The 106,519-nt window shown below is 43.5% G+C and overlaps 1 protein-coding gene across 1 annotated transcript; it reads right to left on the reverse strand.

The window, feature by feature from the left end:
• Positions 1–5,598: 5,598 nt before the first annotated feature.
• cemip2 (cell migration inducing hyaluronidase 2) lies at positions 5,599–82,915 on the reverse strand. Its single transcript, XM_033018127.1, has 24 exons — positions 82,299–82,915; positions 65,165–65,503; positions 62,676–62,816; positions 60,252–60,810; positions 56,131–56,300; positions 52,749–52,937; positions 46,627–46,796; positions 45,126–45,335; positions 43,545–43,750; positions 41,232–41,301; positions 39,514–39,642; positions 37,954–38,042; positions 33,127–33,258; positions 31,441–31,476; positions 30,084–30,239; positions 28,338–28,515; positions 25,185–25,400; positions 21,358–21,566; positions 18,450–18,632; positions 17,518–17,737; positions 15,749–15,850; positions 9,910–10,052; positions 8,676–8,785; positions 5,599–5,825 (listed from the first exon to the last, which is right to left on the reverse strand). The coding sequence occupies exons 2-24, from the start codon at positions 65,493–65,495 to the stop codon at positions 5,635–5,637; spliced, it is 4,140 nt and encodes a 1,379-aa protein (XP_032874018.1). The 5' UTR covers positions 65,496–65,503; positions 82,299–82,915; the 3' UTR covers positions 5,599–5,634.
• Between the last annotated feature and the right edge of the window lie 23,604 nt (positions 82,916–106,519).

Below are 106,519 nucleotides of genomic sequence, written 5' to 3' on the forward strand. Positions count from 1 at the left end.
ATGTATCTCAAAAATATGCAAGAGTACATAGATCACTGGTGCTCAATACATCACGAGTTGTATTGCATGTTGCATAAAAGGCCTGGATAGAGCGACTGTGGAGAGGAAGTTTCCACTAGTGGGAGAGTCAAAGACCAGAGGCCATAGCCTCCGAATAAAAGAGGTCCATTAGAAAGATGAAGTGGAATTTCTTCAGTCAGAGGGTGAATTTGTGGGAATCATTTACCACAGAAGGCTGCAGAGGCCAAGTCAATGGTTATTTTTAAGGCAGAGATTTATAGATTCTTTATTAGTATGGGTGTCAGGGGTTATGGAATGCGGGAAAAATACGTGAAGCAGTGCATATTTTCCAGTGACATTGCAGTTCTTAATTAACAAGAGGGTGCTGCTTTGCAGCGAAGGTGCATTTATTGAGGACCTTTGTTTCGTGGAATGGTAAGACCAAAACACATTCTCTCACATGAACAAATCAACAATGATGAAGCACAGGTTGTGATTCTATTTGTCCTGTTAATTAGATTCACTCCATTGGGAGAGAAAGTGCACTGAGATTAGAAAAAATGAGTAACATGTTGAGGTGATTGGCGTACCCCGAGGATTGGCGTACTGCGCATGTTGTTCCATTGTTTAAAAAGGGTTCTAAGAGTAAACCTAGCAATTATAGACCTGTTAGTTTGACTTCAGTGGTGGGCAAATTAATGGAAAAGATACTTAGAGATAATATATATAAGCATCTGGATAAACAGGGTCTGATTAGGAACAGTCAACATGGATTTGTGCCTGGAAGGTCATGTTTGACTAATCTTCTTGAATTTTTTGAAGAGGTTACTAGGGAAATTGACGAGGGTAAAGCAGTGGATGTTGTCTATATGGACTTTAGTAAGGCCTTTGACAAGGTTCCTCATGGAAGGTTGGTTAAGAAGGTTAAACTGTTGGGTATAAATGCAGGAATAGCAAGATGGATTCAGCAGTGGCTGAATGGGAGAAGCCAGAGGGTAATGGTGGATGGCTGTTTGTCGGGTTGGAGGCAGGTGACTAGTGGGGTGCCTCAGGGATCTGTGTTGGGTCCTTTGTTGTTTGTCATGTACATCAATGATCTGGATGAAGGGGTGGTAAATTGGATTAGTAAGTATGCAGATGATACCAAGATAGGGGGTGTTGTGGATAATGAAGAGGATTTCCAAAGTCTACAGAGTGATTTAGGCCATTTGGAAAAATGGGCTGAAAGATGGCAGATGGAGTTTAATGCTGATAAATGTGAGGTGTTACACCTTGGCAGGACAAATCAAAATAGGACGTACATGATAAATGGTAGGGAATTGAAGAATACAGTTGAACAGAGGGATCTGGGAATAACCGTGCATAGTTCCTTGAAGGTGGAATCTCATATAGATAGAGTGGTAAAGAAAGCTTTTGGTATGCTAGCCTTTATAAATCAGAGCATTGAGTATAGAAGCTGGGATGTAATGTTAAAATTGTACAAGGCATTGGTGAGACCAAATCTGGAGTATGGTGTACAATTTTGGTCGCCCAATTATAGGAAGGATGTCAACAAAATAGAGAGAGTACAGAGGAGATTTACTAGAATGTTGCCTGGGTTTCAACAACTAAGTTACAGAGATAGGTTGAATAAGTTAGGTCTTTATTCTCTGGAGCGCAGAAGGTTAAGGGGGGACTTGATAGAGGTCTTTAAAATGATGAGAGGGATAGACAGAGTTGATGTGAGCAAGCTTTTCCCTTTGAGAATAGGGAAGATTCAAACAAGAGGACATGACTTCAGAATTAAGGGACAGAAGTTTAGGGGTAACATGAGGGGGAACTTCTTTACTCAGAGAGTGGTAGCGGTGTGGAATGAGCTTCCAGTGGAAGTGGTGGCGGCAGGTTCGTTGGTATCATTTAAGAATAAATTGGATAGGCATATGGATGAGAAGGGAATGGAGGGTTATGGTATGAGTGCAGGCAGGTGGGACTAAGGGAAAAAAAATTGTTCGGCGCGGACTTGTAGGGCCGAGATGGCCTGTTTCCGTGCTGTAATTGTTATATGGTTATATGATGAAGAAGCCTTGTTTGACACCAGTCTGTACAGAGATTGAGTCTTTTGGAGACACATTAGTGATGATCATAGCTACAACATCATCCCAAGACACATCCAAGATGGAGACTAATTTTAGTGGACTAGTTCCTCGTGTTTGATGGAGTTAACGGCTTTTGTGAAGGCAAGCCAACCTAGTGGGTGACAACTTGGACACCATCTTGACTTGGAAATATAATGAAAATATATAATGAAAATGCAACATGCAATGCATGCAAAATGCTGCAGCTAAATGTTGCCTCTACACAGTCACATTTTGTTTTCTCCACCCTTCCCCCTGTCAACCTAAAACATGCTCTGGGGTAGGAGATTGCAACCTTCACATGTCTGCCCCGTTTCTTTTTTTTTTAATTAATATTTTTATTAGCAGTGTACATTAGTATAAACCGCAGCATATGACAAAATATAATCATTGTACATCTTCCATTTTAATTTGACAAAAATGAAATAGAAAAAGAGAGAGCAAGAGAAAATAAAAGAAAGCCCCTAAATTACCAGAGTGTAATCAAAAAGTAAGAACTTAAAAAAAGACAAAAACGAAAAAATAATTTTTTTTTAATTTAAAAAGACTAAAATGTGTTGATATACCCGCTTTGTTTCTCACCACACCCATCACCCTGTTCGTAAATCGGTTTAATTCTGAAGTTGTGTTGCACCATACTAGTAATGAATCAATGAAAGGAGACCATATCTTTGAAAATTGCTGATTTTCCTGCTAAGGCGAGCCTCATATCGTCAAGATGTAGCGTCTCAGACATGCTTGTGATCCACATTTTAAGAGTTTGGGTAGAAGCATTTTTCCAAAATGTAAGTATGTTTTTTTGCCATTATCAGGCCATAATTAAGGAAACGTCTTTGATAGCTCAGAGCAGGCTCCTGCTATTCCGAAAAGAATCAATTCTGAATGGGGGTCCAGTTTTGTCTGTCCTGTTTCAACGAATGCAATCAAACCACCGTGCACAAACAAATAAGATCGAATAGAACAAGTTGTCCTACTTTAGGCTGTGCACGCCTTACGCAAGAAAAAAACATGCTCTCATTTTTCAAATTCTGATACGTCACTAACCTGAAATGTGAACTTCATTTTTCTCTTTCCACAAATACTGTCTAACCCAAGTATATCCAGCATTGTGTACTTTAGTTTTGCTGCTATAGTTGCTGTTTGTTCATCGTTGCCAGATCAAAGTGCAGAAACCCTACCCATCAGCAACCTAGGAGGTCCGTCGATATCTTGATTGCAACAGTTCAATATAAACCCATGAGTGCAATTAGGAATGGCTAGCAAATGCTGTGTTTGGCAGAGGTTCAGATCTCAGGCATAAATAAGAGATACTTGCAATAATAAGCTCTACATTTTCCCTACTCTCTGAATGTTAAGTTGAGTTTATTGTTTTACACAAATGTATGAGGTGCAGTTACAATAAAAATCTGACTTGCAGCAGCTTCATCAGCACAGAGACAAACGCACAAAAACAAATTATGTATACATTTTGCACGTCAGTACAAAGAAGAGACTTCAATAAAAACAAGTCATTCGTGCAAAACAATTATAAAAATAACAAGTCCATAACAAGACTGTGGTGCTCTGTTCTTGAGGTAGGATCAGAACTGTGCCGAGCATGATGGTTGTGGGAAAGTAGTTGTTCCTGAACTTGGTGTGCCGCGTCAGGCGTCTGTACCTCCTGTCCAAAGGTAACAGTAAGAAAAGGGCTTGGTCTGGTTGGTGGGGATGCTTGATGATAGATGTTGTCTTCTTGAGGCAGCACCATGTAGGTGCTTTCTTTGATGGGAGGCCTGTGCCCGTGTTAGTCCAGACTGAGTCCATTCCTTTCTGCAACCTTCTGATCCTAGGCGTTGGAATTGCCATACCTGACCAATATGTGACTAGACAGGGTACTTTCTACAATATATCTGTAGAATTTTTGATAGAAGTACTGACATGCCTTCTTTGAGGACACCATCTGCTGGGTCCAGGACAGTTCATCCAATTTGATGCTGCCAACTCTCCACTTCTGCCCCATCAACACAAATGGGAGCATCATCTCCCAGCGTCCCTCTTCTCAAGTCAACACTTAGTTTCTTGGCCTTGTTGACGTGCAGTGAGAGCATTGTGGCGGCAGACTCAACCAGGTTTTCCATCTCTCTCCTGTAGGCTGACTCATCACCTGTGATTCAGCCAACCTTTGTAGTGGCATCAGTGAATTTATAGATCACATGCTCTCTCACTGGCTAACAGATTTATTGATACAGTGATTATTAATTCTGTGGACATATTATTTCTTAAGAAAAATTTCCATGAGAAAATAGGAGTGTAGGCCTGCCTATCTGCCTCAGAAGGCAGCGGAGGCCAATTCTCTGGATGTTTTCAAGAGAGTTAGATAGAGTGCTTAAAGATAGCGGAGACAAGGGGTATGGGGAGAAGGCAGGAATGGGGTACTAATTGCGGATGATCAGCCATGATAATTGAATGGTGGCGCTGGCTCGAAGGGCCGAATGGCCTACTCCTGCACCTATTGTCTATTGTCAATAAGTTCATGTCTGATCAATCCAGGTCTTAAAACCTCTTCTGCATCAGTTTCTCATATATTTCATCAAATGCACCATCAATATATCTCCAGAGATGCTGCCTGTCCTGCTTAGTTATTCCAGATACTGTCTATCTTCAATGTAAACCAGCATCTGTAGTTCCTTCCTCCGCCTTCAATATATCTAATGATCAAGTCTCCACAGCAGAGCTCCAATAATTTACTACCGTTGGCCAAGGAATTTCTGTACATCTCTTTTTTAAGGAAAATAATGTTACCAGGACACAAGGATTTTGAGTTTTAAGGCGAGCCCAAGGCATTTTTCATTGGAGCATAGGAAACCGAGGGATGACCTGATAAGAGGTATACAAATATCAATGGAGGCAAAGATAAGTGAATGGTCACTGTTTCCCCCCCCCCCAAGGTAGATGAGTCCAGAGCAGGTTTGCGGTGAGAATTAATATTTAAGAGACTCAAGGGACAATTTCTACACATGGAGAGTGGTGTGTACATGGAATGTGCTGCCACAGAAAGCTGGGTCAAATAGCAACATTTCAACATGAATAGGAAAGGTTCAGAGGGATATGGACCAAATGCGATCAGCTCAGATATAAAACCTGGTTGTCATGGATGAGGTGGACCAAAGAGCCTGTTTTAGAGCTGTACAATTCTAAATAACTGGCACCTTAGATTGGAGCTGTTATTCTAGGTTAACCTTTTCTGTTATGATCAGTAGAAAAACACACATTGAATATATTGCACCCTGAAACATGTAATGCATTCAACAGGAAACAGTAAACAAGTCCAACAAATTTCTGTAAATGAAAGACTACTCTCACTTATTCCAGGAATATAAGAAGACACATAGTTTAGAGTCTTTATTTTATGAAAGGTTGCATTCAATATCTATTATGTAAAAAAACACATAGTTGGATGTAGGAGTGGGGTTGGAAAAAAAAAAGACTATAAAACCAGTATAAATAAAATAAATTAGGTCACATTTATTCAGACTGATATTCACTGTAAAGCTTTGTGTAAAAGTTCTAGTTCTTTTCTTTGGACGGAGTTAACCATAGTGCAGCCATAGTCTTCCAGTTGTAAAGGAATGTACTTTTCGAGAAGTGGCAGACCCTGCCCAGCAGGGCTGCTGTAGAGGCGAGTCCACAGCGGTCGAGAGTTCCCTCTGTATCCAAAGAAGGCAATGCTCTCTGGAATAATAATTAAAGAAACAAATAACGTATAGTCACCAACCAGTGTGAATGAACAAACCTCTGTAGTTCACACAAGTCTTGCAAATGTTAAGTAAATCAGAGTCTTTCCAATGGTGCTCTTTTAACCAACTAAGCTTGGAAAAAGAAACCTGATATTTTAGCTCCTTGGAAAACTGAATTGAATCATTGGCTTTTTATTTTATTAACTGAGCCAATACAGTAGTTGATTCACTTCCTAATATATGGTTTGAAAACCTTTTCAAGTATGAATAACTGTAAACTGAGACTGGAAGCAATTAGGGAGTTGTATTTGGACTCTGATACAAATCTTGAGTGAATATTTAAAAATGTGTGCAACCAGGATCCTGCCCACCTTAAAAGGTACAGGATTCAAGAGTAACTGGAATTTCAGAAGCTAGACTAATATGCAGCTGCTCTTTTAAATGGTCAGAGCAAGCAAGGCAAACTGAATTTCTTGCCTACTTTTAACAGAGTAACCTGTTGAGATAATGGTCTCCAGATATCCACTAGTATTTTTCAACAGGGATTGAGTAGATACTGCTTGAGATGCAATATTAGCAGCGTGAGATGGAAAAGAGCAGGGAAGTGGAAATAACTGGAAAGTTGCCTCAGAGATAAAATCAGATTCATGAACCAAATAGCGTAATATTTTTCAGACGAGTTATATGGAGATAAATTTATTGGTAGCAATGATCTACGTGATCAATGAAAGAGTCGTGAGGGAGGCCAGAGGAGGTTTACAAGAACGATCCCAGGAATGAGTAGGTTAACATATTAGTGTTTGACGGCACTGGGCCTATACTCGCTGAAGTTTAGAAGAATGAGGGGGGAACTCATTGAAACGTACAGAATAGTGAAAGGCTGGGATAGAGTGGATGTGGAGAGGATGGTTCCACTGGTAGGAGAGTCTAGGACTAGGAGTTATAGCCTTAAAATTAAAGGACATTCTTTTAGGAAGGAGATGAGGAGAAATGTATTTAGTCAGAGAGTGGCGAATCTGTGGAATTCTTTGCCGCAAAAGGCTGTGGAGGCCAAGTCAGTGGATATATTTAAGGCAGATAGATTCTTGATTAGTACGGGTGTCAGAGGTTATGGGGAGAAGGCAGGAGAATGGAGTTAGGAGAGAGAGAAAGGTCAGCCATGATTGAATGACGGAATGATGGGCTGAATAGCCTAATTCTGCTCCTATCACTTATGATCTTATGATGATCTTAAGTGAACAATGGCAGTCAACTGCAGAACTAATTCCCCCGAATAGCCATGAGCAATGCAATGGCAGATCCAATAGATGTGTAAGTTTCCTAGTTTGTTCCATGCTGTGCAAAACTGCAGGACATCAACAATAGACAGTGGGAAGTGTGCACCAGGCATAAATTTCAATAAATTAATTTAAAACCTTTTCAAAAATCAAGCTAATTTTATCTGATACTTGAATCAATAAATTAGATTTTGCAGGCTACAAGTGTTTTGTAGTATGTGATCATGAGTCTTACAAAGCATTAACAATTTTTTTAAAATCCCATGGGTAATATTGCTAAAGTCTCCTTCCTGAGTTACAACTGTTCCACATTCTCAGAAATTGACAATATAACCTCAGATCCTGCTTCACACTGAAACATTTAATTGAGTTTCATACTGTGCTCTTGTAATAATCGACTTACATTAAATTTGAGATAAATATTCATTCAACATTAACTGTCCTCTTAACAAGACTTGTTATGCTCTTTGAATGAAACCAGTATTGCCAGAAGTAAAACAATAATCAAAGCAAATTGAGAAATAAATTGTAGTACTTTATAATAAATGTGATGTTATAACAAGGATTTGAACCAGTATGCCAATGGGCCATTCTCCAGACATGCTAACCACTTAGGTAATAATAAAGAATATATTACATTTAAATATATTATATTCAGATATATTCTATCTATATTTTTAATTATTCTGTGGGAATGCTTAAGGGAAAGCAAACAAATCAATGTGTGGGCATAACATGTAACTCTTATTGCCAATGCAATGCTCCAGGGGAGTGCTACACCATTGGAGGTGCCACCATTGTGTAAGATGCTTAGCCTAGATCCTGTGATGAATGCCCATGGCCACTCCTGAACAACAGTTCACTCTAGTGTCCTGGAAGATGTCTAGTGTCCTCATCTTTTAAGGGAGGGACTATTTACTTGCAGTGACATTGAGAGACTTCCCTGTGCAGAATGTGTATATATATTGTTTCCTGAACTATAGCAGAGACTACCTTCAAACTTTGGTTGTCCTAAAATTGCAAGTAGAGATTATGCCGTTGAAAAATAGTTTAGAACGAAGGAAAGAATACTTTCAGCAAATTTTAGCTAGATTGCTCTTTATGTTGAGGAACAAATTATGGCAGATGCTCGCTCTTATTCACTTAGAGAGTAGTGGGCATATGGAGTGAGTTGCCAGAGAAGGTAGCTGAGGCATTTAAATGACACTTGGACAGGTACGTGGATAAGAAAACTTTAGAGTGATATGGGCCAAAAGTGGGTAAATGTGGACTAGCTTAGATGGGGCATCTTAGTTGGAATTGACGTGTTGGGCTGAAGGGCCTGTTTCCATTCTGTGTGATCTACCTGCTTAAATGATGTATTTCCGTACCCAAAAGCAGTTTAGCAACAAGACCTGCAGTGGTTCAAGGTGCATCTTTTCAAGTGCATTTGTGGATGACTAAAAATACCAGTTTCCGCGGTACACATACATTCCAAAAATGAGAGCAAATATCCCCCGTATACAGAGTGCTTGACATCCTACTTTCAAAAAGGTATGTACAGCATTGGATGAGCTGAAGCCACGTACCTCTTTTATGAAGTTGTGCAGGTTTGGCAGTGCCCAGTGCGACCAGTTTTTTGGAAATAGCATCAACATCCCCACCGATGGTGTCTTTTGAACCTAATAAAACAATTGACCTGAAAAAGAATACACCCTTTTTATTGCCAAATATAAAGTTCGACAATACACAATTATCAGGATACAAGGGGAAGCCATTCAGCCTCTGATTGAAGCGGGGAGATGGCAGGACCTCTTTAAATGGTCATCCAACATTTTGTATTCCTCCCTCTGCACATTTTGTGTCCTTGATAATGAGAACATTTTATGGTACTTTGGCCCAAATCTGCTCAATAAACCTTGGCAAAGAAATCTGACAAATTTATTGGGGAAATCACCAGTTGCCTTTGGCTAGGTAAAAGCAGGTAGCTGAAGCGAGAAGCACTCATAAATTCTCTACCCCAGAGAGCTGCAGAGATGATCATATTCAATGCAGAGGTTGACCGACATTGTAACTACAAGGGTGAGAACAGGAAAATGCTTTGATTGCAAAGATTATATAAGCCACAGTTGTATTTAATGGCAATGCAGACATGAGGGGCCTAATGGGCTACTGCTCCTGTTTTTATATTCTCATGTGAAGAAAATGGTACAAGTGCACCACTCCTGAAATGCCCAGCTTTAAGTTTAACAATATCACCCCCTATCTGTAATTTTTGGTCTCCCCACCAGAGGAATCTGTTACATCTCACCAGCTTTGTATGGGTACCTTGCATCTCTCCCCCGTCTACACCCCCCTCCCTACCCCCCCCCCCCCCCCCCCCCCCCCCACCAACTCCCAAGGAAAACAGGATTGAAGATAACATTGATCAGCCAGATAGGAATCACGAAATTTGCCCTCTTGAATGTAACCACAATTTCAAGATAGGACTAAAAGCACTATCTTTCTGCATAACTCTTGAGCTCTGCTCTCAGATGACCTCTTCCCAAGTAAAACCCATGGCTCTCACTCTGTGGGAGGACAAGAGACCACCAGGTTACTCTCCACACATCACCCCAACCTGGTAATAACTCAATGATCTTTCATCATTGTAGAGTTGAAATCTTGGATCACCGCACCGTGGGAGTCCCAGTGATTAAGGATGGCCACTCACAAACAGCATCTTGTGAGTAATTAAAATAGGCAATGATTTCTGGCCTTGCCCACCAGGCCAACATGCTATAACTACATCGAAAGTGAACAACCACTTTTTCTTTATCCTACCTTGCTGAGATCCCATTCTCCAGATAATTGGCCATGACTGCATCAGCTTTGGCGAAGGATACATTTTGAGTAACCATTCCACTGCAGGCATCGACCGTGACCATGTAAAATTTATCCCCAAATGAGAACTTGGTGCCGTTCACCTAAGAAACAAAGCATTTCATTTAGCGGAGCTCTGGAGAAGTTGTGTGCTGTGGATAAAGGGGGAGCAGAGGGTATATGATACGTTGTCTCCTATGAGCTTCTGCAAATTCCCATTTGATGAGCCTCTACAAATTCCCATATAAAAATGTTATTACAGACAATCAGTGCTCTAATGTAACTTATTGCTGCGAATACAAGATTGATTACCTAACAGACTATACAAAACTGGGTCTTCTCTTTTGCGAGGCTAAAGGACATTATGCCATTGAGGTTGCCACTGGGACCTTAACTTTTCATAACTTGAAAGTATAGTTGCTGAATTTGCTGATGACACAAAGGTAGGTAGGAGAGTAAATTGTGAAGACACAAGGAGACCAGAGCAGGACATGGGTAGAATAAACAAAGACAAGGCCAAGGAAGTGTGGGAACATTCATAATTGTCTACTTATGTATGGTAAAGTTTAAAAAAGGCTATCTAAATGGTGAGAGATTGGAGAACTCTGAGATGGATCTGGCTGATTCACGAAAGACAGCAAGTAATTAAGGCATAGCGACTAATTCAAAAACCTAATAATGTTATTGTTTATTACAAGGGGAATTGCACATAAAGTAAGCAGGTTTTGCTTCAGTTATATAGAGCATAAGTGACACCACATCTGAACTATTGAATCCTAACTCAAGGACAATGTGTATACATTAGAAGCAATTCATAGAAGGCTACCTGACTGATGCCTGGCATGAGCAGGTTTTTTTTTTTTAAATGGTTGGATAGATCAAGCTGCTATCTGCTGAATTTCAGTGATAGAAGCCTTAATTGGAACATAACATCCTGAGGGATCTTAAATTAAATTTCTTTATTTATATAGCACATTTTTAGTCAACTTGCATTGACCCCAAAGTGCTTCACATAATTACATTCACACACACAGGCAAAGGTGGGTGAAGTGTCTTGCCCAAGGACACACACAGGCAAAGGTGGGTGAAGTGTCTTGCCCAAGGACTCAACGACAGTATGCACTCCAAGCGGGATTCGAACCAGCTACCTTCCGGTTGCCAGCCGAACACTTAGCCCATTGTGCCATCTGTCGTCCACCTTGACTCAGAGATGTGGAGAAAATATATTCTCCAATGATAGAGCCTGAGAAGCCTGGGGCCATGGTTTTACAATAAGCGGTTGCATATTTAAGACTAAGAGGTGAATATTTTCCTCCCATAAGATTATGAGTCATTAGAACTGTCCTCCTCAAAGGTCAGTGAAAGTAATTTATTTGAATGTTTTTAAAGCACAAGCCTACAGATTCCAAGGATTAGGGGGATGGAGATTTTCCCATGGATACATGAGAGTGCAGTGTTGAGGTTACAATCAGTTCAGTCATACTCATAATAACTGGTGGGCCAGTCTTGAGGAGTCGCGTTTCCCACTCCTGCTCCATACCCGTATACTCACAAATGTTCATTTGTTCACCATTAATTTGAGGAAAGGTATTAAAGAGCAAGATGAAGGTGAGATAGTGCTTCCCTGTAAAACCTTTCCTGGTTCTTCAGCAAGTCGATGACGCCATTGATTCTACCTTGGATGTGCACAAGTCTAACTGTAGCAAAGATTTAGCTAACACACCCTAACTGAGATCATCATCGATTAGACATATCCAATGGTATCCCAGTAGTCACAGATTTCAACGTCTTCCTTAAGGTATGGTGCCAGTCCTTAAACCCTTCCATGAATTTGAACACCAGTATTAAATCTCCCAATCTTCCAGAACGAGGGATCACAGTTTAAGGATAAGGGGGAAATCTTTTAGGACCGAGATGAGGAAAACCTTTTTCACACAGAGAGTGGTGAACCTGTGGAATTCTCTGCCGCAGAAGGTAGTTGAGGCCAGTTCATTGGCTATATTTAAGAGGGAGTTAGATGTGGCCCTTGTGGCTAAAGGGATCAGGGGATATGGAGAGAAGGCAGGTACAGGATACCGAGTTGGATGATCAGCCATGATCATATTGAATGGCGGTGCAGGCTCGAAGGGCCGAATGGCCTACTCCTGCACCTATTTTCTATGTTTCTATGTTCCTCATAGGCTCTCCCTGTACATGCCTTCAAGTTGGTTACACTGACTAATTATAAATTATAATTAACAAAAGCAATTATATTATATAACTTCTATTTTCCTTGACTACCAATGGTTTTCTATCTAATAATTGGTTACATTTGCAAGAACATAGATAAAACAATCACATGCATAAAGTTCTGTAATTTTGTGATGCAATTTCTCACTGCAACCAGTCTCAAAAGCATGGCACCTTCACATCAATCCCTCCAATAAAATCTGCTCAAGAAAAACGTTAACCCAGCATTATGGCACATAACCAAATGGAGAACACAACTTGGCACTGCATTGTAAGATTGTTTCACACCAGTGCAGTGGGAATGCAAACAATACAAACTTTTACTGATTAAATTGGTGATCATTTTCCAATGTTCTATATATTCTGGATCAGCTCCTGTGGATTGGAGGGTAGCTAATGTTATCCCACTTTTCAAGAAAGGAGGAAGAGAGAAAGCAGGGAATTATAGACCAGTTAGCCTGACATCAGTGGTGGGGAAGATGCTGGAGTAGATTATCAAAAATGTAATAGTAGCACATTTGGATAGCAGTACAGGAATGGCAGGCGGTGACTAGTGGGGTGCCACAAGGCTCGGTGCTGGGACCGCAGCTATTTACAATATACATTAATGATTTAGATGAAGAAATTAAAAGTAACATCAGCAAATTTGCAGATGGCACAAAGCTGGGTGGCATTGTGAACTGTAAAGAGGATGCAATGAGGATGCAGGGGGACTTGGACAGGTTGGGTGAGTGGGCAGATGCAGCATAATGTGGATAAATGTGAGGTTATACACTTTGGTGGCAAGAACGGGAAGGCAGATTATTATCTGAATGGTGTCAGGTTAGGAAAAGGGTAAGTCAAATGAGACATGGGTGTCCTAGTACATCAGTCACTGAAAGTAAGCATGCAGGTACAACAGGCAGTGAAGAAAGCTAATGGCATGTTAGCCTTCATAACAAGAGGAGTTGAGTATAGGAGCAAAGAGGCCCTTCTGCAGTTGTACAGGGCCCTGGTGAGACAGTTGTGTGCAGTTTTGGTCTCCTAATTTGAGGAAGGACATTGAACTTGCTATTGAAGGAATGCAGCGTAGGTTCACGAGGTTAATTCCCGGGATGGCGGGGCTGTCATATGATGAAAGAATGGAGTGACTAGGCTTGTATACACTGGAATTTAGAAGGATGAGAGGGCATCTTATAGAAACATAAAATTATTAAGGGATTGGACACGCTGGATGCAGGAAACATGTTCCCGATGTTGGGGGAGTGCAGAACCAGGAGCCACAGTTTAAGAATAAGAAGTAGGCCATTTAGAACTGAGATGAGGAAAAACGTTTTCACCCAGATAGTTGTGAATTTGTGGAATTCTCTGCCTCAGAAGGCAGTGGAGGCCGATTCACTGGATGCATTCAAAAGAGTTAGATAGAGCTCTTAGGGCTAGCGGAATCAATGGGAATGGGGAGAAGGCAGGAATGGGGTATTGATTGTGGATGATCAGCCATGACCACATTGAATGGTGGTGCTGGCTCAAAGGGCCTAATCCTAAACCTATTGTCTATGTATCTGTGAAAACAAACTGTTCTTCCTGATTTGGTAAAGACCACAGATCAACGGTACCTCAAGAAAAACAGCCAGTTCTGCATATTAGATCAATGTGGACAACATTGGGAGAGGCAGAGCAAAAGGGGGAGATAAATGAGGTAATGTCCCCGACCCCAAATCTGCGCACAGGTACTCATACCCCACTCACCGATCAGACCAGCAACACACTCCCGAACCCCTCCCCTCACCGCATCCTGCACACCCACCACAGACCCTCACATCCAACACAACATCCAGACCCACTCACACCTCCTGCTCTCTCTTCTCCTGGTTAAAGGACTTCATTCCCCAACATCTTGCTCTGTACAAAATTCCTCTTCTGTCCCCGGGGTTGCCATTGGTAGATTCACCCCGTGCTCTTTTGAGAAGCTCTTCAAATCCCACTTAGTTTCTACAAAGTAAACAGGCACCAGCTGGCTCGCATTAAAAGTTTTATCGCCTCATAGAATAGTCAATTAGCTTAAATAAAAGCTGCAGTATACTGATTCAATCTGGTATCCAAGTCACTGTCAGTTATTTTACATTAGATGGCTATCTGCACACTCTGACATAAATGCTTAACCCTAGACCAGTGTTCCGTTGTGTTGTACACTGTCACTGGTGTAGGCAGTGTTTGCTCTTGAAGTTACCAGCATGCAATGGCACTGGTCTCCTCGGATGAGAACTCATTCAGTTTATTCACACCAGCCCAACATTCCAACTATTGGTAGCAAGACAGGTCCACATGTAATACACTTGCATATCACTGATCACACTAAAACACAAGGTGCATAAAGGCAGATCACAAACACACACACACACACACACACAACCTTGCATAGGCTCATTCATGAACAAAGCCACACCAAAAGATGGGATACATAGCTGTATACGAACACACCCATATAATGATGTACATATAGTCAGTTATAAACTGATACAGGCATGCTTACATGGATGCACGATGTGCCAATAAATAAAAAATACATGAACGCTTACATGAATTACACATGTACATGTGAGTGTACACATATACACACGCACATACAGATGCACCTGCCCACATATTGTGCAAAATGTATGGAGATTGTACACATCATGTGCAATGTGGAGCTTGTAACTAGGGGATTAATCAAGAGATGGTGTTCTTCACAGCTCGGCATCAGCTTGTGTGTTAAAGTTACTATACCTTGGTTATCTAGTCTGTTGATGGTTATTAATCTATGTATGCATAAGCAGAGACCAACGCTACGTACAAGTAAACCCAGTGGAACAACTTATTTACATCAATTCACCATCTCACTCCAGCTGGACTGAAAATAAATATAAAAAGGGCAAATGAACATGTGAAAAATGCAAGAACCGAACCATAGGTCATGTTAATCTTTTCCTGAATGCATGCAACATTTTCCTCCGTGAAAGTCAGCTTGCTGACACGACTTCCCATTCCCTCAATCAACCAAGAAGCTACTATATTTACTTATGATATAGGAGATTATTCGGCCCATCAAATCTTTGCTGGCTAACAGAAGACCACTCATTTTCCTGTCACGCATTCACCCCACATTTTCATCAAGTGCTTCCTGATTCCAAACACTCATCTACATAACTTACTAACTCACCTTCGGGATACGAGAGAAAACTTGGTGGTTCAGAGAAAACCCATGTGATCACAGAATGTGCAAACTCCACACACAAACAGCATCAGACATCAGGACTGAACAGGGGTCTCTGAAGTTGCACATATTGTGCCATTGAGTCACCATTACAGCACGTCATCTTTGTGTATACGCAATTTATTTTCCTTTCATCAAAGTTGTTCTTTGCAGTTGTAAACAATGGGAAGATGGACCAATTTCCACTTGGACAATGCCAGAAAGGATTTCACGGGGAGCATGCAAGTGTGTATTTGCTTCCAGGTTCTTTGTCCTGTTTCAGACTATGCTCTGATTCACGGACCATATCACAAAACCTTCCAATATTGTGCACTGAAGAGCTCAAAGGATACTTACAGAAATGAAGGACGTTTCCTGGCCTTGCTGAGTCCCAGTTTTCCCAAGTGATTGGATCTGCACACGGAGGTAGGTTTGGTAGGGGTCGCTTGTAAATGCCAGCTGCAAAACACAAATAGAAAAATCAGTTCAAGATACCAGGCAAAAACAAATTGTACTTCCGCAGTTGTTTACAAGTCCCACAATGCTATTTTGAATTGCAATCACACAATGTTCTAAGGTGCTACACACAGCAAATTATAATAGAGGATTTTAATTGTTCTTCTTCACTAGGAGGAGCAGACAAAACTGCTTAAAGGAGCAAAACAACAAATGCAGATACTGAAAGTCTAGAATACCAACAGAGAATGGTGGAAATACTCAGCTGGTTAGGCTGTGTCTGTGGAAACAGACAGAGTTCAGGCTTGAGGTCAATGAGCTTTCAGAGCTCTGCTCAATGTTTTTACAGCAAGCGTGGTCAATAGAACCGTATTTTCTCAATACCATACACAACTGGCATCCTGGGTTCCTGATGCTGCATTTTATGCAGTTTTGTCTTTTTGGACTAGAAATTATTGTGGAACAATCTGCCGTGACAAGCTATTAAAAAAAGACACAACCATAGTCTGGTAGAAGAGGTGAGCAGTCTCCAATACAGGTTGAACACCGATTTTTCCATCACCCTTAGTTCCAGACCCTTTCTGCATTATCTATTTTTCTTAACTAACAGAGGTCAATTGATAATGAAGAGACTGCACACCCCTGGCCCGCTAATGACACCCCTTCTTGATTAGTATGGGTATCAAGAGTTTATGGGGAGAAGATAGTAGAATGGGGTTAGGAGGGAGAGATAGATCAGCCATGATGGAATGGTAGAGACTTGTTGGGCCAAATGGCCTAATTCTGCTCCTATCCCTTATGACCCGTGTCTCTAAAGCACCATGTAACATCAGAAACTTAAATAAATGCTGTGGAGGCCAAGTCAGTGGATATTTTTATAGCAGAGATAGACAAATTCTTGATTAGAACGGGTGTCAAGGGTTATGAGGAGAAAGCAAGAAATGGGATTAGGAGGCAGATATCAGCCATGATTGAATGACAGTGAACTCGATGGGCCGAATGGCCTAATGCTACTCCTATAACTTGTGTCAGCAAATATAAAATGTAAACTGGATGCGAGTGGATGACCTGCCGTCCCATCCCTGGCTTGCACCGTATCCACAGCAGTTTAGAGCCCTGGCTACTGATGCCATCCCCGACTCGAAAGGTGCACCAGCAAACCTTTCTTCACCCACCGAGAGGACACAAAATGTTGGACTAATTTAGCGGGTCAGGATCTCTGGAGAACACGGATAGAGGACATCGGGACCCCACCTCAGCAGATTCAGTCGGCTGAGTTATCCATCACTTTGTGTCTCCTTGGTAACCATGGGGCTCCCTCCCCTCACACCTGCAGTCCCTTCCAAGGTGGATTATGTCGACAACTCCGGGGGAGAGGCAGTGTTGGGGGGCTGAGGAGGGACCCTAGATTCTAACCAGGTCATCACCTCTTCACTCCCTCCCCCTCCCCCCCCCCGGCAAATTCACCTGAAAACTCACACACTTTTGCGATGTGGGAGGAAACCGGAGCACCCGGAGTAACCAGAGAGAGCGTGCAAATGCACACAGACGCCAAACATCGTCAGTGTCAAACTCGTGTCTGTGGCGCTGTGAGGCAGCAGCTCCACCAGATTGCGTGGCTAAATGCCCACCTGTAAACTGGGGCTTGAGGAGGAAAGGGTGCACCTTACCCGAGATGCTCCACAGCCTTCACATTTCCCCGAGCTTGGTGGCGGCATTGCGACAGTGGCTTTGGGAGTCACGGAGTAGGTGGGGTCAGCAGCGGGCATGCAGTTGCTCACTCCCTGAGTTGTCATCACAGCGGCCACCTTGACCCGCTCGCAGCCCTGAGTAGAGCAGTAGCTGTGGCCCTCCCGATCTTGCCGGGCCTGGAGCATTAGAAACAGCAACCTGCAGGCAAGAAGGAGATACCAGAGGTCATGGCCTCCTCCAGTTCAAGAAACAGTGGCAGGGTGGCAGGGCGGTAGGAGCTGATAAAACAAACTGTCCTTTGCACTGACAGGTGAACCATTTCTTAAACACCCTTTCCTCCAATTTGACCCGGTTGTGAGATTCATTCAACTGGGTTAAACCGGGCAAGAGAGGGAGCACGTGCTGGAGGGAGTTGGTGAGAGGGGACATGTTATGGAGTTGGAGGGAGGTGGCAAGAGGGGGGTGTGTGGTGGAGGGAGGGAGTGCGAGGAGGACATGTGGTGCAGGAAGGGAAAACATAGTGGAGGCGAGGGGAGGCACGGGGCAGGGAGGTGGCGAGACGAGGGTAGCATGTGGTGGAAGGACGGAATGTGATAAAGGGAGGGAGAGAGAGGGAGGAGTTTGGTGGAAGGAGGGGGTAACAGAGTGTGGAAGATGGGTGATTGGGGAGGACATATTGGAACAGCTAGGAGCCAGAAAATACATGGATTTTAACCCCATGGACTACGACCACCTCAATCTTTGCCAGAGGAGTTACACCAAAGGGCAACAAGGATGCACAGTGTCTTCATGTGCACTCACAGGGAGCAAGGATGAAGGAAAATATAATGGAGTCAAAGAAAAGGAAGGGAGAAAACTAAATCATGAGTTGTCAGTGCTATTTATACTTGTAGAGGAAAGAATGACATACCCAGCACCATTGTCAAAGTAGTATTTTCTCTGCCCTGGTTTGTTCTGCAGTTCTTCAAGAGAAGCAACCTTCTGGAAATCCTCCACACTGTGAGCGGTTGAGTTTTGCCTTTGGTAGATGTCAGCCATAATCTGGAAGTCAGATCCTTTTGGGTAGCAGAGACCTACTTGAATCCAGTCTCCTCTGTGGGCAAGAACATGAACCATGAACTCAGCACAGGACCACCGATTGACAAAAGGCCAGTGGGAAGAAGCTTTTATAGACAACCCCTCACCACATGGTGGCAGTGACAATCCAAAGTCAAAACAACTGCATTCAGTAAGAGCAGGAACTTAAGCACATACAATTATGATCCGACCCAATGCTCCCCAAACTGAAGATCTGGATAATGATACAAAGTTATTGGAGACCCTTGGACTATCTTTAATCAGACTTTACCTTGCACTGTACATTATTTCCTTTATCATGTACCTGCACACTGTGGATGGCTCCATTGTAATCATGTATAGTCTTTCTGCTGACTGGTTAGCAGGCAACAAAAGCTTTTCACTCTGTACCTCGGTACATGTGACGATAAATTAAACTAAGTAGTCTCAATGACGCTCGGACTACACTAGTTGTTGATCGCTGCGTGCCTGATGCAGAACAATTGCAACTTGTTGGAGGTAGCCATCTCATGGTGACACAGTTCCACCCAGCACCCTTCAAAGGTTCAAAGGTTATTTATTGGTCACATACACCTAGGTGTAGTGAAATGCTTCTTGCCAATGCAGCACATAAAGAAAGAATACAGACATAACATTAATAAGAGATTTAAACATAAAGAACATCCCCCCACAATGGCTCCCACCATGAGGGAAGGCACAAAGTCCAGTCCCATCCCCAGTTCACCCATAGTCGAGCCTATTGAGGCCTCCACAGTTGCCTCTACGGAGGCCCGATGTTCCTGGCCGTTCTCGCCGGGTGATGGTGCTCCGGCGTCGGGAGAATCCTCACAGCGGCTTGGGACACCTGGAACGGCCGCTTCCGTACTGGAGGCCGCGGTTTCCGAAGCCGACAAGGCCGCGCCGGTTGGAGCTCCACTACTGGCGATCTCATCTAGAGATCCCAGGCTCCCGGTGTACAGTTCAGCGCCGCCGCCCGCAGCTGGCCGCTCCTCAGACCCGCAGCTCCGTGATGTTGTTCCCGGCGGTCTTCAGCTCACCGGAGCTCCAGCGCGGCGACCCGGGCAAGGCATCGCCCGCTCCACGATAGCGCTCCAGCGCTGTGCCGCTGCCGAAGCCGTGGTTCTGGGCGGTCCCCCGACAGGAAACGCCGCTCCAGGCCCGCTGGCAGGCCGCGAGGACGGGTCGAAACTGCAGCCCGGAGAAAAGCTGCCTCTCCGACCAGGTAGGGACCCTGAAAGGTAGTTTCCCCCTTCCCCCCCCCCCACCCCCCACATAAAAAAGTCTAGAACTCCAGAAACAAAAACACTTTAACTAACTAAAAATAAAAAAAAAGATGAAAAGACGGACAGCTGCTGGCTGGGCAGCCGCGCACAGGTCAGCGCCCCCCACAATGCTTTGACTGTGGTGAACATTACAAGATGTTAGGAATGCAATGGCTATGACCCAAGAGATCAGCTCCATCTGCTTAACCAGTGAGATTTAAGGATTGAGGAGGAAACTGACAGGGAAGGAGCATAAATTGGTGTCAAAAGTTTAAAGTGCCAAAAAATGATAATAGATGCATTTAAATTTTTTATATAATATCAATTAATAACTAACTAGCTGAGATTGGACAATATAAATTGCTCCCTTTTTGGGGTCAGAGGTTGATTCAGGAGTTCAGAAACACTTGCTAAATAAAGATCATTATGGTGTCAAATTTCAGCCATACACTACAGCAAGTTTGATGGCTGTTTAATGTGCAAGCTATGAAACATGGAGGTCAAAAGAGAGTTGTCTTTATGTGGCGATATCAGCTAAACAGCACCAATCAGCCAACAAGTTCTGGAAATCCCCATCTTACATTTCCTCTCTTACTCCCACTGGCCCATCTGCACATTAAAAGTCGTGACGTCTCCTCCAAACACTCAATTTAGCATCAAGGAGACACATCAAGGGACGTGAAGCTAATGCTGGAAAATAGCTTTGAGGCAGACACGGTCTTAATGAACAGGACTGAAGGGAAATAGCCACTCCTACTCATGTTTCTTATGCTTGAAGCACTTCTGGTTGTAGACTAAACACCTCTTTGCAAGGAGCAAATACTGACCAAATAAATAGATAAATAAATAAATAAATAAATAATGGTTGCCTTGAAACTCGCATTCCGATCAGGAACAGTAAATGCACAATTCGTCAAATATAGCCCTGATCAGACACATGAGTGTTCCGTAAGGATGCCACCATATCACACACAACATGACAAATCACAGGACATTTCTTTCTTTGCCCTCTCACAGCAAGTAATTCTCAGCAAGTAACCCGATTTAGTGGGGAAACAAGCCCTTCGGCACACCGCGTCCGCGCCAACCAGCAGTCACCCCGTACACCAGCACTAATCTACACACGAGGGACAATTTACAATTTACGAAAGCCAATTAACCTACAAACCTGCATGTCTTTGGAGTGTGGGAGGAAACCAAGAGCACCGGTAGACATCCCACAGGGTCACCAGGAGAACGTACAAACTCCGTACGGACATCACCCGTAGTCAGGATCGAACCGGGTTTCTGGCGCTGTAAGGCAGCAACTATACCGCTGTGCCATTGTGCTGTCATTAAGAGTACAATACCCAATGATCTCCCCAATACCGTCACCATACAAGCACTACAGTGCCAATACTCTTACATTGAGACTGCACGGGCAATATTAACAGATTGTCTATATAACAGAGCAGGTAGCAGAATTAAATGGCAACTTACTTGTTAAAGTTTATCAGATAGAGGAAGGTTTCCTCTGGCGCACGGCCATTCCAATGGATTGTGTAGCCTTTCTCGAGCATCACCACGGGCTGATATTGCTGAAAGTCCGCACGCTGGTTGATGCCGCGAAGCGTCATGGGGTGTTTGGGATATTCGTCTCTTACAATGGTCATGGTTAGGTTCTGGGGTCGACGAGTCTGGATATAAACCTGGAACAAGAGACACGTTTCACTAACTAGCAATGAACTCAATGGTTCAGGGCCTCTGTTGTTTAAGCTCTATCTTCTAACTTCCAATCTGAACATCCAACCTCATGGATGTATTTGTACATTTCCTCAGACTAAGTATATGGTTAGGAGGGTAGCACTCAAGCGTTCAATGGTTGTGCCGTCAAGTCCAAAACCTGTTAAAATCATGGCAACACAATGAAGCGGACAGGACCAGTTTGTAACTGCTTGCCAGAACCAGTCTGTGGAAAGGTGCTGTACGATAGATTCCTACATTCAGCAGGCTAGTCATTCAATCCAAAGGACTCCAATGGGCCAGCTCATGTTAGTGAGCTACAAGACGCAAATATCTTACTTAACTAGTGAGTGCCACTGGCATCTCCACCTCAGAAGGTATTGGGTTCAATGTCAAGGCTGGTGCACAACACTACCACACAGCAGGTTGTACCAGGAGAAGCTAAGATGTTCTGGTGGACATAAAAGATCATGTTACCCTTGGAAAGGGGGTAGGAGGCTTCCTCCCTCCTCTCTTGGCCAATACTTGCCCTCAAGCACCAAGACATAAACAAATGATTAGGTAATGTGGTTGGTGGGATCTTGCTGTGTGCACCCTGGCCAACATTTCCTATATTACAACAATTAAAAAAATGAGTAGGAACACACTTTAAGACATCTTGAGGGCATGAAAGGTGCTGTATAACAAAGGCCCATCTTGATTTCTTCCTAAACTTGAGTCTCTACATCAAAGCCAGGTGCAATAAAGCCCATGCTGTCTCTCTCAGTAACAAAGGCAAAGCGTGGCATTCCACTAAATTTGGGATAGCGCTGAGGGAGCTTCACTTTGCCTTTTGACTGGTGCACACCTTAGATTAAGAAAAGTTGGTGGAAAAAAGACAAAATGAGAACAAATTATTATTTATGATGATTAGATCCAATCATCTAAGGTGCCTGGTGTTATAGTCAGTAGAGAATTGATCAAGTGGGATAGTCTGGAGATATTTTAAAGCTGCCTGTCTTGATCTGGAAAAAGTGATACTTATTGCAAATGTAATTAAATGTATGTACGCCAAACAGATTCAATAATAATCTTAATATACATCTTCGACAGCCCCGACCGCAGGAGAATAAAGAGTAAGAAGATTGGACAATGAGGAATCTACTGTGGTGGATGTTTATGTTAACTTTTATGTAGTTGAGTGTCTTGTTTCTTTTTTGTATGGCTGTATGGTAATTTGCATATCACTGTACCTTAATTGGTACATGTGACAATAAAAGACCTCTGAAACCTTTGAACCTTAGAATACATGCTGTAACACTCCAGTAAATTATGTTAATAACTCAATATTTTTGAAGCTGAGCGAAAAATCAATCTCGTGTTTATTGGATTTTTATAAAATAAACATGAGGCTCTTTGCACAGTGGAAACACACAAAAGCAGCCAGATCAGATACTCTTCGCAATCATTTGTAAAAGAGTCAGTATGTGGAAAGCAGAGGGATTATTATTTCTAACAAATCTGCATCAAGGGAAGACAATTAGAAAAGGAAAGTCCTGCAGTTTGTCAGCTCAGGATTTCCCAACGTTCTTCGCACCCAATGAAGTGCAGTAGTTATTGCATTGTGGAAAATAAGGCTGCCAATTTATGCACAGCAGGCTGCAACAAACACCGACTGAATTGATAAGATTGTTAAGGGCTTGGACACACTAGAGGCAGGAGACATGTTCCCGATGTTGGGGGAGTCCAGAACCAGGGGCACAGTTTAAGAATAAGGAGTAAGCCATTTAGAACGGAGACGAGGAAACACTTTTTCTCACAGAGAGTGGTGAATCTGTGGAATTTTCTGCCTCAAAGAGAGCGGTGGAGGCAGGTTCTCTGGATGCTTTCACGAGAGAGCTAGATAGGGCTCTTAAAAATAGCGGAGTCAGGGGATATGGGGAGAAGGAAGGAACTGATTGGGGATTATCAGCCATGATCACATTGAATGGCGGTGTTGGCTCGAAGGGCCAAATGGCCTACTCCTGCACCTATTGTCTATTGTCTATTGAATCAACAGCTACGGGGAACTGGTGCAGAAGAAGAAATTATGCCAGAGGAGATCAGCTTAGTACATTAATATCTTGCTTGCAGCAGGATCATAGGCACATAGATTCAAAACCACACAAAGCAAATGATACATAAATTATATAAGAAAAATACTGTGCAAAGAGCTAGACATTAGTGCACAACACAACTGGAAAACAAGTCCATGGTAGTACAAGATGGAGTCAATAATGTTCTGTTGCCGAGTTAGTTTTAGTGTTGTGCAGGTCGGTTCAAGAATTTGATGGTTGTGAAATTGTAGCTGTTCCTCAACATTGTGGTATGTATTGAGGAATAATGTTGGCTGCAGCTTTCCTGTGTTCAACATTATCCCTCGACCAACATCACAAAAGCAGTTTACCTGATCTTCGGACAATAGCTAAAATAAAACCTTTCCTCCAATTTGACGACCTCGAAAAGATCATCCACTCATTTATCTCCTCCCGCCTTGATTACTGGAACTCCCTTTACACTGGCATCTTCCTTGTCCCGCCTGCAATTGGTCCAAAACGCCGCAGCGAGAGTCCTGACGGGCACCCGAAAAAGGGACCACATCACCCCGATTCTGGCATCTCTCCACTGGCTCCCTGTGCGGTTCCGAATCAATTTCAAGCTCCTTCTTTTTGTGTACAAAGTGGGTTTGCCCCCACCTACATCAAAAATCTGCTTTCCCACCATACCACTTCCAGGTCCCTCAGATCGGCCGACTTGGGGATTCTGACCATCCCGCGGTCTAGGCATAAGCTCAGGGGCGACCGCGCTTTTGCGGTTGCAGCACCTAGACTATGGAACAGCATCCCTCTTCCCATCAGAACTGCCCCCTCCATCAAATCTTTTAAGGCTAGACTTAAAACTTATTTCTACTCTCAAGCCTTTCTTGAGGTCCTCTGAGGGAGCGCTGTATGTATGTATCTATGTATGTATTGTTGATCTATGTGCCACTGTTTGTAGCACGTTAGTACCTGCACTAATGTAAAGCACTTTGGCCAACGAGAGTTGTTTTTAAATGTGCTATAGAAATAAAATTGACTTGACTTTTCACCTTGCACGTTGTGGGAGATTGCAGTGCACAAACGGGTGGCTGCACTTTCCAAAGTGAATGCCTTTCCCAAAGCCCTCCAATGCGTATGGATGTAAAAATAAAGTTCTGCTGCATTTGGGACGACAGATGGCACAATGGGCTAAGTGTTCGGCTGGCAACCGGAAGGTAGCCGGTTCGAATCCCGCTTGGAGTGCATACTGTCGTTGTGTCCTTGGGCAAGACACTTCACCCACCTTTGCCTGTGTGTGAATGTGTGTGAATGTGTGTGAGTGATTGGTGGTGGTCGGAGGGGCCGTAGGCGCAGATTGGCAGCCACGCTTCCGTCAGTCTGCCCCAGGGCAGCTGTGGCTACAGAAGTAGCTTACCACCACCGAGTGTGACTGAGGAGTGAATGAATAATGCGATGTAAAGCGCCTTGAGTATTAGAAAGGCGCTATATAAATCCCATCCATTATTATTATTATTTGGGTTTGTTTACCTGAGCATATTTCCCACTGCAGACGGAGCCAAACCAGGATGTGACGTTCTTGCAGCCCGGATGCTGGACCAGGAAGTTGTCCATCCGGCTCACGTACGTGTCCTTGTAACCAGTCACTGAGCCATCGACATCGTGGAAGATCTCGTTCTTGTCGCCGTCAAAGTCATAGCCCTCAAACCACGGGCCTGGCTTGCCAAAAAACACTCGCAGAGCCACCTAAGTGTTAATCACATATCAGTGATGTAAGTTTAGAATTGGCATTGATTTAGAGGATTGCACTTGTGCCTGGACAATGGCTCATCCCAAAGACTGAAGCACAGAAATCCAAATGCAATATTTGTTACAGGAACCATATTTTGAATCAGTCTTTAAATGAAGGCTCCACATGTCCTGTCTTATAGATAGAAAACAAAAATCCCATGGAACTATATTGAAAAGGACCAGGGGAGTATTCCCTAGTAATCTGACCAATACCTGTCACTAACACAATATCATTAAAATATATTATCTAGCCCTCATCAAGAAACAGTGTGGTGGAGGTTGCTGTGTTGTGATTAGCTGTACTGTTGTCTACGATGGTACACAAAATTGCTGGAGGAACTCAGCGGGTGCAGCAGCATCTATGGAGCGAAGGAAATAGGCGACGTTTCGGGCCGAAACCCTGATGCTGCTGCACCCGCTGAGTTCCTCCAGCAATTTTGTGTACCTTCGATATTCCAGCATCTGCAGTTCCCTTTTGAACACTGTTGTCTACGATGTTGGCTAAACATAAAAAAGTAATTTCATTTTATGGTACCCTGAAAGGGACGTGAAAGTTGCTAAAAAGAATAATCTTTTTAAGGAAAAGGCGAGTTTGATCTTTTGGAAAAAGTCTGAATGAACCTCACAGCGTCAGAGACCCAGGCTTGATCCTGACCTCGGGTGCTGTCTGTGTGGAGTTTGCATGGTATCTTTGCATTTGTGTGAATTTCCTCCAGGTGCTCTGAATTCCTCCCACATCTCAAAGACATGCAGGTGTGTAGGTTAATTGGCCACTGTGAAATTGCCCCTAATGTATGAACCGTTCCGAACAGTTAACTTCCGTTAATGCATGCCGGCATGGAAACATCGAAAAATAGGTGCAGCAGTAGGACAATCGGCCCTTCGAGCCAGCACCACCATTCAATATGATCATGGCCGATCATCTAAAGTTCCTGCTTTTTCTTCCAGCCCTAAGAGCTGTTCCTCCCTAAACGGACTATTCCAGCTGCTACGGTCAGGCAAACACCTCTGTTGCCATGCTGTGAGAACGGAGAGGTTGAGAAGGAGTTTCTTCCCAGAGGCCATTAGGACTGTAAACTCCTATTTCACCAGGGACTAACATTTACTGTACCACTCTACTGCTTTCTTGAAAATTGCGTTTTTTTCCCTTTTTCCTTCTGCCCACAATATTTAATATGTAAAAGAATATGTGATTCTGTTCCATTCTGTTTGTAGCTTGTTTGGTTGTTTGGTTGTTTGTTTGTTTGTCTTTTTACACAAAGTCCGCGAGCATTGACACTTTTCATTTCACTGCGCATCTCGTATGTGTATGTGACGAATAAACTTGACTTGACCTTAATCTAACTTCTTACACATATGTGCTCCAACATCTTATGCATATGCACGCGAGCATCTTACACGCATATGCATTGGCATACACATGCATACCAGCATCCTACACACATGCATGCCAGCATACACATGCATGCTGGAATCCTACACGCATGCATGCCGGCATACACATGCGTGCAAGCATCTTACACACATGCATGCCAGCATACACATGCACATGCGCGCCAGCATCCTACACGCATGCATGCCAGCATACACATGCACGCCAATATCCCTGTTGGCCAGGAAGGTCAGGGGTGTGCACAAGTGCGGTAGATTGGAAACACTGCCCAATCTGAGGACGGTTGTGCAGGACTTCTGCGGGACTCAGCCGGGACGCAGTTGGTTAGGCTTCAGCCCTTTTAGTGCAAGTTAGGGTGATATTCAATGTTTGAAGTTAGTTAGTAAATTAATGTTTCATTACTTATTCCGTTGTCGTTATTGCTCCGGGCGATACATAAGAATGTGTAGGGAATGAAGGAGAAAGTGGGAGAACATGTGAACAGGTGATTGATACTTGGTGTGGCCGTGATGTTGGGTCGAAGGACCCGTTTCCATGCAAGATCCCTAAACTAAGTTAATTACCAAGAAGACACTTACACAATTATAAAATGGATTAGATAGAATCAGTATGGTTTTTTAAAATATATAAAAGGAAATGTTATTAGAGTTCTTTGAGGACATACTTAGCAGGATGGATGAAAGGGTTCCTGTAGAAGGTATGTATCTGGATTTCCAAAAGTAAATCTATAAGATGCCACATTGATAGTTACTGTACAACATAAGGGTCGTGATCTTAAAGGTACGATATTGGCATGAATAGGGATTGATTAAGTGGCAGAAAGAGTGCAAGGGTTTTACCTAGTTATTTTCAGGTGGATAAGCTGGTACCCATCAGGGTGCCTCAGGGATCAGGAGGGGCAGGGACCTCAATAACTGAAAATATATATTAATGACTGAAATGATCCACCATTTCCTTCCATCCATATTCCTCCCACAAACTTCACATTTCCCTCCTCATTTCTGCTTATTTTACACCATTTTATCTCCTTTTCAACTTTAGCCTTTGTCCAGCCATCTGCCATTCAAAACCTCGTCCTCACTTGCCAGGCTTTGTCCCCCCCCCCCTCTCCAGCTTTCTTCCCCCCACCACAACCAGTCTGAAGAAGAGTCTTGACCCGAAATATTGCCTATCCATGTCTTCAAGAGAAGCTGCTTGACCCGTTGAGCTACTCTGGTACTTTGTTTTTTTTTTGTTGTAAAACAGCATCTGCAGTTTCATACGCCTCCACGGGAAACAGTGGAGTATCAAACGGATACATGCAAAATATCTACTTTAATAGGAAGAATGATAAAGTAGAGTTCTATGTCTTTTCCTATTATCACTAAGTTAAAAGACATTGGATGAAGTTATTGTTGTGAAATTGTGGTCTGGTAATTTGATTCATAATAATCTGTAATATTTCATAAGGCTTACTGTGCATTAATATCACAACACAGCAAATACCAAGGAAGACATACCTTTGTGTCAAATTTCAACAAAGAGAAGCTGTTCTTGGGAGTCAGTTGCCAAGGGTTCTTCAGAAAGAATCCTATGGCACTGGTGAACCTAACCGGTGTTGCCATGTAGTTTTGGAAGGTTGTCTTGGTAACGTGAATGGGTCCATCATAAATCTGAAAGCCTCGTATTGGAAAGGTCCTGTTTTAAAGACACAAGAAGAGGGCGTGTCAGATTTCTCTGAGAAAGGAGAACAATTAGACTTGTAGGCAATGTTTATCATTACCACAATGTGTGAGCTTCATTAGTTGGTAAGTGTAGAGGAATACAAACATCACAAGTAGTAATTGTAAAATGTAACATTTAGCTCCTTGCATCTTCTTCATCATGTGATAAGACCATGGTTGATCTTGCCCACTTTTCCAATTGATCTCCCAAATCTCTTACTCACCTGATGTGTGTGTATGTATGTATATATATATGTATGTATATATATGTATGTATGTATATATATGTATATATATATATATAGACAGACATCAGGTGAGTAAGAGATTTATATATATCTCAAAGACGTATATATATATATATATATATCCTAAATACCTGGCCTCATATCCTGAGACTATGTCCTTGTATCTAGGACCTTGAACAAACAACCTTTCAGCATCCGAAGGACAAATCCTTGCAATGAGATCTTATTCTTCTGATCTCCCTTAAATCTCTTTCATCCTAATCCTAGGCATAAACTTCCTGAAGTTTAGAGACCAAAACAGCATATAGCAAAATGAAGTGATGTTGAGAATATAAAAAGAATGAAAACTGAACAGTCTTCAGCAGTAGAGTAGCATCTTAGGGCTTACAAGACACAACAAAACATTGTGTGTTTAAACAATGAAAGATTTCACTGGATTACAAAAGGTGTAAGGAAACAGATGGTGATTCACTGCATGCAATGCATGAGGAATGGAAGAATCCAGCAATGGAACAGAACAAGGTTAATAAAGGGGAATTAATTTAATTAAATAAGGGTTTAGATTTCACAAGGCAGATGTCACTTACTTTAATCTTCAGTAGATTTATTTTTAAATATCTAATTAAAGATGACATTTTAAAAAAAACAGCCGAGAAATCAGCAGTAGCCTATTGAGAATGGAAGGCAATGATCTGTGGAAGTCACTGCGGCGCGGCAGTAGAGTTACTGCCTTACAGCGAATGCAGCACCGGAGTCCCGGGTTCGATCCCGACTACGGGTGCTGTCTGTACGGAGTTTGTACATTTTCCCCGTGACCTGCGTGGGTTTTTTCCGAGATCTTCGGTTTCCTCTCACACTCCAAAGACGTACAGGTTTGTAGGTTAATTGGCTTGATAAATGTAAAAATTGTCCCTAGTAGGTATAGGACAGTGTTAATGTGCGGGGATCGCTGGTCGGCGCGGACCCGGTGGGACAAAGGACCCGTTTCTGTGCTGTATCTCTAAACTAAACATTGTTGAATATAAATATGTTGCTCACATTTAAAATGAGTAACTTATCACAGTACATGTGAAAAATATGCCCCAAATCCTTTCTGCTGAACAATTTTGTACACCTACACTCTTCAACACCAGAAAGAAACATATCCCTTAATAATTCCTTTCAAAGTCCTGAAGACTTTAAACAATCCAAGCACTACTTGAACTTCTGCAGTGCATGGAACACAAGCCAAGATCTGGTGGGGCACATGAACAAATATGCCCGCAGCGTTCAGCATTTTACATCAGAACCTTACTTGTCCCTGGGCAACGTGCGATTTTTTCCTTCCACTCCACCAACCCCCCAGTATTTGTTTTGGCCTCCTTGAGATCCATAATTCCCACTTTCACCAACGAACAAGGATTCCGAGACGACTTGACTTGAACCTTCATCCTTTGGGAAACTTCCATCACTGCGTAGAAAAATAAAGTTGCTCATTAGAAAAGCAAATGACAACACAAGGCTTCAAAAGTCTGAAGTTCCACAAACAAAAGCCCACAATTCACCCACTCCAAAATGAATCAATGAGAAGGGAGCTAATGGACACACCTGCCAATCTCAAGTGTGGATAAAAAATATTTATCCTTTCCTACAATGAGTAGTATGTATTCCACACACCCTTCCCCTTTCTTACACTGCAGGGCCTTATTGTCACTGGCACGATACAGCATCAGCAATGGTTGTTGCCATACTGGACAAAGCAGATCACTTGATTAACCCCACTCCATCACCCATGTTCCATTTACAAGATGCACTGTGGCACCTGGCCAAGGTATTTCAACAGCATGTCCCAAACCCATGACTTCCTATCACTCAGATGGTCAAGTGTTAACGACAAACGTTCCGCCCAAATTACCCACCAACCTGGCTAAGAAATACATTGTTAATATCATCACATGGTCAGAATTCTGCAACACAACCCCCTCCCCCACCCCCCACCCCACCTTGACAGTTCTGTCTGCAGTGAATCGATGCAGCAGTTCACACCAACCTCTCAAGGGCTACAGTAAAACTCTGATCATTCAGAATCTGGATTGTTAAGAAACCCGATGGTTCAGCACAAGACTCGCTCATGGGTCCTGACTGCGGCCGTTTATATTTTCTGAATAAAGCACTCAAATTTACTGCTTACAGCGTAGCTGCTTGTATGTTTAATTCACACGTTTTTTAATTACTTGCTGTTTTCCAAGCATGTAACCCCAGCGCAAGGTGCCTATACTTCAAAAACAGCTCAAACTCCTTAAATTGATCAAATGTATCTGCTATTTTTCTTCCCCAGAAGTCATGTATAATGGTGCATCACAACTTCTTCATTGGTGCAGATTAAACATGCACCACCTCAAAATATGTGGGTTTAATAAGATCTGGGCAATGCATTTGCTCCAAACACCTGCAGTAATGGCAAACAGCGAGTGCCAGGTGGCCACTTTCGTGCATGCTGGCATCTGCAGTGCACTCTGTAATTCATGGACAAAGCAGCCACAGGTTTTTTTTAAGCTCTCAGTTGGTTAAGGGAGAAATAAATAGCTTGGCAGGACCAAACTGCATTAAAGCTAATGCTGGCCTTGCTGTGCATTTCAGGGTTTGCAATTCCATTACAGTTCTAGTCTTACCTGGCGAAGGACAAGCCAATTCCATTGTCAGAAAACCTGAAAAATAGAAGAGCCAATTGTAAAAACAGTTGGTGTGAATGGGGTGTGGGGGGGAAGGAGGTGGAGGTGGTGGTGGGGGGGGGGGGTTAGAGATACTGGGAGTGACTTATTCACCATTTTTCCTTGCTTAACCATCTCTTTAGCTACCAAATGCCATAAACTCAAACGATAGGCGATGTTTTGGGTTGGGACCCTTCTTCAGACCTTTTCAGAATAATGTTCCTGTATAATACTTTGGAATATTTTGCAATTTATTGGATAGAGATGAATACAAATACAGTTTAATATACAATTCAATTAGCATTGTGTACCACCTAATAGATTCAAATTGTTATTGATACTTTCTTCAGAGCAAAGTTGCAAAGCTACAAAGCTGCCAGTGCAGGGTACTGATGACCAGCGGAGGGACATTAGTTTCAGGATTTCTCAAGTACTGGAAACTGGACCAATGCAGCCTAGGAACTCCCAGAATAAGATGGAGACAGAGTGAGCAGAGCACAGTATAAACTTCTCAGCCGGTCCAAAGAGGCAGGTAGAGCTGCTGCTTCACAGACCCAGAGAGGCCAGTTCAATCTGACCTTGGGTGCTGTCTGTGTGGAGTTTGTGGATGTGTGGGTTTCCTCCAGGTGCGCCAGGTTCTTCCCACACCCCAATGTCATGCTGATTTGTAAATTGGCTACAGATCTGTAAATTGTCCTGTTGCAGGGTCCTGACCCTAAGGGTTGACCACTCCTCTGCCTGCACAGATGCTGCTAACCTGCAGAGTCGCTCACTAATTTGGTCCTTGCTGTAAATTACCCTGGGTGTAAGAGGCAGGAAAATCAAATGGAAGTCTCAGGGGAAGGGGAACGATGGGATTGCCTTGTCAGGGATTAGGCAGGGACAAGCTTGGGTCAAAATAAGTAATTGAGCAGTCCTATAATCCTTCGACAACACTCCCTGTAGTCAGTGAGGATTGGGAAAAAAAACAGTTCAATGGGAACAAAGTGGAAAAGCATTCATGCTGACACCTAGTGGTCAGTTGAATTAATAGCAGTCAGATTTCTCAATCAGAGTTGAGAGTTCAGATCCCACCTTTTAGTTTAGTTTTACACATGTGCCGACCTACAATTAAAAGTTTTTGTTGCATGTTAACCAATCAGCAGAAAGACAATACATGATTACAATCGAGCCATCGTGATTGGCAAATTTAAATCCAAACAATTGCATATTTAAAGGCTCAATAATGATTTAATTTGCTAACATCTTTCAGGGAAGGCGGTTTGCAGTCAATACCCAACTGGACTGTGACTGACCCCAGACCCAACAAGTTAGTTGGCCCTTAATCATCCCTCAATATTGGGGCTAGCAGGGGTGAATACTAAATGCTGGCAGTGTGCACCATTGGTATCCATGAACAAATAAACCAAACTCCAAGGCCTCTCCTGAGACAAGGGTGTGGAGCCTGCTACCACACGGGCAGTGGATGCAGACAACAGATGTACACAGGAGGTGGAGAAGGGTCTGCTGATCAGGTGAGATGGGTGGGCTCATGTGCAGCATGTGCATCAATGCCTTGGCCCAGATGGCCTGGTTCCAAGCTCTACACTCGGTGGCTTCAGATCTCTCGCTTCAACCCTGCCAGTGATTCACAGGTCGACAACCTACCCAGAGTTCTGGAATACAATGTCTCCTCCTCGCACCCAGGCTCCGTGGTCATTGTTTTTGAAAGCTATCAACCGGTCGATGAGGGCAGCAATCCGTGGCTTCTGTGGATCAGCATCCTGGTGAGGCCGGAACCTTGAACACAAAGGTTTAACACTGATGAGAATTCACCATTAATTACTTGCGATCTATCACACAAGAACAAGCCTGTGCAGGTTGGGCTGGAGTCAGGACATTGCAGAGAGTTGCTTCAATGGGCCCAATGACTTGTAACAATTTTATTCATTTCCTGTGATATTCCTAGTGGCCCCTGAAACACAAGCAAGGTAGGCAGACAGTACTTGCTGGAGAAACCAGCTTAAACGTAGAGTCATGTAGGAAGGAACTGCAGATGCTGCTTTAAACCAAAGATAGACACAAAATGGAGCAACTCAGCGGGACAGGCAGCATTTCTGGAGAGAAGGAATGGGTGACGTTTTGGGTCGAGGCACTTTTTCAGACTTCTAAAGGTGGGGTTAGTTTCTGACACTATTATATGCATACGGTGAAGAGGACAATCATACAAAAACTGTCATGAAGTTCAAGTCATCTTAATGACAAGATGCATTACCTGAGAAACATGGTCTGTGTTGCACAAGTTATGTGTCTGTACATCAACTATATCTCCATGCATAGCACAGTTTCACTTTATTGTCACATGTACTGAGGTACAGTGAAAAGCTTTTGTTGCGTGCTAACCAGTCAGCGGAAAGACAATACATGATTACAATTGACCCATTCGCAGTGTACAGATGACATGATAAGGGATCATAGTTAAAGAAAGAAATGTTGCTGTAGGAGTAGAGATTTAAAAGTTTGTAGCGATCGCAAAATGTGATTGCAGATCTGCTTCTGTGACGAGCACACAAATAGTCACCTGGGTTGGGCGCGATTATGGGCCAAATCTGGAGGTCTGCGTGCAGTTCTGGTCACCACACTATGGAAAGGATGTAATTGCACAGGAGAGGATACAGACGAGATTAACCAGAACACCACTTGGGTTGGAGCATTACAGTTATAAGGAGAGACTGGATAGGCTGGATTGTTTTCCCTGGAGTGGTGGAGGCTAAAAGATCCATAGATAGAGCTATATAAAATTAACTCTGCGACAGGCAGGGTAGACAATAATATGTTTCTCCATTGTGTCTCAGATAAGAGGGCACCGGCTTAAGATGAGGGAATTGGAGAGGGATTTTCTTTCCGTCCACACTCAGGTGATTGGAATCTGGAATGCACGGCCTGAAGATGCCATAGAGACCCAGACTATCTCACAATTCAGGAACCATTACGTACATACATTAAAGGTTATTCATCTAATGTAGATAATGGGGAACTTGGACATCATGGACATATCTACTGTATGATGCTAGATTAAGTCTCTACCCAGAAACTTCAGTGCAAAGCCTAGATTAACCCTTTGGAGCCAGTGCCGGAGATGTGCCCACACTGTCGGAGATGCTATTAACCCAACCCCTCCACTCTCTCACAATAGATCCCAGAACACGATTTCTAAGAGAAATAGGCTGTATTCCCATAACTCCCAGCAAGCTTCACTAAAATTGAACATGGCTTTTTGGACGACGTTTCTTTGAGACGTTGCCTGCTGATTTTCCACGTGACAAAACTTTCAATAGTACTTCATTGGTTGTAGAACACATGCTGAGGTTGAAAAAGATGCTTTGGAAATACATGTCTATTCATTGGTTGTAAAACCATGGACCATCAGTCATGCAAAAAGTGAACTACTTTTTATCCAGGGCAGAGGATTCTAAAACTAGAAGGCAAAGGCTTAAGGTAAGACTGGAGTTAATGAAGAAATACCTCAGGGGCAACATTTTCATTCAGAGGGTAGTCTGTATCCAGAATGATCTGCCCGAGGAAGCTGGAGAAGTGAATACAATTATGACTTTTAAAAGAGAGAGATATGAATAGGAGGGTTTAGGAGGATGTTGGACTAATTGTAGGCTCGCCCAGTATACCAATTTGGTTAGCATGGACAAGGTGGGCTGAAGAGCCTGTTTTCATGCTGTACAGCTCTATGAAACACATGCATTGAAGTTGGGAGGTCATGTTGCAGTTGTATAAGATGGTGGCGAGACTGCATTTAGAATATTGTGTTCAGTTCTGGGCAACATGTTATAGGAAAGATATTGTCAAGCTTGAAAGGATTCAGGAACGACTTACAAGGATGTTGCCAGGACTAGAGGGTGTGAGCTAAAGGGGGAAGTTGAGTAGGCTGGGTCTCTATTCCATGGAGCGCAGGAGGATGAGGAGAGATCTTATAGAGGTATCCAAAATCACGAGAGGAATAGATCGGGTAGATGCACAGAGTATTTTGCCCAAAGTAGGGGAATTAAAGATCCGAGGACATATGTTCAAGGTGAAGGGGAAAAGATTTAATAGGAATCCAAAGGGTAACTATTTTTCACACAAAGGGTGGTGGGTGTATGAAACAAGCTGCCAGAGGAAGTAGCTGAGGCTTGGACTATTCCATAGTTTAAGAAACAGTTAGACAGGTACATGGATAGGACAGGTTTGGAGGGATATGGACCAAGCGCAGGCAAGTGGGACTAGTGTAGCTGGGACATTGTTGGCCAGTGGGGGCGAGTTGGGCCGAAGGGCCTGTTTCCACACTGTATCACTCTATGACTCCATGACATTCTGATGTTGAAAAGGATGCTGTGGAAATGCATGTATTTTTCAGCAGAGTGTTGAGGTCAGAGTGGGTTAACTTGGCAGGAAGACGGAATTTTTTCTACACCAGAGGGAAGAGGCTCATTCATCAAAAGGTTGGTGGTTCGGAAAAAGAGGGAGATCTACAATAATTATAGGCAGCATGAAGTAAATGAGGTGCTTGTGGAGTATAAGGAATGTAAAAAGAATCTTAAGAAAGAAATTAGAAAAGTTAAAAGAAGATATGAGGTTGCTTTGGCAAGTAAGGTGAAAGTAAATCCAAAGGGTTTCTACAGCTATATTAATAGCAAAAGGATAACGAGGGATAAAATTGGTCCATTGGAGAAACAGAGTGGGCAGCTATCTGCAGAGCCAAAAGAGATGGGGGAGATATTGAACAATTTCTTTTCTTCGGTATTCACCAAGGAGAAGGATATTGAATTATGTGAGGTAAGGGAAACGAGTAGAGTAGTTATGGATACTATGAGTTTCAAAGTAAAAGAAGTACTGACACTTTTGAAAAATATAAAAGTGGATAAGTCTCCAGGTCCTGACAGGATATTCCCTAGGACATTGAGGGAAGTTAGTGTAGAAATAGCCAGGGCTATGACAGAAATATTTCAAATGTCATTAGAAACGGGAATAGGCCCCGAGGATTGGCGTACTGCGCATGTTGTTCCATTGTTTAAAAAGGGTTCTAAGAGTAAACCTAGCAATTATAGACCTGTTAGTTTGACTTCAGTGGTGGGCAAATTAATGGAAAAGATGCTTGGAGATAATATATATAAGCATCTGGATAAACAGGGTCTGATTAGGAACAGTCAACATGGATTTGTGCCTGGAAGGTCATGTTTGACTAATCTTCTTGAATTTTTTGAAGAGGTTACTAGGGAAATTGACGAGGGTAAAGCAGTGGATGTTGTCTATATGGACTTTAGTAAGGCCTTTGACAAGGTTCCTCATGGAAGGTTGGTTAAGAAGGTTCAACTGTTGGGTATAAATGCAGGAATAGCAAGATGGATTCAGCAGTGGCTGAATGGGAGAAGCCAGAGGATAATGGTGGATGGCTGTTTGTCGGGTTGGAGGCAGGTGACTAGTGGGGTGCCTCAGGGATCTGTGTTGGGTCCTTTGTTGTTTGTCATGTACATCAATGATCTGGATGAAGGGGTGGTAAATTGGATTAGTAAGTATGCAGATGATACCAAGATAGCGGGGTTGTGGATAATGAAGAGGATTTCCAAAGTCTACAGAGTGATTTAGGCCATTTTGAAAAATGGGCTGAAAGATGGCAGATGGAGTTTAATGCTGATAAATGTGAGGTGTTACACCTTGGCAGGACAAATCAAAATAGGACGTACATGATAAATGGTAGGGAATTGAAGAATACAGTTGAACAGAGGGATCTGGGAATAACCGTGCATAGTTCCTTGAAGGTGGAATCTCATATAGATAGGGTGGTAAAGAAAGCTTTTGGTATGCTAACCTTTATAAATCAGAGCATTGATATAGAAGCTGGGATGTAATGTTAAAATTGTACAAGGCATTGGTGAGACCAAATCTGGAGTATGGTGTGCAATTTTGGTCGCCCAATTATAGGAAGGATGTCAACAAAATAGAGAGAGTACAGAGGAGATTTACTAGAATGTTGCCTGGGTTTCAACAACTAAGTTACAGAGATAGGTTGAATAAGTTAGGTCTTTATTCTCTGGAGCGCAGAAGGTTAAGGGGGGACTTGATAGAGGTCTTTAAAATGATGAGAGGGATAGACAGAGTTGATGTGATCAAGCTTTTCCCTTTGAGAATAGGGAAGATTCAAACAAGAGGACATGACTTCAGAATTAAGGGACAGAAGTTTAGGGGTAACACGAGGGGGAACTTCTTTACTCAGAGAGTGGTAGCGGTGTGGAATGAGCTTCCAGTGGAAGTGGTGGCGGCAGGTTCGTTGGTATCATTTAAAAATAAATTGGATAGGCATATGGATGAGAAGGGAATGGAGGGTTATGGTATGAGTGCAGGCAGGTGGGGCTAAGGGAAAAAAGTTGTTCGGCACGGACTTGTAGGGCCGAGATGGCCTGTTTCCGTGCTGTAATTGTTATATGGTTATATGGTTGCACTCACCTGGCACTGTTGTCTAAACAGAGATATTCCCTCGGGTCATCAGCACTGGCATTGGAAACTTTCACTCCCTTGTCAATGAACAGTCCAGCCTAGTGACAAAGACACAGCCTCATTACTGGAAACCAGCTGCTAGGTTTTATCACGTTACTTGTTAATAAACACATTTATTTTTCAAGTTATCACTAAAATCCCAAGGAGAACCCTGCTCATTCCTTCATCTGTCTGTAGGTGTCTGAAAGTCTTCTAATGCTGTGCAGGAATAAAGTTTAATCGACTGCACATTCTTGATCAATGCATTCAATAGGAAAATGTTTGATTTTCATAATTAATAATTCCAAGCCCCTTTCAGTATATCTTAAAGCACTTTATAGCCAATATATAATCTTTGCATTTCAGTCACGGCTGCAAAACAGGAATAAGGAGCAGCCAAGTTGTGCACAGCAAGTTTCCACAGCAGCAACGCAAGGAGCAGTGAATGGATAATCTGCATTCTGTGACGTTGGCCAAGAAATAAATGTTGGTCAGAATGCTGAGGAGAACTGATCAACTCTTCTTTCAGATACTACAACATTTTGTTTTGTGTTGATCCAGAATCGATGAGACTGGAGCTTAACATTATACCTCTTATAGCATTGCATGCACTCTGAATTGTGTTCGAGGAGCAGCCAAGAATAGAGCAAGGTATTAACCCACAACCTGATGACTCAGCAGCAAGAACGCTACCCACTGACCCGCAGCCAACACTCAAGGGATGAAGGAAAATAAACTCACCTTAAGCAAGATGACTAGCTGACACATTATGGTCATAATATTTACATATGGGAAAGTTTCATTCCCACAAATCTGGAAAAAGCTCAATCTTTAATGCAAACTTTATCAAACTACTCACTTTTGACATCCTGGCCAACATTTAGCACTCAATTGGCATAAGACAGATGATGATCTGGTGAATATTTCATTGCTGGAAGTGAGAACTTGCTGTGCGCAATGTAGGAAGCCACATTTTTAACATTCCTCAGACTGAGCTCCATAAAGGAAAATAAGGGTCATGGGTTTACAGAACAAGCTGCCAGAGCAGGTGGTTGAAACAGATAGTATAACAGCATTTCAAATACACTTGGATAGGAAAGGTTTCAAGGAATGGGCATCTTGGTCAGCACAGATCAATAAATTCAGTAAGGGTGTATGTGTTACCCAAACAGCCTTAAGGCAGAGGTACATTGTACTAATGGAACTAAAGGGGGGCCTGGTGTGGAGGGGCCACAGAGGACAAAGGGGGGGCGTCGGGGACTAAGTGGAATACTTTGTAACTTTGTCAGCACCCTCTATGTGTTGACACATTGCATAATGTGTATGCAAAACAAAGACTCTCACTGTGACAGTCACATGTGATAATAAAGTATCATTGATTCATTCATAGGCCCAATGGTTCCCATTTATTTCAAAATTAATTCACAGGCCATTAGCAAGGCCAGCCTGGACAGACCATCCCTAGGCAGTGGAGACAAACTGTGGAGACAAACTGTGTTGCCAAGATCCACTATTCAGAAGACCACATACCTTGAAGTTGGAATGGACCCTGTTGTTGTAGAATGTGCCCAATGGTGTGAGTTCAGCTTTGGTTTCAATGAGCAATCCATGGGATTCTCCTGTAGGACCTTTATGGAACAGGTACCATATCCCAGTATCCTAATAGAAATGAAATGCATTAGTACACTTAGCGTGGGAGGCAGGGATGACAACATTTGTAGCCTTGCCTGACATTATTGGCAATAGCTTATCTACTCAATATGTTAAAGCATTTCCCACTGTTTTTATTTAGATCAGAAAAGGATTTTAAAAGGGTCCCTCCTCCTAAGTTGACTAGCATATTTAGATTCATAAGACTGATTACTGGGATACAAGAGTTTACCGATGAGGACACCGTTTAAGATTTACAGAACTCAGAATAAAGAAATTTCTCCCTAACGTGTGAAAAGTCTGATCGTTTATCTTGAATATATTCAAAGCTAGATTAACCAACTTTGGAAGAAAATGAAGTCTGGAGTGCCGTGATAGGAGGGAGTAATTAAAATTCACCTTGAAGGTAAGTGGATAAGAAATGTCGAGAGTGATGTGAGCCAAACATAGGCAAATAGGGAGAGGTCAGATAGGTAACTTGGTCGACAAAGGCAAGTTGGGGCAAAGGGCTTGTGTCTGTGCTGGATAACTCGATTATGAACCACAATAGTTCACCTTTTCTGCTCCTCTTCAATTTCTTCGCATTACTTTCCATTGCTCAATCACATGAAGTAATTCCAAACTATTAACATGGTCATAGATTCATACAGCACAGAAACACGTTCTACAGCCCATTACATCCATGCAAACCTTTTTACCCATCGACACTAATCTCATTTGCCTGTTTTAAAGGCATGTTTTTTTGCACCTTTCCTATTTATGTGCGTGTCTAGAACAACTAACCAAATAGGAGAACCCTCTGTCAAGCTCATGACGCACACTGGGACACCCAGGAACCAGGTTTGAAGTTGGATAATTCCTTGTGTTCCTGGAAAATGTGGATCTCTGCAATATGTTGCTGTCCCCTGCCGTGGGCAATCTTCATTGATTGCGCTCAAGGTTCCCTTAATATCTAGAATATTATCTATTAATCTATTAATCATGGTTTAGAATGAGCTCAGTGTACAGAGCTTTCAATCGTCCAGGATACAGAGGTCCAAAGGCCCATCGCCCTCTGGGTTAATACACTTTACCTCACCTCTGTCCCAAACAGCCTATCCTTTATTCCCAAATTCTGTCCCCTAGTCAGTCGGGGAAATCTAAGACATTTCTCTCAAGAGCATTTCTTTAAGTTTCGACAAGACCCAATTTTGCATCCATTTCATGTACCCTACACAGTAATTTTGCAGGATTTCTTGCAAATGAAGACTTCTTCAGAGTCTGAAGATGGGTCCCGACCTGAAACATCACCTATCCATTTTCTTCAGGGATGCTGCCTGACCTGCTGAGTTACTCCAGCCCTTTGTGTCTGTCGAACAGAGGGTATGTGGGACGAGGTGTCACACTAAAGCAAGAACTGGTGCTGTCTGACCCACAGCCATCACATTATATTGAAGCCTTAACTGCTATGCTGCCAGGTTTGAACACTGGCTAAGTCACCTATGCCAATTGAAAGGTTGTGAGACAAGGTGGTGCCCATCATGAAGTGACAAGCCTCTACTCCCCACATCCAAGCAAACTGCTGCGGGCACAGCAATGCAACATGAAGGACCACTCACCTGAGATCCTGCAGCAGCATTGTTAATGAGATGATTGTTGGGATTGGCCACCCAGAAAGTGGAGACAGCCCTGAAGAGGAACATCACAGCACAATGAAAACAATGTTAGTAGCATCTTGGTAGTGGAGCTTCCATACCCTCATTGAATAGAATACAATCCAGCAGGCCATTAGGTCCATTGTACATATGCCTGATCTTTTCAAACAGCTTGCCAATTAGTCTCACTCATCTCCCTTTGTCCCTGTAACTCTAGAAACATTTCCCTTTCAAATATTTATCCAACCTCCATTGATAAAAACCTATTGAATCAGCTTTTAAAATCATTCAGGCAGCACATTCCAGATGGTAAATAATTCCACAAATGAAAATTCATATTATTCCACCTCTGGTTCCTCCAGAATAGCTTTATAACTTTGTTCCCCTCTGCCTTTCTTTCAACCCCAGGCTCATCTTTCAATCCCAACCTCATCTCAATACCTCAGGTGTGTTTACTATCCAGATTAATACCACATTGTTGCCTTTGGGAGCTATCCGTGCAACTTTTGCTGCTGTTGTTCCTCTAGGAAACAGCCACACTCTCTGACCAAGGCGAGCTTTAAGGCATATCAAGATAATCAATAATTTTCTATGAATACAATACTCTGCCTTTTAATCCAAATCCTGACAAGCATCGGGCTTTGCGGTTTTAAAATCCGAATGGCCTAATTCTGTTCCGAGAACTTCTGAACCCTCGTTTGCCAAGGGTACGCTTCCTTTATAAAGTAATAAAACTGAAGGCCCATTGGTTCTCTTGGGGGCGGGGGTGGGTTTATTTCCCCTATCCAGTAGGCACACCTCAGTCAACATCACTAATACAGTCTAATCATTGCTGCCGTGGGAGCCAGCTGTGCACAAGATGGCTACCGCACTTCCTACATAACAACAGTCACGACAAAATCCCAAAATGCTGCATGGGCTGTAAGGGGCTTTGGGAAGTGACAGGTGCTGCAAAGATGCAATTCTCTTGCGTGTTCAGAAGAGAAGCTCGCTGATCCGCTCCACCACACTCCAACCTGGGCCATCCTTCAGAGGCGATCAGTGAACCGACGCCCAATACGCTAATCTTGTACAATCAAAATTTCATCAGCTTCCCATTTAAAATCAACAACCTCCTGCCAGCGACCGGGTTGTGCTAACCAGCTGATTGCAAGGTTGATGCAATCAGTATAATGCAAGGACATCTCCAGTCAGGATGTGGTAGCCGATTTCTATGTTTGCTGCAGTCCTCAAAACTATGTCCAAATTTCCTGACAAGCTCATTAGTATCTAAATGCACACACATGTACATGAACAATGGGAAGAAATCTGTGTGTGCAAAGAACTCACAGTAACGCTTTCTTTAAGCATCAGAGTCAAAGATTGAACTCATCCCCATCAGCCAGAGCAAGTGCAAGAGAAGATTCACTTTTGTTCACTTCTCTCCAGAGATGCTGCCTGATCCATTGAGTTACTCCAGCATTTTGTGTCTACCTTTACTTTTGTTTAGATATTTTCCAGGGAATATGGCATGCAGGAATCAGTGCAAATAAAAAAATATCACCAACACCTTGAAAGAAAGGTGCAAAAAAATTGACATGGGAAGTAGATTTTACACCCACTTTGAACCAAGTTGCAGGCGGTTTGTACATGGCTACTTAGCTCGAATACGAAGCCATTATAATGGCCCTATTGCCAGAATTTGGAACAAAGGTGGATCAAAGAGTAACAAAGTCTGTGCATGGATGCACATAACACGTTCTGTGGGAAATTCCTCTGCAGAAATTTCCTTCATTCTACAGCAATCCTGTAGTCCGAACGTAGGGAGATGCCACCTCCTGGAAACAATCTTTGAACTGGATACATCCAGCCATGTAACAGGGGATCTGCTGTAAATCCTGACACACACTGTCCCATCTAGCCTAGGTTCTACTTCCCACCAGTGTCAATTTAGATTGTTCAAACTCCCAAGTTCAATTTGTTGAAGAAAATTGTATTTGAATATGAAAATCAATGAAAACTGCAGATGCTGGAAAGCTAAAATAAAAACAGACAATGCTGGAAATACTCAGATTGGGCAGTACTTGCAGGAAAGGAACAGAGGTAACATTCTGACTTAGGATCTTCGACCTTAACTGTTAATTCTGGTTTTAATTCCCACAGCAGCTACCTGAACTGCTGAATATTTATTTTAGCATTTGCAGTTTTTATTCTGTTTGAATGCATCTTTTTTTTTTTTAAATACCCCCAACAAAAGACAGAACTGAGCACAGTCCCGAGATAAATCCCAACATTTACTTGCAGTCAGTCGCTGGGACAGGGATGTAGTTGCCGTAAACATTATTGAGAATCGAGGAGCACATGGCGTCGTTCCTGTCTGTGGGCAGGAGGGTGCCGGGTTTGGTGACAAGCCCCAGGTTGTGGAAAAGAACGTTCCTCTCTTCAATCCCATCCTCCAAGAAAAAACAATGCCCGAGCGTGTCATAGCCAACAGTGTCTCTAACCTGCAAAATAAAACACAAAGAGACGTCCAGCTTTTGTGGCGATCATTCATCAAGGGCTTCTTTCCTGCTCAGCCACTGCGGTGGATTAAATCACACTGTAGCCAGGGTAGAAAAATCTCTCACCCAATGGGGGGGGGGGGGCTATTTAACAAGTGCACAAAATGACATCAGAGGATCAGTTTTTACCCATTGTCATAGAGTCAATGTAAACAGATCCTTTGACCCTCCGTATCCACAAAAACCATGGACCACCAATTTACGACAAATCCCAATTTATTCTCCCCACGTTCCCATCACTGCCCCTAGATTCTACCCCTCACCTGCACATTTGGGACAATTTGCAATGGCCAATTAATCCACAAACTTGCAAATGTTTGCGATATGGGAGGAAACCACTTCAGCCAGAGGAAACCCATGCAGTCACAGGAAGAACATGCAAACTCCACATGGAGAACACCCGAGGGTAGGATTGAAGCCAGGTTTCTGGTGCTGCGAGGCAGCTACTCTACTGCTGCACCGTTGGGCAGCCCATTTATAATTTAGTTGTAGATTGACGTGCTTAACATACAGATGAAGCAGGGAAAAAGGGAAGTTCTATGTGTGCATGGAAGGCAGGAGTGATAAAATAAAAGGGGTGACACTGCAAAAGTAAGGACTCCTCCCAAACCCACAACCTCCACCATCATGAAGAAGCAGCAGAAGCATGGGAGCTCCACCACCTACAGGTTCCCCTCCAAGTCACACACCACCCTGTTCTCAACATACAATGCAAATCCTCCATCAATACTGGGATTAAATCATAATATACCCGAACAAACAGCACAACTCCATCATACCAATTGTAGCAATTTGAGGCAAGTACTCGCCACCACAGTCAATGCCAATTAAGGATGTGCAATAAATGCTGGCCTCATAATCACTTAAAATGTTATCAGATAGGATTAAATACGCTAGAAATACAGAGATGTTTTTCTGGGAAGATACCAGGTGAGTGATCAGGAACAATGGAGCAGTGTAATAAAAACAGTTACACTGATGAAAAAGTATTTAAAACAATGAAGAGGAGTTGATGAAGTAAATGTTTCCTCATTGTCAATAATAAGTCTAAGATGGCCATTGATGAATCCAACTATAGATTCATTAAAAAATTATTTATCCATGGATTGAAATTTGCCCCCAGAGGGAGTTGTTAAGATGAATAACACTCACGCATTCCAAGGGAAGGTGGATAAATGCACAAGGAAGAGGAGGATCCTTTGAGGTGAGATAAGATGGTGGACGGTGTCTCAACAATTAGTTGGCCAAATAGCCAATTCATTCAAAATGTTGCATAATTCCAAATAAAATTCCAAACCAACTGGGAAGAGAAACTTACCAACAAGCCATTGGTTGCATGAACTGTCACACATCGGGAGAAGCAATGGTGGATTGCAATGCTGTCCACGTAGGTCGGCGATGAGTAGCCACCAAGTTTATCCACGTCCCCACAGAGGTGAAAGTGCACAGGGTAACTGCCCATCACCTGTTGACCCATATGTACCAGCTCCACATTGGAGAGATGGACAGACGTGAAGTTCTTCAAAATCTACAAAGATGGAAAGGAAATGATAAAGCTGGTTTTCTGTTGTTAAATGAACTGAAAAATAATTCCTCTCAATGTCTTTGAAGAATTACTTTATTGGATATAGTCTGAATTCATAAACCAAATCATCTTGAAATTGTTCACTGAATGATAAATTGACAAGGGTTTCAAAGGGTGCCATCCACAACTGATACTCCTCAATGCAGGAAATGGGGGCTTGATGGTCAGTACCAGTGGGTCAAAGGGCCCATTTCCATTCTGTACAACTATGACTCAATGCATTCCTAATACTCTTTGTTGCTGACTTAATTCCTCAGCCAAATGTTATAATAGTTCCACTCCCTTCCACTCTTTAAGAGGATGTTGCCAGGGCTTGAGGGCCTGAGCTATAGGGAGAGGTTAAACTGACTAGGACTCTACTCCTTGGAGCGGGAGAATGAAGGGTGATCTTAGAGGTGTACAAAATCATGAAATAAATAGATTGTGTAGACGCCCAGAGTTTCTTGCCCAATGTTGGGGACTCGAGAACCAGAGGGCTGAGGTTTAAAGTGAGGAGGGAAGATTTAATAGGAATCCGACAGGTAATTTTTTCATACAAATGGTGGTGGGGGCTTGGAATGATCCTGCCAGAGGAGGTAGTTGAGACAGGGATCTTTGCATTGTTTAAGAAACATTTAGACAGGTACATGTACAGGACAGGTTTAGAGGGATATGGGATTTAGAGGTGGGTCTAGTGCAGATGGGACATGTTGGTCAGTGTGGGCAAGTTTAGTCAATGCCCTGTTTCCAGACTCTATGACTATGACTCAAAATGTAGGGGGAAATGAAGTAGGATTCGTGTAAGTGGTGGCATTTGAAGTTTGGCATGCACTTAGAGGGCTGAAGGATGTGCTTCCATGTTGCATGACTCCACACCCAGTTTCCTCATTTGTTTACTATTAACCTACCTGACAGGCACAAGGGAAAAGGATTTGGGCATGGAGCGATATGACAATAACTGGTGGAAAAGAGCAGATATGGAGCATAAACAACAGCACAAAGAAGCTGAAGGAGTCTAAACAATTCTCCCAGAACAGTCTGATGTTGTCATCACCTCCTGTAAAAACAGCACAGAAGGGTACTAAATCAGAGAGATGGGATGAACTCTATAATCCTTTCACTGGCAAAGATGTTTTTTAAACGTGTTCAACTCTTCATAGATGTTCATCATTTCTTTAAATTGACTAAAGATAAAGATTTGAATTGAAACATCTGCTGTATATATGTAATAAAATCAACTGGGCAACAGGCTTACCTTCAAATGGCCTCCAAATGTATCATGCTTAAAGAACTGACACCAGTTGTCCCCATAGCAGGAATCCTCCATCTCCCCCTCAATGACGATGTTCCTTGTCAGCATTCCCACCTCCGCCCTCATGTCTATCCCATCCATGATTTCCCCCACATGTAGGAATTGAGCCTTTCCTAAAACAGGAGACAGTGGAGAGGAGGAAATGAATAGGAAGGAAATATGTGCTGCTACATAGAGAAGCTCAAATCAAGCATAACAAAACCTGCAAGGGTTAAATGGGCTGAATGGCCTGATTTTACAATCAATGTCACTGCCGACCTATAATCACAATTCAATCTAAACAATTTAAACTTATGTCCAAGATATAAGGTCACTGATTTTAATTTATGCTCTGTAATACATCCAACTTCACACTTGGATCAGGTGTGTTATTTTATTGCTGCATTGTTGGTCGAGGGTGATTAGCAACCACCAGGAAAATCTACTAAAAATTTTTTAAAATTAAATAAAATCCAGATGCTGGAAACTGGGATATTCAACAAAAAACATTTTCTTTCTGTGGTGCTGCCTGAACTACTGAGTGGTGTTGTGGGAAATGTATTATCCAGCAATATAATGGAACTGGTCCCGGGGGACTGCAAGAGTAATCCGATCATAAGCAGCTTCTCAATATTCTCTTGTAAAGTATCAACAGTAGATGGTGACACAAGAAACTGCAGATGCTGGAATCTTGAGAACGAAAAAAAGTGCTTCAGACTTAAGAAGGCTCCCAACCCTAACCGCTGTCTGCCCAGCAATGAGATATATCACTAGGATCAAGGAATATTGGTCATTTTAATACCCAAATCCTATACTTCACAAGCCTCCCAATCCAACAGAGAGACCTTGTCCAAAAGCCATTGTTAAAGTAGAAGGGTGCATCCCCCCTCCCCCCGTCATAACCCACATTGTAATCATGACCATTGGTGCTTGTGGGAGCTTGCATTGTGTGAGCAGACTGCCGCATTACAAAACTGACAGCATGTCAATAAGTATTTCATTGGCTGCAAAGCACTTCAGTCTCACATGAACCGTGCTTTGAAATGCAAATCTGTCTGTCCATCTTCTGGACTCCCGTAGTCAGGAGGGACAACAGCAGGGACCATCTCAAAGCAGCTTCAATGCTGTTGCTCAAGCTGTTGATTATAAACTCTTGTCAAAACTCCATGTGAAAAGCCCAAACATATCCAGAACAGAACAGCTATTTTACGTCAACTAAGAAGACAAGGCTGATTTATTTTGCTTTACATTTCCTCCCCCACTCTGTCCTCCCACTCCTCAAATCCTGAGATTAGGCTTTTCAATAACATACCGGCAGTTTTGCAACTACTGTTGAACACATTAAAATTAGACCAACGTTGAATGCAGAGAATTTTTTATTCATTTTGAAAGGAAGCAGTAGTTCAATATTTATTATCCATTGATAGGAACTAAAACAAATCTCACTTGTCAAAGTGATGCTTTCAGCATTAGTGTTCTGGGCTCAGCCCTGTGCCCGTAGCAATGCACAAGATAGCCTTTTATTTCTAACACCTTGTTATGCTTATAAAGCTGTTGACTCCACACCACCTTCCCCGGCACTCCCACTGTCCATGCTGAGCAACAACTGCCTTCTGTTTCCGGGGGAACATCACTGCCTGCCACAATGAACACGTTTCCTCCTCCTTTTATTCCAGGCCTTTGCATCACTTGTCTCACAGGAGAATGGGTACAAGTCAAGGGTATAGTATATACATGTGTAGGAAGGAACTGCAGATGCTGGTTTACACCGAAGTTGGGCACAAAATGCTGGAGTACCTCAACGGGACAGGAAGCACCTCTGGATAGAAGGAATCTCTGGATAGAATTTCTTCTACCCAGAGATGCTGCCAGTCCCGCAGAGTTAATCGAGCATTTAGTGTCAGTTTATACATAATAGGCACAGTAGACCACTCAGCCCCTCCAACTGCTTCTGCCAATCAATGCGATCACGCCTGATCTGCAAACCATATACCTCTTCTTTCAACATCTCCATAAATACTTCTAGTTTCCACTCCCCCCCTTCACACCTTGAAAATTTCCACCAAACACCTCTTAAAGCCCAGGAAGTCCAACTCCACGTTGCATAACCTCAACCTGCTGTGATGGTGCTATCTCACAGCTAAAGAGCTGTGCACAAATTTCCTGCCATTGCAACAGCTGTGAAGCAAGTATGGTATTGAGCCAACAGTGTTTAACTACAAGCAGAACAAGTTAACCTTCTGGTCTCTTGGCCACACGAGCTTAAACAGACGCTTCTGCAACAGATCAAGTGCAGCCTCAAGTTCAGTCCATCCTAGCAGCAGTTACCACCTCGCCAAAGTCTGCCATGTATCTAGTGGGAGAGTTTAGGACTAGAGGTCAGAGCTTCAGAATTAAAGAATGTTGTTTTAGGAAGGAAGAATTTCTTTAGTCAGAGGGTGTTGAATCTGTGGTATTCTTTGCCACAGAAGGCTGTGGAGGCCAAGTCAGTGGATATATTTAAGGCAGAGATAGATTCTTGATTAGTACAGGTGTCAGAGGTTATGGGGAGAAGGCAGGAGAATGGGGTTAGGAGGGAGAGATAGACCAACCATGATTGAATGGCAGAGAAGACTTGATGGGCCGAATGGCCTAATTCTGCTCCTATCACTTATGATCTTTGCAAAATGCAGCATTTTTTCACTTCCAGAACATACTAAGATTCTTCATTCTTGATCTGCTTTTGCAAGCTGGAGGGAACCCCAATGCAATTGAACAATTTAGCCTGGATTTTGTGGTCATGGAGATGTTGGGATTAACTGGCATTTCCCTCCTGCATCACTGTGTCACTGGCAGCAACCTAGGAGTTTTTGTGGTGCTCAGATTAACACCAAAAGCTACGAGTTCACAGTTTGAGCACTCATGCCAGGAAATCAAGGGAAATTATACAATGCATCCAAATTTCTGCAATCTGTGAACCAGTCCCTTTGTATACTATCCTGCAAACTTTATTATACAATATCTAATTCAGCTTTATGTTATTATAAGCCAGGATTACTGCTCAAACTATCACGTCCTAAAGTAACACTTCTGCATATGTGCACGACCATTGCCCACCATTAACATTTCAAAATACAAGGCATATGTAAAATAACAATGGGGGCTTTTCTGCTCCTGTGTACATTCCAATCCTTACCCAGCACACTATATGTTTAAGATATTAATCAAGGATTGTGCGATGTTTCAGAAGGAATTGCAGGTGCTGGTTTACACTGATAATAGACACAAAATGCTGGAGTAACACAGAGGGTCAGGCAGCATCTCTAAATACTGCCTGACCCGCTGAGTTACTCCATCATTTTGTGCTATGTTTGCAACCTGGGATAATTCTACGCCTCGATTGGCTGCTCAGCATGCTTGGCGATACACAGTTGTGGGATGCCTTCAATCCCACTTATTTAATTTCTAAGCCGCCACCAGGCTTGTCACAGAGGTCACTAGACCATCGTGGTTAGCAGCCAGCAGCATCACCACCACCGACTATAAACTCCAGATCATTTTTTTGCACGTCATATACAGGGTGGCACAGTGGCGCAACTGGTAGAGATGCTGCCTCTCAGTGCCAGAGACCCGGGTTCAATCTTGACCTCGGGTGCTGTCTCTATGGAGTTTAATTGTTCTCCCTGAGACTGCACGAGTTTTCTCCGGGTGCTCCAGTTTCCTCTCACATTCCAAAGGCATGCAGGTTTGTAGGTTAACTGGCATCTGTAAATTGCTCCTAGTGTGTCAGGCATGCATGTGAAAATGCCATAACATAGAGCTAGCGCGAACGGGTGATCAGTGGTCAGTGTTGACTCGATGGGCAGAAGGGCCCATTTTCAATATACAGTAAATATATATATTTTTAAACCAGCTTACATGGCATGTTATTTACACGTGTGTTGGAAAAGGTCACTATTGATAAATTAGTGCCATGGTAACTTATTAGACTAGATTACTAGACTGGTAATACTGAGACCTGGTCTAATCTAAAGATCCAAATTAAAATCCTAATAAAAACAATGCAAGCCAACTAATGTTACACACAAGCAACCAAATATTGACTACGTCACATTGATGATGAAATTAAGTTCCTGTTTAGTTTCTTGCTCCAGCACCCACCCATAATCTATCAAGGTACAGTTGCCTAGCGGTTAAAGCATTGTATATGTAATCCAGGGACCTGAACTAATGATCTGGAAATGCAAGTTCAAATCCAACCATGGCAGCTGGGAATTTAAACTCAGTTATTGAAAGAGAAAACTGATATTAGAAAACTACTGTCTTGACATTAAAAGTTCAGCTGGTTTATTGATATTAATAGCCAATGGTCACACATGGTTGATTCTCAACGCTGAAATAGTCGGTAAAGGATAGCTAATAAATCGTGACCTTGCCAGCCATTGCAGACACAAAGAACATTACTGCTCTATCAAAGTTTCTAATGCTTTAAAACAGGAGGATGTTTGCTGCCCAAGAGACTGCACAAGCTGGAATCTGAGGTAAAAAACAAATTGCTGGAGGAACTCAGGCAGACAGTTTTTGGGTTTTCACCCAAATTTCAGCATGCTATGAATCAATCCCTTTGTAAAATAACCTGCAAACTTTATTATACAATGTCTTATTCAGCTTTTTATAATCTTCCAAGCCAAAATTACTACACGGCAAACCATCAAGCTCTAAATTAACACTTCTACATATATGCATGACTATTGGTTGCCATTAACATTTCGGAATACAAGGTATATTAAAAATATCTGGTGCATTTCTGCTTTAATCCTATGTATATGTTCCAGTTTTTACCAGCACACTTTATAATGTCTAAAATGTTAAGTAAGGATTGTGCCATGTATCTCCTCACCTTGCCAATAAGATACTGATTGCCACGTTTGGAATGTGCTTTCGTATTCAAGTCAACGCTGAGACCATCGATAATAATTTGAGCTCTTGTGTTTATCAGCTCTCTTTTTCCTTGGTCAAGAATATATGTCCTAGTTGGAAAGCCTCCATCACTGGGCCTGGGATTAAACTTGGCGCCTTTTTCCTCTTTGAGGACTTTATGTGGTTTTAGTTTTTAGTTCAGAGATTCGCTGTGGAAACCAGGCCCTTCAGCCTCCACCGACCAACCATACACTAGTTCTAACCTAAACACTAGAGAGAATTTATAGAACCAATTCACCTACAAACATGCACGTGTTTGTAATGTGGGAGGAAACCGGAGCACCCGTAAAAAAATCCATGCAATCACAGGGAGAACGTATAAATACCATACAGACAGCAGCCGTAGTGAGGATCAAATCCGGGTCTCTGGCACTGTAAGGCAGCAACATTATGCCTCGCCACTGTGGTTGTGGGAAGAGGAGGAGAAGGAAGCATGTAATCAAAACAATCACGTGTGCTTGACAGACCAGGTGGTGCACAGTGGCAAAGTAGTTAGTGCTCCTGCCCACAGCTCCAGAAATCTGGGTGTAACTCTGACCTCCAGCAAAATCCGTGTGGAATTTGCACATTCTCTCCATGCTGGGTAGATTTCCCCTGGGTGCTCCTATTATTCCCCACACAGATCAATTGGCCAACGTCAATTTATCCCCATGTGTAGATGGGTGGTAGGAAAATTAACAGGCACAAGATATGAGAGGGGGAGGGGAAAGCGGGATTGACGGAATTGGTTGAAGAGCCCACATTGATTCAGAAGGCCGAACAAGCCATAGGTGATCTATTTAGTTTAGGGACACAGCATGAAAACAGGCCCTTCAGCCCACACCAGACCAATTGATCACCCGTTCCCACTAGTTCCATGTAATCCCATTTTTGCATCCACTCCTAACACATTTGGGCCAATTTACAGAGGCCAATTAACCTACAAACCTGCTTGTCTTTGGGATGTGGAAGAAAACCGGAACACCCGGAGGAATCCCATGTGGTCACAGGGAGAACATGCACACTCAACACTCAAGTCAGGTTGAACCAGGGTCTCTGGCCCTGTGGGGCAGCAACTCTACCAGCTGTGCCGCCCATTTCTATCTTGCCCCTTCGCTTCAGCAATGCCAGTTGCCTCTTCCACCTACCCGTGACCATGGTCTGCCGAGATGTGCACTCCGGGCAACGAAGAACAGTAAACTCCTCGGCCTGGTGCATGGAGTAGTCAGTACTGGCCACGACCAGCCGATCACCCATCTCCCAGCCTTGCACCTCATCCAGCAGATCCAACACAAAGCCCTCAGACACGTTAACCTGGAACTCAGCCTGCGGAATCCCTGTAAACATAAAGAGGGAAGGGGGAAAAGAACAAGGGAAAGAGGGAGACAAATGTAGTTTAGTTTATTGTCACCTGTAGCAAGTTACAGTGAAAAGTTTTTTTGTTGCATGCTATCCAGTCAGCAAAAAAGACTATACTTGATTACAATCAAGCCGCCCACAATGTACAGATACAGGATAAAGGGAATAACGTTGAGTGCAGAATAAAATCCAGAAAAGTCTGAAGATAGTCTGAGGGTCTCCAACAAAACTCAAAACCATTTGGTATTCTCCTTTGCTTTAAAATTGCTGAAATGAGAAAGCAAGACAAATGGCGATGGAATCTTGAGCAAAGAACAAAGTGTTGATGAAGGGTTCCAACACGAAACATTGTCTATCCATTCCCTCCACAGATGCTGCCTGACCTGCTGAATTCCTCCAGCACTTTGTTCCTTGCCTGAGATACATAGCCGATTTGAATTAACTATTCATTCGTACAAATTTACAAAGCATCATTGTGACCAATAACTAAAAGGAATTACTCAACTGAAACAGAGCATGAGGTGGTCCATGAGTGTATCATGCTCTTGATCCTGTACATCCTCCTATTCTTTTCCTCCACCGTATTTACCCAGCTGTCCCTTAAATCCATTGCTGCCATTCACTTCTTCACTCCCTGTGCTAGTCACTTCCACATTTTCGTTACTCTCACGTTCATGTCATAGGAGCAGAATTAGGACATTCAAGCCTACTCCAATTTAGGACATCAAGCCTACTCCACTATTCAATCATGGCTGATCTATCTTTCCCCATCAACCCCATTCTCCTGCCTTCTCCCCATAACCTTTGACAGCCTTACTAATTAAACCATCTGTGGCTATGAATTTCACAGATTCACCATCCTCTGACAAAATAAATTGTTCCTCATCTCCTTCCTAAATACATCCTTTTATTCTGATGCAGTGCCCTCTGGTCCTAGACTACCCTACTAGCGTAAACATCCTCTCCACATTCACTCTGTCCAGGCCTATCACTATTCGATAAGTTTCAATGAGGTTCTCCCCTCATCCTTCTAAACTCCAGCGAGTACAGGTGCTCAGCCATCAAATGCTCATCATATTCTCTGGGGACACTACTACTTTTCTCAGTTCGGAGGTCTTCTGTGAGGGCAGCACGGTGGCACAGCAGTAGAGTTGCTGCCTTACAGCGCCAGACCCAGGTTTGACACAGGTTTGTAGGTTAGAGTAATTGTAAATGGTCCCGAGTCTGTGGGATAGTGCTAGTGTATGGGGTGATCGCTGGTCGAAGTGGAATCTATATTTCCGCTCTGTATCTCTAAAGTCTGAAGTGACCACTTCGTGTAGAGAAGAGTGTTCGAATGTGTGGAGAATTGTTGAGAATTAAAATTGCATTCTGTAGGATTAGTGTAAATGGGTGATTGATGGTTGGCACGAACTCAATGGGACAAAAGGACTGTTTCATCATGCTCCATCTCTTTTGACAGTACTGAGAGAGTCCTGTGGCTACACGGTGCTTGGCTTTAGATGTGAACCTGAAGTCCTGCCTGGCCTCTCAAGGGTATTAAAAGATCCCTGGACAAGATTGTGAACACAGTTCACAAGATTGGGGTCACAGTTTAAGGATAAGGGGGAAATCTTTTAGGAGGAAAACATTTTTCACACAGAGTGGTGAATCTCTGGAATTCTCTGCCACAGAAGGTAGTTGAGGACAGTTCATTGGCTAGATTTAAGAGGGAGTTAGATGTGGCCCTTGTGGCTAAAGGTATCAGGGGGTATGGAGAGAAGGCAGGTACAGGATACTGAGTTGGATGATCAGCCATGATCATATTGAATGGCGGTGCAGGCTCGAAGGGCCCAATGGTCTACTCCTGCACCTAGTTTCTATGTTTCTATGTTTTAACAGAACAGGAGAACCTCTCTCCCCATGTCCAAGACTCAGTGCTCAACCCTCAGCCAAGACCCCTCTAAATCTAGGCGAGTGATCCGGCCAATACCACGTTGCTGCCCATGGGAGCCCACAGTGAACAACTGGTAGTTGCATCTCCCAGGTTACAATTGTTGCACCACATCACTAGCTGTAAAACGTTGCAGCCACCTGACTGCGGGAGTGAAAGGCATGACAAAAACCCATCTGCTTTCATCCCACGGAGTCAACATACACTTGTAGGGACGTTGGAAGAGATAAGACCGGGTCTCAACCTGAAACGTCACCCATTCCTTCTCTCCAGAGATGCTGCTTGTCCCGCTGAGGTACTCCAGCATTTTATGTCTATCTTCGATGTAAACCAGCATCTGCAGTTCTTTCCTACACATGGCCTCACTTGTGTCATGGCCTGGGTAGATTGCCAGACTTTGAGCCAATAAGAGACTGCTCCATCATGGCAGAAACAGATACTCCACCACTCTGGTGAATTCTTGCTGCTATAATGCCCTTGTCCCACTTAGGAAACCTGAACGGAAACCTCTGGAGACTTTGCGCCCCACCCAAGGTTTCCGTGCGGTTCCCGGAGGTTGCAGGTGGTTGCCGGAGGTTGCAGGTAGTGGAAGCAGGTAGGGAGACTGACAAAAACCTCTGGGAACCTCCGGGAACCTCACGGAAACCTTGGGTGGGGCACAAAGTCTCCAGAGGTTTCCGTTCAGGTTTCCTAAGTGGGACAGGGGCATTAACAAGTCTGCTTGACTAATCCCCTTTCTGCCACCTCCTCCTTCCCCCCTGGGAGTGAAGTGGCTGCAATGCAACAGTGAGGAGCGAAGTCAAGGAGTTATCGACAAGCTCCTTGTAAATAGGCAGACACAAGATAATTCCAGCACCCTCCCTTGCAGCTCATGCAAGGTGATGATCTCTGGTCCTCCACTGCTGCTGGGTGTAGATCCTGGAACCCTCTACACACCGGCGCCACGAGAACACCTGCCTTGTTGCACGGACTGCGGCCGATCAAAATGGCGGCTCATCAACTCTTTCTCAACGATCCATCACACAGCAACATTTAAGGTCAGTCTTGTGACCAACAAATTCCCAAGCTGTTTTTTTTCCTTGCAAGTTCGGGCTCTTGGGTGTTACAATATATGATAGGAATAGTTTTGTTTAAACAGAGTGAAGAACAGAAATTAGAAAATAAAATAGCAAAAAAAGTCATGCAGAATTCACATGTACACATCTTGAGCAAGAGCCAAATGATCAAAGGTTGGGCACCTTTCTTCCACTGACTCGAGGCAGATACTGCAAACCTCACTCCATCCACCGTGACAAACTCCTTGCGGGCTTTGGCTTTGCCTCCTGTATCGTGGTTCTCATAGTCTCGCACGGATTCATCACAAGACATGTTACCAGCGCCAATCACACCCACAAGAGCCCACGCTTGCCTGCACAGAAAATAAAGTTACAAAGGAATCATCTGCTCAGATTATTAGCCAGCAGCACTCTCTTAACATCTGCCAAACGGAACAAGTAATTGAAATTTGCCATTGAACAAACTGAGCACAATGCAGTGCCGAGGGAGAGTTGCACTGTTGGAGACACTGTCTCTTGGTCGAGGTGTTAAGTTGAGCCCCATCTGCTTAAAAAGTCCCATTGCACCATTTCAAAGATGGGAAGTGGAGTTTCACTGGTTCCCTGGAGACATAATTTATTCCTTAATGAAATGCACAGTAAAATATGAAGCAGATGATTTGGTCATTATCACACTGCAGTTTGTGGGAGGTTGCTGGGCACAAACTGACTGCTATATTTTCCACATTCCAATAATGAACACGTTTCAAAATGCACTTAACACTCTGTAAAGTGTGTGCAGTGTCTGGGTGGAGAAAGGCGCTATGGAAATGCAAGTCTCACTTCACTAGCAGTTGTCACATTAACTACATTAACACCAACACCTCAATAATCAATGAGTTGATGTTACAACAGCTGCATTAACACTCTCTTAAAGGGCATCAACTTACCAACCACCCACATTGCAGGACAGACAAGATGCAAGATGCTACCTAGTGCTAATAATACCCCTCACCATTCGTTTGAACACAAGATGGTACGAGCACAGACCACCTTATCAAAAAACTCCTTTAAAATAAACGTACTAAATCATTTGAGGAAAGGTTTCATTAAGTATATTTTCCAAGATATTTATGAGCATAATTCTTGCCTTTGTGAATTTAGAAGCAGTGCAGAAAACATTGCTGAAACAGAGATTGTACTCGTCAGGAAGGCTTAATAGAATACAGACCAAGAATGCAGTGCTAGAGCTGCTTGTCCTGATGCAGGGTTTCGAGCCAAAACCTTGACCATCATTTTGCCTCCGCAGATCCAGCTCAATCTGCTGAGCTCTTTCTGAGCAGTTCACATGATTTTCTTTACTGGCCATGGCCTTTTCCCCAGAAACAGAAGACTGAGAGGCGGATCGAGAAGTGTTTTAAATTAAAAGAGGGGAGAATGTAGGTAGAAGTGCAGAAACTATTGCTATTGTGAGGGAAACTAAACCAGGAACCATAAATACAAGAGAGTTTGTATAAATTCAATGTGGAATTTAAGGCAAAAGTCTTTACCCTGCGAGTGGCTAGAATGTGGAACTTGCTTCTACATATTAGTCTCAAAAAATAGGAGCGATGGATTTAAAGAAAAACTTGATAAACACTAAGGAGAACGGGAAGGAAAGCTGTAAGACAAGATGAAGAAGGATGGAAGGGAGCTTGGATGGAGGAGAAACTGGCTTAACATATGACGAGCGTTTGATGGCACTGGACCTGTACTCGCTGGAGTTTAAAAGGATGAGAGGGTACCTCATTGAATCTTACCGAACAGTGAAAGGCCTGGATAGAGCGAATGTGGAGAGGATGTTTCTACTAGTGAGAGAGTCTAGGACTAGAGGCCATAACCTCAGAAAAAAAGGATGTACCTTTAGAAACGAGTTGAGAAGGCATTTCTTTAGTCAGAGGGTGGCGGATCTGTGGAATTCATTGCAACGAACAGCTATGGAGGCCATGTAAATGGATGTTTTTTAAGGCAGAGATTGATAAAATTCTTGATTAGTACGTTTTTGGGGTTATTGGGCGAGGATGGGAGAATGGGGTTGAGAGGGAGGGATGGAGTAGCCATGGGCAATGGCAAAATGGACTATGGGCCGAATGGCCTAACCCTGATTCGCGGACTATTAGCACAGCCTAGTAGTGCTTCATGGTCCATTTATGGGCTGCAAGTCTTGTGCAATTCATCAATTGGCCACTTGATGGCACTCCAGAGTTAGTTCCTCCAATTCCAGTTTAAAAACTCCATGGCTGTACACGTCGTAGGCAATTTCCCCATTCCTATATAAATATCATCTCAAAGAACTAAATAGTGCAGAGAGATAATAATGGAGAAGGCCAGGCAGATCAGAACTCAAACTGAACAGCAAATGATTTCTTTGCACTGTGTACTTTGGCATCTTCTCAGTACAGCAGCCTCAATGTTATTTTGGATGTAGACTCTTCCTGGCATTCAGACCAGACACTGCAACACTGCTCCTTTAACGTTTGCTTGCCCCGAGTCACACTGCCTAGTCAGATGTCATCTGTCGCAGGCCCTGATTTGTCCCGTTTTATCCTCGCTTCCATTTTTCCTTCCCCCGCTCTCCCTACTACAATCAGTCTGAAGAAGGGTCCTGACCCGAAATATCACCTATCCATTTTCTCCAGAGATGCTGCCTGAGTTACTCCAGCCTTTAATGTCTATCTCTGTCAAGCCAGATAGCTGCTGAGCAGGGTAATGTAGCTCCTCAGCCTTTAACCCCACCGATCTCAATCAGGTCACAGAAGCAAAGGGACCTGGACTCAGGCACATGATAGATAGAAGCACAGGGAGACAAATCAGCTCATCCAGGTCATTTCTGGCCCGACATTTCAACATTCCTCTCTGGCAGCTGTCTCTTGAGGCAGGGGGATTTGAAATCAAAGGCCACAAATAGTGTAGAAATTGGCAACTTGACAATTAACATGGAATTAGAAGGCTGAAGGGCTTGCTTCTATGCTGTACGACTCTAAGTTGTGAGGTGCAGGTTGGGGGGGGGGGGGGGGAAAGAAATAATAAAATTTGTTAGACAGAATATTGGGACATACGACTCAGGGCGCCATATTTGAAAAGTTTGAAAACATGCAGCACCAAACTCAGGAAGAGCTTCTTCCTCTCTGTTACCAGGCTTCTGAATAGTCCTTCCATAAGCTAGTGTACCATCCGATGTGCAAAGAAGTATATTCTGCACACTGTATCTTCTCCTTTGCTCTATCTATTGTTCTGGATTTTGACGATTGCATTTGATACATGGATACTCTGATCTATTTGGATAGCAAGCAAAACAAAGCTTTTCACTGAACCTCGGTACACATGACAATAATAAACCTATCGGGCCATGTCCCACTGTGGAGATTCACATTGACCACACAAACCCTGGATAGATGCACCGACCGCTACATTGTTGAGGGAGGGCTGCATTATTGGAGGGGACATCGTTTGGAGATATTAGACAGTTTCCCTATCCACTCGCACACGGGGATCTGAGGCACAGTCTGAAGAGCTTGCAACCGATGCCTTGCTCGTCTCCCTGATGATATTTCTCCCCTCAAGCAACATTTGTGGAAATGCAAGAAGAGACTGGAGATGCAGGAATCTCGATTGAAAAAAAAGTGTTTGAGGAACTCAGCAGGTCAAACAGCATCTGTGAAGTAAACTGGACAAACAATGTTTTGCATCGAGACCCTTCATACTAATGGAGAAGGGAAAAGGCGGGGCAAAAACCGGCAAGTGATAGGTGGGTACAGATGATGAGGTATGATTGGCAGATCAGAGGATATAGTAACAAAGGCTAGAAGTGAAATGGCAACAAAAGGGTGTCGGATAAGGAAGGGAGGAGTGAACTGTAAAGGCAGAGGGAGCTATATGGTCGGAAAGAGACAAGAGGTAAAAAAGAAATGGGGGAGCTGGGATAAGGAGGGATGGGAGGTGAATGGAAAGAGGGGAATGGAAAAGAGTGACCGGGGTACTGGGAAGAAGGTGTGCATCCTGAGGGAGGGGTGGGGGGGAAAATGACATGAGCAACGGTGGGAGGAAACCAGAACACCTGGGAAACCCAATGCTGTGACAGGGAGAACGTACAAACACCACACAGACAGCACCCGAGGTCAGGATTGAACCCAGGTCTCCTGATCTGTGAGGTTGCAGCTCTGCTCACCGTGTCATTCCGGGGAAAATAAATTAGTTTAATAATAACTATTGCATTTTCAATGCAAAGTCCTAAAATTAGCTTTAAACTTTATTTTGCAAGAAAGATCAATTTAGCTGTATCTCACCTGTAACTCAAGTCCTGAACGAGTCCACTACCGAGCAACTCCTGAATGGTGTCCTTTGTCAGTTGAAGGAGATTCTTGGCAGCAGAGTCCCTCACAGCAATGGCAATTATTCGGCCAACGTCTTGAGACTGCAGCAGCTTTTGGAGCCTTTTGCTTTCGTTGGCAAAGTCGTGTGTGTCGAACCGGTCTGCCAGCAGCACCTGCCCAGTGTCCTGGTCAACTACACGTACGTTCAAGCCCCGGGTGACCGGCCTCTCAATGTACGACCCAAACTCCAGACCAGAGGGTGGCAAGGTCTTGGCCAGAAGCGTCCAGGATGTTTTGAGGGCCCCATGGAGTTCCAACGTGCCCCCTGAGTCTACCCCGAGGAACTTCCTGCCGAAGCTCGGCGACCATTCGCCCTCGTTGGATCGGCCGCGTAACGTGATGGTGGCTCGAGATTTATAGCGGCACTTCTCGGCTCCGATGTGAAGCTCCCCTCCATCCCTCACCAAGATGTAGCTGCACTTCAGGGAGATGTTTTTGGAACCATCGGCGCTGTCGGCAAAGACTAACACTCCTGTGCAACGACACAACGAGAGACATCCCTCAGACAGGTTAAAACCTAAAGCCGTTCGAGCTGGGGGAGATTGAAGACCATCGACTCCCGAGGGCAGAGAAGGGGCAGAGCAAAGAGTCGCTCACTCTCAAGGGAGATAGCAACAGGAGATCATTCACCCCTTTGAGCTCGTTCCACCGCTCCAATTTAAACCTCACTTCACATGTCCCCCTTCTCATTGTCAGCTCTTTCCACTGACCCCCAGCATTGGCAACATTTCCAAAACTGAAAGGCAAGGGAAGAGAAGGGTCCCAATAATAAGGGTCCAGAAGGGTCCCACTGCCCTTTATGTGGTGAAGTATTCCTGTCAACACCCGTGAACTGTACAACTCCAGCTTCAGGATTTTGCCCCTCGTTGTGCATTGTCCTACTCTCCCACCAGAGACAGGTTTCCCACTCCCTAGCATCAAATCCTTTTATCATGCTAAACATCTCTGGAAAAAGCAAAGTTTTATCTTCTGCACCAACTAGTTTAGATTGTGAAATTTAGCCTGCGATGGGGAAATATTTCTGCTTAAAGTTAAAATCCAGCATCGAGCAGTCTTGCAGATTTAGAAATAGCAGATTTTAAAACAGACTTCTTTGGTTACTTTAAGGAAGAAATTACTAAATGCAAGGAGGGTAGGATTACAGACTGTGCGCTCATGTTTATTTTATTCAGCTGATCGGGATATTGTGGCCAATTATTGATCGAGACCAACTACGATTGGCTTGCTGGAATATTTCAGGATCCAGCATCACAAGTCAAGTAAACAACAGATTTCTTTCCCTGCCAACACGTTATTCTTCAAGTTTGTCCAACCTCTCCTTCCTAACACACTGCCAACTAGATTTTTCTTCAAGAAAATTATATTCTCATGGCTTCACACTAGCTTTTTTATTTCATTATTTAAAGTCGTAATGTTATGGTGCAATTTGCACTCACATCTCGAGGTCATTAGCCCAACCATCGAGATTACGTCTCCGGCGACTTCACCACTCTGCCATTAAGGTTGCAAAGAAGACTGTCTACTTTGTGGAGCACACATTTAACTACTGTGTGTACATAGAATATAGAACAGTGCAGTGCAGGAACAGACCCTTCTGCTTTTCATGCCTGACAAACTAATCTCTTCCTGTGTGTTTAAGAAAGAACTGCAGATGCTGGAAAATCGAAGTTAGACAAAATGCTGGAGAAACTCAGCGGGTGAGGCAGCATCTATGGAGCAAAGGAAACAGGCGACGTTTCGGGTCGAGACCCTTCTTCAGACTGATGTGAGGGTGGGGCGGGAAGAAGAAAGGTGTGTGTGATCCATATGATCCTGTGTGTGTGATCCATATCCCTCCGTTCCCAACATAAGTTCAAAGGAGATGTAAAAGCTCCCAAACACAGCGTGTTGCAGACACCCTTCACTTAGCATGCATAAATGTGCACATCTCCTTTAAACTTTCTCCTCTAACCTTAAACTTCGCCCTTTACTCATTGACTTTTCCACTCTGGGAAAAAGGTTCTGACTGTCTACTCTATCTACGCCTCTCATAATTTTATATATTTCTATTGGGTCTCCCCTCAACCTCCGGCTTCCCAGAGAAAACAATTCCAAGTTTGTCCAACTTCTCCTTCCTAACACCCTCTAATCTAGTGTGTAAGAAAGAACTGCAGATGCTGGTTTAAACCGAAGATGGTTGGTGTGGGGGGGGGGCTTTGGGGATAGATGCACGAGTTATTGGTCAGCCAAGGGGTTTGGTGCCCTCCCCTGAATCAGAAGGTTTGGGGCCAAGTCCTGCAGTGGAGAACCAATTGCAAAAATCATGCCTAAACTTAAAGAATGCATTTGCCAACTCACCTCCTTGCTGAATGATAATGGAATGAAGAGTGGCTGATGAAACCAGTCTGAACCAATCGCCCTTTCCGATGACAACTCTCTTCAGTTCGTTATGTCCTGGATCCCAATTTGTAAATCCCAGCTGGTGATCGGGACAGTTCTCTGAAATATTACAGCAAATAATTCACATCAGTCACCAACTGTGAAAAGTTCTCTGTCGGGTAAGCACAGCCCCAGGACTTAGCACCTCAAATACCTTTTCCTTTTATAAAACCCTGACAGGTCATGCTAGAGTAAATAAAGGAAAATTGCTTCAATCAGCAGGAGGGTTGTGGATCGAAGGCAACGGGTGAAAGAGCTAGAGGACACTCTCCCCTTGGGGGAAAAAAATGTGGCAAGTTGTTTCGAGCTGCAATCTGCGAGGTGAAAGGGTGGTGACAGCAGCATTCAGAAAGGGAAATTGGATAATTAGCTGAGAAGGAGAAAATTACACGTCTATGAGGGAAATGGGTTAGGTCTCATTCCAAAGAGTTATCACAGGCACAAAGGGCCAAATAGCCTTATTTGCCGCTTGGCCTTTCTCAGACTCTGGAAGGAGTGATGATGCAATTGCAATACAGAAGGTAGCCATGCGCCCCATCGCCTTCATACTATCCCCTTCCCAGCCTGCTATTTATCCAGGGAAAATTTAATGGTGTTCTGAGTTTTCTGCTTTGACCACTCATTTAAGCAGCAAGTTTCAAATCCTTGCCTCTCCTTTTGGTGCAAAGTCCTTCCTCAGCACCCCGGGAATCCTTCATCTAGAAACCGTCCCCCAGTTATTGACATTTGATGTATCCAATATTTTCAGCATGCCACCATTGATCTTGGAAATATAGAATAAGCAACTCAGGAGGCTATTCAGCTCATCAAGCCCATGCTAGTTCTCTCAAAGAGCACTCCACAGAGGTCCCACTCCTCTTTATTTCCACAATACCTTGGCATCAAATATTTACTTAATTCCCTTTTGAATCCATTTCCACATGCTTCTCAAGCAGTAATTTACAAATTGGAAAACAAAAGCTTTGCCCGGGTCTAGTTATGGATAAGACAGGTTTGGAGGGATATGGACCAAGCGCAGGCAGGTGGGACCAGTGTAGCTGGGACATGTTGGCTGGTGTGGGCAAGTTGGTCCTGTTTCCACACTGTATCACTCTATGACTCTAATGTTATTTTGCAGTTTCTGATATTTACTGGAGAGGGGTGTGGGAATGTTGGATCATAGCCTTGAAAAAAAAAATCATTCTATACAAAGGCTGGAATGGGCTGAAATGGAAAACCGGTGAAAGGAAAAACATTCCACCTCTCAGATCCGTAGAGGAGGAAGGATAGTCAGCATGTCCAGTCAAGACCGTACATCTGAACTGAGCACATAGAGAGAATATAGCCCGTATATAGAAGTGTGAGGTGAGACAGAGCAGGCAGGTGTTAAGTGGAACACGAGAAAGATGGGCATATTGAGTCAGGTGGGGTAGGGATGGGGAATGAGAAGGATAAGGGTTGGAAGATGATAGGTGAACCCACATAAGGTAAAGACGCAGATTGTATCAGATGGAGGAATGTTTAGGAAACGTGCAATAAGTGATAAGAAACCCAGGTAGTATGTGGGCAATGGACTATTGGAACCAAGTGTAGGAACCAGGTCTGGGTAATAGGGTGGGGTATGGAAAAGATGAACAAAGCCTAGGTGGACTGCAGGAAAGGAACACCCTGCCTGTGGGTTACCTGAAAATGGTAAATTCATTGTTCACACCAATGGGTTGTATGCTACTCAAGTGGAACAGGAGGTGATGTCCTTCTAGTTTCCATGACAGCACTAGAGACCCAGGTTTGATCCTGACTTCAGGCTGTGTGGAGTTTGCATATTCTCCAAGACTGCGTGGGTTTCCTCTGGTGCTCCGGTTTCTTACAGTTTAGTTTATCGTCACGGGTCTTGAGGTGCAGTGAAAAGCTTTTGTTGCATGCTGTCGAGTCAGCGGAAAGAGAATACATATCTCCAATTGTCATTTACAGTGTATAGATATATGATAAGCTTCATGATACGAAACATGATAAGGGAATAATGTTTAGTGCAAGGTAAAGCCAGCATCAACACCAGGCAGGGGGTGAATGTGACTCAGTGCCAGTCAGCACAGGGACAACAGAACTTTAGATGAGCTTGAGGTGGAAAGTCGATTGGAAGAGCATTCAGGGAAGTAATACACAAGGTTAAAGCAGCAGAGGGGCCAAGGCAGGACTGGAGATGGGAGATTAAACTATTGCTTGTCTGAAGGAGATGATGTGGGCTTTGAAGTTCTGCTCTGGGTCAAACTGAATGCAAGGCTTCCAAGAGGTTCATTCTGCCTCAGTGAGGGGTCAGGGAGAGGGGTTAGAGGCCCAACATAAGCCACATGTCCAACAGGTAGCATCTGTGACCAGCCATGCTGTGATCAGCAAATCAACACATGCACAGATCACCCACGGTCACTTACCATCTCGCTCGGAACCGGGATTGGTGCCAAACACGACGGCCAACACGATAAAAAATAGTCCCAGACAGATGCCGGCGCACACAAGACTGTTCTTCACTTTCCTCCTCCTCTTCCTCGCTGCCTCGGTCTCCCGCCACTGCTCGTTCCCTCTGGCGATGAAGGTGGCTTGGTTCCCCGCCTTGGAGGAAGACCACTGCACGGAGTGGCTGGTCACTCCGGGGGACGGAGGGGGGCAGGCGGGCATCACTCTGCCGGCAACGTAACCAGACGAGGAACGGCAGGGCCTCCCGTTGGGAGTGGGGGTGCGGGACAGGTGTCTTTCCTCTTGCATGCTGGAACCTGGATAAAATAGACAATTAGGTCACAAGCTTCCCAGCAAAACCTCCCCCTGTTTGCCATCACTCGCTAATGTCAATGCTACAGAGCAGCCCGGGCCCTGCAACCACAATCATAATTGAGCTTCCGCGCTCAGTGTCTCTCGACAAAGCCCCCCCGCTAGACCAGGCTGGGAACAATGAGCACTTTGTGCCGCCTCTCTGATTGTATCCCTGTGCTGCGGTTTTCAAAAGAAGGCAGGGGTGCTCCTCTAAAAAGGAAACACATCCGATTTGAGTCGTTAGCAGGGAGTACACTGGGGTGAAGAACCTGCCAAGAATTATCCCGTTACTAATGGGCGTGCACTGATCCAAGGAGGCAGCAACAGTTACATTGATGCTCCCTCTAGGTCTCGTTCTAGGAACTGCCAGGATGCCAAAAGGATATCTCATTCAACAGTCTTGGAACGAAACTGTACCATCTGTTTGAGTTCTTCAAAAGGAATAAGAGGCAGTAAACCTTGTGCAGCAGAATCAAAAGAAATAAAGGGAGAGCCTTTTCTGGAGATAGGCACACTTCACAGCCGCAGTGTGTCTCACAATGCTCCACGGCCAACTGGTTTGAAGTTACCGCTGTAACGTATACAGCAATGCGGCCATGGGTAAACGTTGCCCAGGGCAACAGAAGAATGTCCCTGCATCCAGACAGTGGCGTGGGAGCTCCCATCTCAGACAGCAGACTGGTCCTCAGCTTAACAAAAGGCAGCATCTGCAACCAAGGCATCATGCCAAAGTGGGACCTGTAGCAACATCCCTCCGACTTTGAGGCAAATGTCCCAGCCCGAGCCACAGGTGACATTTCCTAGCTGAGTTAAGTGATCAGGCAGATGGCCATGTGGTGAAATAAGATACTATGGTGGCAGTGAGGCCACAGATTATACGTCAGGCAGCACCGGGTTTCTAGTATTGGAACTCGAGTCACACTGATCTTGTAGAAAAAGGAAAATCTACTTTTGATTTGTGTCTTTTAGAAGAATGTATTAGTTTATAATGGTCGTATACCAAGATACAGTGAAAAACTTGGTTGACAAATGACAACTTGGACACAATGTGTCATCTTGCTAATCCTGTGGCTATCGCAGAATTAGCTAATCCTATCGCTCACACATTTAAGAATGCAAAGTAAACCCAAAATGTTTGACGTGATCTGTTAAATTCAACTGTGCTCTCTACAGGAAAGTCGCTAATTTTATTTCACAAACAAGACCAGAATCTGAGCACCTATTAGGACTCTTTCAACTGGGTACAATGTTAAAGCCACCCACGCCGACGTTTCTCACCAACAAGGCGGCCCACATGCAGCCGCTTCTCCGAAGCCTTTCTAATGGGTAGGGTTACTATCTTGAGCACTTGGTGCAATAACAACATGTGCTTTCATTCATTTGGGGAAACGACGATTGCCAAATAACTTTTAAATAACAAATTTTGGGAATGTAACGAAAATGTCGATTACAGGTGAAATTCTTAAGGACCGAGGATAGACTCAAAATGCTGGAGCAACTCAACGGGACAGGCAGCATCTCTGAAGTGAAGGAATGGGTGATGTTTTGGGTCGAGACCCTTCAATATGAGACTCAGGGGAGAGGGGTACTGGATGGGTACAAAGAGAATGTAAGGTGTGAAAATTACAGAACAAAGCCAACGATGATCAAGGAAATAGTTCATTGTTGGCTGAGAGGAAGTGAACAACGAAGCATACAAACAGTAACATTAATCAGGAGGACAATGAAACGAGTTGGAGAACTAGAATGAGGGAGGGGCAAAGGGAGAGGGAAAGCAAGGGTTACTTGAAGTTAGAGAAATCAATATTCATACCATGAGGCAGAGGTTCATTTGCACTTCTTCCAACCTCATCTACTGTATCCATTGTTCTAGCTGTGGCCTCTTCTATATCGCGAGACCAAGAGCAAACTCGGCGATCGTTTCGCTGAATACCTTCGCTCGGTCTGCCATGATCTCTCGGTTGCGAAACACTAACTCCTCCTCCCATTCCAAAAATGACCTTTCCGTCCTGAGCCTCCTCCACTGTCAGAGTGAGACCAAATGCAAATTTGAGGAACAGCACCTCATTTTTCACGGGCAGGTTACAACCCATCAGTATGAATATTGATTTCTCTAACTTCAACCAACCCTTGGTTTCCCTCCCTCTCCGAGCCTCCCCCACCCTAGTTCTCCGACTAGTTCATTTTACTGTTTGTATGCCTCATTGACACCTTCCCCATCGCCAACAATGAACTATATTCTATATTTCCTTGACCATCATCTGCTTTGATCTGTCATTATCACACCTTACATTCTCTTTGTATGCTTCCATATCTCTACTTTCCCTCGCCCAACTCTCAGTTTGAAGGAAGATCTCAACCTGAAATGTCACCCATTCCTTTCTCAGTTACTCCAGCATTTTTGTAGTGCAAGAGATTAAACAGACAATTTCAGCTAAAATGTAAAATGGAGTTATCAGCCAAATTAACAAGGCAGCATTCCAAACCCTTCGAAAATAAGATGTTTCCCAGACAAGTGGGAGATGTTTTCTGCACCTGTTCATGTTTGGGAACTTACAATGCCTTGGAGCGTAGCTTTTCTCAGGCCTTTCTATAGGAAAGTGTAGCGTTGGTGAGCAGAACACACGAGCAATAGTTGGGTAGACCACCTGCGCCCCCTCCGTTAGTAGTGCAGAAACATTGCAGACATGTGGGGGGGGTTTATGATTGACTCGGGGAGGGGGCAGTGGCACGGTCTGCTCTGATAAGAAATGGCATAAAGGATGTTGTTAGGCGCCCTTTTGAGGAGAGAGCCCCAGCCTTGGACCGCCTCGCGAACAGTATCAGGTGATCAAGAACAGAGACATCCTGCGGCATGCTCTGCTGTGTACTCGGGGTTTGCAAGTACGTACGGGGATATTCAGGGATATGCGAGTATATGTGCCTCATTTAGTAACATAATAAAATACCTAGTGAATCAAGCTCTGTTGTCACAACAATTTAGTGTCCATCTTCGGTGAAAACCAGCATCTGCAGTTCCTTCCTACACAATTCTTAAGGATGGTCTTAAAAGAGAGGAAGAAGATGAGAAGATGGAAAAGAGAAGAAACGACAGGACAGGCAGAAAGGTTTAAAAGAGGAAATTGCAGAGCGTAGAATACCGGCAACCAGAGGCACATCCATCAGTGGTGGTAGAGTGAAGGAAACTAGGGACACATACACAAGAGAGTGGAATCAGAGAACCAATTCATTTCACAGGGAGGATTTTACAGCTGTTGGAAGTTACAGAAATAGGAGGTAATAGGCCTGAGGATTTAGAAACAAAGGTTGAGCATTATAAAATGGATGCATCGCTTAACTGTGATCCAATGTAGGTCAGCAAACATAGAGGTGATGAAATCATGGGACGAAGAGAAACAAGAAGTTGCATGTATGGGTGTGCACCTCCCCCGGTGCAACAGGATCGATTAGATACAGTACTTGTGCTGAAAACAACCAGCCTCTCCCAATCCAAATCAAAACCAAAGCACTCTCAGAATCCCTGGGTTAAGCACTCCTCATCTACATGACTCAACACATTATTGTTGATCTTGGCCCAAACTGCCTGCCAGCTGCAGGAAGATCAAGTGTCAAGAAACTCCAAATCCACACAGAATTGCGCTCTGCTGCTCAGACTTCCTGGCTCAAGACCTCCACTGATGGCAAAACTATCGAGCAGACACTTGCTGGACGATTCCCCCAGCATCCCACGAGGACAGAGAGTCAGGTCCCCGAGGTGTGCAGGAAAAGTGAAGAGCAAAAACAACAGTTCACAGCTAATCAAAGCCACGGAAAGGAGAATGATCCCTTACAGATTACTTTCGTGTTAAGAGCAATATTCAGTCTGAAGAAGGGTCTCAACCCAAAACGTCACCCATTCCTTCTCTCCAGAGATGATGCCTGTTCCGCTGAGTTTCTACAGCATTTTGTGTCCATCTTTGGTTTAAACCAGCATATGCTGTTCCTTCCTACACAATATTCATCCTTCCCACTGAAAGCCTAATTGACGGATACTTGGAAACTAAAACTGGAGTTGGGAAGTTGTGAAATCAGGATTACAGTCACATAAATCACAAAGTGATGATCGAGGTTAACAGGAGCATTAGAAATACAAGAGAGTGCACTGGGTTCATTCCTAGAAGGACAGAATCAAGGGAAAACTGAAGAGTTCTTGGACACAAAACATTAAATGTATTTCACTTTCCACCAATATCGTATGACCTGCATTTTCTGTTTTCCAAACCAATGTAGCTTAGCTAGGCAGTACGTGGAACAAAAAATACATTTCTAATCTCCACTATGTAGAATAAAAGCATACGGAGGCACTAAACTGAACCGTTTATTTATTATATTTTTTCACATTCAACAAAGACGCATATCCTCAAAAGATTAACTTATCTAATTTCTCTCCACAGTTGCCGGATTAAGCTGAGGTTTCAGCTATTTGTGCTTGCTTTCTGGAAGTTGCAACCCATTTCTTTTATCGAAGAATAAATATTCCTCTTCCACAGAACAGACTTAGTTCTATCAGGCTCTTTAGTGTTTTTATGCTTAGAGGAAGTGAATTTGTCACATCTGCTGAAATCAGCGCGTTCGATCACAAAAGGAACGGAGTGATGTGGGTGGGAAATGGCTCATCAGATTTTGGTCCAAGTCTTGAAACCAGCTCTAGCTAAAGTGGGAGCAGGATGCTATCCAACCACAAATACTCTTTTAAATTATGTACCACTCAGTATGAAGTGGCATCTCCCACAAATTGGCCACATGGACCAACATTGGCAACTTGGTGGTCAGGTGACATTTTGAAGTGGTGGGAAATTGATACTTGCTGCCATAGGGTGTCCAAGGAGAACAACAAAGATGGAATTAAAAGTCACTAGATAGCCGTGCAGGGAAATTGATAAGACAGAAATAGGGATAAGAGAGAAGAAACAATCAGTTGTTGGACTTTATTGGCTTTATGAGGGTCTGTTCACAGTCCTGCTCAAGGTTAAATGTTGCGAGGTCAATTTCTACTGAAGAGATCTGACCACAAAGGTCAAGGCTAATGCTGATGAGTCCATTACCCAGAGAAGATTGCATGCTGACAATAGTCTTCAGGTAGATATTAAACCAAGGAGCAGGAGCCATCTCGGGTGAATGTAACAATTAATGAACAATACACCAAAGGAACAAGCCCTTCAGTCCACAGTGTGTGTGCCAACCACAATGTGAGAATTTCATTGTACTGTTTCGGGATATGACTATGAAACATTCTAGTATCTTGACTCAATTTAAACTGCAGATCAGAAGAGTTCTCCCATGAGTCCCGGCCATTATTTCACTCTTTAAGTGGTTTCAGCAGAACACATAATCCTTTCAATGTCACACTGCTGTACATGGGAGCTTACTGTGCACAAGTTGTCTGCCCCTGCTCTAACATTACAAGCGTGACAACAGTGCAGAAATACGTTACTGGATGTCAAGCCCTTTGGGATATTCAGAAAGTAAGATGAAAGGCATGTTATCAAATACTCTGCAGACGCACTGCAGAAAGTATGCAGACTGGTTGCATCGTGCCTGGTAATACGGCAATTCCATTGCACAGGAATGCAAGAGGCGGCAGAGTGTGTTGGACAGCCCAGTCTATCATGAGCACACCATCAAAACATCTACATGACATGCTGCCAAGAAGGATGCATCTATCATTTAGGATTCCCATCGTGCCCTCTTCTCGTTGCAACCATTGGGCAAAAGGTACAGAAGCCTGAAGTCCCACGCCACCCAGTTTAGGAACACCTACTTTCCTACATCACATCTTTCTCCAGAACTCAGTGGGTAGGTCAGGATTATCATGTAAAAAAATTGCAAACCTCAAACATGTAAGGCCCTCAGAGGACAGCGAATGATACCGAAGTGTCTTGCAGAAGGGGAAGGACTTGGTCTTTAAATACTGTAATGAAGGCGCATGTAAATTTAGTTGGCATTTTAGAATTTCACAATGGCTGGTTTGGTTCATGACTGCTGTAGCAGGATTCAGGAGATAAATGCTTTTCCATTACCTGTTGGGTAGCATTAAACCTGGATCGCACCTTCCTACCCTTACAACCACAGGCTCCAATTCTCGTCCCCTCCAGAACATTACACACTCCAACAGTGGAGTGCTGGTAAAATCCTACCCACTGAAGTCCCCTCTATCTACACAACGACAAACAGAGGCAAAAATTGGTCCTCGCCGCCGGCTGTTAAATTCACCAAATCTGAGGAAATCCCTTCTTGAGCAAGATCATCCCAGATCTTGCCCCATTCCCTACCCCAAGCTAAATAATCAACCTATCCAGCTAACAGCGAGCCTTAATTCTGTATGTCACAGAAACAGATTAAACTTTCTCATTGAAGCCAAATTTAATTTGAAACATGAACCCTGGTTCTGTCCATTGGTGCTAATTGAACTACTGAGCTATTCCAGCCTTTTCCACTTTAGTACAAAATGGGGCCAATAGGTCTGCTTTGCACAAACTCATGTTTGTGGGCTGAAGGGCCTGTCCTATTCTATCCATCTCCTTTAACCCTATCACATCAACAAAGCCTACTCTTTCTTTATCCTTCATATGTTTATCCAGCTTTCCTTTACGTGCATTTCTATTATTTACTTCTCCATGAGAACCAGTTCCTCATTCTCCCCACTCATTGGTGAAGATATTTCCTATGATCTACTTAATGGAATTTATACTAGTTGCCTAATGCTTACGGTCTTCAGCGTTAGTCCATGTCCAAACATCGTGCCCGCTCAGTTTGAGAAGGGAGAACGAACTATTAGAATGGCAATGCGTGAAAATCAAAGAGTTTTCACATTCCTTCGCAAACTCTAGGAGGTAAACGTTATACAAGGTAATTAAAAGCTCTGAACCCTTTGCAGAAACTAAACGGTTACTTCAGCAATTTTTCAAAAATGTCACTGCAATCAAAATCCAAAGAAACAACAGTCTCCATTGTTAGCAGATCAGCAGTCAGGAATTCCTGCCCACATGAAAAACAGGGGAGTCAGCTGCAGCTCTGTGGGTCATTTTCCACCCTTAAGTATAAGGTTGTGGGTGGAAATCCCACTCCAGAGTCTCAAGTACAAAAACTTAGCCTCGTGCTCCTGTGTAGAACTGAACTGATGCTGCACTGCCAGAAGTGCTGGCAATAGACAATAGGTGCAGGAGTAGGCCATTCAGCCCTTCGGGCCAGCACCACCGTTCAATATGATCATGGCTGATCATCCACAATCAGTACCCCGTTCCTGCCTTATCGCTGTATCCCCTGACTGCGCCATCTTTAAGAGCTCTATCTAACTCTCTCTTGACAGCATCCAGAGAATTGGCCCCCACTGCCTTCTGAGGCAGAGAATTCCACAGATTCACAACCCTGTGTGAAAAAGTTTTTCCTTATCACTGTTCTAAATGGCTTACCCCTTATTCTTAAACTGTGGCCCCTGGTTCTGAACACCCCCAACATCTAGAATATGTTTCCTGCCTCCGGCATGTCCAAACCCTTAATAATCTTCTATGTTTCAATAAGATCCCCTCTCATCCACCTAAATTCCAAAGTATACAAGCCCAGCCGCTCCATTCTATCAACCAGCGATCTTTTGGTCTCTCTTTTCATCAACATTCTCAGTGTCTCAAGTAAAAAAAAAACTGCTGGGGAAACTCAGTGGGTCAGGCAGCATCTGGGAGGTAGGTTAACATTAATAAGCCACATTTCATGTTGGGACCCCTCTTCAGAGCCAGAATCGGAAGACGGATCCCGACCTGAAACATAATTTTCCATTTCACTCCACAGATGCTGACTGGCCCGTTGAATTCTTCCTGCAGTTTGCTTTTGACTCAAGATTCCAGAATCTGCAGACACTTGCATCTTCCTTAGTGGTCCTTCCCTTTACTGTATACATCCCACCCCTATTTGACTTCCCAGTGTGAATCAACAAGCACTTTTGGGAGTAAATTTAGTTTTCTGAATTCCACTTTAAAAACATCTTTAAATAAATGAATGACCTTCAGACAGCACCCACCGTGGCCGAGTAGGAAATAATTTGTGCATAGTATCCCAAACGTGACCACAGAATTGCTTTTAGAGAAAGGGAAACTGAAAATGCCACAAATGCTCTGCAGATCGGGGTCTGCTTCTCTTTCCAGAGATGCTGCCCGACCTGCTGAGTACGAGCAAATTCTGCTTTCATTTCAGATTTCCATCATCTGCACTTTCGTTGTGTTCAATTTCCTCTATTAGTGATATTGATTAAGGGATATATGTTGGCTAGGTTATCAATTACCATGCACCTCAGAGCAGTGTTAATTTACACAACTCCTCAAAGTGCCGGCATGCAGGTATGGGGCCGAAAGGCCTACTCCTGTAATGCATATTCTCCCTTGCGATGCTGACCGGCATCCTGAATGTTTCAAGGATTTATCTGTTCCTAATGTGGTATATTGATAACGTTCCATTGTAATGCTCCTACAAATAAATGCTTGATGGCCAGGCCGAGAATGATTTAAACATTCATTGACATTGCCATGGCTGAGAATCCAAAGCTAGTTTCTCACTGATGGGGCAAATGGCAACAGGCTAAAACCCAAGTGACTGCTACCCTTTCCTACCCCCACCATAGTTCACTGTGATAATGCTGCCGACAACCAAAAAATCAGATGGAATGAATGCAAAGTTCTCTGCCCCAAATAGTCCATGACATGTCCTGTAGTCCATGACATGTCCTGCTCAGCAAGAGTCGATGGGTAACAGGGACACCCACGGACAACAAGGCCTGTTTCATTGATTCTTATAACATTGCTCTATGCAATTTCCATCAAAAAGGCTACAATCTCAGAGGTTCAAATCCTTGATTCCATTCTGATTTACAAATATGTAGAAAAAACACTAAATTCAGGGACACCAAGAGCAAAGATAAAGAGAGTTAAGAGTGTTTTAGTGTTATCTATCCCAAAACAAAACAATAAAATTCTTACTTGCAGTAAAATTAACCTTTGCAGACCAAGGTCATAGAATTTTACTGCACAGAAATGGCCCTCAATTCACCATGCCCGTCCTGGTTCTGTGAATTATTTATCACATTTAACCCAACCCACATTCCTTCTCCACATCACTGCAAATTTATCTAATTCCCTTTGGAATGTTCTCATTTAATCTGTTTTGCTGTCCATTCGAAACACAACAATTCACTGCATTAAAGTAAACTCCTCTCCTCCCCTGTAGTTTACATAAGATTACATCAATTACACAGCACAGAATCAGGCTGATCAACACAATCAGCCCATGCTGGCTTTGAGGCTCCACAAGAGTTTTCCAGTCTGTTTCCTGTCTCCCTCAACACGTTTATCCAGCCTTCCCTTAAAGCGCCTTACTATTCAGCTCAACCACCCTGTCACAGTGAGTTCCACATTTACACTGCTCTTTGTGTAACAAGGTTTTTCCTGAATTCTCTCTGCTAGATTTTGTGTGTGATTGTCTTGTATTGATGGTCTCCAGTTAAATACCTGTACCACTTGGGCGTCATTTGCATGTCACACAGGTGGCGCGCGAAGATTTTGTGAATCCCAAAATCCTGGGGTGCCGCGCGCAATCGCGCGTCACTGCCGACGCCACCACGCGCCAATTACGTGCGCGTCATGACATAAATGATGTTGCATAAATGACGCTCAAATTATGCCCAAGTAGGACAGGCCCTTTATGCTCTTCTTTACATTCAGGCCGTGTCAAAACCTTCCATAATTATCAATACCATAACCCTCAGCCTCGAGAAAAGAGGCCCAATTACCTTAAAAGACAAATCTTAACTCTCTGCCCTCCAGTTACCAAGCCCATCACCTCTTCCAAGAGTTTCCCAGTAGAACAGTCCCTACTTCTCAAGTCTCTTCACATAGTCTTAGTCTTTCATTGCAGTAAATATTGTTCTGTGGTCGACTTGCTGTGTCACAGCTGCACTGAGCCAGGTTCAATCCTGACGGGTGGTGTCTGTGTAGAGCTTGCTCGTCTATCCTGTGACCGTGTGGGATTTCTGTCCCGGTTTCCACTCACATCATAAAAATGTGTGGGTTGGTTGGATAATTGGCCACTGTAAATTTCCCCCGAGTGTGAAATTTAGAGCAGTAGAATCTGGCAGGGGTGGGGAAGATCAGTCAATGTGGATTTGGGGAGAATAAAACTGAACTTGTGTAAATGGGGGGGGGGGGGGGCTACATGGTTAGTGTAGATTGAATGGCCTGTTTCTGTGACCATCAATCGTTCCCAGTCAATCGTCTTAAATTCTTCATAAAATGTGGTTACTGATCAGCTGATTCAATAAAATTTCAATGCACTGGATCAGTAAAATTTCAATGAATTACTCAAATGTCCAACAGAACACATCACACAATCACAATTTAGAACATGGCCTTCGATGACGAGTAACGCATGATTAGACTGATGAGAAACAAGCTGTTTTCTCAAAACAAAGTAGGGGGAAAATCCAACACATACCAAGGACTCCCTTGAGCTGTCTATTCAAGAGTGAATCAACTATGACCAAGGTTAAATGCACAGAGAAAAAATGAAATTTCACCACTCAAGACTATGCAATGACCTATTCCACTGACAGCAGGAAATGCAACATTTTATTTGCAAAAAAAATTACAACAAAATGTAGGACAAAAATGACCAGATAATCTCTTGTCTGCAACAATGATTGAGGGGAAAGATGAGGTCATAATCCTTCTCTGCCTTTTAAACGCTCAGAGGGTAACTTAATATGTTCTAAAGGTAGGACCTGCCAGAAAGCAGCACTCTTTCAGTGTTACAATGAAGTGCCAGCATAGATTACTGTGCTGAGCTCTCTAGAGTAGGGCTTGAACCTACCACTTGCCACTTCTGGCAAGTAGTTCAATGAAGAGAGGAATCTGGGAAGAGCATTATTATATGCCGCACAATCTCACTGCATAAACTAAGGTTGTAGGTGAAACAAAAGAGCAGGTCAGGCAGCATCAGCAGAGAGAACAGAGGAAAGCTTTCAGACAGAAGTGCAGGACAACAGGAGGCAGCCATGTGTGACAACAGAGGCTGCTGAAGATCTGCTATCGTCGAGCGCTGGAGTCACGTTGAAGACGCCACCCACAGCACACCGCGGCCTGCAGGGAGAGAGCTGTCGAGCTGGCCCAGTGCTTGTCTTCCACGGCCAAGCGCAAGTACCGACGGACCATGTCCTACAGGGGGAAGGCCACCGAGCCAACCCCTAAAGGCCGATGTAACGGACACAGTGGGCAAAGAGCAAGACCAGTATGAGAGGGAATCAGGGTCTGGAGGCGCCCCAGAGGTGCAAAGCTAAATGGGCAAGAGGAGGGACGTCGCATCCAAGGAAGGTGACGGTTGGAGGCCCACCGCAGCCTGGAGCTTACCTGGACTGGGCACCGCTCATAAGAACTAGAGTGCCGACAAAGACTTTTAAAATAGCGGCAAAACATAGCGCCTCATGCATGTGGGATTAGTAGACTATTTCTGAACACTTGCTAATCAAGGATGTGCTTGGGTATATGAATACTGTTCTGGACTGTATGTGAGAAAATAATTCCACTGTGCGTTTGCACATGTGACAATAAAGCACCATGGACCCATTGAACATCAGACCAATACTTGTCACAGCAGTGGTGGTACAAACTGCACATCCCCCAGATCGTACAGAGGAGGGGGAACAGGCAAAGCACCGGGTCAGGAAGTTCACTCCAATGATGCAGGTCTCTGAAAAGACTGAGGTCCAAGATACGTTCATGCTTTACTCAACCACCCACCTCCACCTTCTTCGTGGCTCTGTAGTTGCTTACACGCTGTTAAAGCCTCTTATGTTCTCCACTCCCAATAAAAGGTTAATGGTTCAAAATACTCCTCTCCGCATGGAACCTATGTGGTTTACTGCGGGGATTTTCTGTTTTGATTTCAGATTCCAGCATCCACACAATGTTTTGCTTTTACAGCTCGCGGCTGCTCTGCTGCCGAGTCGAATCCCTCAACTTGATCATTCGCTGGGCAGCAATGGTGGATTCACCCATCCTGGCACAAGGGTCGAATCCTAACAATTGCAATTTATTATGAAACATTTACTTACAATAAGACTGCTATTTTACAGTCGCTAAATTAGCATAAACACCATCTTTTCTGTTTGGTTCCTTTGCCTGGGTTTGAGCCAATAAAATTCCACGATATTGCCTATCCGAGTCTTACTCTCAAATCAAGTACGAGCAACAACCAATCTGTTGGAGAAACTCAACAGGTCGACCAACATCTGTGAGGGAGGGATAGGAATAGTCAACGTTTCGGGTCAAACCTTGCATCAAGACAGATGAAGGATTTTAAGCTGAAACATCAGTCATTCCTAAACCACTCAGATTCTACTCAGTTCAAGACTTTAGAGATACAGCATGGAAACAGGCCCTTCGGCCCACCGAGTCTGCACTGATCAGCAATCACCCCATACACTTGTAGTATCCCATACACTAAGGACAATTTACAATTTTTACTGAAGGCAATTAACCTACACACAAGTAGGTCTTTGGAGCATGGGAGGAAAGCAGAGCACCCAGAGAAAACCCACACAGTCACGAGGCGAAGGTACAAACTCAGTACAGACTGCACCCAGAGTCAGAATCGAACCGGGTCTCTGGCACTGTAGGCAGCAACTCTATCACCACTAAGTCACCGTACCGCCACTGGTTGCTCCAGTAGATAGTTTGTTGCTGCAGATTTCAGGACCTGCTGATTCTTGTATCTTCAAATCAATTATGCCGAGGGGCTGGCGAATTCAAGAATTGTCACATGAGAACACTAAAAATGGGGACAGGAGTAAGTTCGTCTGCCCCTCATGCCTTCTATTCTGCCCCAACTATTCAACACATTCATGACTTTTATTCCCAGGCTTAAAGTCATGTTTGTTGCTAGTTCTCCATTGCTCTCAATAGCCTGATCCTTCAAATGTTCATATAGTTCCTCTTTTAATCTCCACAATGTTATAGCCCCCACAACCTTCTGGGGTAGAGAATTGCCAGAGATTCACCACCCTCTGTCAGCAGCGGTTTCTGCACAGTTCAGTTTTAAATGACCGCCTCTAATCTCGTAACTCTTTTCAGTCAGTTTAGTTTAGTTTATTGCCACGTGTACCGAGGTACAGCAAAAAGCTTTTCTGACCCCCATTCGAGAATCTATCACGGGTGGCAACATCTATTCAAGGTTATGGAGGCTGGATCACTGAGGATATTTAAAGAGAGAGTTGATCATTTTTTTAATGATGAGGCAGTCAAGAACGAGGGACATACAAGACCCAAGGGCCTTATATGTTTCAATATGATCAATGCTCATGAGTCTAAACTCCACAGATCTGATTATTTTAACTGCTTGTGAAAACACAGAATTGAGCCATTCACCCCACTGTCCATGTCAGCTCCTTGTACAAGCACCTATTATGTATCATTCCCCCATTCTTTCCTCACAGCCCTATAAACTATTATCCCTCAAATGCCCTTTAATTCCTGGTACTGTTCCATTTGGAGAGATGGTGAAAGGAACCATCTGGTATTTGGTGAAATAGCAGAACTCATAATGACAAATATTTTTGGGAGTAATTAAGAAGGATCTAATTCCATGCAGGATGATCAGTAACCAGAAGGTTCACTCTTTAAAAAGTGAGAAAACATGAGGCGGAGGTTCTTTGTGGAAAAGAAACAGTGAGTAGTTGTGGACAGGTCTGAGCTGTGTCTGAAAGGGCAGTCGGTGTAAGCAGATTCAACAGCAAAGCTCAAAAGGAATTTGAATAAATACTTGTATGGGGGAAATCTTACATGGCTATGTGAAAAGAGCAGAGAGTGGATCCGGCTGGAGGGCTCTTTCAAAATGTTGGCTCACACACAATGGGACAGTTAATTGCTTGGAACTTTTACAGCAGGCAAATACTCTAAGAACACACATCAAAAGTGACAATTTTTCACAAAGGCAATTCCTGTTGTGACATTTTTGATACTGGGCCAAGCAAAGAGACATTGGTACCAAATGCTGGGTCACAGAACTTGGTTTAGATTTGACTCTGTTGGTTTATTGTCATATACACCAGGGAGCAATGAAATTCCTTGTTCGTCTAAAGCTCAGAGTAAACACTATGCCTCCAGAAATGATAATTAATTAAACAATAAACACACTGACAAATGCAAAAGAGTAGAATGATGTACGATTATAATACAACAAAATACTTAAGTACAGTAAAAGAATGAAGTAGAGTTAAGAGTAAGAGAACGTGGCAGTAGCTCTGGGAAAGGGGTGTGAAAAAGGTGATTGTTTCAGGAGTTGGATAGCAGTGGGGAAGAAACTGTTCTTAGGTCTGAACATCCGAGCTTTCAAATTCCTATGCCTTCTCCCGTTAGGTGCAAGAGTGTAAAGGGAATGGGCAAGGAGAAAAGCATCCTTGATACCTACAGAATTCCTCATGCAATGCACTGTGAGGATGGACTGGATAGAAGGAAGTGATAAACCTGTGGTGGACTGGACTGTGTCCACTGCTCTCAGCAGCTTTTGGTGATAAAGAGCAGAACAGATGCCATACAAGGCTGCGATGTAACCTGTCGGAATACTTTAAACAGTGCATTTGTAGACATTCCAGAGAATCCTCATGAACACGACAAATCTTTTCAGACACCTGACTCCAGTATATTTACTGATGCCTTTTCTTGATCACCATAGTGGAGGAACTGTACAGGGGGGGCAGAGTAATGGAATCCAGAGTTACTGTTCCAAAGAGTTAACTTCCTAAATTGAGGCAATTCTGTATTTTCCTATGATCCCATGATCATATAAAACTAGCATGACCTTTATCCAAATGTACTCAGTACATTTCAATTCTTAACTTGCATCCTCAGTTGCCATTTCCACAATCCAGCAGCCAAGGAACAATAGGCATGACGTGGTGTGGAAGACTAGTTAATGCATTGCTCGTTCATCTATTTTAAACCCTCAGTTGGTAGCACTGCCACAAGTGGGGCATGAGACCTCTTGCATCCACCCGAGAGGGCAGGTGGGGTCTGGGGGATTAATATTTCATCCAGAAGACATTATCCCCAACCCTACCATGCTTCCTCAGAGCTGCATTAGAATATCAGCCTAGAAAATGTATTAGTTCAGGACTGGAATCCACAATTCCTAACCCATGAAAGTTCTACTAACTGAGGTGTAACTGCATAGAGCATAGAACCTGGGCCCATCTGACAGTTACTTAACTTAGCACAATATTACTACGTGTTAACTTAAGGACTTTTGCAAACATTTAAATATAAATACCAAAAAAAGCCAAAGGGCTCAGATTTTGTGTAATCAGCAAGAAGATCAGAAGCAACATAAATGTTGGTGTTAGGTGGAATGTGCTGGCTGAAAGGACAGTGGAAACAGATTCAACAGGAAGCTTCAAATGAGCAATACTTAAAAATGAAAAAAAATCCAATGCAATGAGGGAAGAGCAAGGCGTATTGGAATAACAACAGGGATCCTTCAAAGAGTTGGCAAAGGTACAATGGGCTGGTTGGCCTCCCTATTCTATGATTCTAAAACTGCCCACACAATCTGCTGGGAGCACACTGCAGTACAGATGGCCGGCACCATTAAGGCTGTGTCCAGGGTTAGTTTGTAGAAGCCAAGTTGCAGGATCTAAATCAACCTAGAACATATCTCAAGTCCTGACAGAATACTCTTTTCAAGTTAGTAAATGCTGGGTGACTTCCTTAAAAAACAAATATGAATCACCAGAAAGATTAAACAGAAAACGTATGCAGTTGGTCAATTATTTCTTCTTGATTTCCAAACAATGCAACAGGATATATGAATTTAGATTATATTCATCTTCAGAGAATAACTTCACACAATATTGCTCAACACATTCTGGCCCTTTGAGAAAGAGCGATGACTGTTCCACTCTTTCAGCAAATTTACCTCATGTATTTATCATTTCCCTTTTGGAAGTTTAAAAATATCCAGTTAGAATATTTTAATAAATATTCTAAAATTATGTACAGTTCTATGTTCTAGTGATTAGATCTACTTGCAACAAGATCACGACAAAGCAGATTAGAACAAACTTCTCCTCATCTCATCTTTCCTTCTGTTAATGGCCTTGGATTCAGTGCCTGGCACTCCTGGCCCTGTGGGAACTGCTTCTCCCCAATACTGGATGACTTGTCAGATCTTCATTGATGAAGGGATGAGGAGCGAGGGGGATGGGCACTCTCTTTGCTGGAAAGAAACAATAGGAGCGAAGGAACATCAAACAGCTCTCTTTATCTTACAGAAACAAAGAACTGCCGGTGCTGGTTTACGAAAGAAACAGCTATACATCTCTTTATCTGTCCTGCCCACACCCAGCCTAGCAATGTCAAGCTGAATTGGCTCCTAAATACCACAACTTGCTTCCCTGCTCTTTGTGAGGTGAGATTCCACCAACACACATGCAACAACTGAAGAAAGGTCACCTATTCCTCTTCTCCAGAGATTCTGCCTGACCCGCTGAGTTACTCCAGCGATGTGTGTGTGTGTGTGTGTCTGTCTTCGGTGTAAACCACCGTCTGCTGTCCCTTCCTACACGCAGACAACACAGACAAGGTCTGCACTCAGAGACAGATGATACCTGCGCTCAGGAGAGAAACTTTCCAATGCTCAGAGCAAAGGGGTTATCAGTTGCGGGGGGAGGGGTGATGTCCTCCTTACCTTGCGGAGCGGTGCAGCTTATGTTCACAGCGCGGCCACACACACACACACGGGACGTTACGGTGCGTCGGTCCCGCTGGCCTTCATGACCGGGACACTTCCCGCAGCATCTCCTTCAGAAGCGCCCAGGTCTGTGGAGGAGCGCACTGCCCTTCGCTCTGGGGGCCGGACTCTTCCCAATGACCGCTACATCGCAGCGTGCCTCCACAAGTCCGGATTACCGTTTCTAACCTCTGCTTCCGTTTTTTTTTTTTACTTTCTTTAAAACAAAAACTTTAAAACTTTTGCCTGTGTGAGAGAAGAAGAACCTCTCGCCTGGCGCCGGGTCAGAGCAGTGCATAGGAAAAGGAAGTGTACCGTGGTCGCATTGGGTTAAATCAGCGACAGGAATAAGGTGGGGTTTCGCTTCGGCGTCACGGATTTTTTTTCACTTGAGTTGTAAATCCTTTTCTTTCCTATTTTCAACCTGAAGCGAGTATCTTACGGCCTCTAATGGGCACCCTAGGAACAGCAAGGCTATTTTCATAACCCATGTTTTTATACACTTCTCTCAATTGCAATCTAAATTCCTGTGTGCTGTATTATCCCTTTGTGTTCAACACAAAGGCTCCTGAGTCCCCGATCTTTTAGGAGGGAGGTTGATGGAGTCCTGAAGGCGAGACAGACTGTGAGCAACAGCGGCAGCTGCTCGCCAGATTGTTCCACGCCCTCTTCCCAGACTGAGGAAGGCCGGTGGCAGCAGGTGCATGGATCAGCAGCTGCTGCGGGCTCCCCTCCACACCACCCTGACCAGCCCAAACTCCTGGCTCCATACCCAACAGCACACTAGGCGTTGCCATGACCATGTGCCGGCAAAGGCGGCTGTTCAAGGACAATCAGTGACCTCCCATAAATGCTGCTCCTGCCAGCAGCCTTTGCCTGCAAAGAATTTAACAAAAAACTCTCAGTGCCAGTACTATTCGGGGTTCTGCGCTGTGAGAAGCGTTGTTTTCTGGATAGGTTAACACCCAATTTGTAGTGATTGTAAATGTATCATGTATGATTCACATGTACAGATGAACAGTGTAATGGAAGAATCGAATAAGCCACACTTACATGTCTTCCAGCAGCTCTGATGTCTCTTGATGTTTCTTTATACAACATACTCAACATATGGGTGTCAACACTGTTTTGTCTAAAGATAGGTGCGAACACTGCTAAGTATGACATTAATTAATGTTTAGGCATTAAGAATGTCTGAAGGAGTTTTGCACATTTTTTTGTATATATTTTTATTCTGATTTGTTTATTTTTGGACATTTTTAACACTTAAAACATCACAGAAACAGGCCCTTTGGCCCACAATGTCTGTGCTGACCACGATGCCAACATAAAGGAATCCCAGGTAACAGATTATCGACTAACGCCCACTATAAACCCACTAACTCCCACAGTTAGTTACCTCGACTGCACCTCTTCCCACCCTGCCTCTTGCAAAGACACCATACCCTACTCTCAATTTCTCCATCTCAGCCGCATCTGCTCCCAAGATGAGGCTTTCCACTCTAGGACATCCGAGATGACATCAGGGTTTTCTGCTGTCATAGATGGACCCCTCACTCACATCTCTGTGTCCCATAGCTCTTCTCTTGCAACCCCTACCCCCACATGTACAAGGCTAGAGTAGATCATGTCCTCACCTTTTACCGCTCCAGCCTCCGCATCCAACACATCATTCTGCGAAATTTCCGGCACCATCAACGTGATCCCACCACCAGTTACTTCTTCCCAATGCCACCCCATTCATCCTTTCCACAAAGACCACTCTTTCCGCAACTCCTTGCTTCATTACTTCCCACGCAAACCAACCCCTCCCCAGGAACCTGCTACTGCAGGAAATGTAACACCTGTCCCTATACCCCCACATCCATCCAGGCGGCCCTTCCAGGTGAGACAGAGGATCACATGCACCTCCTCTAACATCTTCCAGAACATTAAGTGCCCTCAATGTGGCCCCCTAAACATCAGTGAGACCAAGCATAGATTAGGCAACCGTTTCACCGAACACTTACCTTTCCCTGCCTGATTATGTAACTACATAAATGCCTCTTCAATGCTGCTATTGTATTTACTTCTATCACCAGCCCTGACAGCACGTTCCAGGCACCAACCACTTTCTGTGTATAAAGCTTGCTCACAAATCTCCTTTAAATTTAACCCCCTCTCACCTTAAATCTATCCCTTTAGTGGTTTCCGTTCCACGCTGAGAAAAAGGACTCTACTAATCTACCCTCTCTATGCCTCTCATAATTTTATATACCTATTGTACATTCTATATTGTCTGGGTTGACAGTCGGTGATGCACACACACAATCAGTACAGCACGGATTGAAGCAAAAAAACAACAACGTTTTGACTCATTTAAAGAGTATAAGTGAACAGTTCAGGGTTGAGTCTAGCGACATGCCTGCTTCAACATTGACCTTGCACGAGGATTACATTAGGGCAGCATGTGTTACAGTGGTAGAGTTGCTGCCTTACAGCACCAGAGACCCAGATTCGATCCTGAATATGGGTGCTGTCTGTATGGAGTTTGTATGTTCTCCCCATGACCGAGCGGGTTTCTCCGGTTTCTTCCCCCACTCCAAAGAGGTTAACAGGTTTGTAGGTTAATTGGCATCCAGTAAAATTGTAAATTGTCCCTAGTGTATAGGATAGTGCTAGTGTACGGGGATCACTGGTCAGCGTGGATGCGGTGGGGGAAAAAAGGACCTGTTTCCACGCTGTATCTCCAAACTAGACTAGCCGAAGGCGAAAGCAAACTCTGCCAGGAACAATGGTCATTGGATAAAAAGCACAACAAATACAGTGACATGATTCAGCATAAACTGAATTATAATGATTGCTCGAACTCAAGCTGGTTAGTTTGGATGCCTTGATACAGGATCTTTGAGCCTATCATTTCATCCAAAGATTGCATGGAAAAGTTCCTCACAGCAAATAACATAGATAGTGATGGCAAGAGTGTGCCTGCCCAAAGCAAAGCTGTCGTGGAAGCACAGGAACAGGGCACAGTAGCGTAGCTGGTAGCGTTGCTGCCTCACAGCACCAGATACCCGAGGTCGATTCTGACCTTGGGTACTGTCTGTGTGAAGTGTGCACATTCTCCCTGTGACTGCCGGGGTTTCCTCCCAGTGCCCCAGTTTCCTCACACATCACAAAGACGTGCAGGTTTGGAGGTTAATAGGCATCTGTAAAATTCTCCCTTATGTGTACTGTGTAGAACTAGTGTGAACGTGCGATCGATGGTTGGCATGGACTCAATGGGCTAAAGGGCGTGCTTCCAAATGATATCTAAACATTTGGTGGAAATCATTTAAACAAACTAATTTCTCCAACTGAAACAGGTTCTGAACCACACATTACTTTAGCATATCTGTTTTTATTTTGTGAAACAGTGAAAGAGTTGCATGAACTTTTTTACCCTAAACCACTAGAAATTGTAAAGAGCTACAAACTTGGCCCTATCAGAAATAAGGCAGGACTGACGATGAGCATATTGTAGCATTGTAACTTTGGTGCCTTCATAGTCCATGCAGCAAGTGACATGTGTATAGGAAGGAACTGCAGATGCTGATTTAAACCAAAGATAGACATAAAAAGCTGGAGTAACACAGCGAGACAGGCAGCATCTCTGGAGAGAAGGAATGGGTGATGGTTTGGTGTCTTTGTGTTTTAATTGGAGGAAATTCCGTCCAATTTATTAAATACACAGATTTTCACATTTAATCTTGCTTGCAAAAAGCCAGTTACAGAGATGGCAAGAAGGAAGACTGAAGAATTCTGCCCAGTCTGTGTGCAAATACAACAGCAGTTTATGATCACTGAGCAGCTAAGGGGCCTGTCCCACTTTCACGACCTAATTCACGACCTCTGCCGAGTTTGCCCTTGACTCATACTCGCAGTATGGTCGTCACGAGGTCGTAGGAGGTCATAGTTAGGTCGTAGCAGGCCGTGATGCTAGTCGTAGGTACTCGTGGCATCAAGTAGGTCGGGGCGTTTTTTCTAGCCGGATGAAAAATGTCCACGAGTAAAAAAGGGTGTGAATTAGGTTGAGAAAGTGGGACAGGCCCTTAAGGCTGCAGTTGCAGAGTATAATCTGACGCACATGAATGGTACAAATGTAAAGAGCTGCACAAATGTAAAGAGCTGCTGTAGATACTGTACAAGTTATTTATCACCTGAATCTTAATTTAAAACTGCAAAATGTTTTAATTCCGTGTATAAAGGAAACCTGATCTCACACCTAAATTTAAGTAATTCTGGCGGTGTGATTTCTTGGTAGAGGTGAACATTTCTCAGCTAGTCACCACAAAGAAGAAGGTCCCTATTGTTTTGATGCCAACATGAACAAATGAGGTTGGGCTTGTATAGCATTTACAACAGCAGCAGCATTTGCAGAAAGTACAACAACTTCAAGCAAAAGATATGGTTAAATGGTAAGTGTGTCAATGTGAACACTGGTAGAGTGACAGGTTGCTCAAATTATAGGTAAGCATACAGACTCAAGTAGTTCAGCCACGTAGCACTGACAAAGAATACAGCCAACCAGAAGACAAAGTTGTAATTATGTCTTTTGAGCAGAAGAAATGTTTAATGCAGAAGAAATAATGTCCGGTAGTCAGCAAACCGTATGGCTGATGATGTTAGTCAACTGATATTGACTGGACTTAAATGCAAAGTTGGCAAGAGCGGCATTTTTCTGTTAACTTGATCTCGCCCACACTTGTCTTAGCTGAATGTAGATAAAGCGAGTTAACGATATTTAATGTAGACAAAAATGCTGGAGAAACTCGGCGAGTGAGGCAGCATCTATGAAGGAATAGGTGACGTTTCGAGTCGAGAACCTTCTTCAGACAGATGTGGGGATGGGGGGGCGGGAAGAAGAAAGGAAGAGGTGGAGATATATGAGCTGTGGTAGAGCTGGGAAGGGGAGGGGAAGGAGGGAGAAAGCAAGGACTACCTGAAATTGGAGAAGTCAATGTTCATACCGGTGTGGTGTAAACTATCCAAGCAAAATATGAGGAGCTGCTCCTCCAAAGAATGCCCTTATTTAATTTTGGAAAACACTTCTGATTTCCCTTATAGGTAGAATAATGCCATAAAGATGAGTTTCCTTCCACAAATCCTGTACTTATTTCAATCAATACCGGTTTTTCTCCCAGATTTTTTTTTTAAACTCGACTGCGATTAGAAACGTTATCTGGGATTACAAAACTCACAGAATTCACAAATGCCATTTATGCAAACCTAAAGAAATTGGCGGACTGGCTTTCCCTAATTTTCTTTTCTATTACTGGGCAACTAATATTAAAAATGTAATTTATTGGATGGACGATACATGCCAACAAGTAAACTGGTTAAAAATGGAGAGGGAAGATTGTTTGCCTTTCAATATAGGCGCGATTCTTCTCTCTCCAATAAATCAGAAGAAATTCCTTAAAGAGCTATACTCCAAGTGACTTGTTCATGCACAGAGACTTAGAATATAATTGAATTTAATTCAGCCAAATCTCAAGGGCAAAGTAGAAGAGAGCAAGGCAGTTGATATAAAAACAAAATTTTGCTCAAACTATGCGGGGAGACATTTTAAAGGAGATGAAAGGGTTGTGGTTTAAAACCACCTAATAAATCAGACACTTGGAAATGGGATGTTGGAGTGACAGCTGAATTATGAGGCACAAAGAGCTACATTGTGGAAACCACTTAATTTCAGCAAGAGATGTACAAGGGAACATTGAACAGATAAGTGATCGTGGGCACATTCCAGAAGCTGATTCAATAGAGACTGTGGAAGAAGGAACACAAGATAATAGTGTATTGAGTCAAGAAGTGACTCTTAATCCAAAAAGTTAAAACAATGACATATGTTCCTTTGAGAAGATCAAAGCCACTCAGAAAAAGGCAAGTCTGTAAATAAGTGTAAAGACAATTTAATTGTCAGATGCACGGGACCAGAGCAATAAAGTTCTTACTGTGAATAACTAATGTGAATACATGAATCTCTCTTTTATTTTAATGGTGGCACGGTGGCGCAGCGGTAGAGTTGTGCCTCACAGTGTCAGAGACCCGGGTTCGATCCTGACTACAGGTGCTGTCTGTACGGAGTTTGTACCTTCTCCCCATGACCTGTGTGGGTTTTCTCTGGGATCTCCTGTTTCCTTCCACACTCTGAAGAGAAGGTTCATTGGCATCGGTAAAATTGTAAATTTCTCTAGTGTGTGTAGGATAGTGTTAATGTGCAGGGTTCGCTGATCAGCGCAGACTCAGTGGGCCGAAAGGCCTGTTTCCATGCTGTAGCTCTAAACTAAACTAAAACGAAAACAGACACAAGGAACTGCAGATGCAGGTTTACAAAAAATAACAAAGTGCTGGAGTAACGCAGCATAATGAGCGCTAGATTGATACAGGTGAGGGGGGCTTTTAATTGGTAGATGTGTGGACAAAGGCTAGACATAAAAATAGACAAAAGGTTGTCAGATAAGGAGTTAAATGTGAAGCCAGAGGAAGCGACACAGGTGTAAGGGGAGAGTGGAAGGAGAAAAGGGGATGGGTTAGTGTGAGAAATAGTTGCACACCCGGATGAGGCACAGGGAAGAGAGGAGGGAAATATTAGAGAATTCAAAGTCAGACCATTTGGATGTCAGCTACAGAATCAAAATATGAGGTGCTGTTTCCCCAGTTTGCATGTGGCCTCATGCTTGCAATGGAGGAGGTCCAGAACAGAAAGGTCAATTTGGGAATGAGAAGAGGAGTTCAGTTTGGTTCAGGTTTAGTTTAGAATTATAGCGTGGAAGCAGGCTCTTCGGCCCACTAAGTCCATGCCTACCACAATGACCCGTACCTATCCATGTCCTTCAGAAATGCTGCATGTCCTGCTGTTGCTCCAGCACTTTGTGTACTTTTAGATGAAAACAATGTAAGATATATAAATGTGTACTCAAACAGATGCTGAGGACCAAGAAGGGATTGCTTTCACTCCAGTTCTGTGAGTTCTGAAGTGGCTGATGAGACGCATGACTTCTTCCACAGGTGGAGCTGGAAATGACTGATAGTGTGCTGGGATGCATTGACCTCCCTCCTCTGTTAGGGCATGCCCTCTTTATGCTCCTATCATACAGGTGCTCTGCAACTTCCCTGTCTGGGCTAGGGGCCATCACAAGCTAGAGATTCCTTCAAGAAGACTTGAGCACATCCTTAAAGCATTCTTTTATCCTTCTGGAAATGCGATGATGGAGCTCGGAAGTGGTGTTTCAGGAGTCTAGTAATGTGACCCACATACTGGAGCTGATGATAAGAATCTTACTGGGAGGAAGTTGGCCAGGGAGAGGATATTACATTGATCCACAGATACTGCCTATGGATTTGGGGGATTTTGCATTGGCAATGCCTGTTCGGGGCTTGGAGGTGCCTGATGTAGATTTACACAATCCTGACGCATACAGGAGGGCATGGATCACTGCAACACATTTAACCACAAACATGCTATTAGATTTGAAATCTTGTTCAGTTAAGGTCATGCTGGCACACTGGAGACAGTGGTGAATTTCATTATTGATGTCTGCCTTCAATGAGAGGTGGCTCCCAAATTACAGCTCTCCAAATGGTCCCATGACGGTACATCAGTGTCTGAGCACAGTGCTATTATCTATCTATCTACTTCATGAGTTAGTCCAGCACTTGGAGTAATTTTTTTGTAAACCAGTATCTGCATTTCCGTGTGTCACCAGGGAAACCCCCTTCTGTAATTACTGCAATTAGACTGGTTTCCTTCCTCAATTTCTATGATCGCATGTTACACCTCTGTTTAGGATTTAAGACAGAAGTACTTCTTGGCAATGATCTAATATTTCCACGTACTAGAATGACTAATTATCTGAACTTGTTGAATTCAGTGATGAATCCAAAGGCTGGAGGAATAGCATCTCTTCTTCCAACATAGTACACTGCAGCCTTGCCAACTCATCATTAAATTCAACAACCTCAGATCATTAGCCATTACAGCTCCCTTTCCCAGTATTTGTTGTCTCACCTTTTCTGGTAACGTCATCTCTTCCAGACGCATCTTTTCTCATTCTCTGTCAGTCTGCAACATTTCCATTTGTCTCATTCAATCCCGTTCTTTACTTTTGCACAATCCCACCTCCTTTACCCTTGCTGCTTAAAACTTTTTTTATTTCAATCTTTTTCCAATTCTGATGGAAAGTCATCAATTATCACTATAATCTTTTCCCCTGAAACCAAAGTGTTCCTCTCAAAAATCTAGCTCCTTGCAAATTTGCTAACTTGCTATTTGCTCCATCCATAGATACCTGGTTTTCAGATACAAAGACTCCAAGCTCTGAAAAAACGTGTTTAGAATATTTACCTCTTGGTCTTTTAAGATGCTGCTTAAAACTCATCCCTTTGACCAATCTCTTAGCTAGTTATGTATATGTTTGAGAGTTAAGGGTTAATAATTGAACCATTTTGTCTCTTAAAGCATCAGGCTTTACAATATACACAGGGCAACATTGCAGATGATGAGAAAAAATAAATTAACTTTCTTCTCCAGCAAATTTCCTACTATTACATTGGAAAAATGCTTCAGTAAGAAAATAGGCAACTGAAATGATAACAGTTGTAATAAACATTTGTAGAGGGATCTGTTGGCTCCAAAGATAGTGGCTAAAGCAGCCTGCTCTTCAAAGGATTGGAAGTACAGTACTGACAGGAAGACATATTAAAAAAAAAAGTAAACAACCCAGAAAGTTCATGCCAACTGATTGTTTGAAAGGATTCAAAAACAATACACACATGGTCTTATCTATGGCACATTCCATTTTTGAACACAAATTATGGGCTAGAAGGGAACAGTTTACAGCCAGATCCTGTTTGGTTCAACAGAATGCGATTACTCAGTGTGTGTAGTGAACTCTGGAAGGAAGGAGGATGAATGGCTGTTAAATCCTGGAAGCTGCGTTTCCTTCATTAAAACAATGACCACTCTTCAATATGTTCCCCACTACTGTTAAATACTTCAGGGTATCCTGAGGTTGTGAAAAGTGTTAAGGAAATGAAAATTAAGGTACATTGGGATGTTTATGAAAGGAGAAGAAAGCATGATATAAATGCAAGGCAGTCTTTTAAAAGGGTTAACAGTGATTGTATCTTGTATTTCTTGATGTAGTTTGCTGTGGAATATTGTTTGATATTGATTTCGGGAAAGTCCTTTGTTGATTCATTAAGATTCCCATCATGAAAAAACAAATCTCTTAGTCTTCATTGTCAGACGTGCTTTAGAATGCCCTAAACAAGCGGGTGTCAGGGATGGGAATCTTGTAGAGAACCTTATATGGAGGATGGTTGGACTATGGAATGCTTTGCCATTAGGAGTGGCTCAGACAGACACCATTACAGGTTTCCAGGAAAATAGGAATAACATTTGAGGCTCAGTGTCATTTCACTGGCAGACAGGATGAAGTTATACCTAATGGCATTTTATATGAAAGACGACATTTAATCGTCCCTAGTGTGTAGGATAGTGCAAGTGTACAGTGTGATCACTGGTCGGCACAAACTCAGTCATCCTATGACCCCATGGGTTTTCTCTGGATGTTCCGGTTTCCTCCCACACTCCAAAGATGTGCAGGTTTATAGGTTAATTGACTTTTGTAAATTGTCCCTCGTGTGTAGGATAGAATTAGGGTATGGGTGATCTTTGGTCAGCATTGACTCGGAGGGCCGAGGTGCCTGTATCCATGCTGTATCTCTAAATTAAACTAAACTCAGTGTATGGTGCCTTACATGGCCTTTGGTCACCCCAAGGAACTCCTCAGTTAAGAAATAAAAAAAACACAAAGTGCTGGTGTAATTCAGCGGGTCAGACAGCATCTGTGGAGGACATGGTCAGGTGATATAGTACATAGAAAATTACAGCACAGGAACAGGCCCTTCGCCCCGGAATGACTATGCTAAACATGATCCCTAAACCAACTCCTATCTGCCTGCCACCTCTCTCCATCCACAGCATCAATCTGCCTATCCAAATGTCTTTTAAATCCCACCATCGTATTTGCCTCAACCACCACTCCCCATAGTACAACTGTCCACCCTATCGATGCCTCACACCATTTTATATACTTCAATCAAGTCTCCCTGCAGCCTCCAGCATTCCAGAAAAAACAATCCAAGTCTAGCTAATACCACTAAATCCATTCATCATTCTGGTAAACTTCCTTTGCAGCCTTTCCAAAGCCTTCACATCCTGAACTGCATGCATTATTCCAAATGCAGCCTAATCAATGTCCAATGAAACTACATCATGTGTTCTTGACTCTTATACTCATTGTCTCAATCAATGAATGCAAGCATACCATGTGGCTTCTTTACCATTCTATCTACTTGTGTTCCCACATTGCTCCTGTTCTTAGTGCTTTTAATGTCTTTTAATTTTTACTGTTTTTTAGTCCTTCGTTTTACGGTTTTTAATAGTTTGTAATAACTTTTTGTCCATGAGTTCTCATGTACAGCACTTTGTGGCAACTGCGGTTGTTTAAAGTGCTTTATAAATAAAGTTATTATTATTATTATTTTCAGAAAGTTATGGACATGGACCCCAAGATCCCTCTGCACATCAATGCTATCAAAGGTCATACCATTAATTGTATATTTTCCCCTTACATTCAACCTTCCAAAGTTCAACACCTCACACTTGCTTGCATTAAACTCCATCTACAATACAATACAATACCTTTTATTTGTCATTTGAACCTCACATGAGGTTCAAACGAAATTCTGCCACTTAATCGCCCATTTCTATAACTGATCTATAATCTGCTGTATACTTTGACAATCTTCCTCAAAGTCCGCAACCATAGCAATATTGGTGTGGGCTTTATTTGTACTGGGCCTGTCACTGAACACTTCCGCTCAGTCCGCCTAAACATACCTGATCTCACGGTTGCTAAACACTTTAACTCCCCCTCCCATTCCCACACTGATCTTTCTGGCCTGGGCCTCCTCCATTGTTAGAGTGAGGCCCAGCGTAAATTGGAGGAACAACACCTCATATTTTTCTAGGGCTGGTTACAATAGACAATAGGTGCAGGAGTAGGCCATTCGGCCCTTCGAGCCAGCACTACCATTCAATGTGATCATGGCAGATCATCCACAATCAGTACCCCGTTCCTGCCTTCTCCCCATATTCCCTGACTCCGCTATCTTTAAGAGCCTTATCTAGCTCTCTCTTGAAAGTATCCAGAGAACCGGCCTCCACCGCCCTCTGAGGCAGAGAATTCCACAGACTCACAACTCTCTGGGTGAATAAGTGTTTCCTCATCTCCTTTCTAAATGGCTTACCCCTTATTCTTAAACTGTGACCCCTGGTTCTGGACTCCCCCAACATCGGGAACATGTTTCCTGCCTCTAGCGTTTCCAAAATATTTATAATCTTATATGTTTCAATAAGATTCCCTCTCATCCTTCTAAATTCCAGAGTATACAAGCCCAGCCGCTCCATTCTCTCAGCATATGACAGTCCCGCCATCCCGGGAATTAACCGTGTAAACCTACGCTGCACTCCCTCAATAGCAAGAATGTCCTTCCTCAAATTAGGGGACCAAAACTGCACACAATACTCCAGGTGTGGTCTCACTAGGGCCCTGTACAACTGCAGGACCTATTTGCTCCTATACTCAACTCCTCTTGTTATGAAGGCCAACATACCATTCGCTTTCTTTACTGCCTGCCGTACCTGCATGCTTACTTTCATTGACTGATGACCAAGGACCTCCAGATCCTGTTGTACTTCCCCTTTTCCCAAACTTTACACCATTTAGATATTAATCTGCCTTCCTGTTTTTGCTACCAAAGTGGATAACCTCACATTTATCCACCTTAAACTGCATCTGCCATGCATCTGCCCACTCACCCAACCTGTCCAAGTCACCCTGCATTCTCATAGCATCCTCCTCACAGTTCACACTGCCACCCAGCTTTGCGTCATCTGCAAATTTGCTAATGTTACTTTCAATCCCTTCATCTAAATCATTGATGTATATTGTAAATAGCTGCGGTCCAGGCACGGAGTCTTGCGGTACATCACTAGTCACTGCCTACCATTCTGAAAGGGACCCGTTAATCCCTACTCTTTGTTTCCTGTCTGTCAACCAATTTTTTAAATTAATGTCAGCACTCTACCCCCAATACCATGTGCCCTAATTTTGCCCACTAACCTCCAATGTGGGACCTTATCAAATGCTTTCTGAAAGTCTAGGTACACTACAGCCACTGCCTCTCCCTTGTCCATTTTCCTAGTTACATCCTCAAAAATTTCCAGAAGATTAGGCAAGCATAGAAACATAGAAATTAGGTGCAGGAGTAGGCCATTCGGCCCTTCGAGCCTGCACCGCCATTCAATATGATCATGGCTGATCATCCAACTCAGTATCCCGTACCTGCCTTCTCTCCATACCCTCTGATCCCCTTAGCCACAAGGGCCACATCTAACTCCCTCTTAAATATAGCCAATGAACTGGCCTTGACTACCCTCTGTGGCAGAGAGTTCCAGAGATTCACCACTCTCTGTGTGAAAAAAGTTCTTCTCATCTCGGTTTTAAAGGATTTCCCCCTTATCCTTAAGCTGTGACCCCTTGTCCTGGACTTCCCCAACATCGGGAGCAACCTTCCTGCATCCAGCCTGTCCAACCCCTTAAGAATTTTATAAGTTTCTATAAGATCCCCTCTCAATCTCCTAAATTCTAGAGAGTATAAACCAAGTCTATCCAGTCTTTCTTCATAAGACAGTCCTGACATCCCAGGAATCAGTCTGGTGAACCTTCTCTGCACTCCCTCTATGGCAATAATGTCCTTCCTCAGATTTGGAGACCAAAACTGTACGCAATACTCCAGGTGTGGTCTCACCAAGACCCTGTACAACTGCAGTAGAATCTCCCTGCTCCTATACTCAAATCCTTTTGCTATGAAAGCTAACATACCATTCGCTTTCTTCACTGCCTGCTGCACCTGCATGCCTACTTTCAATGACTGGTGTACCATGACACCCAGGTCACGCTGCATCTCCCCTTTTCCTAGTCGGCCACCATTTAGATAATAGTCTGCTTTCCTGTTTTTGCCACCAAAATGGATAACTTCACATTTATCCACATTATACTGCATCTGCCAAACATTTGCCCACTCACCCAGCCTATCCAAGTCACCTTGCAGTCTCCTAGCATCCTCCTCACAGCTAACACTGCCCCCCAGCTTAGTGTCATCTGCAAACTTGGAGATATTGCCTTCAATTCCCTCATCCAGATCATTAATATATATTGTAAATAGCTGGGGTTCCAGCACTGAGCCTTGCGGTACCCCACTAGTCACTGCCTGCCATTGTGAAAAGGACCCGTTTACTCCTACTCTTTGCTTCCTGTTTGCCAGCCAGTTCTCTATCCACATCAATACTGAACCCCCAATGCTGTGTGCTTTAAGTTTGTATACTAATCTCTTATGTGGGACCTTGTCGAAAGCCTTCTGGAAGTCCAGATACACCACATCCACTGGTTCTCCCCTATCCACGCTACTAGTTACATCCTCGAAAAATTAAATAAGATTCGTCAGACATGATTTACCTTTTGTAAATCCATGCTGACTTTGTCCAATGATTTCACCACTTTCCAAATGTGCTGCTATCCCATCTTTAATAACTGACTAGCAGTTTCCCCACTACCGATGTTAGACTAACTGGTCTGTAATTCCCCGTTTTCTCTCTCCCTCCCTTCTTAAAAAGTGGGGTTACGTTTGCTACCCGCCAATCCTCAGGAACTACTCCAGAATGTAAAGAGTTTTGAAAGATTATTACTAATGCATCCACTATTTCTGGAGCTACTTCCTTAAGTACTCTGGGATGCAGCCTATCTGGCCCTGGGGATTTATCGGCCTTTAATCCATTCAATTTACCCAACACCACTTCCCGGCTAACCTGGATTTCACTCAATTCCTCCAACTCCTTTGACCCGCGGTCCCCTGCTATTTCTGGCAGATTATTTATGTCTTCCTTAGTGAAGACGGAACCAAAGTAGTTATTCAATTGGTCCGCCATATCCTTGTTCCCCATGATCAACTCGCCTGTTTCTGACTGCAAGGGACCTACATTTGTTTTAACTAATCTCTTTCTTTTCACATATCTATAAAAACTTTTGCAGTCAGTTTTTATGTTCCCTGCCTGTTTTCTTTCATAATCTATTTTTCCTTTCCTAATTAAGCCCTTTGTCCTCCTCTGCTGGTCTCTGAATTTCTCCCAGTCCTCCGGTATGCTGCTTTTTCTGGCTAATTTGTACGCATCATCCTTCGCTTTGATACTATCCCTGATTTCCCTTGTTATCCACGGATGTACTACCTTCCCTGATTTATTATTTTGCCAAACTGGGATGAACAATTTTTGTAGTTCATCCATGCAGTCTTTAAATGTCTTCCATTGCATATCCACCGTCAACCCTTTTAGAATTAATTGCCAGTCAATCTTGGCCAATTCACGTCTCATACCCTCAAAGTTAAATTTCTTTAAGTTCAGAACCATTGTTTCTGAATTAACAATGTCACTCTCCATCCTAATGAAGAACTCAACCATATTATGGTCACTCTTGCCCAAGGGGGCACGTACAACAAGACTGCTAACTAACCCTTCCTCATTACTCAATACCCAGTCTAAAATAGCCTGCTCTCTCGTTGGTTCCTCTACATGTTGATTTAGATAACTATCCCGCATACATTCCAAGAAATCCTCTTCCTCAGCACCCCTGCCAATTAGATTCACCCAATCTATATGTAGATTGAAGTCACCCATTATAACGGTTTTGCCTTTGTCGCACGCATTTCTAATTTCCTGTTTGATACCATCTCCAACTTCACTACTACTGTTAGGTGGCCTGTACACAACACCCATCAGCGTTTTCTGCCCCTTAGTGTTTCGCAGCTTTACCCATACCGATTCCACATCCTCCAAACTAATGTCCTTCCTTTCCATTGCGTTAATCTCCTCTCTAACCAGCAACGCTACCCCACCTCCTTTTCCTTTCTCTCTATCCCTCCTGAATATTGAATATCCCTGGATGTTCAGCTCCCAGCTTTGGTCACCCTGGAGCCATGTCTCCGTGATCCCAACTATATCATAGTCATTAATAGCTATCTGCACATTCAACGCATCCACCTTATTACGAATGCTCCTTGCATTGAGACACAAAGCCTTCAGGCTTGTTTTTACACACTCTTACCCCTTATACAATTATGTTGAAAAGTGGCCCTTTTTGTTTTTTGCCCTGGTTTTGTCTGCCTGCCACTTTTACTTTTCACCTTGCTACCTATTGCTTCTACCCTCATTTTACACCCCTCTGTCTCTACGCTCGCACATTTAAGAAACCCTTTCCCTTTAACTCCATCCTCCACTATCCCATTCGACACCCCACCCCCCTTATTCAGTTTAAAACCACCCGTGTAGCAGTGGCAAACCTGCCTGCCAGAATGCTGGTCCCACACCTGTTAAGATGCAATCCGTCCCTTTTGTACAGTTCCCCCTTACCCCAAAACAGACCCCAGTGATCTAAGAATCTAAATCCCTGCCCCACGCACCAGTTCCTCAGCCACACGTTCAGGTCCCGTATCTCCCTGTTCCTGCTCTCGCTAGCACGAGGAACTGGAAGCAAACCGGAGATAACAACCCTGGAGGTCCTGCTTTTCAGCATTTTTCCGAGCTCTCTAAAGTCACGCTGCAGAATATTCATCCCCTTCTTTCCGACATCGTTTGTGCCGACATGCACTACCACTTCCGGATGTTCACCTTCGCCCTTGAGGATTTTCTGCACTCTGTCCGTGACATCCTGGATCCTGGCACCAGGAAGGCAGCACACCATCCTCGCATCCCGTCTGTTGCCGCAGAGACCCCTGTCCGTACCTCTCACAATGGAGTCTCCCACTACAATGGCGTTGCCTGCCTTAGGCCTTTTTGGTTCTGGCTCAACAGTCCTATTCGCATCACAAGCCAGTCCGCCGCCCAGTGTCAACACCTCTTCTGTCCCGACAGCTTCTAAGTGGGTGAACCTGTTCACAAGAGGTACAACACCCGGGGAAGTTGGCATTCCATGCTTCCCTCCCGTTCTCACTGTCTCCCACCTTCTCTCTTCCAGTACCTTAGGTGTAACAATCGTACTGTAGGACTTGTCGAGGAACGACTCAGTTTCTCGGACGAACCGGAGGTCATCCACTTGCTTCTCAAGTTCCCCAACACGGCCCTTCAGGAGCTCTACCTGGATGCACTTCTCGCATTTTAGCAGCCAGAGGCACCAGCGGTGTCCTTGACCTCCCACATACTGCAAGCATCGCACTGAATCAGCTTGCCTGACATCTCCTTCTTTCGTCTCTACCTCTCAAGCGTATTGCGTAGTCTCCTCCCCTCAGCTTCCTCGCCGAAGACTCACACTTTACTCACAGGGCACTTCCCTCACAAGGCCGCTCACCCACTGCCGCTTGCTAAGAGCCGTCTTGCTTAAATTGACTGATAAATTGCCTGATTTACCAATTTACAAACCAAATTCCTCAGTTTTCAACTGTTTTCCCAGCACTGACTCACTTCTCTCCTCTCACTTGGGCTAGAGCCAATCAGTCGTATCTCTTGCTAAACTCCTGCTGCTGTTGCTCCCAAAACTACTGCAGTTCTGAGTAATTTCCCCTTCGTACATCCATGCTGATTCGGACCGATCCTGTTACTGCTATCCAAATGTGCCGCTATTTCATCTTTTATGATTGAATCCAGCATCTTCCCCACCACCGATGTCAGGCTAACTGGTCTATAATTCCCATGTTTTGTCTCTCCCACCTTTCTTAAAAAGTGGGATAACATTAGCTACCCTCCAATCCACAGGAACTGATCCTGAATCTATAGAACATTGGAAAATGATCACCAATGCGTCCACGATTTCTAGAGCCACTTCCTTAAATACCCTGGGATGCAGACCATCAGGCCCTGGGGATTTATCAGCCTTTAGTCTACCCAACACCATTTCCTGCTTAATGTGGATTTCATTCACTTCCTCCGTCACCCCAGATCCTCTGGCCACTAGCGGTATGAACATTGACTTCTCTAACATCAAGTAACCCTTGTTCTCCATCCCTCGCCACTTCCCAGTCCTCCAACCAGTCTGACCGTCCACAATTACATTTTATCTCTGTTTGCTTTGGTGTTAACTTCTCTGGCTAATCTCACTGATCTATTCTCCATTTTCCTCGTACTCCATCACCTTTGTCTCATTTTCACACCTTCCACTTCCTGATCTCTGTATCTCCCTCTCCCCTGACTCATTCTGAAAAAAAACAACTAATCATAACTCAAAACAACTCATCATAACAACTCTCGAGTTGGGGTTTTTTTTTGTTGCAAGAACAAATAGCAAAAATGGAGTGAAATGGAAGCAGATTTAAATTCTATAGCATCCAAAATGTAATACATTTAAATAGATTTTGTTTATTACCACCCAATATGATACTCTTGATGATTTAGTTCTTTACTGAATTGCCAGCATCGTCTTCGGAGTAAAAAGAAACAGTGATTAAACCAAAAATATGTATTCACTTTATACGCTCATGAATTTATAACACCAAGAGAGTGTGAGAGGATTAAAATGGGGTTGGTTTTCAGTTTACACATTACAGTCATTTTCCCATCCTGTAATTTCAGAAATAAATATCTAGTTCTTCTTTGAAAAAAAACATCTGATGTAATTTAGCTACTGACCTGACCCTGAGAGAAGGTTAATGGTTAATGCTCAGATACATCACAACCTGATTTTATTGTTCCTGTTCAGGTTGTATCTCATCTCTCTTCGCCACAGTTAACAATTAATTATCCTCTATTAACTGGAACTGAAGCGACAATGAGGAACACTGGAACAGAACTGCCAGATGTTTAAAGGAAACAAAACCTAGTTGATGGATGAGGGACTGAAATAGTTTTGGAATCAGGCCATCCATGTAAAGAAACACAGGAATCTTCAGCCCACTAGGTTGATCATAGTTGATCTGCATCTTAGTGAAAATCCATATCTGTTTACCTTATTAAAACCATTAATCACCATAAACACCTCGATTATAATACTTCATTACCTATAGCCACAACAATATGATTTTAATCTTTGCAGCTATTTAACCCTTTTAACTCCAGTTCTGAACAGCACTGTCAGTTTATACATCTTATAAAGCAAACCAAGATGCCCCATCTAAGGCTGAGTTACTCCAGCTTTTTGTGTCTATCTTCAGTTTAAACCAGCATCTGCAGTTCCTTCCTATCCATTTGCCCACGTTTGACCCATATCCCTCTTTGACTTTCCTATCCTTGTACTGCTCCAAGCGACTTCTAAATGCTGTTATACGTGCCTCAATTACCTCCTCTGGCAACTCATTCCATACACACACCATCCTCTGAGGGGAAAACTTGCCAGTCGGGTTCTTATTAAATCTTTCCCCCCTCACCTTAAACTTATGTACTCTAGTTCTTGATTCCCCCTACTCTAGGTCATTGCATTCACTCCGTCTGTTCTGCTCAAGATTGTATACACACGCACAGAATGAAGGATAGGTTAAAACAGATTTGGTTTCTAGTTCACACATTGGAGACATTATCCCATCCAGTAATTTCAGAAAAAATCTTGTAGTTTATTTTTAATTGATTTAAGTCAGCTACTGACCTGAGTTGAGATTGTATCATATCCAGTAGATGTTTGTAAATGGGGAATGACATTGCCAACAATATTCCTGGAAAACATATTCCCATTAGACAAGTAGCAGCTGGATAATTTGTGTAAACCCTGAATTTGGGTGGGCTTGCTAGCGATTTGCAGCAACAAAGGATTGGATTACATATGCATGTGAGGGGAAATCAGAGATAGACACATAGATCATTAGAAAATAGGTGTAGGAGGAGGCCATTCGGCCCTTTGCGCCAGCACCGCCATTCATTGTGATCATGGCTGATCGTCCCCAATAAATAACCCGTGCCTGCCTTCTCCCCATATCCCTTGATTCCACTAGCCCCTAGAGCTCTATCTAACTCTCTCTTAAATCCATCCAGTGATTTTGCCTCCACTGCCCTCTGTGGCAGGGAATTCCACAAATTCACAACTCTCTGGGTAAAAAAGTTTTTTCTCACCTCAGACTTAAATGACCTCCCTTATATTCTAAGACTGTGGCCCCTGGTTTTGGACTCGCCCAACATTGGGAACATTTTTCCTGCATCTAGTTTGTCCAGTCCTTTTATCATTTTATGTTTCTATAAGATCCCCCTCATCCTTCTAACCTCCAGTGAATACAAGACTAGTCTTTTCAATCTTTCCTCATATGCCAGTCCCGCCATCCCAGGGATCAATCTCGTGAATTTATGCTGCACTGCCTCAATCACAAGGATGTCCTTCCTCAAATTAGGAGACCAAAACTGTACACAATACCCCAGATGTGCTCTTACCAGAGCTCTATACAACTGCAGAAGAACCTCTTTACTCCTACACTGAAATCCTCTTGTTATGAAGGCCAACATTCAAACATGCAAACAGTGAACATGATTTCCACTCATGAAATAAAGAGAAACTGCAGATGCTGGTTTAGACCAAAGATAGACACAAAATGCTGGAGTAATTCAGTGGGTCAGGCAGTATCTCTGGAGTAAATCGATAGATGATGTTTTGGGTTCTTGGTTCTTGGTTTCTTGGTCCTCCAAAATATTCCAAATGGAATTTAAACTGGAGGTGGTGGAGGGAGGACTTAAGCCAGAAAGGGTTATTAGGAAGAAAGAGTTGCTTTAAATTTAGTTGCATCTGGTTGGGTAACTATAGTAGGGTGGAGATCATTCTATGCTTTAATTGTGCGGGGGAAGAACGAATTGCTGTACACATCTGTCTTTGTAGCTGGGATCACAAATTGGATCGAATGCCCTCGTCTGCTCCTAATTGGTTTGGGACATTTCTTCAGATTGATTGCAGTAAGGAGACTGGGAGAGAAAATAATGGGTTTTTCCTGACTCTCTCTACTACAATCAGTCTGAAACATCACCTATCCAATTTCTCCAGAGATGCTGACTGACCCGCTGAGTTAATCCAGCATTTTGTGTCTATCTTTGGTCTAAACCAGCACCTGCAGTTCCTCTTTATTTCATTAGTGGAAATCATGTTCACTGTTTGCACAGAACAAGCAGGTTTATTCACACTATTAGAAGTAATCTGGAATAAAATATTTTATTACCAATACTTGCAACCCGCAATTTACAGATACAAGCAGTAAGTATGACTCACCTGACCAGACAATTGCAAATGTTCCAGTCATTAAAAGGACTTTTCATAATGAAATATATTTAAACTTCACATTATTTTTCCAGACTGAAGTGTCTGAAAAGACATTTGCTTTTCTAAGCCGTACATGCCGCGAGGGCTGTTCATAGCAGCGTTAGTTGGCTCCAGGATTTGAATGGAGCACATATATCAGGGAGGATACGCTGAGAGTTCAGCTTTGGCCTCCTGTACACTTCCCTCGGGCTTTCAATGGATGCAATTTAAACTTCTACAACAAGCTGTTTCAGAACAATCTATATACAATGCAGTGTAGTGCTTTGTTTTTCCATGGATCACCTCTTCAATTTGAAGTATTTGTTGTTAAATAGTCAAATTTCTTCCCACCCACAGGTCTACTTTAGTGATTTTTTTCCGGGATTAAACTCAGGGACGTCAAGCTTCATGGTTGCGACTCATTGCCATCCATTTACAAGGAGGGCAAAGGTGCCTTGGTTTCTATCCTATCCTTCACCTGCTCTTAGATAGCAAAAGGATTTGAGTATAGGAGCAGGGAGGTTCTACTGCAGTTGTACAGGGTATTGGTGAGACCACACCTGGAGTATTGTGTACAGTTTTGGTCTCCAAATCTGAGGAAAGACATTCTTGCCATAGAGAAGGTTCACCAGACTGATTCCAGGGATGTCAGGACTTTCATATGAAGAAAGATTGGATGGACTGGGCTTGTACTCGCTAGAATTTAGATGATTAAGGGGGGATCTTATAGAAACGTACAAAATTCTTAAGGGGTTGGACAGGCTAGATGCAGGAAGATTGTTCCCGATGTTGGGGAAGTCCAGGACAAGGGGTCACAGTTTAAGGATAAAGAGGAAATCCTTTAAGACCGAGATGAGAAAAACATTTTTCACACAGAGAGTGGTGAATCTCTGGAACTCTCTGCCACAGAAGGTAGTTGAGGCTAGTTCATTGGCTATATTTAAGAGGGAGTTAGATGTGGCCCTTGTGGCTAAAGGGATCAGGGGGTATGGAGAGAAGGCAGGTACAGGATACTGAGTTGGATGATCAGCCATGATCATATTGAATGGCGCTGCAGGCCCGAAGGGCCGAATGGCCTACTCCTGCACCTATTTTCTATGTTTCTATGTTTCTATAGGTAATTGTTCAGGATCAATAATGTGATATTAACCTGACTTGCTGTAGGTCTTAGCCAGCAGCTTCTCACATCCAGTGGCAACAGTGAGTAGAGCTGCTGCCTCACATTTCCAGAGACCAAATTGTGGCCTTTAAAAGAGGAATGAGGATTCACAAGCCTGTCATCATTGATGGGATGGTGGCTGAGAGAGTGAAAAGCTTCAAATCCTGGGCGTGCATATCTCTGAAGATCTGTCCTGGACCCAGCACTTTATACCCAGCAATAACGAAAGTGCATCAACGCCTCTACTTCCTCAGGAGATATAGGGGATTCGATATGTCAACAAATACTCTCTTGAATGTCTACAGGTGTACAGAATGTCTACACGGCCTGGTTCGGCAACTCGAATGCTCAGGAACGAAGAGGAATGCAAAAAGTTGTGAACATTGCCAAGTCCATCTCGGGTTCAGATCTCCCCACCATCGAAGGGATCTACAAGAGTCTCTGCCTCAAAAAGGAGGCCAGCATCAACAGGGACCTACACCACCCTGGCCACACTCTCAGTTCACTCCTGCCATCTGTAACAACCAGGTTGAGGAGCAGCTTCTTCCATACAATCATCAGGCTAATAAAACACTACAACCTTTTCGGGTGAGGCAGAGGTTTATGTGCATCTTCTCCAACCTCATCAACTGTATCCGCTGTTGTTCCAGGTGTGGACTCCTATATATCGGCGACAACAAGCGCAGGCTCGGTGATCGTTTTGCTGAACACATCCACTCAGTCCGCCTAAACCTACCTGATTCCCCGTTTGCTAAACACTTTAACTCCCCCTCCTATTCCCACACTGATCTTTCTGTCCTGGGCCTCTTACACTGTTAGAGTGAGGCCCTGCGCAAATTGAAGGAACAGCACCTCATATTTTGCTTGGGCAGCTTACACCCCAGTGACTTCTTTAACTTCAAGCAACCCTTGCTTCCCCCCCTCTCTCTCTCCATCCCTCCCCCTTACTAGTTCTCCTACCAGTGACTATCTCCCTGATTAAAATGTTTATCTCTGCTTCATTGTCAGCTTCTCCTAGCTGGCTATGTTTTCCTAAAACCCTCTCTCTTTTGATGATTTGTTTTCACACACTTGCTTATCTCTGTGTCCCCTCTCCCCTGATTCTCCGTTTCAAGAGGGCCCCGACCGAAAACATCCCCATTCCTTTTATCGGGAGATGCTGTCTGTCCCTCGGAGTTACTCCAGCAATTTGTTTCTAACTACAACCTCCAAATGGACTCTGAACTATATAGACCTGGGGGCATTATTTTTGACTTTGCACTATTATTGCCTATTTACGTGTCTGTTTTTTTCATGTATATTCTGAACTATTTTTGTTGGTGTGAATTATGGGTTGTACAGAGCACTATGTTTACATATCTGTGTAGGAAAGAACTGCAGATGCTGGTTTAAATCGAAGGTAGACACAAAATGCTGGAGTAATTCAGCGGGACAGGCAGCATCTCTGGAGAGAAGGAATGGGTGAATTTTCTTCAGACTTCTTCAGACAGACTAGCCCCTGACAACAGTCTGAAGAAGGGTCTTGGCCCGAAACGTCATCCATTCCTTCTCTCCAGAGATGCTGCCTGTCCCGCTGAGTTACTCCAGCATTTTGTGTCTACCTTCGATGTTTACATATCTGTTGTGTTGCTGCAAGTAAGAATTTCATTGTTCTGTTTTGGGACAAATGATTCTTGACCTGGGTCCATTCCTGACTTTTGCTATGGTCAGTAATTCTCCCTTTGACTCCATTGGTCTCCTCTGGGTGCTATGTTTTCTTCCCACATGACAAAGATGTGCGAGTTGATAGATTGATTGGCCACGGTAAATTGTTCCTAGGGCTTTTCTAAGTGATGGAATCTGAATTTGAGAGTGAATAGATCATAGGGGAGTAAGTGTGTGAATGGGAATGGTGGGAATGTTCCTAGAGCTGGCACAATCTGTGTGGACTTCCTTTTGAGCTGCAAGAGAATGTGAAAAATAAACATTTCCCTGCCAGGTCACCTGCTCAGGATGTTACTGGTATCTTACTGATGCTTCCTCTTGCAATCTATTTCCCTTCTACTCACCGAGCAAACATCCTGATTTCCACATGAATGTCCTACCATTTTAATCAGCCTGCAATTATCTCAGTTCCACTGTGATGCATCAGAACCTAATGATAATCAAATTACTAGTTGATTTCTCCTCCTTGGCCATTATAAAGCAATGGGGGTCTACAGTTACAAATAGTTACTGTCACACTCTCGTCTCTAATGTGGAAGATTGGGAGTTCAACAAGGATTTGGGCACAAATTCCAGGCTGTTTTCCCAGATTTGTTCTGAGGGAATATTATGTAATAACACTTACATGAGTTTAATCCTTGCTGATCTGTTCTTGGCATTCTCTTTCCTGCTTGTTCCCAATGCTTTAACATTGACTCACCTAAACGCAAAACAATGTATCTTGGTCTTAACATAGAACATAGAGCAGGACAGCACAAGAACAGGCCTTTTGGCCCACAATGTCTCTGGCAAACATGATACTAAGACCAACTCTTATCTGCCTGCACACAATCCATATACCCCCATACCCTGCATATCCATTTATCTATCCAAAGATCTCTTAAATGCCACTATTGTACTTGCCTCAACCATCACCCCGGGCAGGGTGTTCCAGGCACTCAACACCCTCTGTGTAAACAAAACCTTGCCCCTCACATCTC

The sequence above is a fragment of the Amblyraja radiata genome, chromosome 3 (genome assembly GCF_010909765.2).
Source record: "Amblyraja radiata isolate CabotCenter1 chromosome 3, sAmbRad1.1.pri, whole genome shotgun sequence".
NCBI lineage: Eukaryota > Metazoa > Chordata > Chondrichthyes > Rajiformes > Rajidae > Amblyraja > Amblyraja radiata.

Excerpts from the sequence above, each read along its gene's own strand:
- cemip2 (XM_033018127.1), bottom strand. The coding sequence starts at position 65,495 with ATGCAAGAGGAAAGACACCTGTCCCGCACCCCCACTCCCAACGGGAGG. Across the intron at positions 39,643-41,231 it reads ATGCTGCTGCAGGATCTCAG|GATACTGGGATATGGTACCT; the intron begins GTGAGTGGTCCT and ends CATTTCTATTAG. Across the intron at positions 15,851-17,517 it reads AAGGCTGTGGAGCATCTCGG|CTGGCATTTACAAGCGACCC; the intron begins GTAAGGTGCACC and ends TGTGTTTTGCAG.